At 38.5% G+C, this 126,585-nt stretch overlaps 1 protein-coding gene across 1 annotated transcript; it reads right to left on the reverse strand.

The window, feature by feature from the left end:
- Positions 1-52,032: 52,032 nt before the first annotated feature.
- Positions 52,033-103,621, reverse strand: LOC101272082 (patched domain-containing protein 4). Its single transcript, XM_004267502.3, has 2 exons — positions 103,194-103,621; positions 52,033-52,536 (listed from the first exon to the last, which is right to left on the reverse strand). Exons 1-2 carry the CDS (start codon positions 103,617-103,619, stop codon positions 52,033-52,035), a joined length of 930 nt encoding a protein of 309 aa, XP_004267550.2. The 5' UTR covers positions 103,620-103,621.
- Positions 103,622-126,585: the final 22,964 nt, after the last annotated feature.

Raw genomic sequence — 126,585 nt, forward strand, 5'->3', positions numbered from 1 at the left:
GCTTATATTTAAGTAAATTTCTCAAGCTTATATACCTGGAAAATGACACTTTATCAGGGGTAGGCTTATCAGTTTATCAGCCTTCAGGCCAAATCCAGGTTGCTGCTTGCTTTTGTAAATAAAATTTTATTGGAACACAGCCAAAGTCATTCATTTATGTATTGTCTGTGGTTACTTTCAGCTACAAAGACAGAGCTAAGTACGGTACTTGCTAAAGAGAGGAGTTGCAAGACCCAAAATATTTACAATCTGACCCTTCAGGGAAGTTTGCCTCCCTCTGGCTTAGATTATTATAATTACAAATCAGGTATTGGAAAACAGTTCCATCTGGCTACAAAGCCCCTTCTATTTTATCTTGTCAAACTTTCAGAATCATAAAAATCATAAAGAGTTCTCTAGTAAGTTTTTTTTTCTTATTAGTAGTAAGTATTTTCTATACTTTTAAAAAAGTTTTTGATGTTGGACTAAAAATCTCCTCCCCCAGAAATGATCAATCTTCAGAAACAAATTCTACTTTTGCACGTAGTTTAGAAAGGGAATAGCAGAGCTGGGTAGCAACAAATAGAATGAGAGAGCAGGACTAGATTATCTCAAAAGAACCTTCCTATTCCAACATCCCATAGCTCTCTGTTTTTGTAACAATAACTGCAAGGGCTAAAATGAAAAGATAGGGCTGCAACTGGAGCAAACACACAGCACAGTGGTTTATGGAAATCAATTAAGGGTGAGACCAACCTGACTATACCTGCACCATTAAAAATCCAAGTCTCTCAAATTTCATTTTGCAAAAATAAGGATGAATCCTAATCAATAACACATTATTCAAAGAACTTTCAAAAAGCAGCAATGAAAATAACATGACAGAATTCCCAATCCATCTCTGACATACATTAATTCTAGCAGGTGAATACAATGTGAAAAAAATGCCCTTGAAGAATAAAAGACAAAAAAATTAACAGCAGACTTGATGGCAATAATTATTTCTCCAAAATTGCCTAGTCTTAATGACCCATTAAGACATATGGTAAAAGCTTTAATGTGGGCTTTTGACCTAAGAATGGGCTAGATACATCTGTATTATACTCTGAAAACTATAAAACATTGACGAAGGAAATTGAAGATGATACAAAGAAATGGAAATATACCCCATGTTCTTGGATTGGAAGCATTAATATTATTAAAATGGCTACACTACCCAAAGCAACCTACAGATTTAACTGCAATCCCTATCAGGACATTTTTCACAGAACTAGAACCAATAAACCTAAAATTTATATGGAGCCATAAAAGACCTGAATTGCCAAAGCAGTCCTGAGAAAAAAGAACAAAGCTGGAAGAATAATCTTCCCAGACTTCAAACCATACTACAAAGTTACAGTAATCAAAATAGGGTGGTACTGGCACAAAAACAGACAAGTAGATCAATGGAACAGAATAGCGAGCCTGGAAATAAACCCATGCACCTATGGTCAATTAATCTACAGCAAAGGAGGCAAAAATATAGAACGGAGAAAGGACAGTCTCTTCAACAAGTGGTGCTGGGAAAACTGGACAGCTACATGTAAAATAATGAGATTAGAAACTCCCTCACATCATATACAAAAATAAACTCAAAAAGGTTTAAAGACCTAAATGTGAGATATGAGACCATAAAACTCCTTGAAGAGAACATAGGCGGAACACTTTTTTGACATAAACTGTAGCAATAGTTTCTTAGATCAGTCTCCTAATCTAAGGCAAAAGAAGTAAAAGCAAAAATTAATAAATGGGACCTAATTAAATTTAAAAGCTTTTGCACAGCAGAGGAAACCATCAACAAAATGAAAAGACAACCTACAGAATGGGAGAAAATATTTGCAAATGATGAGACCAACAAGGGGTTAATATCCAAAATATAGAAGCAGTTCATATAACTCAATATCAAAAACAAAAACAAAATACAAAGAATTCAATGAAAAAAGGGCAGAAGACTTAACTAAACATTTTTCCAAAGAAGACATACAGATAGCTAACAGGCACATGTAAAGATGCTCAACATTGCTAATTATTAGAGAAATGCAAATCAAAACCACAACAAGGTATCACCTCACACCTGTCAGAATGACCATCATCAAAAAGTCTACAAATAACAAATGTTGGAGAGAACGTGGAGAAAAGGGAACCTGAGTACACTGTTGGTGGGAATGTAAGCTGGTACAGCCACTGGGAAACAGTATGGAGGTTCCTTAAGAAAACTAAAAATAGAACCACCATATGACCTAGCAATCCCACTCCCAGGTATATATCTAGAAAAAATGAAAACACTAATTTTAAACAGACATGCACCCCAATGTTCACAGCATCACTATTTACAACATTCCAAGATATGGAAGCAACCTGAGTGCCATCAACAGATGACTGAATTAAGAAGATGTGATTTTATATATATATATATATATATATATATATATATATTCACATATATACGCAATGGAATTTTACTCAGCTATAAAAAAGAATGAAATACTGCCATCTGCAGCAATGTGGAAGAACCTAGAAAATATTATGCTCAGTGAAATGTCAGACAGAGAAAGATAATATGTGATATCACTTATATGTGGAATCTAAAAATATATATATAAAGGGATGTATATGCAAAACAGAAAGACTCACAGATATAGAAAACAAACTTGTGGTTACCAGTGAGGAGAGGGAAGGGTGAAGGGACAAATTAGGGGTATGGGATTAACAGACACAAACTACTAGGCATAAAATAGATAAGCAACAAGGATAGACTGTATAGCATAGGGAATTATAGCCATTATCTTGTAATAACCTAGAATGGAATATAATCTGCAAAAATACTGAATCACAATGCTGTACACCTGAAACTAACACAATATTTTAAATCAACTATACTTCAATTAAAAAAGACCCTTCTGGAAGACTTTCATTTAATAACAAATACAGTGCTAAGAGCAGAGAAGAAGGAGGGGAAGCAAAGGATAGTAGCCCTCATGTTCTTCTCAGGCTGCTGTAAAGACCTGTATGCTTACTAATGAAACCTGGGAGCATGTCTCTTGTCCATTCATTCATTCAACAAACATGTACTGAAGACCTGCTCTTTGCCAAACGAGCTACGTGCTGGAAATACAATGGAAAATAAGCCAAACTTGCTCCTCCCTTTGTGGTGCCTGTGCTTTAGTGGGTGAAGAGAGGCACTGAGCAATTATAACAAGATACAGTGTGCTGGGGGGGTAGGGAAATGTAGACTCCTACAAGGACATGCCAGGAAAATCTGACTTGGTCTAAGTTATGGGGTCAGAGTCCTCCCTGATACGTCACCTCAGACATGAAGGAAGATAAGTGGGAATCCACGGCCTCGTTTTTGCTCCTTCTCTTCCCTTCCCTGTATAGTCCCTCTTTCCATCCTTTCTTGTTTCCATCTGCTCAAAGTCTGAAAAAGGAAATTGACCCAGGAGCCATTTGAAAATGTGGATGAGTGAGTCATGTATTCAGCAGAAATCATCAGGACAGGTAGATGCTAAGTGGGTGATAAAAACAAAATGACAAATATAAAGGTGACAGAATCTATACACTTCTGCGAGGCAACGATACAAAATGGTCAATAGAAAAGCAGACTGTCTTCCATGGAAATGGAGCAACAATGTTTTATTATAACCATTAGGTACAAGACTGCCTTGCTGGATTATGGTAAACTGTTTTAAAATCTTTCAGTAAAATGAGTGTTCTAAGAATTCTCTTTTTAGGGTGAAGGTTTATACTTCCCAATTTGAGAAGTATAATTTTCTTTAAAAAGGTTTTTGGCATGAATACCATACTTGTCCATTTTAAAGAAAACAAAACAAAATCTAACACCTGTATACACCCCACCCAGCCTAAGAAATACAACATTACAAAGACTCTTCCCTAAAGTTTTCTCCTTCTCTCTCCTCTGTGAGGTAGCCTTTCTCTTAACTTTTATATTAATCATTTTGTACTTTAAAATGTAACCTCATATGGTAAGTATGCCTAAACAATATTTTGTTTAGTTTTGCCTATTTTTAAAATAAATGTGATCATTCTATATATTTTTTTTCTAAGATTAGCTTTCCTTTCTTTCTTTTTCTTCTTTTTTTTTGCATAACATACTTTTGAGATTAATCCAGGTTGAATCATGGAGCTGAAGTTCATTTACTTTCATTTATTTTACTGCCTGTATATGGATCAATTTGGAAAAACAGACATCTTCTATATGATATTGTGTTTTCCCACCCATGAGAATTACATGTTTCTTCAGTTAATTAGGTCCCCTTTACTATCTTTAAACATAAATCTTTATAGTTTTCTTCATAACAGTCTTAAACATCTTTTGTTAGGATATTCCTAACTTACATTTTAGTTGCTATTCTAAATATTACTACATTAGCTTCATTGTACACGTTTTCTTAAGTAGTATTCTGCTATTCAATTATTATATGCACTTTTAAATTTAGTTATGAATTTTCCTTGATAGTTTGAAGTATGCCTTCAATTTACAAACATCAGATTTTGGATATTTTTTCCTTATTGATTTCTAAATCAACAGCCTTGATGTCAGAGAATATAGTAAATATGATACTGATTCTTTGCAATTTGTTGAATCTTGCTATACTGTCCAGATGACGGTCAATTAATTTCTATTAATGTTTCAGTTGTACTTAAAAATATGTGCATCCTCCCATTCTTGGTGCATTACGGCTATTAGACTAAATTTGTTCTTTGTGTTGTTCAAATATTTTCTATTATTACCAATAATAGCCTTGGTAATAATTATTATTACCAATAATCTAGCTTTCTGCTAGATTTTTTAATAACTGAGAGAAGTATTTTCAAATCTTCACTATAATAGTACATTTTTAATGTATTTCTACATTTCTGCTAAGTTTTGTTTTATATATTTTGAAGCTATGCTATTAGGAATATACAAAGTTAGAATTCTCATCTTCCTGACAGCTAGAGACTTTTTGTTAATGTATGGTGACCTCCATCTCTAGTAAAGCCTTTTTTGCCTTTATGTCTTTTTCCCTTGATATTAATATAGTTTACCTGATTTTGTTTGGTTATCACTGGCCAAGGTGTACTTTCTGATTATTTCACATGCATCTTTTCTCTACATTAGGATGTATTTTTTAAAACATGCAATCTGAAAAATTTAAACTGGACAGTTTAGTTAATTTGCCTTGATTATGATTCCTAATATATTTGGTTTATTTCTATCCTCTTATTCATATTAATTTTTATGTTTCCTTTTTATTAGTCTTTCTTGCCTTGCTTTGTATTGAGCTTTCCCTAAATAATTTATTTTCCCTCTTAATTTTGAAATCGTGCACAATTTCTATTCTATTTCTTTATTTTTAATGAGTACTCTAGAGATGTTCAATTGTGTATTTAACTAAAAAAAAATCTGAGGTTTATTAATAACTTTACTTTTTCACCAAGCCATGCAAGAACATTTTATATCGATAACACTACTCCTCACATATATGGTAATTTTGCCCAGTCATTTAGTCATTTGATACCTTTACCCACCCTCCCTTTGTCCTCCCCTCAAAGAAAAAAAAGAACAGTTTTCTTTAAAAGTGTTACTGCTATATAATATATTTGTTATTAGATATTGTTATTGGTATATATAATATTTACCAAAAAGTTTATATTTTCTTTTTTTCACATTTCTCCTTGTAGCTCACACCTTCTGTTTGGGATCATTTTTTTTCTTCTTGAATTGCATTCATTAGCTGTTCCTTTAGTGTTAATTGATTTTTAACTAAACTTAGTTTCTTTCTTGTCTGAAAATGTCATTATTTTACCCTTATTCGTAAGATATTCTTTGCTAGACACAGAATTCCATGTTGATAGTTATTTTTTCTCAGTGCATTAAAGATAATTATGTTCTACTTTTCATAGTTGTCAAAATGTCAGTTTAAATTTTGTTCCATTATGTCTTCCTTTTCTCTCCAGTTAACTTTTTTGCTTTTTGAAATCTTCTTCTTGTCCTTAGCATTTTGTAATTACAATATAATGTGGCTGGGTATGGATAGGTTTTTGTTTAGATTGCTTAAGTTCTTTTGGACTTTCTGACTCTGAGAAATAGAGTCTTTAATAAAATCTGGAATATTCTTACTCATTATTTCTTTGGATATGACTTTTCTGCTATTGTTTCTGTTCTTTCTTTCTGGGACTATGATCTAATGTTTGTTAAATCTTCTCATTCTATCCTTTATGTTCCTTAGCTTTCTTTCACAATTTTAACCTCTATGTCCAGTTTTCTATCATTTCTTCAGCTCTTATTTTCCAGTTTACCTTCTCTTTAAGCCTCACCCACTGAGTTTTTAATTTAATTATTATATTTATTTTTTTAATTTCTAGAACTCTATTTGGTTCTCTTTGAAATCTGCTTCATCGATTTTGAAAATCTTGAAACCCCATTATCATTCTTCTGATTCCCTCTTTTATTTTTTTTAAACGGATGTAACACTCCTAGTTTGTTTATTATGTTGTCAATTTTCAAAGGCGTGAAGTCTCTAAGCTCTGGTTCTGCAGTCTGTTTTTTCTGTGACTCTTGCCCGTTGTTGTTTGTGAGCATGTGCCCCGCTTGAAACTTGATTTTCTGGAATTATCTGAAGATGGCACTTAAAGTATATGTTCCAAAAGAGCATCTATGTTTGCTTCTGCGTGTAGAATTATAGATGGGAATTCTCAATGTTTTTTTAATTTTCATTTCACACAGCGCGTGTAGAATTATAGATGGGAATTCTCAATGTTTTTTTAATTTTCATTTCACACAGCGCCAAGGGCTCAGGAGACATGCATTGCCCACTGTTTCCCTCTGCAGAATCAATTTTTCCAAGTTCAACCAAAAAAGGTGCCGCCCTCTAAGGGTTCTGCGTCAGCTGTGAGATCCCAATCCTGCCCCTACTCTCCTCAGGGGACAGGCTTTTCCTCCTGTCTCCCTCAGGCGTGACCCACGGACACCCAAGCCTTAGGCTGTGGGGTCAGCAGTTCCCCTCAGGGCAAACGCTGACTTCAAGACACTCTGGATTTGTGCTTCCTTGTCATTTGTAACCTCTGATCTTTTCCTTCCTTCACTGTCAGATCAGCATTGCTATAAAAAAAAAAGTATTTTCACAAAATGTTTTATCTAGCATTTTTAGGTGTTGGTGCTGGTTGAAGTTTTCCTGGACATCTATACTGCCATATTTCTGCAAATAAGAAATGGATTCGTACAATTTTCTTTCTTATTTACCACAGGGCAATATCGGAAAGAAATTACTATGATGTTACCAGTGGTTATTCCTCGATGGTTGGACTTTTTCTTTTTTCTTACCCATGTTACTTATCTACATGTCTTGACCATACATTACTTTGATAATATTAAAAAAAAAAGGTTATTTTGAATGATAGCAGTGTATAAAATAAACTCCAATCTAACTACTATAGATGGCATCACTGGCAATTAAAGAGAGAAAAAGTAAATGTGCTTAGACTGGTATATAGATAAACTGGAGTAGAAGGAAAAAAAATAAAGAGACAACAGATAATACAATACTGAAGAGGTAAAAATTAGAGGGTAGAACAGTGAGAATTCTTAGATTATGCTCTGGGAGAGAAAATGATGTAAAGAGTTGGCATTTGGGGATTTAGAAATGAGCAAAAGGCTGTCTCTGCAGATCTGATGCCTGTTTTCCTAAAGCCTTGATGGAGCAATCTGTTTAGGGATCTAGAATGACTGCGAACGCTCAGATGGCAGATCACACATCTGCCACCAGAGCAAGGGGTGTGAGGAATGATTAATAAAGTAGTGTTGTATAGTTTCATGCTTTGCTTTTCAACATAGTGAGGACAGAAGACAACACTCATTGGAGAAAATGCACCTTGGGTTGAAAGTCAGGTGTGGTGAACAAAGGGTCTCCAAATCAGTAAGAGGCTAAGCCTGAAAAAGGGTAAAGAAAAAGAGAAGAGAAAAATCACAGGGGTGTTGTCTTCCATCTGCAATAGACTAGGATTCAGCAGTCTTCCTGGGCCTGATGAAAACAGCTCTGCTCTAGAAAATAATTGCTCATGTGTGTATTTAGAGCCAGATCCTCAGGGCTCTCTGCTAGGTGTCTCTAAGATACAGCTTTCGACTTGAGACATTAGGTCCCAGGAACTTGCTGCAGTTCATTCTTTTATTCAACCATCAAATATCTTAAATAGATGTATGCTTGAGTGACGACTCCCTGCCAGGCTGTGCTAAGCCTGGGGATACAGTGTAAAAGTGAAGACACGTCCCCACTCTTCCTGGTATTAAAAAGTTTAAAGTCTATTTGGGAGAGACAGGTATCAAGCAAATACTTGAAAACTTACGTTATTATAATTACAATTACTTATACGTACTATAAAAGAAAGCAAACTCCAAACCCAAGGGTACACACACCAGACCCTTGCTAGCCATTTGCTGTTATCTTAATTTATTCACAGGGTAGTGCCCAGTTCTGAGGCAGTTTTCATGTTTAGTCTCTACAGTCTGTTTCTTCTTTACTATGTTGTAATGGTGATCTATTGCTGCATAGATACATAGCAACAAATGTAGTGGCTTAAAGCAACACACATTACTAGTTATATCACGGCTTCTGTGGGGCATGAGTCTGGGCATGGTATAACTGGGTCCTCTGCTTCAGAGTGCCCCAAGGCTACACTCAAGGTGTTGGCTGAGGCTGAGGGCTCGTCTCAAGGCTGAACCAGTGAAGGATCCACCTGTAAGCTCACATGGTTGTTGGCCAGATTTAGTCCCTTGTGGTTGTAGACTCGGGGCCTTGGCTGGCAAGGTAGAGAGCCTCTTTGCAAGGCAGAGGGCACGGGCCTATGTAACATAACCATGGATGCGACATCCATTACCCTTGCCGAATTCTACTGATTTAAAGGAAGCCACAGGTCCAGTACCCACCCCGAAGGAGAGGGAATCACACAAGAGGGTGAAAATCAAGAGCTGGGAGTCACAAGGCTTACTGTAGAGTTTTGCCACAACATACAGTCTTCTAGCTTATTTTTTAATGCTATATATATGATTTTGTACATTTTAACTTTTCCAAAAAGTTTTATATTTTTTAATTGAAGTGTAGTTGATTTACAACTGTAAATTTGATCAATTTGATTAAAACAGGAAACAGGAAGGATCAACATAAGAGAAGGAGCTGGAACCTGTCCCATTTTCTCTATTCCTTTATCTTTTGGCTGGATCTCTACAATATTCTCCTAACTGGTGTCTTGTTTTCAGTCTGACTTCTACTGAATCCATTCTCTACCCTGCATCTTATGTGGTCTCTCAACATGGGAGAGATGTTCTAAATAGCACAGCTCTGTTTCTATCTCCTCAATGGCTCCACACAGCCCTTGGGGTCCGGTCTAAACCCCAGGTCTTGCCTTGCTTATTCCTAGAACTTTGTGTTGCTCCAGCTGCGTCTCTCACCACTCTCTCTTCTTTACCCTTGCTCCACACTTCCTGAGTTCTTTACAGTTCATGTATCCCACAGAAAAATCACTGAGCCTACACTTCAAAGCTCTAGGAACCAAGTAACAGGCCAAGGTGTCTTCATTCTTGGTAATTAAATTCTGGTTAGGAGACAGACAATAAACAAGTAAACTAGGAAAATAAATAAACAAAACAAATAACTCTGTGTTTCTTTGAAAAGTGTATGAAGACAGTGCAAAGGCTGAGGGTATCAGAGGGACTGGGTGTGGTTTGGCCTGTGGCTGCTTTAGGTAAGCCAGTGAAAGCTAGATTGATTTTTACTACTAGGCCAAGAACTAGCCCCCTTTCAGGAAAAAAGACAAGGTCCAGAAAGATGTGATGAGAAGAGAGAAGAATACAGAGGAGAGAAAAAGTTCAGTGTGGATGAGTTTTGAAATACTGTTTTGAAAGGTTCTGAGATCTGGAGGAACTAAAATGAAAGGTTTAAGGCAGTGTTTTAGGCTATTCAGGCTGCTATAACCAAATGCCATAAATTGAGTGGCTTATAAACAACAGAAACTTATTTCTCACAGTTCTGGAGGCTGGAAGTCTGAGTGGAGGGTGCCAGCTTGGTCAGGTTCTAGTGAAACGCTCTTCTGGGTTACAGAAAGCTTCCTTCAGCTTGGTCAAGTTCTAGTGAAACCCTCTTCTGGGTTACAGAAAGCTTCCTTCAGCTGGGTCAAGTTCTAGTGAAACCCTCTTCTGGGTTACAGAAAGCTTCCTTCTCTTTGTATCCTCACACGGCAGAGAGCAGAGAACAGCAAGCTCTCTCGTGACTCTTATAAGGACACAAATCCCATTAATGAGGACCCTACCCTCGTGACTTCCTCTAGAACTAATTACCTCCCAAAGGCCCCACCTCCTAACACCATCCCATTGGATTGTAGGGTTTTGGCATATGAATTTTGGGGGGACAAAAACATTCAGTTCATAACAGGTGGGGATCATCCAGTTTGGAACACAGAAAAGAAAATAAAAGAAATACATTTCTTAACTTTTTCTATGTAAGTTCCTTTTGGCACTTTAGTGAAAATGTTCAGTAGATATTTAAATTGTTTTGCAGTGCTTTTTAGGTGCCAAAATAGTGGTTCTATAGACTATGACGCTGTGCAGATATAGTTGTTCTAAATTAGTAAAGCGATTGTCTGTTTACTTGTCTCTTCCTAATTTTCTTGGTAGTCTGGACACTTACTGTGCCAGGCACATAGTGTATGTTAAGATAGGGCTGTCTTCATGGGAGTGTGACCTGTACAATCACACCAGGCCCCATGCAGAGAAGAGCCCTACCCTTGGTTTAGTGTTCTGCTGTTGCTATTTTGAAACACTTAATTTTTGAATAAGAGGCCCCAGATCTTTATTTGACACTAAGTTCTGCAATGCATGTAGCCAGTCCTGTACTCAGTAACTATTGGATGAATAACTGAGGATAGTCTGTACCCAAAACAAGGAAGCCTGGGTATCTTTTTCATTTATTTTGGTTCTAAAGTGACCTTTTCACCTTACTAAGAAGATCCCTCTTTACATCCTCTAAAAATAGTTGATCAGGTATCAGTCTACCAGAAAACAGAAGAAGAGCATTAAGGAGATAAATGTCAACAACTATCTGCACAAAATAAAAACTGATTAGTTTGTATATAGATATATTACTATGATCTTTAAAAAGTTGCCCAAGGTAGAAAAGGAAAAAAAAAAAAAAAAAGATAGAGATGTTACATAACATACAAAAATAATACACCAATGATTCAGGGTACCAGAAAGTTCCAGAGGAAAAGATATACTGCATGTCCAAGAAAACTGTTTAGAGTAGGGCAGAGCAACATTTAGTCCCTCATTATGCTTCTGCAAAAAAATTTTTAATTTTTTGACAATTATCAGAGTGGGTAGGTCAGGGAGGCTGGGTACATACATGTATTAGAAAAAAATTGGAAAAAAATGAACAGAAATACATCTTCTAGAGTAGGGGACAATGAAATGAATGGTGATGGTGGTGGAAGTAATTTGAGTGTATTTTATTGAAAAAATATTGATATTCCATATCTGCTGGAATGTAAGCTTTGGCGATGGAGCTCCTCCAAGAAAGAATTTGTTGTCTCCTGCGTTGTGCTGCCGCAGCATTTACTTATGTATCTCTGCTACAGTTCTCTTGGCTTTGTACTCTGTAATTATTTGTTGTCAGTCTATCAACACTAAGAGATATGAACTCCTCCAGGGCAGATTTTATTTTTATTCTTAGCTTCTAAAAGAGTGCCTGGCACAAAGAAGATGCTCACTGAATGTTTACTAAATTAACTGTAGAATAAGTGTGTATACACACATACACTCACACAAAATTTGTCTTGAAAGTTAAACAATATAGATTCACGTACATTGAAAATTCTAAACTACTATAGAAACAACATCTAAGGATTGTGGTCATAATGGTAAGGATGACAATAATGGTGATGATGACAAAGCCAATGGTAAGATATGCCCTCCAGAACAAAGGAGTCCACCCTTAACTTTTGGATGACGGAGGTTCTCCTGTGAGCTGTGATAGCTTTGGCAATTGTATGCAAAACAACAACAACAACAAAAATGTGTGACTATGTGTGACTATGTGTTTGTTTGTTTTTACTCTGAGGGTGAGGTTCTTATCTTTCATCAGCATTTCCAATGGTCTGGATTAAAAAACAAAAAGTTAAGGATTCTGCTTTGTGGGGAAAACCATTTGGAGAAAATGTACTACCTGCGTGCTAGTGGGAGATTTATCTCTGAGTTTGGATGAGATTTTTAATCAAGAAATAATCTTTGTACCTTTCGGTATCTTATTTAGAATATAAGTAAAATCACTCCTGCGCTATACATCTTAAAAAGAATCCCATTAGGTTAAATGATCTGAGATATCCCTACAGAAAAGATTCTGGTGTGAACACAAAATATTACATTGGCTTAGATTAAAATCAAGGGAGTATTTGAAAAATTCGAATCAGACTGTAAAGCATGAAGCATATAAAATGCATTAATGGAGAAGCAGAATGAGGCCCAGTATATCTTGTCCAAAGCACCTTGCACATAAAAAAATATTCCATTAAGAAAAAGGGTATTTGGGTGATGTATTGATATAACTAAGGACTATGAAGTAATCTCTCAGGAAAACACTGACTGCTTAAATGATAACATCACATAAAACACTGGGGACTTCCCTGGTGGTGCAGTGGTTAAGAATCTGCCTGCCAATGCAGGGGACAAGGGTTCAAGCCCTCATCCGGGAAGATCCCAGATGCAGCAGAGCAGCTAAGCCCGTGCGCCACAACTACTGAGCCTGTGTTCTAGAGCCCGCGAGCCACAACTACTGAGCCCACATGCCGCAACTACTGAAGCCTGCGCGCCTAGAGCCCGTGCTCTGCAATAAGTCACCACAATGAGCAGCCCACGCACCGCAACAAAGAATAGCTCCCGCTTGCCGCAGCTAGAGAAAACCCGAGCACAGCAACAAAGACCCAACGCAGACAAAAATAAAAAATAAATAAATAAATTTAAAAAAACATTATCCTTAATGAAACAAGGGTATATCGACAACTCAAATAATAAACTTTGATTCCAATACTGTCAAGTATAGACCAAAATAAGTGAAGGCGCTGAGACTCCTTCTAAAACCTTGGGTAGTTCACATTGGTCCCTAAAAGTAGGAACACAACCTGAGCTCATGGGTATAACATAGGATAAGACAGAACTGTTTTTATAAAAGAGAAACTATATGCCTTTAACCATGTTCATTGTCTATGACTATTATTCTAGAATAAAGAAACTACCAGGTGAAGGTGGAGGGGAAAGGCAAAGGAGGAAAAGGAGATTTTTAATAAAACAGTAGATTGAACACATGCATTTATAGTTGCTCCCTCCTAGAGCCCTATTAAATGAAATAATTTTTTTTCACATTCTTTTTTTTATCGTAGTAGTTTCAGGTGCACAGCATCGAATTTCAGTATTTTTACAGATTTTACTCTATTAACAGTTACTACAAGATAATGGCTATAATTCCCGTGAAATAGTTTTTTAAAGAAGGTATATACTTTATTAAAAAAAAGAAAGAAATTGGGAATAGAGACAACAATGGGTGAAATGTTCACAAGTGGGAGAAAATGGGAAGCAGGTGGAAGAAGAGTAATTAACTAAGCGTGGGGGAAATGAAAGGTGTGCGCCTGAACGGAAGGGTGCCGGGCAGACTTAACTGCAGAGACCTTAGAAGGATTCAGGAATTGGAGGCAAGTAGCACTTCAGGAGGAAGGAAATGGGAAGTTGGACTGAAAAGAGGAGATCTGGTTGAACTCTTTATAAGGAACAGCTAGACCCCCAGGTAGGGTGAGGTTTATTCTCTGATGAAATTTATCAGAGGGACTATAATTTGCAAGACACGAGGTACAATGAAGCTCTGGAATGAGAACTTTCCTACAACTGAAGGTTTTAGAGAAAGCTCAGTACTGAAGAGTGACCATCCCAGTCTGATTCCTTTGCTCTGCTTCTGGTAGCAGGTATCTCCACCAGGCAGGGAGCTGAACTGAGCTTCCTCTGGACCAATGCTTCTTACATTGTGGCTCTAGGATCAGCAACACCACCATCACCTGCAAACTTTTCACAAATGCAAATTCTCAGGTTCTACCTGCCCACTAAAAATTGGCACTTGCCATCTGCCTCTACCAGGATTAAGTGACTAGCCATTGCAGCTGCGGAACTTCAGCACACCCCGGCAGGGGTTCAGGCTGACATCAGGAATGAGGCACGCAGAGGAAAAACTGGCAGAACAGGCCTTCAGAGAGTTAGATATTTTCAGGCGGTTTTACAGCCCCAATTCTTGCCTCCTCTCATATCTAAAAGAGCACTAAATTCATTAGCGGCGACGTCTGCTTCTCGTGACTAGCAGCAAGCCTCTGGCAGAACATGTGCTCGACTGCGCAGACCCCTTTCTACTAAAATCATATAGAATACTGACCTTTCTCCCTACCTCTCTGGAGCAGTCAGAGCTGTCTGAAATGCCGTCTCCCGGGCTATAGTCCTCATTTTGCCCCCAGTAAAACTTAACTCACGTCACGTTGTGCATGTTTTTTCAGTCGACATACCTACTGAATAAAAATGCTGAGGGTGGTGCCTAGCACTCTGTGTCCCAGCAAGGCTTCCAGGGGATTCTGAGACGCTGAAGTTTGAGTCTCAAGCCCAGATTTGAGGACCAGTGCTCTGATGCCAGCCAGAGCACTCAGCCATGAAGCGCGCCAAGCATGCACACAGAGCTCCCGGCATGCTTTTAAAAAAGGCTGACGTGGAAGAGATCACAAGGTATTTGAGGACAGCCTTGCAGAGGGAATACAGAAACTCAAACAGGAAAAAGAACATAGGGAGAAGTGTGATTTTGAAGAGAGCAGAAGAAACTTCGAAAATTATAAATGATACCTTCAGAAAGTTAAGAAAAGAGACTGAACTCACAACACCTGATAGGATGTTTTAAAAAAAAAAAAAGGAACAACAGGAAAACAAGAAAGAGCTCTTTGGAAACTGAAAGCATGATTGCTGAAATTAAAAAGGAAAAAACCCTCCAGGAGAGTTATAAGTGAAGGTCATTCAAACTGAAAGTACCCGCTGTGCACCCAGCGGAAGAATGAAAAAATAGCTGCACCAATTCAGAACCCCACATTTCAGAACAAAAGGGCTTAAGAGAGGTGAAAACAAGTTACCTATAAAGCCTGGGGAATCAAACTGGCATCTGGTAAGTGCAGCAACCACATTATGGACCCTAGGAGATAATGGGAAAATGCCTCCAAATTCCAGAAAGAAGTTTCTAACGAATGCCCAGCCAAACTATTTTTAAGATGTAAGGATACAAAAGGTTCTCAAAAATTTGCCTCCCAAACTCCCTTCCTCAGAATGTACTCCATGTTGACGACAGATTGAAATCATAATAATCACAGTCAAAGTCATACAAAATGGAGCTGGTGGCTACTGAGGATCTGGCCTCAGACACATCCCTACATCACTGAGACTCGAACTTTCTGTGAAAGATACCAAACTCAAGCACACCAACTGTTTTTAAAACATCAGCCAGCTGCAATCTTGTGTCTCAAGGTTGTTCCCTCTTGTAACTATCAACCATTCCTGACCCCAACCAATCCTTGCTTAACAAGCACCCTTACTTCTTGCCAGCTCCAATTATAATTCTTGATAAACAACTCATGTAACTAACTGTAGCCTTGCAGTTTTTGCCTTTATAAGCTTCCTCCATTTTGAAGTCTGGTGGAACATATTCAAGTCCTTTTTTGAGTCCGTCTCCGGGTTGCAGTCCTAACATACCCCAAATAAACACCTGTGTCAATCAGGCCTCCATTTCTGAAATTTGGGTTAACAATGTAAACAAGAAGACACAAGATTTGGGAAATAGGGCTACCATCACAGGACATAGAAAAAGAGGATCGTCAAGATCAACTCCAGCCAAAGGTGACAATAGTGCAGCAGACTTAGAGAGTAATCAGTTGACTGGCTCAGGAGATACTGTCCAGAAGCAACATCTCTAAGAGGGAAAAATGAACCTAACCACTTACTTAAAGCATTTTGACATGTGGGAAATAATACTGAATCTGGGAAGAATTAGCAACATTAACCTAGAAAAGCAAGGCAATGACTAATTTGAGGAAAAACCTGAACAGGGGAGAAATGTAATCACTTCTCAGTTCCAAAAAAAAATTTAGTCATATTAGTGTAAGGACTAACCATTGATTTAATAAAAAATGATGATATAACCATAAGGAGAAGACGTCAGGAGTGAAGTATGTGTGGCTGAGGTGGTGTAAGTGGGCTAAATGCTTACATTCCATGCTAGGAAGTCAACAGATAATGGGCAATTATTAAATCAATCAGGAAACAGCAGAATAACTGTATGGATTCAGTGAAAAGGCTGATGATGAGCCTGGACTCTATTTAAACATAGAACTCAAACTAAACAATTGGGAGGTTAAGGGCTATGTTAGAAAAAAAATTATATAGTAACTAATGAAGGTCAGGAGCTGGCAAAGAGGGAGCTATAAGGAAATAAAGTGTGCTGAATTAAAAATGTTTCATAATAGGGAAGAGAACAGGGGGGCCCTTAAAAAGGGAAACAAATATTTTAAAAAATTCACCTCCTAATGTCTTTTTTTTTTTGCGGCACACGGGCCTCTCACTGTTGTGGCCTCTCCCCTTGCGGAGCACAGGCTCTGGACGCGCAGGCTCAGCGGCCACGGCTCACGGGACCAGCCGCTCCGCAGCATGTGGGACCTTCCCAGACCGGAGCACGAACCCGTGTCCCATGCATCGGCAGGCGGACTCTCAACCACTGCGCCACCAGGGAAGCCCACCTCCTAATGTCTTGCATAGTCTTTTTTTTTTCGCTCATAGAAATTCTAGAAATGAATCTCTCTTGTGTTTTATGAATACTGTGTAAAGTTTAGCAAAATTTTAGCTCCCAAAATTCTTTTGCTTCTTAAAACTTTAAAGTAAATAAAACTAAATCTTTTAGGATAAAATATAGCATGCTATCATTTTATTTTCCAATCTATCCATCTGTCATCAATCTAAATTTTCATCCATTCATACATCCTTATGTCTGCACGAGTACACTGGGCGACATCCAGACCGAGGCTCACCAATTGTTAATGATGATTGCTCTGAGTGGTGAGACTTAGAATTATTTTTTACTCTTGTCTTTGTACTTTTTGTATTGATTGGACTTCTAAAAAATGATGATATCACTATTAAAATATCTTTAACTTTGAAATTGAAGGGATCTTCTTTTAACAAATTTTAGTGCTTGAAAGATGAATGATGCCATTCCCTTTTTATCATGCTTCTATATTGTCTTTCATAATATGTTTTTAGCACTCTGATAATTAAACCACTTGTTTCATGCTACTTGTTTCATTCCTCATCTATTTTTTCTCCATGTAAATATCATTACATTGCACTTTTTATCCCTATGAGTCAGAAAATTATGCTTAATGTATACCATTGTTTGTAATTCTCTGTGTGTTTCACATTTGAAATGGATACAAACAGAATGGTCATATTTTTGCCACGGATATTTTTATCATAATTAATTTTCTTGCACAAAGATAGAGATATATTTTTTGGAACTTTAAGAAAGATATTGTGGAAGATCAAATTTTGGTTTATATCTGAGGTCTTCTGTTTTCCTTGAAAACATTCAAACAAGTACCCAAATATTAAGAAAAGGAAGCTTTTTATCCACTTTTACTTATTGGGATCTAAGAAAATAAGAACCACCCCCACCAACAAAGACAGAATAACTTGACAACAGTTGTAGCTGGGGATGTAATCAAAACACTATTCCAACTATTTAATAACGTGTGTGTGGGGGGGGGCAGTGGGCAAGAGCCAATCAGAACAGAAGCTGTTGGAGTTAGAAGGCACCTACTGGGGCAGGTATTAACCCTGTAGTTGCTGAACTGTGGGGAGATGGAGAAGGTTCTCAGTGGGGCTGGGTCACTGGGGATGATGATGGGAATTCATGAGGCTTAGAGAAGCAGCTACACATCTATCAGTGTGGAAATAGTGGGTAGGCCAAAAAGTGCATATGGAAAAACCGGAACGAACTTTTTGGCTAACCCAATATTTTAGTAGTTTAATCACAGCTAGTACTGTCTGTCGCCAAGGATGAAGACCAACCTTGGTTATAGATTCTTATGTTTGCAGAATTAAGAGTTTACATACAAATTCAATCCCAAAGAACAAAGGCAAATTTAAAGCGTTGCTTTAAAGAGCTCTAATAAGTCACTGCTTGAAATCTCATCATTATTGTTCAATAACTTTGGGTTAATTTGGGTTAACCATTACTGTCTTTCTTTAAAAAATGAAAATACAGTTATCAAGTATGTACATCAAAGCCTCTGTAAGCTATTAAAACTGACTCAGGGTCCTCTCAAGTGGTTAAGAATAGGACACCAAGAGAAGGGCTATTTTGAGAGAATGAGGGGTATGTATATTTATATATGGGGGAATCCATATATAAGTAATGGGATCCTTTATGGGTGAGGTGACAACACACAAAGAGAAGACATAAAGAAGCAGAGGGGGGTGAGTACCAATAATGATAAGAGATAAGTTAGGAGAAATGCCAGAGATATTCCCTACTTGTTAAGTTTTCCCAGGCTCCATTCTGGAAAGAAAACAAGAAAAAAGTTGGCTCCAATACTTCATCTCATTTTAGCAGCAGGCAAATGGCTAACTCTTCAAAGCATACTTCACTCAAGAGCCAAAATCCATTTTCTCCTCCCCGCTTCCTACTGTATTTTGTTCTATTAAGGAGACAAATACAGTCATTATAATAAAAACATAGCCTTTGAGAGCTAGAAGAATTCTAAGAGTTCAAAGATAAAACCATCTTTTGACGACCTGTGTCAAAGAAGCAGAGACCCTGAGTCTAAAAACTCCAGGATTTCTCAACCTTAACACTGTTGACATTTTTAGGCTGGAAATATTTGTCGTGGGGGCCATCCCATTCTGTGCATGAAGTTTATCCGCATCCTGTCTTTACCCACCAGATACCAGTAGAATTCCTCCCGTCCTGACAATGAAAAATGTCTCCAGACATTGCAGAATATCCCCTGGGGGCTGAGGGGCAAAACTGTCCCTGGTTGAGAAAACTACAATAATCTAAGAAAAATACTTGATTTTGGAAAGCACAGTGTTTTTATTTCTTGCAGATTTTCCTTTCTCACTGTGTCAATTGTAGGCTAATATTAACATTGATCTTTATTTGCTGACCACAAATTACTGGCGAACAGGGAAGTTGGCCAGTAAATGTAAAAATATCAGCCAGAAACAATCTGGAATTTAAAACATTTCATACCAAGCTACATTTTTATAATCAAGCTGTGGCAGTGTCACTCATTTTCACTTTCCTTTAACAAATATTTATATACTAGGCACCATTCCACATACTGGGGATCCAACGGTGAAAAAGATAGTTGAGTCTGGTCCCTCATGGAACTTACAAGTCTCTGTCTGCACACACATGTTCTGGTAAAGTGCACATTCTCAGTATTTTCTAACTGATCTTTGACTCTCATGTATCCTTGTACCCATAACAATTCTAAAAGTAGCATTCAGGAAATCTGGTTGTTTTAGGTCATGCCACTAAGAATACAATTGGTAATTAAAATTTTTTTAAAGCCAAGCAATTATATGCCTGCTTCCGTTATAGGCTCCAGGCTGTATTCACACCAAAATACAAGAGGTTCCCCGAGTGCTCCAAGCTCCTTCTGGACTCCGTATTTTGCTGCATCCTGCTGCCCCTTTCAGGAATTTACAGTCATCCCTTAGTATACATGAGGGATTGGTTCCAGGACCCTCACAGACACCAAAATCAGTGGATGCTGAAGTCCCTTATAGAAAATGGCATGATATTTGCATATAATGTACGCTCAGCCTCCATCTACTTTCAATCATCTCTAGATTACTTATAATGCCTAATATTGACACAATGTGCAAAGTTAAGTAGTTGTAAATACAATACAAATGCTATATAAATAGTTGCCAGCACTCCACAAATTCAACTTTTATTTTTTGGAAATTTCTGGATTTTTTCAAATATGTTTGGTCTGCATTTGTTTGAATCCTCGAATAAGGAATCTGCAGACTCTGAGGGCCAACTGTACTCTCCAACTGTCCTCCTTCAACTCAACTAATGAATCCTGAATTGTCAGTCATTACAGTTGTCCGTATGTGTTTCATCTCCTTTGGGAAGGCTTCATCACCCCCAAGGATGAATTAGGCTTCCCCACTGAGACTCTTTTAAAACTCTTTCCTTATTCCATCACGGCCTTTATGCTCTGCTGTAATTGTTTGTTTCTTGAAGTTACAGGATGTACCTTGTTCACCATCATATACCCAGTAAGTAGCATATTCAGTCACATACTGCATGTTCAATGCATAATTATTGAATAAGTAAATAAATTACTAATTCACTTGGGGAATGCTTCATGTTATAGATTCTAACATACATAACCATCCTGGCTGAGGCTGTGCTTATCCCAGCATCAAGATATCCCTCTGTTGTTTCCTAATATCTGTATTCCCAACCAATTCTTGGTTTCATCGATTTCTCACTTCCTGACAGTTTGCCTAGCTACTAATCTTGCCTTGTCTTGGGTGTATCCTTTTCGCTTCATGAGGTGGACATTGATAACCACACTCCACCTCCAATCACTACTCTCTGTATCTCTCTTCCTCCAATCCATGGATCACTGTTACACTCCCCTAGGCGTTTTCCTAACTGTGCTACTACTCTCATTCTTTACTTAAAGCAGTAATATTTCTTAAGTACCTATTATGAATTTGGCATTGTGCTCAGCATTCTGCATACAAAGAGAAACACGGAAACTCTTGCTTTTGGAAAGTATACAGTGTGCCATATGTTTCTTCAACTTTACGCACACATCCCTGGCCATCTGTATAAAAGACGGGGGCTAAATGGGTCATATTTTTGAGATTTTTGAGACTAGTCCCCAAGCAAGCCTTCAGCTCTTCTGTTCTTCCCTCTCTCTCATGTCTTCCCCCTTTTAGCTCTCAGATGCCTTGTTCTTCCAGGTTGGTCATACCATTTGGGGACTTTCACAGACCACATCACTCTCCAATTTCTTATGCTTTTTACTTTGATAAAGCACTGCCTGAAACTGCTATTCCATTTGATGTACCTCACTCAGCTTATTGCTGGAGTCCTCAAAACCTTAAAAAGCCCTTATTAGGTATAATTCAGCACACAGAAAGTGAACACTCTCCTGGCTATCTTTCAAGTTGGCTCAAACACACAATTCTACCTTCCCAGGGACAAAGGGTGAGTTCCTCAGAGCCTTCTCAGCGGCCTGCTCCAGATGGAAAATGAATTCTATCTGGCTGAAAGTCTGCTAAAATCTCAATTCATCAATATTCCAGAGGTGCTTATGTCCTAAAATTAGAAACTATAAGTTATTAATTCAAATAATACATCCCACTTAAAAATGGGCAAAGAATATGAATTGTAATTCACAAAAGAAGAAATTTCTCCTGCCAATAAGGAGATTAAAAAAATTCAGCCTCTGATCCAGAAATTCCACTTCTGGGTATTCATCAAAAGAAAGTGCCATTTGGGACAACGTGGATGGAACTTGAGGGCATTATGCTAAGTGAAATAAGTCACAAAGAGAAAGACAAATATCTCATGATCTCATTTATGTGTGGAATAAAAAAAAGCCAAGCTCATAGATGCAGATGACAGACTGGTGGTTGCCAGAGGTGGGGGGGTGGAATGGCAGGCAAATGGATGAAGGAAATAAAAAGGTACAAGTTTCCAGTTATACCATAAGTAAATCATGGAGATGTATTGTACAGCATGGTGACTATAGTTAAGTATTGCATATTTGAAAGTCGCTAAGAGAGTAAACTTTTCTTTTTTAAATAAATTTATTTATTTATTTTTGGCTGCATTGGGTATTCGTTCCTGTGCGTGGGCTTTCTTTGGTTGCGGTGCGCAGCAGCTACTCTTCTTGTGGCACACGGGCTTCTCATTGCGGTGGCATCTCTTACTGTGGAGCACGGGCTTTAGGCGCGCAGGCCTCAGTAGTTGTGGTCTATGGGCTTAGCTGCTCCGCGGCATGTGGGATCTTCCCAGACCAGGGTTCGAACCATGTCCCCTGCACTGGCAGGCAGATTCTTAACCACTGCCCCTACCAGGGAGGTCCAAGAGAGTAAATCTTAAAAGTTCTCATCTCAAAAAAAATTCTGTAACTATGTGTGGTGATGGATGTTAACTAGACTTATTGTGGTGAACATTTTGCAATGTATACAAATATCAAATCATTATGCTGTACATCTGAAACTAATATAATGCTGTATGTCAATTATACCTTCATAGAAAAAGGGAAAAAAATTTAGCCTCAATAATGATACACAAACTAAAATGAAAATGTAATAGCATTTCTTGCTTTTCAAGTTATCATCAGTTATTAAGATGAAACTTGATCATCAGTTATTAAGAGGAAACTTGACAACTGGTGAGAGTTTGAGGAAACAGACATTGTCATGTTCTGCTGAGAAGATAAATTAACATAAACTGGTTGAAAAGTTTGACAATGACAAATTTGACAATGATATATATGCTTTTGCCTGCAATTTCATTTTTAGGAATTTATCATAAGAAAATAATTAGAGAAGTGAATAAAACTATGTGTCCAGTGATACTCACAGCAGCATTTTAATAACTGGAATAATAGTAATGATGATGATGATAACATTCATTGAGTGCCTAGTATGTGTCAGGCACTGTTCTTCTTTTTTTGCATTTTTAATTTATTTTTTATACAGCAGGTTCTTATTAGTTATCTATTTTATACATATTAGTGTATAGATATCAATTCCAATCTCCCAATTCATCCCACCACTACCACCCCCCCGCCCAGCCACTTTTCCCTCTTGGTGTCCAAACATTTGTTCTCTACATCTGTGTCTCTATTTCCACCTTGCAAACCAGTACATCTGTACCATTTTTCGAGATTCCACATATGTGTGTTAATATATGATATTTGTTTTTCTCTTTCTGGCTTACTTCATTCTGTATGACAGTCTCTAGGTCCATCCATGTCTCTACAAATGACCCAATTTCATTCCTTTTTATGGCTGAGTAATATTCCATCATATATACGTACCACATCTTCTTTATCCATTTGTCTGTTGATGGGCACTTAGGTTGCTTCCATGACTTGGCTATTGTAAAGGTGCTGCAATGAACATTGGGGTGCATGTGCTTTTTGAATTATGGTTTTCTCTGGGTATATGCCCAGTAGTGGGATATCTGGGTCATATGGTAATTCTATTTTTAGTTTTTTAAGGAAACTCCATACTGTTCTCCATAGTGACTACATCAGTTTACATTCCCACCAACAGTTCAAGAGGGTTCCCTTTTCTCTACACCCTCTCCAGCATTTGTTGTTTTTAGATTTTCTGATGATGCCCATTCTAACCGGTGTGAGGTGATACCTCATTGTAGTTTTCATTTGAATTTCTCTAATAATAAGTGATGTTGAGCAGCTTTTCATGTGCCTCTTGGCCATCTGTATGTCCTCTTTGGAGAAATGTCTATTTAGGTCTTCTGCCCATTTTTGGATTGGGTTGTTTATTTTTTTGGCATTGAGCTGCATGAGCTACTTGTAAATTTTGGAGATTAATCCTTTGTCAGTTGCTTCGTTTGCAAATATTTTCTCCCATTCTAAGGGTTTTCTTTTCATCTTGTTTATGGTTTCCTTTGCTGTGCAAAAGCTTTTAAATTTCATTAGGTCCCATTTGTTTATTTTTGGTTTTATTTCCATTTCTCTAGGAGGTGGGTCAAAAAGGATCTTGCTGTGATTTATGTCACAGAGTGTTCTGTCTATGTTTTCCTCTAAGACTTTTATAGTGTCTGGCCTTATATTTAGGTCTTTAATCCATTTTGAGTTCATTTTTGTGTATGGTGTTAGGGAGTGTTCTCATTTCATTCTTTTACATGTAACTGTCCAGTTTTCCCAGCACCACTTACTGAAGAGGCTGTCTTTTCTCCATTGTGTATTCTTGCCTCCTTTATCAAAAATAAGGTGACCATATGTGCATGGATTTATCTCTGGGCTTTCTATCCTGTCCCATTGATCTCTATTTCTGTTTTTGTGCCAGTACTATACTGTCTTGATTACTGTACCTTTGTAGTATAGCCTGAAGTCAGGGAGCCTGATTCCTCCAGCTCTATTTTTCTTTCTCAAGATTGTTTTGGCTATTTGGGGTCTTTTGTGTTTCCATACAAAATATGAAATTTTTGTTTTAGTTCTGTAAAAAATGCCATTGGTAGTTTGATAGGGATTGCATTGAATTTGTAGATTGCTTTGGGTAGTATAGTCATTTTCACAATATTGATTCTTCCAATCCATGAACATGGTATATATCTCCATCTGTTTGTATCATCTTTAATTTCTTTCAACAGTGTCTTATAGTTTTCTGCGTACAGGTCTTTTGTCTCCTTAGGTAAGTTTATTCCTAGGTATTTTATTCTTTTTGTTGCAATGGTAAATGGGAGTGTTTCCTTAATTTCTCTTTCTGATCTTTCATTGTTAGTGTCTAGGAATGCAAGAGATTTCTGTGCATTAATTTTGTATCCTGCTACTTTACCAAATTATTAGCTCTAGTAGTTTTCTGGTAGCATCTGTAGGATTCTCTATATACAGTATCATGTCATCTGCAAACTGTGACAGTTTTACTTCTTCTTTTCCAATTTGGATTCCTTTTATTTCTTTTTCTTCTCTGATTGCCATGGCTAGGACTTCCAAAACTATGTTGAATAATAGTGGTGACAGTGGACAACCTTGTCTTGTTCCTAATCTTAGAGGAAATGTTTTCAGGTTTTCACCATTGAGAATGATGTTTGCTGTGGGTTTGTCGTATATGGCCTTTATTATGTTGAGGTAGGTTCCCTCTATGCCCACTTTTTGGAGAGTTTTTTTATCATAAATCTGTATTGAATTTTGTCAAAAGCTTTTTCTTCACCTATTGAGATGATCATATGGTTTTAATTCTTCAATTTGGTAATATGGTGTATCACATTGATTGATTTGTGTATATTGAAGAATCCTCGCATCCCTGGGATAAATCCCACTTGATCATGCTGTATGCTCTTTTTAATGTGCTGTTGGATTCTGTTTGCTAGTATTTTGTTGAGGATTTTTGCATCTATATTCATCAGTGATATTGGTCTGTAATTTTCTTTCTTTGTGGTATCTTTGTCTGATTTTGGTGTCAGGGTGATGGTGGCCTTGTAGAATGAGTTTGGGAGTGTTCCTTACTCTGTAATTTTTTGGAAGGGTTTGAGTAGGATGGGTGTGAGCTCTTCTCTTAATGTTTGATAGAATTCAGCTGTGAAGCCATCTGGTCCTGGACTTTTGTTTGTTGGAAGATTTTTAATCACAGTTTCAATTTCATTACTTGTGATTGGTCTGTTCATAGTTTCTATTGCTTCCTGGTTCAGTCTTGGAAGGTTATACCTTTCTTAGAATTTATCCATTTCTTCCGGGTTGTCCATTTTATTGGCATAGAGTTTCTTGTAGTAGTCTCTTATGATGCTTTGTATTTCTGTGGTGTCCATTGTAACTTCTCCTTTTCAGTTCTAATTTTATTGATTTGAGTCTGGTGACTTGTTTTTAATAAATAAAATATAGCAAAAGTGATGGAATGTCCCTTCTGTGATTAGACCTTAAAAGGCTTTGACTGCCATCTTGCTCACAGACTCTCTTGTGCTTCCATGAAGCATGTTCTTATTTTGGAGAATTCCGTGTGACAAGGAACTGAGAATAGTCTTTGGCCTACAACAGCTACTGAGGAACTGAGACTCTCCCTCCAACAGTCTGTGGGGAATTGAACCCAGTCAACAGCCACTGAGTGAGCTTGGAAGGGATCCTGCCCTAGTTGAAAATTAATCACAACCTTACAGAAGATCCTGAAACAGAGGATCCAGCTAAGCCATATCCAGGTTCCTGACTCCTAGAAATGGTAGATAGTAATTTTGGTTGTATTAAGCTAGTATGTTTTGGGGTAATTTGTTATGCAGCAATGGATAACTAAATATATATATATTTACAGAATTTTACGGCATTATCTTTGGACACTATGATTATAATAACAAGAATTGATAACTTTGGTTCTATATTCAATAGCTTTATCATGGCTTCTCCTTTTTGATTTTTTATTCTGATTCCCTTTTTAATGACATTTTATAAACGTAATTCATTTTTAAAAAGGGGTCTTGTGTGCTATATTTCCTGAGCTATTACACCCAGGAGATTATCTATCTTTAATCTTAATACTTGAAGGATGGTTGGGGTAATTATGAATATTTTATTTCTGCTCCATTTTTCTATATTTTCCCTCAGAATAATTGCTTATCATTATATTGATGCCTTGGTCTCCCTCTCAATCATCTTGTAATTGCTTTCCTATTTTTGTTCTTTTTTATTTCACTTTATGCAATTTCCTCATGTCTGTGTTCTATATGTTTCTAAATGTGTTTTCACTTGTTTTGTTGCTTTCAAGGTAGCTTATCTCTCTAATAATGATTTTATTTTTTCCTTCCCTTTATTCCCTGAGTTCTGCCTACTTAATATTCCTTTCTTTTTTTTTTTTTTTTACTGTCTCTTCAGTTTTTCTGTTTTCTTTTGTGTTTATTTCTTACATGTTTGTAATACCTAGTGAAGTCTTGGTGTTTGTATCTTCTATGTGGCATGCTTTGAGGTTTTTCTGGGATAAACTGCTCTTCCGGTAGAACTTCATTATCTGCATTTTGCTTACATTTTTTCCCTTCATTTTGTATGCTGGAACCTCCCTGGTTATGAAATGGAGGCAATTCTGTCTGGACCAGCTATTGCTGAACCCTGAGGGGTTGGCAGCAGAAGTGAGGTGGGCTCGCCCTTCACGTTTCAGTTTGGACTGGCCATCTCCCTCACTAAATCCTCTGTGTCCTCTATCCTGCTTGCCCATCTTCTTTTAGCTTTTGGTACTCAGGAAGTCTGTATGGCTCACAGAGACCCTCCTGAAATGTAGGTTCCCTGAGATTAAGAGGTAGTCCACACTGCTCTCACTCCGGCCCTCACCCAGGCTTAGCTACATCAAAGAAGACTACTCTTTCCTTTGCTCCACTTTTCCTAACATTTTACAGTATTAGACTGGGTTCTCATGGGACATTTCTCCGACCCTCCCAAAGCTTGCCTTGGCTTCTACATCTCATTCTGCTATTAGAACAGTGGTCTGAGCTCTTTCCAGAGTTCTGACATTTTAACTGTCAGGAAATCTGCAGCCTGCCATAAGATCAAGGACATGGATACATGTTGACTCTTCATCATCTCTCATCTTGGTCCAATAGAGCAGATATTCTTCACAATTTATAGTTGTGACTCTTTGTTTGCTTTTAGTGGTTTGTAAGGAAGGTATGCGATTAAAAATGTCTGTAGCAGCATCTCTAATTAGAAGAACTGTCTACCTATGAAGCTGACATCGAGTTTCATCTTCCCTTGAATTTTCTTCAAGAAGTCAACCACAACCTCATCTCTCTTTTTTTATGGCCCTTTCATGGTGCTTACTATTTATCTTTGCAAAATATCTCAGATTATATCCTAAATCAGTCCTTAATTTTCCATATGTATAAAAATTAGAACTTAATCTCCATGAATGAAGTGACCACATCAGTCTGACTTACCTATTTTTCCCCCACTACCTAGCATAGTGTCTAAAAGATAATAGGTGTTCAAGAAGAATTTTGAATGAAATCACGAATTAACCCATAAATGTAGTGTAACTGACTTCCAAACAAGACTATATTTTTTTGAGGGCAACTAATACATATCAAGATAAATAACTTTGAATAATGTTTAAAAGGACTATAAAATAATATATATAATGTATATGGCAAAGCACAGAGTAAACATGCCCTTAATGCCTTCAGAATGGAATTGAACTAAAGAATTAATTATGATTTAATTTAATTAATAAATATAAGAAAATAAATCAAATTAAATATAGACATACATTTGGATGATTACTTATATAGATTACACATTTCTAAACGTTAGGGTAAAATTTAAAAGTAGACATCAAAAAGTCAAATAAATGATGACAAAGGCAAGAAAACTGTGTTAGAGGTAAAATGGAGGAAGAAAGACAATTGTGTGGCTAATAACGTTTGCAAAGTAGTTTTTGTCTGCTTTTTTAGTTTGTTTCTGCAAAAGAAAAATGAGTTTTAGTGTGTTTAAAGAATATTACTAAAGGAAGTTTTAATGATGCCTTATAATGCCAATGTTGCATTTATGCATGATTCAAAATATGATTTTGAGCTTCAGAACGGAAAGGTTTAGTTTTCAGTGGTTTAAATATTTAGTTTTCTTACAGTTCAGGGAGACATTCTGAGAGCAATTTAAAAGCATGACATTAAAACAGTTTTGAAAAAAATTTTTTTTTTCTATTTAGGAAGGCACATTTGGTATTTCAAGATTTGAAGGGCAAATAACTTGAGATTTCCAAGTTTAGATTTTATAGTGCAACCATATGCAAAACTCAGTCTTTGTGTGTAATAGGATAAAATTTTGGCAAATGCCTAAAGTTATTTTAACATATTAAGGAAAAATAAAGACAATAGTAAATCACCAGTAAACTCAACAAACTATGCTAATGGCTTAAAGGCCTATGAAGTTCAAAATTTTAAACTCTAAATATTACGGTAATCTATGCTAACCGGTCATTATAATCTTAGAACCTAGAAAACAGGATAATTCTAATTTTACATTTACAAAACTACTATAAATCATAAATATCAAACGTTTCAGTAAATGGGATGGAATTTTAACCCAGTTCCTATGTAAATTCATGGCAGTACAACATACGCAATATTTAAGCAAAAAGAATGACATATTTCCTTCACCTTGTAATATGGTATATTTAAATAGAAATGAGAGGCTCTGTTTGAAGAGTGACATAAACGGTCAATAAGTGTTTTATCATAAATATTTTTCATTAGTAATGTTTCTACATAAATATATAACTTGATAATCATCATTGACTTCCTAATTACTAAAATCTGCAAAAAATTCAAGGATTCCCTTCTTTGTTATATATTAAATTAAATCTTAAAAACAATGATTTAGTGCTTCCCTGGTGGCACAGTGGTTAAGAATCTGCCTGCCAATGCAGGGGACACGGGTTCGAGCCCTGGTCCGGGAAGATTCCCACATGCCGCAGAGCAGCTAAGCCTGTGCGCCACAACTACTGAGTCCGTGTGCCACAACTACTGAAGCCTGTGCACCTAGAGCCTGTGCTCCGCAACAAGAGAAACCACTGTAATGAGAAGCCTGCGCACTGCAATGAAGAGTAGCCTCCACCTGCCACAACTAGAGAAAGCCCGCGCGCAGCAACGAAGACCCAGTGCAGCCAAAAATAAATAAAAGAAAGGAAGGAAGGAAGGAAGGAAGGAAGGAAGGAAGAAAATGCATGGTATTAAAAAAAATTAACAAAACAAAACAAAAAACAATGATTTAAGGGTAATTGCCCTAAAAATGATTCTTTTAAATCTTTTAAAAATGATTCATTTAATGATTCTTTTAATGAAAGCTGCTATTTCATATAAAGCTTTAGTTCGGATCAACAGATGCTTAAAGAATGTCTAAGGTACATATATGGGTACAGTTTCAGAAGATACTTACCAGTGATTATGCATCAGAAAGGAAGATAAATGTTAATACATTACAAGTATGGCTTAATTAACAATTTAATGCACACATAGTTTGTCATAACTGGACCTGTCAGGGAGGGCAAATTTCCCCCTCTACCCCAGTCTTGTGGCTGGACTAATAATAAAACTGACACAAGACTGATTAACAGGAGAAAAAAACCCAAATTTTAATTTGTGCTCATGGAGCACTCATAGAAATAGGACCTAAGAAGTGGCCAAAGCAGGCAGCCACTGTACTTTTTGGACAAAGAAACGATAAATTTGTAAGAAATTGACAAGACAAAGAAACTTAGGTTTTGGCTGTTTAACTGGTGAAAAATTTAAACAGAGTTTGGGCTTGGGGTAATGAATTAAAGAAGTAACAAGGTTTGTTTTCACAGGCTTCTCAGCCTCAAATTCCCTGTCTCTGGCAATAGGGTATCCCTTCTATCTCCAGATGCAGGGAGGGCACCTTTCACATGAGAGATTTATTTCGTGCTTTCAGGAGGACAGAGGAGGGTCAGAGTTTCCTTCATCAGCTGCTTCTCAAGCAGCTTCAGTTCAAAATAATCAAGATGCCACTGTGGCATAGTTTGGGGAAGCCACCCTAAACCCCAGCACACCTATGATGGAAATTAAAGTAGATGTGAGATATAACTTGTATTGGAGGAATTTCAAAGGTAGGGAAAACAATTCCATAATTTATAATTTAAGATTTTCTTTAAGCTTGTGGTTAAAGACAAATTTTCATGTTTTCAATTGTGTTAAGATTTTCTCTATGAGTTTAACATGAGCATAGGGTTCTCTGCAGTGAAATGAATAATATGGGAATTTCTAATTTAATTGTGACCATTCCAACACATTTCCATTTACTTTTGAAAACTGATTTGTATTCATAAAACATCATATATCTCTTCATGTGATTCCTGGAATTATTCTCAGACCCTAACTTCTTTTTTTATTTTTTTAACATCTTTATTGGAGTATAATTGCTTTACAGTTGTGTGTTAGTTGCTACTGTATAAAAAAGTGAATCAGCTATACGTATACATATATCCCCATATCCCCTCCCTCTTGCGTTTCCCTCCCACCCTCCCTATCCCACCCCTCTAGGTGGTCACAAAGCACCGAGCTGATCTCCCTGTGCTATGTGGCTGCTTCCCACTAGCTATCTATTTTACATTTGGTAGTGTATATATGTCCATGCCATTCTCTCATTTTGTCCCAGCTTACCCTTCCCCCTCCCCGTGTCCTCAAGTCCATTACTATGTCTGCGTCAGACCCTAACTTCTTAATGACTCCTGCCTTTCTTGTGCATAAGCTGCTATTCTTATTGCTCCTTTATGCTGACACAGTTGAATAAAAATTATCATGGTGATAGGACTGGTTCTCTGTGTCTTAAGTAAATATTGAAAAAGGCCACACAGTACAAAAGGAAGGACATGCTAAAAACTTAAAAGTGGTACAAAGACAGATATGAGGACACATGGAATTCTATGAAGTAACTAGCTAGAATGGTCTAATATCTTTGAACAGTAATAAAATTATTTGTGGTAACAAAGGATTTGCCAAGATAGCAAAATGTTGTATGAAAGCCATATATTTAGTCAAAATATTTTTTAGCATTATAAAGTTAGAAATATGTAAAAAATGGAGAAAGAAAAGTTTATGATATAACTATTCCCATTCAATATTCTTGTCTTAGAAGAAATCCTTCATTTAATGGAAGGTGAAAAAAACTACTGATCGTTTTAATTAAATAAAATTAATGCTGATTCAACTGCTATTTATGTTGTATATGCATATTCAAATAACTTTTTATTACTCTGCCCTATTTTTACCATTCATTTCAGGTATACAAAGCCTAACATTTCAACATACGAATTTTCATTCAAACACATTGATATTTTTAGCAATATCCATGGAGTCTACGTGATGAGAAAAACTTGTGGTGATATTATATTGAGGTGAGTTTTTCCTTTTAAAACTTTTTCTTTTTTTGGCTCTTTTGTTTTTTCAGTATCTAACTTATTTTTGAATAGAGGCCAAAGCCGACCTGCTTCGTACTAAATTTCAAACTATACTGAACTGAGCAATCGTGTGTATGTGTATACAATTAATATATTAATATGATATAATATTATATTAATACTATGTATACTTTTTTCTTTTTATCAGATAGAAAATATGTCTGAGTTTTGAGAGAATCTGGTAGACAGTATTAATTTTGTTTCTAGAACTTTAATTTGTCTAATAATTAGCTACTTATGAAGACTTGGAAAGACAATACACTTAGCGGCAGAGAGCATAGATGGAGACAGAGCTGCTGTGTTTGTACCCTGGCTCTACCACATACTATCTGATATGACCTTCAGCCAATTAGTAAAATTCTGTCTCATTGTTCTGACCTATAATAAAAGTTCATATACAGTGGATTATTATAAGGATTAGGTAAATTAATACCTGTAAAGTGTTATTACTGGAACATTCTAAGTGCTGAATACTTATGTGTTATTATTAAATCTCCACTGTCAGTTTTCCTGGCTCCCTGACCATACAACCTGGCTTGCAGAAGTATCTCATATAGGTAGTGGATTTTTAAAAAATTAAATTTCAGTGCCTTTTGGCTGTCTATATATTTTCTCTTGCACCAATCCCCATCATTCCCTATTGTCTTATAATAGTCTATTGTACATACCAGTGTAAACATATCAGTATTCACAACCTGTCCCCCAAGGCATTTAAGTTCAGAACCTTTTGATAAAGAGGTATATGTATCTGTTCTTGGGGACTTCCCTGGAAGTCCAGCGGTTAAGACTCTGCACTTCCAATGCAGGGGGCGTGGGTTCGATCCCTGGTCTGGGAACTAAGATCCCACATGCCGTGTGGCCAAAAAAAAAAAAAGGTATATGTATCTGTTCTTAACTGTCTTCACTGGTTTATAAGAGATTCTTTGTACCTTACTGTCATCAAATCCCTGGATCTGTTCTGCCTAGTGGAGCTGAATTATGTTTTCTATCAGTCTGGTCTAATGAAACTTGAACCCAGAATACTCCAAAGATCGATATTTTTGAATTGTGAACTCCAGAATCGCCGTGAATATTATTTCTGTTTTCTCTCAAAATGTACATCAAATTGTAGGATAGGATTATCAACAGTATGGTCTAGTAATATAGTGACTGGCATCCTCTCAACTTCCTGAACATGGATATGAAAAGCAAGTCATGCAGGGGGAAGGCACTTCTTGACCACTGCACTCTACACTGGTGATGTAGTAGTGTCTTACTCTAGATAGTGTCATTCTAGTGCACCTTGTGTATGGAAACGTCTTGCTTCTAAATTCAGATTAAAGTTCTCATAGTGGCAAACCCTTTCCTTTGAGAAGGAAATGCCTGTTTTTCAAAGGAAAAGTATTAATTGGTCTACAGTAAAGTAAGCTTTAAAAAGTTTGTATTTGAATATTATCTACTGAATCAGAAAATGAAGATAATGAACAAATTGTAACCTATGAAATTATGTGAAAAACAAATTTGGGTTAGAAAGCAGTTAATATTAACATTAAGCACACAATACATGTATATCATGAAAATACTAAAATAATAATGGTTTAAAAACAGAGTCCAGAATAATATCCAGCCATTAAAAGTGACACTGCAGCTGTTTCTGCTTCCTGATATTACAGGATTGTGCTATTGGGATCAACCTTTTAGCCAAAAACAAGAAAAATGCTAGATAAAAAATAAACACAAAATATACTAACAAACCTTGTCCTAAAAATCACTAAAGTGCTGCAAATATAGTGGGGAACTTTAAGAATAAATTCTTGGGCTAAGACTGAATGTAGAGTGCTAAGCAGAATTTCACAGCAACTCTATTTTCATTGAGAGGTTTTTTTAAAAAAAAAAAATACTGCACACTTGGGCTTCAGATTAATAGCCTTCATTTATGGGGGGGGGGGGCAGAAATTTAGTTTTATGGTCTGTGCGAGGTGAGAAGTCTTATTGAGACAACTTCCCCACCTCAAGCTGGGATCTCAAAGGCCACATATTCAGAGCAATGACACACTTTAGAGATGGTATCTGTGCTGAGTAGAATAGAGAAGAAAAATGAAAAGGAAAAAAAATCATAAAAGTTGTTTTTATAGATGGGTCTTTGTGTACATTTACACCCTGGATACCATAGTCTGGATGGAGCAAGGAACCTCAAGTTGGGAACTACATTTGAGATGTTTCCACTCATAAGTGCCCACAGGTACCAGACAGATGCAAACACAAGCCTCTTTGGAAGAGGGTACAGCATCATAGGAATCTGAAAACACACAATTTTTTTTCAAAGATAATGACTACCACACACTCATAGATAACTAGGCACACAAGGAAATAAGGTGATTGATTTAAGACCTGTACAAACAACAGACAGCAGCAGAGCCACAGAGACCCCAGATAATATAAGGAATATAAAAATCTTAGACGACTACATTTACTGTTTTTAAAAATACATAACTTTGAAAGTATCTTCAAATAACACAAAATAGATATAGACATAGGCTCAAAACAAACTCAGTCAAACTTTCAGACATAAAAAGATTCAATAATAAAAATTAAAAATTTGATAGGTATTTTAGTAATAGCCTAGGTGCAGTGTCTTAGCTCCTTGAGGCTGCTATAACAAAAATACCATAAATCAGGTGACTTAAAAGCAACAAACATTCATTTCTCACAGTTCTAGAGGCTAGGAAGTCTAAGACCAAGGTATTGGCAGATTCAGTTTCTGGTGAAGGGTCACTTATTGGTTCGTAGATGGCCCCTTTTCACTGTGTACGTCACATGGTAGAGGGGACAAGCTAGCTCTCTGGGGTCTCTTTTATAAAGGCACTGATCCCAGTCATGAGGGTGTCACCCTCAAGCATACAGCAAAAGAGAAAATTAGTAAACTATTCTATCAAACAGAAGAGATTATTCAGAATTCGGCACAGAGAGACAAAGGGAAAATGCCAAAGGGAGGATAAGAGACATGCGAAGTTGTAACATGTTTCATTGGAGTTCAACAGGGAGCGAAAAAAATAAGATAGAAATAACATTTGAATAGATAAAAGTGATAATTTTTTAGAATTTATGAAAGACAATACTTCAGGAAACCAAGGGACTTAATGAATTTTCAGTGAGATAAATACAAAGAAAGCCACATCTAGATATATCATAGTGAAAGTGCAGGAAACCAAAGACAAAGAAAAATCTTAAAAATAGAGGAAAAAGACAGTGGAATAATATGATAGAGAATCATTATTTTCAATGTAATTAAAGAATTATATACCCAGCAAAAATAACTTTCAAGTATGAGAGGAAAAAAGACATGTTCAGATAAAGAAACAAAAAATTGAGTTTTTCACCTGTAGAACATCTCTAAAGGTACTAAGTAATTTCCTTTAGACAGAAAAAAGTAACTCCAGATGAAAGATGTGAGATGTAAGAAGAAATGATAATCATAAAAGTAGCAAGTATGTGGGTAAATGTAAAAGACCATGTACTATATAAAAAAGAAATAATAATGTCTACTGAGGTTAGATAATAACATTAGAATTAAAGTGGTAGACAGGATTAACAGGTAAGTCAGGAGGGGGTCTAAATGGAGTTCAAATGATCTAACTACTTTATTACATAAGGAAGAAAAATGAAGGTTTTGATGCATTTTAGACTTTGATAAGTTAAGTATCAATATTATAATTTCTAAAGCAATCACAAAATTAGAAGCCAACATTTAACTTTCAAACTTGCAAAGGGAAAAAATTGGGATAATAAAAGGTATTAATTCAATCCAAAAGATGGCCAAAAAGGGAATATATATATATATATATATATATATACACATACATATATATATATATATATATAGGCAGATAGATAGGAATATATATGGGAAGTGTGAGACAAATACGAAGCACAAAATAGAATGGTAAATTTAAACTCTCCAATATATGAAATTATATTAAAGGAACTAAAGGGATTAAGTTCTTCAGCTAAAAGACAAAAATCACTAAGACAGGAAAAATCTCCACATCCAACTATATGCAACTTACAAGACACATATAGAAAATCTAAGAAAACAGAAAGGTTGATACTTAAAGAATGGAAAAAAAAATATTTTAAAAATATAAACAAAAGATTCTGATGAAGCTAAACAGACTTTACAGCAAAAATTGTTTTTAGAGATAGAAAATCAGTTTACATTGATAAAATATTTAGTTCACCTAGAAGAGATAATAATATATATTTTTATGTACATTATAACATAGGTTGTGAAACTATGCAGAACAGCTAAGAGCTGATAACCTTAAAAGTCAGAATAGGGCTTCCCTGGTGGCGCAGGGGTTGAGAGTCCGCCTGCCGATGCGGGGGACACGGGTTCGTGCCGCGGAACGGCTGGGCCTGTGAGCCATGGCCGCTGAGCCTGCGTGTCCGGAGCCTGTGCTCCGCAACGGGGGAGGCCACAACGGTGAGAGGCCCGCGTACCGCAAAAAAAAAAAAAAAGTCAGGATGATTATTGCGAGGGAGAGGGTATGATTAGAAAGAGGCTATAGGAATGCTGGTGATGTTCTATGTTTTAATCTGAGCAGTATTCACACATGTTAACATATAACTATTAGTGAAAATAGTATATATTCAGGTTTTACACTTTTTTTGCACATATGGAAATTGTTGAGTTATTGAATTAAGCAGGCTGCATAATAGTATATATATACAGTCATCTCGTTTTGTTTCATATATTGACATATTTATCTCTCTATAGATATAGTCAAAGAATAAACATGAAATTTTTATCAACAATTATCTCTGGATGACGGTTTTAGATTTTGTTTATCTTTCAATGTTTTCCTAAAAATGCATTGTTTTTGTAATAATGGAAACAAATGAATTAGACAAAAACAAAAACCTACTACCCAGGAATAGAAAACAGGGTTTCTAGCAAGAAGAGAGTTAGTAGAAGGATGTGTGTCAACCTCAAAACTGGAAAATGAATAGCTTTGTGGAAAGTGAGACATAGATAGTCAATGAGAAGGAAATACTTGGAAAGCGGCAATGCTGAAAAGGACTTCGGGGGGCGTGTGGACAGCAAATTAGGTAGAAGCTTGCAGTAAAATGTGCCAAGAACAAGCACCAATGCTATTTTCAGCTGCAAAAGCACAGGCACCACGGCACAAAACAAGGACAGGCAGCCTCTTTTTATATATATTTGGAAAATCTGACTGTAAGGCAACAATTTTACATCAAACTACTTTTAGCTTAAACTAGGTACAAGGAAGAAAATAGCCACCATGACCTAAAAATGATTATGGTGATACGGAATTTTCCAATGAGATAACTTCTCATTCTTGCTTTGCAGAAGGCACAGCCTCTCTTAATGCCAGCCCTAAGTTTTACCAAGGGTGATGGTAAAAACATGTGTGTTTAAAACTTTTTCTGTAGGATCTTTCTCAAAAACGGCCTATCGTAATAGCCGTGAAAAGTGCAAACAAGTCTGCATAGGAAGCTTGCATGCCCTCAAGACTTCAGCTTACTGGAGAAAGCAAAGTCCTCACACAAGAATGGCTTCTAAAAAGAGATACACTGCCCATTGTCCAAGGGACATTGTGAACTTAAGATGTCCAAAATGGCAGGCAGAACATGACTGCAGATGTCCAGATGTCAACTGGTAATCAAATTCAGGTAGGCAAGGCAGACTGCTCCTTAGGTCCATGGGTGACCAGGAGTTGGGCTGGTAGAAAGTAGGATTCAGTGCCCTTAGAGAAGGTTGGTTGGCTAGTGTTAAGCAGAGAATTAAGGTAGGCGGATGGACTTGAGGGCAGAATGTCAGATCCAACAAGATACTGGGATGCTGTATATCTTGCAAGAGATTGAAAGGCTTGGTAGGACATATAGAAATCCTTCAAATGGTATAAATAAAAAACCTTAATTGAAAGACTACTTACAGAGATATGAGCAGAGCCAATGGGAAAAGAAACAACAACAAGGGATGTTGAGGTACCCAGAGACTATCAAGAGCAGGAAGCTGTTACCACTTTTAAGTCTAACAGAATAAAGGGAGGAAATAGTATGATCAGGGTCCGGTAAGAGCTATAGATACAGAGGAGTGGCTGCCTGTCAGAGACTGGAGTTATTGCCGGAGAAATAATGCCAGTGCAGGGAGGGAGGGAGCAGGGAAGAAAGACCTTGACCTCTTTCTCTTTCTGTCCTACTGTCTCCTGGCGATGCCTCTTGGTGGCCAAATCCAACCCAAAGCCAGAGGAAAAGGGAGCCTGGGTGATGCATCCATAGGAATCAGCCTTCCAGAGCAGAGATCAGGGAAGAGAAAGGTAGAGAAGAAAATCTGTTGGTGATGATGGAGAGTGCAAACAGAGAGTTACAGGCACAAGTGCTTTTCAAGGAACCCAAGGTGAAGGCCAATTATGCATAGTGGGCTAATATGGCAGAATGGTCAATCCAAAACTAATTTTAAAATACTTCCTAATTGTGCTAGGCCCACTACTAGTTGCTAAAGATACAAAAACAGTAAGTTGATCCTTTCTAATGAAAGCTCTGCAGCCTAACATGGAAGTAAATATAGGCATGTAAACAAGGATAAGCAAAAAGGAAAATCAGTCGTTCTTGGGTTTAGAAGTCATTAAAAATTTCCATAGAGCAAGAGGCATTTAAGCTTTGAAAATCAGAACAAAGCAGAGACAGAAGGGAATCTCTAGGAAAAGAAATATCATGAGACATGAAACAGCCTTATATATCTGGCCACATAGAAGTTTGGTTTTGGTCTGAGCAAAGAATGTGAAGGAAATTGGAATTAGAGGCTGCACAGAGATGAAGCCCACAGGCCTCCTTTGACAGACATGTCTCCCTTGGCCAGACTGCTATAGACACACAGCAGTGCTGACCTGAGTGAGTACATGGTGTGTTGATAACCTTGTTTGGATAGGGTGGGGAATACAGGAACTCACATAACCTGCTGCTGCTTTAAGGTTCTCATCTTTCAGGATAAGGTTAAGAAGAATGAGCAGAAAGGGCAAAGGGATAAACAGACTGGAATAAATAATAAACCAAAAAGAAAGATCACAGGGGGAATAGAAAGGAGGAAGCACAAACACTTGGAAATCATAGAAAGATGGTCCCTCTCTGAGGATTAAACTCATCAGTAAATAATCAAAGGAGAAAGAATGTCTCCTAGTCCCAACAGAAACACTCTTTACTTAGTTTACTACATAGAGATATTGAGTCATCTTAGAGAATCATCTTAGAGAGAAAGCTTATCAATGGTGGTGGCCAACACAGAATGAATGGTAAGGTCTAGCAATGTGAGCATCTGTATTGGGTACACAGAACTTCCCAAGGGAGAATGACACTGAATCTGGGAGGCACGGGTGGGCATTTTGGCATCATTCTTTGTGGGAAACAAGGAAATCCATCAGACATCACTGTGGGTTTTTTTGTTTGCTTGTTTGTTTTAAATTTATTTATTTTATTTATTTTTGGCTGCATCGGGTCTTCATTGCTGTGTGCGGGTGTTCTCTAGTTGCGGTGAGCGCAGGCTCTAGGTGTGCGGGCTCAGTAGTTGAAGCACACGGGCTCTGTAGTTGTGGCGTACAGGCTTAGTTGCTTCCGCAGCATGTGGGATCTTCCCGGACCAGGGCTCGAACCCGTGTCCCCTGCACTGGCAGGCGGATTCTTAACCACAGTGCCACCAGGGAAGTCCTAAAAAGTTAGACTTGACGGAACTCGGCGGTCTCTGTGAGACGGGAGGGCGCATTCATCACTGGCACCACCAGCGCTTCCCACCCCGCCCTGCTGGTCTGCCTGCCTGCGTCAGGGATCACATGCTGCCTCACTGTGTTTTAATTTATGTTCATCACATAGCCCTCTGAGTCTTTTTTATATATCTTGAGAAAGGGAAGCCTAGCTAGTGTAAACCACTTTTTGAAAAGGTTACCAGAACAGAGATTCTGGCTAACATATTACCCTTGTCAACCTAGTTAACGGGATTCTTTCACTGAGAATCTAGTTTTGTCACTGTGTTTTTATAGTACAATTTTTTGACCTGTAAGACAGCCATTCTAACCCTAGAATACAGTAAAATTACAATTACTTCTACCCTTTGGAGCCTCTTGGCAGTCTTACTTAGTTCTCATGACAGAGATACAACCTCACTGCCTCCATCCTTTTGGATTTTCTGCATCTTAAAAATAGGTTAACTTGTCTGCAAGAGAGAAAGTTAAGGTCTTAAGTAGACATCCTGCCTCTAGGAATACTTCAACAAAAAGACTACAGGCTGTCTGTGGATATAACAGTTGATCAAAGCACAGCCACTCACACTGTAAGATACACTTAGTTCACCTCAAGTTTAGTTTCTACCTTCCATTTTATTATGAAAGAGACACTATAGGATGGTAGAGGATGGGCAGTTTTCAAACATTTTTGTTTTTTTTTAATTCACAGGAATTTTTCCTCAAACTAGATATCTATGGAGACTTGTCATGTAAAAATATCAGAAGAAAGTTTCTGTTCGGAAGCAGGAAGGAGCAGCCGGGACTTCTGGGGGCTTAATTCTTTCTGAGGCCCATTGCACCCCCAGCACATCCCGAGGACTCCCCAGGGCCGAGTTTGAGAACTGCTAACAGAGTCAAGGAACCTGGGAGGGAAAATCAAGTAATACAGGTTCTGACCTTGGCTCCTCTCCAGGCTTGAGAATAGTTCTCATGAACTAGTTTCATGAACTAAATATTTCCTCATTTAATGGCAACAGCTGCCCTACTTTCCTCTGGGTGAACAGGAAGCCATCTGCATGATCAAATGGCCAATGGGATACTTTTAAGGTACATGACGCACCAAACAAAAGATACAACATTTCGACTATATTCTCATGTTTGGAAATTCAAAATCTCCTCATTACATAAACACTTTCAATGGTTTTGTTTAAAAGCCATGGTTCTAAAATTTTTCAGAGAACATGTACAATTTCAGATTTTTATCCATTTCTAATAAAAATCTCCTTCATGTCTGCTGTGAGCTAGTGAAATTACAAGTCATTCATTCAAGAAATAATTATTGAGCACTTCTTATTCGCAAAACATTGTTCCAACACAGTAAACTTTATTATAAAGTTGCCCTGACCCTTGACTTTGACGGAGGAAAGGAAGAGGAAGGTGACTGAATTATAGAGTGAATCTAGCAACTTGCAGTTAATTATTATGAGTCCTTATTATATGCATCACAGTTTCACCCCAAAATCTGCAAGTTAGGTGCCTTTCACTGGTTTCTCTTTGTGTGTGTGTGTGTGTGTGTGTGTGTGTGTGTGTGTGTGTGTGTGTGTGTGTGTGATTTTGATTGGTTTTCATTCAATGAAATGAGCCATCTAATCTGTTTCTCCCCAAATTCACCACTTTTTATTTTTTTTGCTAAAATGTAGTTTAACCTACTCTTATATCCAGTCCTTTCTGATAAAATTATCTCCTTTTCCTTCATTATTTCGTTTATATCATTGACTATTATGGTTATACTCTATGTTTTTTATTATCTCAAACACTATTAGTAAATTTTCTTAACTAATACTTTGCTGATTTATATTATTAAGTATGATACTTAGTTTAGGATGTTCCACTTAACATTGAAACAATCACTAGAAGTATCACTGGCCAGGACATATTCTTATTCCATTTGGGCCAAGTCAGTGTGAGAAGCAGTAGGAAAAGTAGCAGCATCTTCTTTATATTAAATTCAAACTCAGGTTATAACTTCTCTAAGGGTACAGAGTGATATCTATAAGCCAAGGCTTGAATAATAGAGTTTGGCCTTGGTCTGGATGAAGGCACTGCTCTCTCATTACAAAGAAAATCAATCACGATGACACACAGATATTTGATGCATTCACAAACCACCGTGTTCCAGGAAGGCAGGTGAAAATCAGTGTACAAGGATTCTTCAATTCTTGGAAGCCCAAGGCTGGCCTCTAGGACCCTCAAACCAATGCAGGATTAATCTCATTTTTCTCTGCTAATTTTCAATGACTGGGTATGAAAATACTGGCTTGGAAATGAATTGAATCTTGGAAATAAGTCTCTAGTTTGTAAATGAACTTTATCTGGCTGAGACTTTGCTTTTCCTCAGAAAAGCAATGGCATAGCCTTAATGCATTTTCACCCTTCAAGTTTCAGGAGTTTGAATTGCAATTTTTACCTTGATGCAGCACTGCAGAAAATCCTGATCTGGTTGGCAACTGCAGCTCTTCTGCATCAGGAATATTTTTTTCTTGAACATTCTCATATGACAATCAAGTCAACTTCAATTAATGAGGATAGCTAGGGTTGCTTGTGATAGATGCATATTTGAGGAAGGCTTAGATGTCCACACTGGAGAAGTGGTAGAAGCTGACATAGGAACAGTTCTACCATATACCGGATAAATTGATGTCTCTCTCCTTTCCCTGTCTGCTTAAATATTCAAGCCTAATTCACTATCTGATTTAAGAAGTAAAAAAGCAAGGGCATAACATATTAGAAAGCATAAGGCTTAATTACAAATCTTTCCATTTTAAAAGTCTAAACTAGCACATCACCTACCCTTGAGATAAACACAATCACCAAAATGGGCCCATATGCTTTTCACCCTGAGTAAAATTTTGCTATATAAATACTCTTCCTCATTCCTAAACTCCAACTACCATGGGAGGAAGCTCATTAGCAGTAAAAAGTGCAACAGATGGAGGTGGATTCAAAAGAAAATAAGAATCTTAAGGAGTCAGGATATAATTATTAGTAATGTTGGACAGTGCTTCACAATAAAAACTACATACTAGTCAATGCTACCTCAAATGCTTGGCATAAAATTCAGCTTCTTACTTGTTATGCCAAGATCTGTTCCCTTCCCACCTCCTTCAAAAGGTCTACAAAACCCAGTTAGTGAGACAACATCTTAACTTGTTAAAAACTTCTGTTCTGGGAGGTCCATTTCACAGCTACAAAAAGAACAGAGATCAATATAAAGAAATGAAATCTGAAGAATAACATATAAAAAATAAGGACATTAAGATATCTAAGCTAAAGACAACCAAAAGTTAAGCCTCTCTTGCAAAAGTCAACATTTGTAAAATGCATGCTATGGGCACTTTGGACTAGACACTTGAAAAGATGACAAGTAGACCCAGTTCCAGCTCCCAATGAGCCAAAAACCTAGATAGCATATAGCCTAAGTGTCAAATGAATGATTCACTGATTAAGGAGCAAAGGTGGAAAAGATGTTAAGGACCAATCAGTCCGACTTCCTCATCTTATGAAAGAAAAAACATGGGAGGCCCAAGGAGAAGTCACCTGAATGGACAGGGACTTGACTGGGCTCCAGGTCTTCTGACTCCAAGCCTCTAAACAGAGAGATATTTTCACATCATTGACCAACATTTTCCCAAAGAAGATGATTATTTATCACCAAGAGCAGGGTGGCTGCAACTGACATAGCTAAAAAATAGCTCCAATAAGAGAGCTTCTAACAATAGGGTCATTTGGGGCAGGTTTTGATAGGTTTAATGACCCCGAGTAAAACAGGTCCTGTGGCAAAACTAACTTATTGAGAAACATTTCAAAACCCTTAATATAATCATTAAAAAATTTTAGCCAACCATCAAACCTTAGAGGGCTCATTATACGCCAAACACTGTGCTGGTCGAAGTCGAGGAAAATAAAAGTGCCCAAGAAGTAATACCTTATGTCCCTGGCAATACCTTCCCCTTCGTAAATCCAGATTCTGTCTCCAGCAGAACCAAGAGGAGCAGCTACCCATGCTTCTGACGAGTTCTCCCAGTTGCCTCCCTATTAACAAATCCTTACCTATCACCACGTCTCCTTAAGACATTAGTCCAAGGAAGTTTCTAGACAGTGTGTTTTCTAAAAATTTTGATTGTGGCCCGCATTAGGCAATATATCTTACATCATGTCTATTATACACATGTATATTAAACTGAAACAAAAGTACGATGCAATAACACTTTACTATGTGCAACACCTTTTGATATTTCCTATCCTTTTCTACTCTCTTTTCTTCCCCATAAGTGAAATATAAACATGGATCATGATACACTAAATTAAATGACTCTCTAATAGACTATAACCCATTTGAGAAACGCTAACAGACCATTCATTCATTAATTCCACATATATTTGTTAAGTGCCAACCCGAGGCCAGTACTGTTTGAAGTATTTGGAAAACAGCGGTGAATGGAAAAATAAAAATTTACATCCTTTGGGGGCTTACGTTCTATGGCGGGGAAAACAAGTCAAAAAGTAAGTATACTGTATGTTAGATAATGACGAGCTCTAAGGAGAAAACTGAATCAGAGAGGGAGAAAGGGAGTACTGATGAAGCACTTGTCGTTTTTGATAGAGTGGCCAGGAAAGTCCCCACTGAGAAGGTGCCATTTGTATAAAGACCTGCAGGAGGTAAGGAAACATCTGAGGAAGAGCCTTCCAGGTGTACAGGAGAGACAGACAGGCTGAACCTGAGGTCAGAAGGTTAGCAGATGCCAGATTTGTTGGGCCTTGGAGATCACGGAATATCTATGTCTGTTAAATTGGGTCCTTTGAATATCTAATGTCTTTAATCTAACATTTGTCTTCCATCCCCAAATGATCAAATCATAGCCATTGTCATCAGTAATAATCTCGTCTCAAAACCTTTATAGCAAGCATCTCTGGAATCCACCTCTATCTTTGCAGCTCACTCACATTACGACTGTGTGGTGATTGCACTTCCCAAAGGTGACCACAACAGTAGCTCCCACTCTACATGCTCTTCTGCAATGTGACTCTGCCACTCTTTCAGTTCTCTGCCACTGTCTTAAGAGGTGGAGTCCCACTGCCCTCCTCTGGGATCTGGGCTGGCCTTAGTGACTGGTACTCAGATGGTAGAATAGGGCTGATGTGATGCTATGGGACTTCTATGTCTAAGCCAGCCCTGAACTTTTGTCCTTCTCTTGTGCAAAACGTTTTCTTGGAGCCCTGAACCACCATATAGGAAGTCTGACTACCCCAGGAACACCATGCTGGAGAGGCCAAATTTAGATGCTATGCTCAACAGTTCCAGCTGAGATTCTCCTTCAGAAGTCCCAGACTTGGTACCAGCCATGAGAGCGAAGAAGCCATGTTGAAAACTGTTGTTCTAGACCCAACTATGCCAGACCTCAGATATTCAAGCCATCCTCAGCTGAGGCTCTAGAAATTCTAGAGGTGGGAGGAACTCACCTCACTGTGCCATTTCCAAAATACTGACCCACAGAATCCACAAGCCTAATCTAATGGTTGTTGCTTTATACTACCCAGTTTTGTGGTGTTTATTATACAGAAACAGATAACCAGAACAGACTCCAACCTAAGACAGTTCTCTGACCCCACGAAGAATATAATATTTTGAACTTATCAGTGTTTTACCACGCTGATGAGGCAGAATAAATCCTCGTTACCTTTACTGTTTGGCTTAGTTTATGTGGGAGAGACAGTTGATGCTCATAAAATAATCCATTTGCTCTCCTACATTTGCTATCCTCCCTCACAGTTAGTTTATGGCCATATGTCTAGTTCTGGCCAAGAGCATGTGATGAGAAGTAACTGAATCACTTTGGGTACAAGGTAGTTAATAAGTAGTGTGATTTCTCTAATTATTCCCTCATTTGTGTACATGCCGGGGAGCACAGACTCTGAGAAGGCAACATGTTGTAAGACAGAGGCATCCTAAATCCCTGAATCTCTGGTGGAAAAGAGTTTCCAAAGAGAGCTTCCCGACCCACACCAAACTGTGATATGAGCAAGAAGTTAATCTTTGTTTTCTTAAACTAAATGGATTTAAGGCATTATTTGTTACTGCAACATGGTCTAGCTGATCCTAACTATTACAACGTTCATGATCTGTCATTACAGTCACTCTTTTGCATACACTATAAACCCTCTTTTTTTTTTTTCTGGGAATTTCTTTCCGATTAAATTCATCTCAATGCCTACTCAACTCCTCCCCCAAGCAGCTATATATGGCCGGAGGGGGGACCAACTCAGCAACCACGCTAACTGATTTCTTTTTTTAAATTCATGCACGTAAATGTCAAGGAGATCCCTGTGCTTCCTAGTTATTCACCTAAATTTTATTCTTTATCTCCAACTTTCTGAAGTGACTCTTTAAGAATCCCTTCACTTTCCTCAAATTAACGCCTCCTTCCCCAAATTTATTCTCAGCTGATGACTTGCTTCCTATTTTACTGACAAAGTTGAAGCCATAGAAGAGAATTTCCACGTGGTTCCACCCCGACATGTACCAATCTATCTGGATCTGTCCATATTTTCTGCCTTCCCTTTTCTTAACTGTAGATGAGAGCCGTCTAGGCTCTTATATAAAGCCAATGTTTCTAGCTGTGCTCTGAATCCCATCCTATCTCTCTCTCCTGCTCAATGACATTGCTTCTGCAATCTCTTCTCTCTGCTTTACTATGAAGCTTTCTCTACTGCACGTCATCCCCAACTGCATAAACCATTATTTCCCTTTAGTGCAAAAATTCCTTAGAAGAATTAGCTTTACTCACTGTCTTCACTTCCTATGCTCCAAGCTCTACTGAACCTCTTTAAATTACCTCAGCTCTCCTCTAAAGCAGCTCTTGCCAAAGTCATTCATGACCTTCAAATTCCTAAATCAGGGCTTCCCTGGTGGTGCAGTCGTTGAGAGTCCGCCTGCCAATGCAGGGGACGTGGGTTCGTGCCCCGGTCCGGGAAGATCCCACGTGCCGCGGAGCGCCTGGGCCCGTGAGCCATGGCCGCTGAGCCTGCGCGTCCGGAGCCTGTGCTCCGCAACGGGAGAGGCCACAGCAGTGAGAGGCCCGCGTACCGAAAAAAAAATATTCCTAAATCAAACGACCAATTCTCAGTTCTCACCGGACACAATTTCTTAGCAGCTATTGGAACAACTGATCTCTTGCTCCTTCATGAAACACCTTCTTGACTTGGCTGCTGGGACACTATTCTCTCTTGGTTCTGCTATGTCACTTGATAGCCTAATCCTTCTTAGTGTCATTTTCTGAATCACTTTCATCTGCCCAATCATAAGCGTTGGAATACTCCTGGGCTCAGATTTTAGACGACTTCTATTTTCCATCAGTGTTTATCCTTCCAGTTGATCTTATCAGAGTCCATGGCTTTCATTATTAGGTATGTCATGATGAATCCAAAATTTATATTTTCAGCTCCAACTTAATAGATTTTACTTCTGAACCTGATCTGTATACTGTCTTATATCGCCAATTCCACATTTTCCCACTTGGATACTTAATAGGCACCTGAGCACATGGAAAACGAAACTCTTGTATTTCCCCCACAACTTATTCCTCCCACGATCTCCCTGTGACAGTAAATGGCAACTGCTTTCGATTAGTTATTCAGTCCTCAAAGCTCGGGGTCATCCGTGACTCCTCTTTCTCTTACATACCATATCCACTCCTTCAGCAAATCCTGTGAATTCCATTTTCCAGTATTGTATCCTGAGTCTAATCCCTTTTTACCTCTGTCACTGCTCCCATGCTATTTCAAGCCACCATTATAACCCATGAAGATTTTGCAATAACCTCTCACCTATGTATGAGTTATAACCTATAACCATTCTTGCTCCATTGAGACTCATTTCCATAAAATGTAAGTCAGATCACACTCTCATCTCAAAATGCTTCAGATAGCTTACCATCTTAAGTATTAAGTTCTCTGTGCCCTATGTGACCTGGCTGTATGCTACATTGCATAATACTCAGACAGGTGCCCACTCTGCTCCAGCCACACTCCCTTTCTTGCTCTTTTTTAACTTCACCAAGTAAGGTCCATCTCAAGGCTTTTGCATGGATAGTTCTCTTTGTCAAAGACACTCTTTTCTCAGTTAGTGCATGGCTCCTTCTTCAGTTTATTTGGCTCTCTGTTTCAAATTCACTTGTTTAGAAAGGCTTTTCTCTGACCACCTATGCTCTTTATCTCTTATCCTGTTTTATGATTATACTTTATATCACTTATCAATAATATAACACAGTTTATATTTATTTGTTTATTGTCTGGCACTTTCCCTTAGCAGGCTTAGAATGTAAGATCCACGTGGGCAACAACTTGATTAGTTCTGTTCAATACTTTTTACTCCAGGACATGGTAGGTGCTCAATAAATATTTGAATAAACTAATAAGTAAATGAATATGGAGTTCAGTTTTTGGATGATGAATGAGAAGGTCTCCTATCTGGAAACCCTGGGTTCACCTGAAAAAAACGAGTCATCTGCACATGTCCAGTGACATCAAGCTGACTAAAGTAAGACTCCTGGCATATAAAACAAACTCAGGATGGACAGCAAAAATAATAGTGAACCAAGGCTCCTAATGTCCCTGGCAACTACCCACAGAAGATCAGCAAGATACAGCAGGAGCCAGCTTGGCATCGGTGTGCGGTATTAGCCCATATTTCTCCTTCCAGAAAGAGGAAACACATCCACATAAAGCAAATGAGGTGAAAAAAAGGCCGACAATGAGTTATAAATTAAATTAGTGGCATTCTCATTGGTTTATGCTTGTATAGAGAAAGGCCATTAAGCTGGAGCTAAAAGGGGTCATTTTAAGCATTTTTAAAGAAATTATTATGAGTCTGGATTTCTCTCTCTGAAATCTTTTCTAGAGAGAATACACATGCTTATAATTATCTTCTTTTCTAAGCCTAAATATTGAACGTACAATTCAACAAACATACATTTACCTATAGGGACACCAGCCAAGATATAAAAATTGGTACAGGCTTTAAAAATGAAGGATTTGGAAGTACAGAATACATGCCTCTGAAATGACATTGGGGGTATTAACTGGATGAATGGTCAGAAAAAAGAACAAGCAGATGCAGTATTAAAGAAAGATAGTTGGTCAAAAATAGAATGGTTGAAGAGTAGAACACCTAAGCAACATACCCAGCTTCAGGGATAAGTTCTAATGAGGATGAATGGCTTGAATCTTGGAGCATAATGAAGTGAATATTCACTACCTTAAAGAAATCTTTGTAGGAAGATAGGAATAGAAATAGAGGTTTATAAAAAGAGTTGGGCTTCTTTTCCTTACACCCAACTAACACTGGATTATGCAGTTTTGACACAATGTAAACTAATTCATCAAAGGACTACTTTTAAACAATGCTGTGTGTACCACCAGAAGGTATGTATCTGCCAAACTCAGCTCTCAATCTCTCAATCTCTCTCTCTCTCTCTCTCTCTCTCTCTCACACACACACACACACACACACACACACACACACACACACACACACACACACAGAGTCAATAAAGGAGAATGGAGGTTAGAAGTTTGAAGATAATACAAACCTTCAAGGTTTTTACAAAAGAATGATCAAATTCTAACTTCAGTTGAAGAATGAAATGAACAATGTAGGAACTTCAAAATTTAAGACTGAAGAGTCCAAATCCTTCATTTAATAGATGAAAACCTGGGGTTTCCCTGGTGGTGCAGTGGTTAAGAATCTGCTTGCCAATGCAGGGAACATGGGTTCGATCCCTGGCCAGGGAAGATCCCACATGCCACAGAGCAACTAAGCCCGTGCGCCACAACTACTGAGCCTGAGCCCAAGAGCCACAACTACTGAGTCTGCGTACCACAACTACTGATGCCCGCGTGCCTAGAGCCTGTGCTCTGCAACAAGAGAAGCCATGACAATGAGAAGCCCGCACACCGCAACGAAGAGTAGCCCCCGCTCGCCACAACTAGAGAAAGCCTGTGCACAAGCGACGAAGACCCAACACAGCCAAAAATAAAAACAAATAAACAAATTTTAAAAAATAGATGAAGAACTGGGACAAAGGGACTATACCTAACTTGCCCAACAAAACATACAAAGTTAGTGGAAAAGCTGGGATGGAAACCCAGATGTCCTAGCTCTGTGGCATATCCCTTTTATTTCACTAGTTCTCCATTTTGGTATCTTTACCATTATGATCATTTTACAAACAAAACAAAACACAACAAAACCAACTCCCCCTTGATGGAGCAAATATCTTAAGTAAGTGTATATTTATAGGTCTACTGTTGTTATGTTTTCAGAACATAGCAGGAAGGTTCTTCTAAGATTATTGTAAGAAGTTGAAGTGCAGGAATACTGAAAAGTAACCATTTACCAGGCTTCTGGAGTCTGCACCGACCCTGTCCAGGGCTGATTTGTGATTATAAAGATGACTGAGAGAGGAGAAAATGTGAAAAGTGTGTGTTTTAGGGTTTGGACATTTACCTCACTGTGGCTTTCAGTGTTCTTATTATTTCTTTAAGGAATGAAAATACCACTGATTTAGTATCTGAACCTAGAATACAATTCAGCATCACTGGAGACAATTTTTCTCCTTATTTGTATGAAATATAATTCTATACATTATAGAATTTTCCTGATAAATCTTTCCACTACCTAATTAGATTGCCACCAGTTTTAGAAAAAGCCCTCTTGGCTCTAAGGTGCCTAATTTGTCCATCTCGAATGATCCATGTTTCACTTGTGAATCATGCTGCATGATTCATATGAATCTTATATTATTAAGTTAAAAGACTGAGCCCACAAAACATAACAAGTGTAAATGGTTCAAATCTAGACCTATCCTTGTCACTGGTGAAAAAAAAATTTCATATATTTCTTTAGCAAATAGAAAAACTTTTTGTTAACAAGATGAACATGCATTTAAACATGATATGCAGAATGCAAGAAAGAGTTTCAATTTCTTGAAGCCAAGGGCTGTTTCTTATTCATCACTGAATCCACTGCACGTAACACACCAGCTTAACGACTAAAACTCGATGATACTTATTGAGTGTCTACCCTGTCGTATTACCTTTAGGTACATTCTATTACGTTCAGAAAACAATTCTTTGACTTATTTTTTATCCTCATCATTATTATCCAATCATTATCCTCATTTTATTTTTTTAAGTGATAATAAGCATAGCTGCTTTATTATTATTATCATTGTTATTACTATTTAGTTTTAAGTAGAAATATTGCTGTACCATAGAGGTCAAATTGGAACTGGCTTTTCATTTATCCTCATTTTATACAAGAGGAAACTGAGACTTACCGAGATGAGCTAACAGGGCCACAGTGAAGATGGGTTTCCAGATAAATCCACTTTGCAACGTTGTTCTTGAAAACGTTCGTTTAGGTCAAAATGAAAAGGGCCCAGGTCACCTGGAAGACTTTAACTGCATGCCTACGTCTTTTTTACTTAGTAATAAAGCTATAATTTAGGGCTGATATTAACCTGGGAAGGGAAAAGCAATTATTTTACAGCTGAAGACTCCCCTGTGCATGTCAGTTCACCATCTAGAGGCCATTTTCACAGTTTATCCTTTGCTGCATGTATGGAATTGTACCACTTCTGACAGAACTCTTCAGTGGCACCACAAATAATCACTGTCATCATCTCTATTCTGATAAGTTCCATCAATCTTGTTGATGAACCATCACTCACTTTTCTTCCCAGACTTGATCTTCTCTTTTGCAAGAAACACACACATGTGCACGCGCGCATGTGCACACACACACACACACACACTCACATACCATTTTCTAGACCGTTTAAGTATGTCTGGGAAAAATGTACAAGAAAGGATAATCTTGACTGAAGATACTCATGAATTGTTTTCAACAGACACCAAAAAGTTAGAGGCCACATCTTTAAGTGGCTGCAGAAAAATTTTAAATAGAGGTGAGGAAATGGAGTACATTCTCTGCAAAAACTCTGAAATGAATTAATAAACAAAGTCTAATGAAGAAGGTCTTTGAAATTAGAACCTATCGGTGGCTCTCAGAATTTTCATCCCGTGATATCCACTCTTCATCACCATCAGTTTGAGGATGCAACACTACTATGAACCACAAAAATCTGTGTGAAACAGGTTTTGGACCTCCTTAACTTCGTACCCCATGATCTTTAACCTATAATTTTTGAAGAAGCTGAGTAGAAGCTTACAATAGTTTGTACTTTAAAAACACTGGACAGCATTAAAGTCCCTGGCATAAATGAGGTGCCTTGGTCAGCCTAAAATTTACTGAAAAAGGCCTAATCAGGTAAAACAGACAGCACCCCAGGTAAAATTTCACAACATCACACAGACATACCAATGCAAAATTAAAACAGATTTCCACCTGAGAATTCAAGAAATGTACTACCTTGCCCCAAACCGGTAAGAAGACGATTACCACAAGGATGGATAGTTACCCATGGCAAAGAACGGGATTCCCAGCAGGGTGGAGTTGTACTTTCCGTCGGTGATGAAGAAGATCCCAGCTGCGGTGACGACGGAGATGCACACGGTGAGCACCCCCAGGAGGCCCAGGAAGGGCTTGCCGCGCAAGCAGTCCTTCATGGAGCTGGAGAGGGTGGCTGTGGTCAGGATCAGCACGAGGCTCACGAGGACCTGGCTTCTGGCCAGGATGCTGGTCTTATGAAAGTCTCTCCAGAGGCTGAAGGACGCTAAGGAGTATAGCTGGAGGTCCCGGTGCTCCTCCTGGAGCTTCCTCATAAGCTTACAGAACTCATTCTCCCACTTCTCCCCTATGAGGTCTTGGGTGGCAGAGCCATAGGTCTGGAGGTAGTAGGTGATTTGAATGGCTCTGGCTGACTTGACCCGCTGGTCCTTGCTGTTCGGCACTTCCACTACCCCGCCCAGTTGGTGTCCAATAAAACTGTTCCTCCCATCCTTGAAAACAGAAAAAGGGGAGGCTGAAGTTACCAGCGGGATGCGCATTCCAGAGAACAGAGTCTTACTCTAAGTGAAGGGGCACAAAAGGCAGAGGTAGACTCCAGCGACTGTGGAACTGATGTGGGTGGAGTGGCATGTTAGGATTTTATACTCAACTCTTTGGAGCTCCATGGGATACCATGCAAAATGATCGGAATTAAAAAGGATGCAAAGAGCGTTGTGAAGTTATACAAGACTTGCCACATGCATAGGAAAATGTACATACATATTATTTCGATCTCATCCATACCCTCATTCTCACCATTTCCTTCTGTAACAATCTATTATAACTCCTTTATGCAGGATCAAGTTTAATCATTCAGTTTCAGCCAAAAGTGAAGCATGGCATGAGTTAACAACTTTTCAAAAATTAAAATAATAATGTGTTTAATAAATACATGCTCAACTTTCTAGGGTTAACACACACACATACTAACACACACACACACCTACACTAACACACACACACCTACATTAACACACACGCACCTACATTAACACACACACACAAACATTACAAACATCCATTGTTCTTTGTACTCTGGGGGTACAGCTGTGTATTGCAGAACAAGTAGAAGAAAATACTGGGTTTTTTTTTACAAATAATTTAATAGTATTGACATGTTTTCTAAATATAATGTGAGCACCTGTTCACTCACTACAACATTCCCTTTAAATACCTGCTCCAGTTGTAGGTTGACCAGAAAGCACAGTGGACAAACCCCCCAAATGAGACTAAGATTTCAGGTGGGGTTGTCAAAAGTCATCTCAATTTCAGGATTTCACATGAAGTAGAGTAGACAAGATCATAAGAGTAGGGTTTATAAGAGGGGCAATCACTCTTCTTTAAGGAAGACGAAAGGTGGACACTGAGTTGCTTAAACAGATTCAGAGCAGTAATTCTCAACCGTGTGCCTTAACACTCAGAAAGAAATCCCTGACAGCCATCGCCGAATTTGCCGCATCTGTCATGTACTCCAATGGCAATTTTTGTCAGATGGAATATCGAACCCAGTGGCAGGTTGCAGGATGGAGTCTGGTTCTGAAAAGGTGCATCGGGTCCCAGAAGAGACACAGGCACAAAGGTAAATGTATGCCATGAACAGCTTATGTGTTTGCTACATCAGGCAAGACATGACATGTTTCTCGTGAGGATTTAAAAGTGTAGAGTCAGAACAGGAAACAGAAAGGTAGTACAGAAGGGCAACAAACCCAACTGTGTGGTAACCACGGTTGTTTTCACAGAACCATGAGGCACTGTGTACTCAAGAGACACGTGTAACAAGTACTGTGGACTTAGTACCAGACACCTATATCTGGGGTACTTTTTATATTTGCATCAAAGCTGCCCTAGTACTTAAGAATGTGTTGAAACTCAAAAAGCTTGAGAAATTTACAGAGTGTACAAATATTGTTAGTAGGGACCATCAAGAATTGCAAGAAATTTTATAGTCACTCTATATACCCATTTTCCCCCTACATGTTAAATAAAAAGTCTTTCTATTTAATTCAACCTGACTAACTCTAAATGAACGATATATTTCTCAATAAGAATTTAATTTGAGGGTTTTTTCCCCGTTGCTTGGGGTTTCTCCCACTCCCCGTGGCATCTTTGTAATGTTCCTATCTTTTTTCCTTATAAAAAATCAAACTGAAATTCTGACTGTAGGTTCCCAAGGCTCTGTCTTGATTAAATTCTCTGGGGTCCCCCAGTGAGCTGCAGGTGGAAAGGTGGGGCAGCTTTGAGTAAGGAGGTGGAAATTCTGCCCTATCACTGAGAGACTGTGATGTATGATTTTCACTCTTTCAGTACAGGTCAAATTGCTCCTCAGTTGGGCTTGTTTATTTTTGTTTAAGCTTGGTGTAAGTTTTAGCTCCACCCCTGTTCCCACTTCTTTGAAATCCTATCTGTGATGCTGACATATTTTGGATTAAGATTACACTAGACAGAAGAAACTGAAAAAAAGGATAAAGTTTGTTTTTTTCTCTACCATCCTCTAATCTCTACATATACCTCTCTTCATCTGGCTTCCTACTGTTCCCAGACACTTATACCATCTCTTACTTTTCCCATACTTAGGGAAGTAGTCTCTAAAAAATAACCTGTGATTAGTTAAATACACCTCAGGGTGAATTCACTGAGTCAAATATTATGGAGTGTTTATTATATACCAGGCTTTCTTCTAGGCACAGGGAAATTACCAGCGAGCAAGATAGGGAAGCTGCCAGCTCTCAATAAGCACACATTCTAATAGAGGAGACAGGAAAGCAGCAATTAAGTGATTAACGAAGATTATTTCAGACAGAAATAGTAGGGAGAAGATAAAATAGGACTAAGTGCTGGGCAGGAGGTGTCTAGGTTAGATGGTGTGTTCAAAGTGTCCTCTAGAGCTAAGCCCTCTGTGAGGACGTAGACTTGGCCATAGAAGAATAGAGGAAAGCACCAGGCAGAGGGGGAGTAGTGCAAAGGCCTTGAGGTGAAAATGAACGTGGTGGTCTCAAGGAGCAGGAAGAAAGGCCAGAACAGCTGCAGCAGAGTTCAGGAAAAAAGTGGGAGGAGACAAGGCCTGAGGGCTTGGCCGGCAATAGGCCATGCAGGGCCTGGCAGGCCTGGCAAGGAGTTCTTATTTTACTCCTAGTGCAAACAGAAGCCAGTGAAAGGTTTTAGGTGCAGGAATGATGTGCTCTCATCCAGAACTGTCCAAGCAGGCTCTGGCTTCAATGTGAATATACTGAGGGAGAGCAGAAGTGGACCCAAGGATATGAATTAGAGACTTAAATTCATCTTATGTTAATGATGCCGGTTCAATTCATAGAATGATAGAGCTGAAAAATGTCTTCAATATTACGTAAACATTTATACTCAGATACTTATATCACTCATTTTATAGATGAGAAAAACTGAAACCCACAAGGGGAAGTGAACCAGCCAAGGGTTTCTTATCCAATTACTGAGAAATGCAGACTATATGTGCATGATGCCAGGTCACAGGATTCAGTGCTCTCTCCATTAATCCCACCTGACTCCTTATAAATCCAGGGAAGTTCTGCTCAGAGGATAATTACAGTATATGTTATATTCATTCCTTGTTTCTCCTACATAGAAGCACCTATGAGCTGGGAACTAATGAACTCTTCCACCACAAAATAGGAGAATAATCTCTAACAAATAATGTATAAAAGTGTATTTCCCAAGACTATATTGAGTAGGCTGATTGGGGCAATGGTTTGTACAAGATGTTCATTCAACAGAGCTTTCGAATGTCCAAAGACCTTGTTTATTTTATCCTGGTGCGTGGAGTAGGGCAGATTAAGAGAGAGAAATGCATTCAGTTTGTTACATTCATTTACACATAATGAGACGAAAGCCTATCTTTTATGAAGTCATTTTTGTAAGAAATGGAAGTGAGACAATTTCAAAATGGGGGTGGTGGTGGTGAGCAGCTAGCTAAACCCAGTGTAGACCAGCCATTTAAAAAATCTATATTTTGCCTTGTTTAAGATTTTGACTTTTGTCCAGACACATTATCAGCACCCTCTTTGATCCACCATAATCTCCAAATGAGGCCTGAGGGATGCATAAATCTTTGTTCTGCTGCTAACAATCCCTCAGAAATTTTGCGGTACGCGGGCCTCTCACTGTTGTGGCCTCTCCCGCTGCGGAGCACAGGCTCTGCACACGCAGGCTCAGCAGCCAGGGCTCATGGGCCCAGCCACTCCGCGGCATGTGGGGTCTTCCCGGACCGGGGCACGAACCCGTGTCCCCTGCATTGGCAGGCAGACTCTCAACCACTGCGCCACCAGGGAAGCCCCCTCAGAAATCTTTTTGATGACAGAAATGAGTAAAGACAGACAGAACTGCACTTACGTGAATAAATAACTTTAAAAATATTTCCTTTTTCAAATAATAGGAAGTACAAGTCCTCTTCCACTTTTATTGCACAAGCAAGCATGTGTCATAAGCTAGTGAATAGACAGGGGGACTTAGGGGGTACCTGGAAAGAGGATTTGCATGTATCATGGCCTGGAGGCAAAGAACGGCACATGATGTTCAAAGAACTGAAGGAAGTGATGGGATTGGAGGTTACAAAAAGAAGCAGGGCCTCTGCTGTAAAGGCCATGGAAGCTTTATTAAAAGAGCTGGACTTATTGTCCTGCAATAGGAAACCACTGGTGAGTTCTAAGCAGGGGAATGACATGATTTACTTTTGGGAGTGCTCTCTCATTGCACTGTGGAAAATGATTTAGGGAGTCAGGGCGACTCTAAACGAAGGAGGTCAGTTAGGAACTCCCTGCAGTATTTCAGGTTCTTAATGCAGCATGAAAAAAATGTCAGCCCAGGCCGTCGCTGGTAGGTGAATTGTTCCAAGGTGAATCAACAGAATTACAGGTCATGATACTATCTCACCACCATGAAGCACCTCATCACATCAACTCTCCAGGAGCAGTGATGCCAGAAAAAAAAATTTTATATTCTTTAGGTCTTATTTTGTTTACGGTTACTACTCTGTAACTTTTACAATGACTCCCACCCAATCCACACCTCCACAGTGGAAAAGGAAATTAAACTCTTAGAGATTAAGATCAAAGAATAAATTCTCCAAGAGATAGGAGAGGAAAGAGACATGAATGTCATAAACTATTGTGCAGAGAAAAAAATTACTCAATGATGCTTTGAAGTTATAGGAGAGAAAGTGTCATATCTGCTCAATGTATGTGCTAGGTTGACATTCAGAGATTTTCTGTGCAAGATAATCTGGCAGCACAGCTCCTGTCCAGAATAATTGTACTTTTGATCTCATCAATTTTCAATGAGGTCAACACTGCAAGGATATTGGAAATCTTTAGATGGTCAGTTGTCTTTTATTGCTGAAAAGAAAGACTGCTATGTATGGTAGATAGTGACATTTCTAAAGGAATGGTACAATTTGTTCTTGTTGTTTGTTTGCTTGTTTGTTTAAATAAGATTTATTTCTTGTATTTGCTTCCTAACATATCTCTTTGTTTTATTCTCAATATCGACTGTACACACAAAGTAGGATTAAATAAAATCATCAGCTATCTTGAATTTCCTCTCTAGAGCTCCATGTTTAGTAGAAACAAGCAAATAATGAGAAAGCAAGTTCCTATAAGGTACTTAGTTTAAAAAAAAAAGAATCAAAAGCATTTTCAAAATGAACACTTTAAAGCATTAAATGCCCTAATAAAGAATAAATTAAATTTCTTATGTCACATTACTAAGCTAGAATAGTGCAGGGGTGTATTTTTTTCAAAGAGGAAGTTTAAAAAAAGTAAGGTTTCTGTGTTGCTGCAATGAAATAAGGGCTTCAGCCAATGAGACTACAAGTTTAATTAAGCACGCTAGCATATTAATTTTTAACACGTGTGGCAGACTCAGTTCCAGAACGGAAGAACTTTATTTGCATTACCCTGGGTAACTTTCCCGGCCACTCTCTGAGGAAGTGCTATTCTGAAATAACCTCAGGTCACCATCCAGAGCACAGGGGCCTTGCGAGAGGAAGTAATATAAGGTTACACAGCTAACTGGCAGAGCCAATTACCTCATTCTTGTTTATAACTTCAATGCTCTTGTTCTTAACACAACTGCACATATGTTTGAATAATCTGTGAATATACTTGAAATGAAAGGAAGTACAAGGTAGCAGTTTTGTACACAGACTCAAGAGGCTACTGTCACGCTTACAGCCCAGTGTCAACACTGACCAGCTGTGGGAGTCTCCTTAGCTCTCCGCACGTCAGCTTTATTATTGGTTAAAATAAGAATCATAAGGCATTGTGAGGACCAAGTGTGTTCATACATATAAAACACTTAGAATAGCAGTCAGAAAATGTTGGATATTATTAATGTGTCATAAATTAAATATTGGAATGATACTGTTTATTTACTTAGCCATCTATTTATTATTTCCACATTTCCCAGCAACTGTCTGTAAATGTGATGGAAAGCACACAGGGTCCAGGGTCCAGACTGGTTTTAAGCTCCAGGTCTGCTGCTCTACAGTAGGGTGATAGAGGACAAAATGCTTGACTTCTCAGACTGCCAACTGGTTCATCTCCAAAATAAAAGGTTCGGCTTAAATTATCTCTAAAGGTTTCATTAGCTCTGTATTTAATGATCCGTCCATGGTAAAGTCATTAGACATTACAAAGTAGGCTAGAGAAATCTGCCCTGAGGAAAAAAATAATTAAGAAGAAAAGAGAAATGCAAGGTGACCCATGTTCATTTCCATAGAAACAAGAAGCTTTTTATCTTCTTTTAAATCTGGACCCAGTAGCTTTTTCTTCTCTTTGAGTAATTTCCAGAGAGAATTTTTCTCAAATGGAAAAAGATCAAAACTTTGCCCCATTTTACCTACATGTAAATCATTTCTCAGTAGCCCAGATGAATTCATTTATTTCTTAGATAGTAAAATTCATGTTTTCTTCAGATCGCTATTTCATGAAATCTGAAGAATGAATCACGGAGGATTCATCTTCTCCACTGTACTGGTTTACTTACCACGTAATAGGATAAATGCATTTAATTTCTCCTCAACTCATACAAAATCTTCACACAAATATATAAGTAATGTGTGGAAGCAGAGTTGATATCTACATTAAATGTGAAGCATATAACAATGACCTTTTTATTTCTTTGTAACATGTATCAGTGACCCTACCCCAAAAATTTCCATTAAAAGCAATATTACTGTTTTAAATGAGTCTTTCACAACGCGAGCACAATGACCACTCAGGGCAAGTATTCCATATTAAAGATTTAAGTTTGATGCTGGTCTACACAAAGGAAGCGGCCATCGCTCACACAGGAGCATTTGAGGAATAGAGAAAGCTTCCTTCAGGAGAGGCATTGAAAGTCTGCCATTATAGCTTTTGCTTTGGGCTAAGAAACTCCCGAAAAGACTAGTTTACGACCACATGCTTTATAAGGAATGTGACACCTGAGCCATTAGCATCTCTGAGTGGAACAGTCGATCAGACTAACAAACTAGAGGCAAACCTGCATAGAGCTCAAAACATCCTCAAGAAGGCGAAAGTTAGGGAAGATCAAAGGAGTGGGTATGGCAGGCAGGAGTGTGGTGAATCTGTGGGGTACCCAAGGACATGACACACAGGTGGGAATAGGCAAGAAGAGCAGAGTCATTCATTCATTCCAGAAATATTCCAGAAATATTCAGCAAACATATGTTCTATGACAGCCAGCTATTGAGGATAGAGTAGTGAACAGCTATAGTTGTTATCCTCAAAGAGCCTAAGGCTCTGGGGTACAGTGGGAGGTGGTGGAAGATAAGTAAGCAGGCAGGCATATATATATATATATATAAATGATACTGGTTAACCCAAGATGTTAAGGTAGCACTGAGATGGAATCACTAACCTAGCAGGGACTAAGAAGGCTTCCCAAAGAAGGTAGCATCTAAGGTGAGACCTGAAACATGAGTAACAATTATCCAAGTGAGGATGGGGGATTTGGTTGGTGAACATGGGGGGCATGGTCTTCCAGGCAGAGGGAACAGCATGTGCAAAGGCCAAGAAAGAAGAGTAAGCATACTGTGCTCCTGGGACTTTGATAATGATTGGAATATACAGTGGGGGCAAGAAAGGGTGATGCAGAGATGGGTACAGGTAAGGAGTATGGAGATTTGTTTGTTCAGAAGCTCTCTTTGACTGCAATGTGAAAAATAAACTTTAGGTATGCCTTGGGGATGGAGAGGGACACTAGAGAAGGGCCATGGGATCTTTTTTTTTTTTTGCCTTCCTCACAGCATTATCTAATCCAAGACTTACCTAACTGATTGAATGAGCATCCAAAAAACGATTTTTCAGATTTTATAGAATACACACTGTTCTTTTTTTTTTTTTTTAACCAGGATTTGGCAGCTAAGCTTTTTTTTTTTTAAGATTTGATTTTATTTATTTTTGGCTGCATTGGGTCTTCATTGCTGAGTGCCTAGGAAGGCAAATTGTTAGTCTATGTGTAGAAAGCAAGGTAAGGACAAATAAATGGAAGATAAGGTCTCTTCCTTGGAAGAGTTTATAACTTTGTACAGAAACAAAAGCCTTTTAGATGACAAGAAAATAAAGCTGCATGGAGCATTAGAACTCAGGAGACACTGCTGAAGAATCGTAACTGCTGAGGGCTGCAAAATTATATACATATAGCATGAACTCAACCACGTAAAACTAATTATGCACATATAAATACTCAAAGGAAATTATCAACATTTTAACACTGGCTCTTATTCAGTATAAAATTATAGGTCATGTCTGCCTCTTTGGTTAATCAGGCTATTTTATATTACCTTTTTAAAAAGCCTATTGACTCATCAACAAAAATAATAAAAATAAGTGTGTTAAGAGAACTGAATAAAGGCTAGATAGGAGTGAGAGGGATAAATTAGGTAAGACTTTGAATCAAATTTCACTCAAACAGGCAGCTGGGAGAGGAGGGAAGGCCAAGAATCAAGACTCCCTTAGTCCCAGGCTCAAGTTCTAAGCAGTCTGCATTGTGGCTTCCAAGTAAACTTGAGTTTCAGTGGTTCATTCTTCCTCATGAAGGACCTTGGTTTTGCCCATCGAGACATAATGAACGATAGTATTCGACTTAGAGTAACAGCAGATTCGCAGCTTCTAAGGGTAGGGTAAAACACTAACACACACTCAACTCTCCAGCTGATCTGACCTTGCCCTTGGCTAAGTGTTTTCTTCTCAGAAAAAAAAGATCATGGAGACCTTTGTAGCTCAATGTCATTTTCCTTGTTCTGAACTTGAGTTCTGAAAAGGTCCTCTTTAATTTTTGTCTTTATACCTTTCCTTCCCATGCGGTTTTTCTTTAATCTGAAAACAAAGGCCAAATTATTTGACCAATCAAATGAAAAATAATTTTTGAGGATTTGTGATGCATAAAACATCATGATAGGCAAAAGCTGATTTCTTTCTTTCTTAAATTATCCAGATAATTGTAATCACAGAGGTCTGGATTATGAGATTGATTAAAACTTCCAGGAGATAGGCATTAATTTAGGCGGTTTGAAAACAGTGTTGCCATTTATGAACTCCATTTTTCTAATTTCTATTTTTCTTTGCTTTCCAAGATTGTATCTAATTTTCATTCAAAGGGGCCTCTTCTGATAATTAACATGTGTTGTCTTTTTCCATTGTTATTTGTTTTATCACTCCAACTAGACTTCCAATTTCAGTGAAGTTAGGAAATGAAGGTGGGACCTTTTTCCAGCTAAAGGAAACTAATTTGGGACACATATCTCAAGGAAATGTAGAGAAACTGACATACTGTAAAAGAAGAAATCAATGGCATAGCTTTTATTTGCAGTTGTGGGCGAGGTTACCTGTGTCTTAATACTTCGATAAAACAAAGGTGACACCCTTGTTTCTCTACTGAAGATGAATCAGATCTTAATATCTCATTGGCTTCTATGAACATCCTCCCTCCTCTTTCTCCATCCATCTCCTTTCTCCCCCCACTCCTGTCTCTCTCTTTCTCCTGCTCTCTTTCTTTTTTTCACTCTTTCTCCCCTCCTCTCTGACCTTTTCCCCTCCTTTTCCTCCCCTCCCCCTCCCATCCCTGTCCTTCCTTTATTTGAAACACAACTACTGCAAAGCCACAGTGAGGGATAATTATTGAACTATGTCAGTAAAATGCCAGATAAAGAATACAGCACTTGCTTAAGTCCATTTTATCTTCACTAAATTACCTTTTCTTTTTAATATCTAAAAGGACAGACAAGCTTTGAAAATACTGTGTATGATATACATTCTAATGAGATCCATATAATTGTTCTTTACTACTACCAAGCTATTCAGCCTCAAAGATATTAAAATAACTGAAAGCCTTTCGATAAAGCCAAGAAAGTAAGAATTAAACTTTAAAAATGCCCGAATGAAGAATTAACTCAAAAGCAAAGTGCGTTGTGTTTTTTTTTTTTTTTTTGCTTGATAATTTAACCTACTGCAAAAGATTATCCAAAAATCTTCAAAGATTTAGAAAATAAACTTCCACTTTTATTTTCTGGTTGTTTGTTGCCCTTCTGGTTGTTTTTGTTTAAGGCTAATATTAAAGTTCGTTTGCAGTCACTTACAAATGCTTGTTGGATGTAGGAAAAAAGTGACTCATAAAGTTAAGTATATTAAGCAAGAGAATAAGTTCTGTCTAATGACTGTAGACTCCAGTTTCAGTAAGGCAGATAAAACTTAGAGATTAATTCATGGAACACTTACATGCATGTGTTTTTAGTTTTATACCTATGTGAGGCTTTTTCATTAATAATATTCACAAACTAAAATCTTTAATTTGATTGCATATCCCTTTTTTGGTTTGGAACACATGGTAACCTGAATAAGTTAGATGGTAGAAAGTTATGGTGGGTAAAAGCATATATATGATGCATAATCCTAGAAGGTTTGACAATTGATTTACTTAGATTTTTAGGCAAGAGAGAAAAATATTAAGACAGTCTCATTATAATGAAAGTAATCATCACTGTAAATTCACTCTTCAAAATTAGGCCAATTTTAAGTGGGCCAACCCACATTCCAGCCTTTGGGAGTTTAACTGCCTTCACTACATAAACATGATTACTGCTTCTAGCCACACATAAATATCCCTCTTCACTGTGTCAGTTCTTATATCACCTAGCCCTATTTCATGGAGTTTGGAGACAAGGCTTCTAATCAAAATTGCAATCCTGTTTTAGGCTGGTTTCAATTTGCTTCTGAGTTTTCCAAAAGAGTGCCAAGTTTCAGCAGCCCGATTTCTCATAATTTGACAATCAGTATATTTTTTCTTTCAACAAATCACTACCTTTCTTTTCAAACTATAAAACATTAGTAGAGAGAATTCTTCCAAAGCTGCTCTTACAAACTGTTAAGAAATGGACTGAGATACCCTCCCCATTCTTCAGAGGAAAGACCTACAACACATACTACAGGTCCCGTGACCTGGTTGCCGGGAAGGTGATGCAAAACCACTTCGGCATCACAGGCCATGTGGCTGACAAGAGCAGCTTGGCTTTAAAGTCTGAAGAACTTGGGTTTGAATGCTGATTTGGCCACTTAAAACCAGTGTGATTTTTAAAAAGTTACTCAGGTTCTCTGAGCCTCCTTTTTTCAGTTATGAAATAGGACTGTCTAGCTCATAAGCTTTATTAGGAGAAATGTTTTATGATATTGGAAGAGGGATGGCACTCTGTATGCTATTTTGTAGGAGCTCTATCAACAGTTATTATCAATTACAAAATGATGGTTGAGGGATTCAGTGATCTTAATATGAATTAAAAACAGACCATGGCCCTTGGCACCAAAAACATTCCATCAACCCTCAGCCTACACTGCAGATACAGAAAGTTTCCAGGGCTCCCTAAGTAGGAGATGTTTAGCTAAAAGGAGGAACAAAAGATTCTAACTGTCTTGTTCCAATCCTGGGCGTCCGCTCGCCATATGACAGAGAGCTTGCTCCCAGTTCAATGCAGGTTCAGAAGACAAACTGTACCTGGTATTTTTAGGGGAAACCTAAAAGAGTTGGTTCAAAATTCTTTTCAATATACTCCAAGTGACCATCTGTACAGAGGATTTCTCTAATACAGAAAGCAACTTAATACCAAAGCAAATTTTCTGAGTCAACTGAGCTCATGAAGTTTACCCTCCTTCACTGCGGGGTTCCCAGGATTCACTGGGTTCAGACATTGAGTCAGGCCCATGTGTCAGCAGTGCCCTATGCTTTTATTCTAGGCACCAAACAGGTGGGGCTTCTGGATGTGACCAGCTCCATGGTGAAAAGAGGGCCTGCTGCAGCTCTGTGGCTTTCTTTGCAGCCAAGACTATGATGGAAATAAGAATCAAACTTCCTGATTCCACAATACAGAGGCCCCCACTGAAAGTTCCTGTAACTAAAAGCACCTGGTGAAATCATGCAGGAGCCTCACATAGCTTCCCTATTTTATTACCTGTCTTTAAATTTCATATATAAAATGGCAGCAGGCAAAAGCCAGATGAGGTGACCCTACACTCACATGGTTTCATTTTGTGTTTGCTGACGTGCTATCTGAGCACCCTACTGGATTGTTCCAAGGAATATAATTTCATCAAAATAATTGCAGTAAACTTTGATTTTAATATACTTGTTTCAGTACAAGATCTCCTGCTTGCTACAGATATTCAATGTTCTCTCCGATATTCTGTAACACGTCACACGCATCACTGATGTTTGCTCAAAGGATGCTCTAAGAACACTGTGTCTAATGCAGTGTCAATATAAATTCAGTGTAATTCATCTTCCCCATTGATCGCAGATACCTTCATTCAAATGAGTTGATTACATCAAAGTGAAGAGAAGGAAAAAAATGCCGAGTGAGAAATGCAAATACAAAAAGGGGACACACAGACGTTGCTTTCAACTTACACTCAACAAAGAACTAGTTTTTTAAAGCACCCGTTACAAATGAAGCTATTTTACAGACACAAAAACATAAAGGGCTGGTTCGTTGTCCTTAAGAACGCTCACTGTCACTTTCCCTCACTGCAACACAGGTTAATTCCCTATGATTTTGCAAGTAGTGAGAGCATTCGCTATGACTATGTCAGGCCTCCTTAGGAATAAGGTGAGAGGCTTTCTTTTTTACAGAGATTATGTAAAGAAAACAATCTAACATCTTTCATTTACATGGAGGTACTTTGTGGAAGCAGGGTTAACTTGGTAAGTGGGTGTCTGATTTGGCTAAAAAGATCAAGGCTATTTGAAGCCACTGCAATCAGGGGAGACTTTTCAAATGCACATTGCTATGTCGAAGGGCTGTTAAACACAACAATAATAACACACACACCAAAAACAACACTCCCTCAGAACTGTGGCTGGCAGCTGTCTGCACCACACTGGAGCTGTTTACAAGGAAATACGGAGTGAGGTTCTAAAGGAATAAAATGGCACTCAGGACTGAGCTACCCAATTTGGAATAATAAAGGACTCCTGGTGTGAAAGGGCAATGAGGCCCACCATTCCTTCAACAGCAGCGTGAGCAATGATGTTTGTTATTGATCGTCTAGGACGGAAAAGAAGGATGATCCCGAGGGAGACATCAGAAGCGACATGGGTACTGCCCGAAGGAATTGGGAATAGTTGCCATTGAAAACCTTTAAAACTAGAAGTGACCCGGTGAGATATATGTGCTACAAGTGCCCTCTGGTAGCAATATGATGGATGGTCTGAAATGCCTGTGTGTGTATGTCAGGATTTTAGGACAATATTGACAGGGGGTGGTAGATAAGTTAATTCCAGGAGAAATCCAGGTGAGAGATAATGAATCCCTAAATGGAGCAAGTGACAACAGAGAGAAGAGAGAATGAGCTAATAAAGAGATATTTAAGAAGCACAATGGATAGAACTTGGTGCCTGACTGAATGTGAGAAATAAAGGAAAGGTGGGGAGAAGCAGGTGGTGATTCCAAAGTACTGGCTTAGGAGCCCTGTAGACGACAGTGGCACTTCCAGAGCTGCAGACCACATTTGTGTGGGATGAGTGGAACAGGGATTGAGCTCTATATATTGAGTTTTAAGTACCCGAAAAACATCAAGGTGGAGATACTTAGAAACGAGTGAAATTATGAGTAGCGTGTTTAAGAGAGGGTAGAGATGAACACTTCAAAGGTATTACACAGCTAACAGACTGCAGGAAGACTGGAAGTTATGGTGAGATTCCATAGGCTGAGAAAAATAAGGTCAGGAAAATTCATAAAAAGGCAAAATAATGCAGAAAACTGGCAACACTTCTTGTAGAGTCTATACTGATGAAACATTTCACCATCCCTGATGGGAAAATATATATTAAACAAATGAGGAATTATAATGGATGGCAACACATTTGCTGACACTTATTTAATTATCTCAAAATAAATTTTTATAGTACATGGGTTTACAACACACTCATATGTCCCAATTCATTGAAATGAAAGTCGTTCCGATCCAAAGAACAGTCTTCAGTTGGAATATTTTTTCAGAGCCTTAATAGGAAGTTCTCGCCAGTCAAGTGAAGTTGCATCCTGTTCAACCTTTTGGGATGAAGGATTTGCCTTTTAATGAGAAATTTGCATTTCATTATTACGATGTACCCTCTGTCCTTGACTTGGTTATTATCCACAAAAGCAGGGACTTCTTTGGATCATATGCTTAGCATACAGTAATGACAGATTCTAAAAATTTAACTCAGATATTCTTTAAAAAGCAGAGTTAAAAGAAAGCGGCTATGAAAAACACCAGACTCTCCTCTGCTGTGTGCATCACAAAGAAAATCCTTAGAGGTGACCTCACAAATTTCCTGTTTCACAGGCAGGCATCTGTGAAGACTGAACAAGTCAGGAAAAGAGTTCTGTTAGGTCAGGTCATTGAATATGCTAAGAAGTATTGTAAAGGGGTATTTGATCACTCAGGGCCACATGAGTCAGCAGTATACTTTACGCAAGGAAATAGCTGCGTGTGTGTGTGTGTGTGTGTGTGTGTGTGTGTGTGTGTGTGTGTGTGTGGGTGGGTGTGGGTGTGGGTGTGGGTGTGGGTGTGGGTGTGGCAGGGAGGGGAGAGGGATCCAAAATTCTAATTTAATTTGCCATAGCAAACCTTCAATAGACAGACATTAGATTAAATAATAAAGAAATAAGAAAAATGAGCTCCTATTTATGAAGCAATAGAATATTTGCATTAAGAATAATTTTAGCTACTTACTAATTATCTGGTTATAATTAAATAATAAAACGGACAGATTTTCAAGTTGGATCAATATGACCATTAAAGCCACAATATTTCTGAGGAAAACTCAGAACTGTCTGAGATAACTTATCTGCAAGAGAATTTTTTTTTTTATCAGTGGTAAATAAAAAGTTAGAACTGATATAAAACATTTCAAGAAATTTAAATTGGAAGAAAGCTCTTTCCTCTGAAGTCTTGTGATATTTTCTGGATTTCTCCTATGGCATTTATAATTATCATATGGTATTTTCAGTATGTCTGTTCTCCCCTTTTTTTACTGGAAATTCCCCGGAGGCAGAATAAATGTTTTTGTTTTGTATAACTGCCTACAATAGAGTAGCTCCTCAAAACTCAGTTATTGATCCAAGAGTGATATGTGCCTTATCCGCTAAAAACTTTCCTTTTTGAACTGTGTGGAGACTTGTAATGCTAGATCACAATAGAGGCGAAGGGCAGGACATTACATTTGCAGGCAGATGGATGGGATCCAGGTAATTCGTGGCTTTCTCTTTATGTCAGAATGGTAGCTGGACCAGTACCAACAACATTCACATGGTTTCTGCCTTCTCTCAAATCTCTTTTCCATTGATTTCCACAGCCTTGCTTTGACCTCTTCTTTGGGCCTGAAACTCTTACCACGAGGTGCTATTGTTGTGTGTTACACAACAAAGGGGGTGGGGGCAACATTCCCCAGAAAATCACCCTTAGAATATTAATTCCGGATGGGAATGGTTACCTTGGATACTGCTCCTTTCTCAGGTCAACCCAGAACAACAATCTGTTACCTTGGAAGGCACAGAGCAAGGGCCTGAAAGAACGACCAATTAGACAAACAGGTTTTAATGAGTCAAACAGCTGGCACCGCTTGAGGAATCGTGGGCCCTGAGGGACACTGCAGGAAACCCTGGGCTACCGGATGTTGGAGAAAAGAGGCAGCTTGAGCATACTGTACCCTTTTGACTAAAATTAGCTGTGGGATTTCTTTAGTGTGACAGATGCAGTAGTCATTTGTATTTTATAAAAATACAAAAGCAAAGAAACCTCACAGGTGCACAGGCCCTAAAATGGTAGGTTTTAAGCAAACAGATTTAGACCTGAATGATGGCGCATTTGGATAAGAAGAGCTGTCTACGGGAAGTCATGATTAGGTGACTGGGTACAGTTGCCAAGGTAGATCCTGAGAGGTGGGGCTTCTGGGTACGAGTCTCCCCAAAAGGGACTAGAATCAAGGTATAGATGTAAAGATGAGGGGTTAACTGTACTGCATTCTCTTACTTTCCTCAGAAAAACAGTGAAGATTACTTTGAGAGTTTTGGGTAACATCTTACAGAACAAAGCTGAGGGTGGGAAGGCATTCAAAAATGTTTATATTCTCTGGTTTCAGAGAACTGTAGTACCATTACTATTCGAATGGAGGTTTGAAATATTAACACACACTTGAAAAGTGTAGCAGGGAGAGTGTTGGGGCGGGAGAAGACGTGTCTTCTGGCTAATTGTTCTCCACTCCTTTGCTGCTCTTTCCCTTCTGAGTCTTGGCATCCTGTGCGCTTTTTCAGCCCGTCTGTCTCTCAAGACCTAATTACTGCAGGCACCACCTCTTATCAGAATAAACTCCCTTTGTAATCACTGAAAATGTTGCTTTTCACTCAATCTTCTCACTCCCAAAACAATGATTAGAAGATAAAATGTCTTGAAGAATTGAGTAATAATAAAATGCTGGTTAAAGATATCGGGGCAAAAAAAGAAAAAAAAGATATAGGGGCAGTGAGCTGAGTTATCAGGCACAGTGAAGTACCTCCCTTTCCAGAATGGCTGTTGCACACATTCTGCATTTACCATCCCCCAAAAGAAGAAGACACATTTCTCAAAGAATGGAACCCCTTCGTCATAATGCTCTACTGTTCTTGTATAATGAAATGTATATCAAATGCAAAATTAACTGCTTTTTCCTTACTTTTCTTCTTTAAATAATCTTTTTTTTGTTATCATCTGTGTGGTAGATAAATAATGACCTCTTCATTTTTCAGAGAAATATGTGATATTTGAAATATGCTTTTTCCTAATACATATAATATTCTGTTGAAACACTTACTTAGAAGATGGCAACACCTGAATCCACTCAGGTGGATTCAACAACTCAAACTCTGTAATAACAAAGTATGAAGATGAGCTGGGTCACTGTGAATTAGGAAAATCAATCCTTCAGAAGATTCTAATATTTCACTCGACTGCAGTGACTTCCAAAATGTTTCCCTGGACCCAGAAGCACCAACATCACCTGGGAATTTGGTAGAAATGCAAATTCTCTAAATTCTGATTCTCTGAATCAAAACCTCAGAGAGGAGGGCCCAGTCATGTTTTGTTTTGTTTTAATTTTTATTGGAGTATAGTTGATTTACAATGTTGTGTCAGTTTCCGCTGTACAGCAAAGTGAATCAGTTTTACATATACATATATCCACTCTTTTAGATTTTCTTCCCATACAGATAATTTTTTTTTTCAGTCATGTTTGCTTTAACAAGCCCTTAGGTGAGTCTAACGCGCACTTGAGTTTGAGAACCACTGCCCTGGAAGAATTTCTTTCTCCTGCGCTTGCAGTGTTAGCCTGATGGTGATGAGTCAAACTTCATACGAGAAACACGGTAAGAAGTGCTTTTTTTTGGCTCCTAAGACATCAAGAATGTGTATGTTAGCAGAGAGATGGTTAAAAGAAGGGAACCAAGAGGGATACAATTTAAGGAGAGAGGTTATGCTAACAAGACAGACCGAGGCTCATGAGCAGTGAGGAGAAAAGGTAAAAGCACTAAAGTGAGAAAGTACTTAGTGATGGCATGTTATACTGAAGAAACACAGAGGTATAGGGACTTCCCTGGCAGTCAAGTGGTTAAAGACTTCACCTTCTAATGCAGGGGGTGTGGGTTCGATCCCTGGTCAGGGAGCTAAGATCCCACACGCCTCATGGCCAAAAGATCAAAACATAAAACAGAGGCAATATTGTAACAAATTCAATAAAGACTTTAAAGATGGTCCACATCAAAAAAAAAAATCTTTAAAATAAAAAAAAAACCACAGAGGTACACAAACTCTAGAAGTCAAGGGTCCTTTTCTCATAAAGGAAGTATACACAGATCTGTGTCTTTTTCTTCTCTTCTTTTAAAAATATCTCCTTCTGATTAAGCTTGGGCTTAATCAGACATGCACTGTGAACTTCAGAAAGGATTTCAAGGATTTAAAGAAAAAGTTGACATAATCTATGCCGTGCAACTCCATAACAGAAAAAGAAAGCTCAGAAGTTGGAAAAGTCTTTAAAAATACCAGTTAGGCTATGCAAACAGAAGTAACTGCACTGAGGAAGGAAAAGGGAAGAAACCTACAAAAAATGAGGCGGCACAGAACGCTCTCCAATGATTTTAACTTTTAAACAAAGAAGTCCAAATAATCAAAAGAAGGAGACAATTTAAAAGAACATCATGAATCTATAAGAATAGTTTTCAAAAGGCTAAATTTAAAGTAAGCCACCAAAGGCTAAAGGTAAGAAAAGAGTTCTTTTTGTTTGTGGTTGTTAATGTTTGACTTGTTTTGTTTTTCTTTGTTTGGAGGAAGAAGGTCAGAGAAGAAATAGGCTCACTGCTTTGGGCTAGTAATGTAACTCTTGGTGGCTAACCAAAAAGAAAAAAAAAGTGAAGAATAAAACTAGTACTTAGGTTCTGTCTTCTCTTTCCATGAGAATGAAGGGGTAGGAAGAATACAGGGAAGAAGGAATTGAAGCTGAGTAAGGGATAGAAGCTGATGAAAACATTGTTGAATGGTGGTTTTAAGGGATCTGTTTCCTGAGCTGGGTTAATTACCACCCAAGAGAACAGGAGCTTCCAACAGTGTTGTTGATGCAGCCACAGGAACGATGTGAGATCAGAAGCCGGGAAATGGGCAAATGTAATTTGGGCTTTCTCACCTGCCTCTATAAGGATTGATGTTGATTTGAAGCCTAATATTTCAGGTAGTAGTAGGTGAACAATTAAGATAAGAGGTAGGGTTAATAAAATGCTGATTCGAGTTTTTGTTTTTGTTTTTTAAAGCAAAAACAGTCACAGGCAGATATGTAAGAATTACAGAGGACCTCGTGCACTGGTCTCTACCAAAGCAGCATCTGAAAACCTCTCTTTTGGGCAATGACAGGATTCTCACTTTTTCTTCTGGTAAATATGAATGTTAATGACAGGACCACTTTGGAGAACTCTTGGCATCATCATTTAAAGTTGGAGATGCAGAGACTCCATGACTCTGGGATTCCTCTCTCAGCTAGGTAGCCTGGACCAACTTCGCACACAAGTACCAGGAGACATGTACACAAATGTTCATGGTGGTATTGTCCATAATGGCTCCAAAGAGCAAACAACACAAACAATAACATTAGAATAACTTGTGAAATTAGTGGCCAATGAAATACTACAACAGCAATGAAAAGAAACCAATTACAGCTAAACAAATAAACATGGATAAATCACACAAATATAAAGTTGAGTAAAATTAGCAAGGAACACATACCATAAAATTCCATTTATATAATGCTCAAAAGGGGTGAAAGAGAATCGTATTATTTAAGAATGTATACTTAAATGAAAAAACTATAAAGGAAAACAAGGAAAGAGATTATCATAAAAGTCATACTTCTAGTGGTTATTACCACTCGAGGGAAGGAAAGGGAGTGATGGGGGAAAGCTCCACAGGAAGGCTGACTACTGGCAGTGATTTATGTCTTAAATCTGCTTATGTTTACATGCTGTTTGCTTCATAATTACCCTTTAAACTATATACGTCTCTACATATTCTTCCTTGTGTATGATATATTGCACAACTAAAATGCTAAAGAAAATGTTTCTTGTGATATTATTGTAAAAAAGATGAAGAAAAATATTTGTGGTGATGATATTTAATTAGATGAATCTGTTTTACTGGGCAGGATGCTGAGTTAATCACTGATACCGCGCTAGACTTGAGAGCGTTTTTCAGAGGTGCACTGAAGAGTTCTGTCTTCAACCTTGTTCAATACTTCAGTGAACACTGTTTATCAGGGACTCAAATGAAAATATAAGACATGCATATCAGACTTGAAGCTTACATAGGGTGGCTAATGGACCTGGTCAGTGTTTCTCAAACTTTTGTGTGCACGGGAATCTCCTGGGGATCTTGTAGAAATGCAGGTCCTGATTAAGCAAGTCTGACATGGAGTCTGAGGTTCTGCCTTTCTAACGTGCTCCACGGGGTGACGATGCTGTGGGTCAGCGGGTGTCACTTTGAGTAGCAAGAGAATAAGGCAATTTTTAAGATCCTTTCCAATCCTGAAATTTAATGATGGTGCGATTCTAATTCTTAATTTAGGTGCACGCACAAGTCAACCTCGTACTGCTGAGACCATGCCACTCACGGGATAATCAGGGTGGCTTACCAAGCCAATCAGTCTGATTGCCCTCTTTTCCCAACACCCTTTCTCACGTTTTTACGTAAATCCTCCATCTTTATTTACAATGGTTCTGTTTTCATCCATTCTGAAATGCAGCCATGAATCCCTGGGAAGATTCATCCTAACTCTTTCCTTATAGCGCATGTAGCAGCCACCATGGCCCGGAGGCAATTCCCTCCTTCCCTCAGTGGCACCTCTACTGGGAGTACGTCAGGTGTCTCAGGGGAGTCAGAAAGGAAGGAAAAATGATCAAGCATGTCTTGCTTTCTAACTTTCATAATGAGTGAGTTATAATGATTAGTTATAAATCTGAGGGTCAATAGGCTGGTTCTACATTATGAACAATAAATGTCTCACGGCATGGAAACTTTATAACATGGAAAAGAGTGGGTTTAAAGTGAGGAAGGAAAAATAAAACCTATTTATTAAGTTTGTACTGTATGCCAGATACACTGTTAGGTGCTTTCCTACGCTTTAATTCTCTCCACAACTCTGTGAAATGAGTATTCTTATTATTCACATTTTACAGAGAAAAGCCAAGTGGCTGCCCAAAGCAACACATCTCATGATAGATGGAGTAAAAATGAGAATTGTCTAACTTCCAAGGTAGTGGCCCTTTTTGACCCACCACCCTGCCTCACTGCAGCTTCTAAAAGGGGGCAAAATGTCATTCTGGTGAAGCATAAATGAGAGGTACCATGCACTTCAGGTTATTCAGAAACATCTTGAAAATTGCATCTTTGATATACATATATATATATATATAAAACCCATGGTGATGATCATGGCAGGTGTCCCTTCTGAATATCATGTTTTAACTGAATCCAAATATCAATTCATTATGTGTCAATTACCAGTTTTGTTTTGTTTTTTTAATTATCACAGTGAGATGAGCTTTGTTTAAAAACTGGTTCCTAGGGAATTTCCTGGCAGCCCAGTGTTTAGGGCTCCACACTTCCACTGCAGGGGTCACGGGTTTGATCCCTGGTCAGGGAACTAAGATCCTAAAAGCCGTGCTGTGCAGCCAAAAAGAAACCAAAAAAACAAAAACAAAAAGCAAAAAAAATTGGTTCCTAGGGAAACCAGCAGTGACAAGTTCAATTTAGTGAGTAAACTGATTCATACCACAGAGTAGAGAGGAAGCAGGTCTCTATCCAGTTGAGAATCTAATTGGACTCTCAATTTTCATAATAGAATATCAACTCTGCTACTACCTCCTCTGGTTTCCAAAAGTATTCACTCTCCCATACTTAGGAATATAGGACATTGGTTCTAAAGTCCCCTGTCAAAGCATGCAACTTCAAACACTCTGAAATCCAACTCTTACCAAATGTTTAGCTAAATAAAGTAACACTTGGTAAAGATTGCCTAGAAGACATGTTGCCCACCAACTCTGTTGAACTTATTAAAAATCTCTCCTTGGTACCAGTAAGAATATGGGAGGTCTACACATCTAGCCCTTGCAGAGTTTCCATCATTAAAATGTTTTAATACTATGCTTTCAATTTTTATCACAGGTTACTGAAAGCCACAACTACATGCAATTTCCTTCTGTGCTTGCCAAAAATGTCACTGGGGTTATTGTCCAGGATATCAGTTCTTTAAGATTCAGTGATGGGAAAAGTGATAGAATTATATTCTTCCTGTTGAGAGGGTCATGCTGTTTTTAGTTGTATCTCCTAGCATCCAGAAAACTGATCTGAATTTGAAGTTGAAACTAAGTAACCATTTGACCACAGATGCTAGCAAATGGGTAGTATCAATAACATTTTAATTTTCTTCTTTCTTCTGTTTTCATTATGTTTTCAAAGGCCATCTGAAATTATTTGTGAATATTTATAACTAGTAAAAAATTTCAAAGTGTTTAGATTGCTGCAAGAAAGGGCAATACACTGTAAAATTCCTTTTGATTGGTATAGCTTAAGACATACCCAGAGGGCTTCCCTGGTGGCGCAGTGGTTGGGAATCTGCCTGCTAATGCAGGGGACACGGGTTCGAGCCCTGGTCTGGGAGAATCCCACATGCCGCGGAGCAACTGGGCCCATGAGCCAGAACTACTGAGCCTGTGCGTCTGGAGCCTGTGCTCCGCAACAAGAGAGGCCGCGATAGTGAGAGGCCCGCGCACCGCGATGAAGAGTGGCCCCCACTTGCTACAACTGGAGAAAGTCCTTGCACAGAAACGAAGACGCAACACAGCAAAAATAAATAAATAAATTAAAAAAAAAAAAAAAAAGACATACCCAGAAACATACTGACACATTGATTAGAATCTTGGTGCTCAAGGTCATAGCTGTGGGAACCAAGCAGACTGGTCTTCTCTTAAAGTCACAATTTATGTATGGCAGGGACATTAACCAATGATATGTTGCTAGGTATAAACACTTTCTTCTCTTCTAATTGATTAACTCCAAGAAAAGAGGGAAAAAAACCTCACTCCTCACTCTTTCTTTAATGTTTTTGCGTATTAACTCCACCCATGTTGAGCAATTTTTAACTCTAATTTAGGGGCTTCCTACCTGGGAGTAGAGTAAGAATGGCTCCAGATAGCTTCCTATCAGGCAAGGTGCAGAAAGGCAAACACCTGAACCTGGACTCAGAAGACTTACGTTTGAGTTCACTCTTTCCTAGCTCTGTGTCCTTGGAAAAATCACTTCCTTCCAGGAATCTTAGTTATTTGAATTTTAAATGAGGATGCTAATGCAAATACAATTCAATACAATAGAAATACAAGCTCCAACCTATGTCCGGGCTAGAGGACCCCCTGCTCCCTATAAAACATGTCCTTCATAGGGACGGAAAAGTGTGATAGAAATATCAGCTCCGCATTCTGGACAGAGAAATGGAAACTGACTAGAATGAGGACAAGGGCCCTTTTCAACCAAGTCACTGACCCAATCTTCTTTTTCTGGATGCTGCTTGCTGGAAGCTCTTTCAGGCAACTTCCCAGGCCATTGCACTGCAGTTTCTTCTTTCCTAGTTTTCTACCCTGCGGTTCTATTCTGCAGTTTCTAGGTCTTGCCTTAGTCAAAACACAGGCAGACATCTGATGCTGTGGAAACTTAATACACATTACATCAATAAAATGATTAATCAGAAAAAACTGCCAACAAAATCCAGCACCATAAACAGTTGCCTGTATTTTCTCATTTGCTTAATTTTTACCCAAGGAATAGTGGCCAAAAAGAAAGCCTGCCAAATTGCTGCCTACACTGATTTCTGATGAATATCAGTAGTCTTGGGTCTAGTTCCTCAGCTAAGGTATCAAATATATTTGTTGGGTTTCTACTGTGTACCAAACTGAGGGACGGACAGTATTAGTGACTAAGCTGAAAATATGAGGGAACAAATATTAGAGTTGGGACAAATCAGAGAAACACAAGTACAATCTTAAAAAGGACTGAAGGTATAAGCAAACCCACATTTTAAAAAATATTCACTGCTAGGGAGGCATGAACAGCAGATAAATATGCACAAGCACTATTTGTCTTTAAATTTTCTTTCATTTCAATAAATTTCTATGTCAATCCCAAGCCTTCCCAGAGTGGTTTTCCAACAATTACAATTTCCTGATCCAAACTGTCCTTTTAGTATCTATAACAATATTAGTAATGTCCAGAAGCCAATCTGAGGCATACACCTCACAGAATCCATTCCCTATCAAAGTATTTAATTATTCTTTTCACGCTAAGAGGCAGCATTTTCTGACGCCCAAAATCAAAAGACTCTGACATGAAGTGTCTAGATTTTTTTTTTTTTTTTTTTTTTTTTTGCAGTACGCGGACCACTCACTGTTGTGGCCTCTCCCGCTGCGGAGCACAGGCTCCGGACGTGCAGGCTCAGCGGCCATGGCTCACAGGCCTAGCTTCTCCACAGCATGTGGGATCTTTCCTGACCGGGGCACGAACCCGTGTCCCCTGCACCGGCAGGCGGACTCTCAACCACTGCGCCACCAGGGAAGCCCAGTGTCTAGATTTTATTTCCTCACGTTTTTCATCTTAGTCTCAAAGTTTTGCCTCAAGCATACTTGCACTTCCTGTACACTTCTTCACCCTTAGTTTAAGTCATTAGAGTGATAGCGTATTGCAGGCTTGCTATAAAGCATGCTTTATAATGGCATGGTGCAGCTATGATCTCAAGCTCAAAACGTTATCACTCCTTAAATTCAAAGGTGTCCAATGCTTGCTGTTCTCACTATGCATGTCTCTAAGAAATGTCACCAGAAATAGTTGCCAAGCTCATAACAATATTCAAAAATAAAAAACGTGCTTCCAGATGATGCCAAGTATTTATGAAAGTGAGGCTGTCTGCCTCCTTGAGGGCATAAAGCTTATCAGATGCACTGTAGCAGTTACATGAAACTTGTGGATCTAAGGATGAGATGCTATTTAACCCAGAGGCAGAAGCAGAGAGTTTGCAGGCTTAGACCCCTGATCCAAAATCTAAAGTAAAATTGTCTTCAATATGTGAGAATTAGAATGCAAAAACTCAGGGGTTTGAGGGGAAGGAGAGGAGAAAGGAATAAGATGGGGAACCTCACTTTTCTCAGTTGAAACTGATTGCAAGGCCCAGTATAAGTCAATGTTTTGAGGCCTTTCCCAAGGAGAGTTTAATGTTGCTATTTTATGTATTTTCATTAATATTTTAATTTTTGTACTTGCATCCCGAGGCATTTTCATGAAGGGAGCAATTTTGGGTATGCAAGAAGAAAAATATGACATTTCATTTTCCCTGCTGCAGGAAAGTTTTAATACACCACAAAGATATTCTCATGTCATCAGGGACTAGACCCTTCTCACCTATCCTTTCAGTGTCCACAAATGGTTTCTAAATTGAACCAAGTTTGTAATACAAACCTGCAATACATCTGTCTAATTCTCTTTGTAGATTTGAGTCTTCCTAGTCTAAGTGCAGCTCTGAAGACTGAAAGAAAACACAGACTTACAAACCAGATTTGCAGTGGGGGTGTCTGACACTCAGCACAAGAAACTATTGTTAATCATTTTGAAAAAATAGCTTTAAAAGAAAATCTAAACTCGGGGTTAGCAAACTACAGCCCACCAACCAAATCCAGCCCTTGCCAGTTTTTATAAGAAAAGTTTAAGTGGTACATAGTCATCCTCATTTCTTTATGCATTTTCTGGAATTTTACAGAAAAGCTTGCTGACACCTGGTCTAGAGCACGCAAAACAGATAGCTGTATGTTCCAATTTTATTTATTCCCATGTTTCGTTGTGCTTAGAATCCCTTTTTTATTGAAATGAGTGACATGCATTTTGAAAATGAAGGAACAGAGGAATTTTTAGGTTTAAATTTCCAAATATTTTTGACATGCATTCCAAATGACAATATCCTCAAAATCTTGTCAAACAGCATCTTACGAACTGAAATACTATTGGATTTTAATACAACAACACCATAAGATTTGGAGGCTGCAATTCTAAGCAATGCAAACAGAATTTATATGTTGATGTTTCCACACCAAACCTTCAAAAGACTATGCAATTCCACACATTACAGAATATGCTTCATTCCTTATTAAAATTATATCTGCTACCTATTTCTCCTGACCTCTTCCCACAGCCTTTCCATCTCTGCCACGATGGTTTACTATATGTTGTCAACTCTGCATATCATTCCTACATCAATCATAGGAGAAGAGGAAGATCCTAAAGATTTCACCCCTCTGGCTCCAGTCAGCCCTGCAACCAAATCATCCGGGGAAGACAGCTGCAGGTTGTATTTCTAAAAATACATTTTTGAGGATGATAAATTCTAACAACCTTTAGAACTGACAAAATTTTCCCTTAGGCCTAATCTTTTACTATAGTTTAATTCTATTTTCTTTAATTCAGCAGGGATGAGGAACAGAGTAATTCCTTGATCTCATTTACAAATGCTTGAATTGTAATATTTCTAAAATTGCAGGTTTTGATGATTGCGTCCATGCCTCCACTCAGATCGGACGGTTCATTTTCATTTTTCTTGCTCTTGAGATGCCAAGGGATCCTTGATGCCCCTACACTAGAGACCTCTACAATTTGTATTTCTTTTTTAAAATGTGTTTCTTCCCTTTAGAGCATAAGCATAACATTTGCTCATTGCTTATTTTGCTATAATCACTGAAAAGTGTTTTTCATTTCAATCCTTCCAGTGACCTATAAGATCGTTCCTATCATTATCCCATTTTAAACGGAAGAAGCCAAGGTTTAGAGAGAGAATGTCATTAGTCCAATATCACATAGCTAGTAAGTGACCAGGTCAGGATGGAACACTAGATTTACCTTACTCCAGAGACGGGACTTTTGCCCACAAGTTTTGCAGCTTGGAGCACAGGGTTTGGGATTAATGCCCTCTTGTTTCTCCAAGGTCCAGCACAAGTTCTGGTACAGAGGAGACTCTCATTAAAATGTATGCTGAATGAAAAGAGGGCTAAACAAATTCTAAACAAGGTGTGGAATGTCTATATAAAAATGTTCACTGTATCTTTAGTAGTTGTCATGTCTTGGTTTAGCTGTGACCAAGCCAGCCTGACTACTTCACAATTTGTTTGAACCAGACATTCAGAGAAAACAAGAAATTAGAGAGTAAATACTCACATTTACAAATTAATACCAGGAAACAAATAAAGATAAGCTATTTGGGAGGACAAATCAGAAAATAACTCTGAAACTTGCCATCTCTGGATTAGTTTAATTTCCAAACATCTCATTATTAAGGCCTTTTCATAACCATACTGTTGAGTCATTAATTCACAGATATATACCCATGTTTAAATCTGTTTCTGTCACTCCTTCCTACTGGAATTGTTCCTTTACAGAAATAAAAGAATTCAAGATGCAAGTAGCCCTGCTGGGAAGGCCCATTCCTACAAAGTGTTTTGAGTGAACACCTCTGGCTCCTTTGAATGGAATTCAGACAGATTCTAGTGTCAGTTTTATTCCCAGCACCATGATTTCATTTTCAATTAAGCAAATATACACATAATTGATAGGATGGGTTGATTCTTTCCTATCTTTTCATATTAGTTATAAACTAGTGTTTTAACTGTGTTAACTCTATTATCTTTAGGGATCCTTATTTTAAACTTCTCCAGCAACTTCTGTTTTCCTTCCATTGTATGCTTCTAAGTTTACTGATATTATATTGGAACAGCATTTTCATTTGTGCCTTTTTAAAGGTCCTACACCTTATTTAATAATACATATCCTATCTTGCAGCATAACATCTGATTTTTGATACAAGCTATCAATATTCAAATGAAATAAAATGCACATGAAATGAGGTTTCCCAAGGAAGACATCTTTGAAACATAATAAAACAAAAGCTTGTTTGAATTAAAGTTTCATTTTTGGGGTATACGAAAGCAAGCTGTGTTATTAAGAAGCCAGAGTAGCTCAGGTTACACTCCTCACTTCTGAAAAAAACATGAAGGAAAAAAGTATGGGTGTTCATATATCTCCTCTGATACCACTGCCATAAACTGAATATTGCTTGGGATGTCTTGGATTCAAACTGTCAGAGGCTGAATATTGGGTTGTCTGGCCCACGGGCGCTATCACCAGGATAGTTTTTTCCCTCTCTGTTCTTATAAGATGAAGAAAGACTTTAATAAATGAACCCAAAAAGAGATTGTATTTACTAGAATTGTCTCGTTTTGATGACTACATGACTTTTCAAAAGAACATAGCTGGGCCCGGCAGGTGAGCATACAAGCCTTCAGGCTGCCGTGTGGCTGACAGGGTTTTGGTGCTCCGGCCGCGTGTCAGGCCTGTGCCTCTGAGGTGGGAGAGCCAAGTTCAGGATATTGGTCCACCAGAGACCTCCCGGCTCCATGTAATATCAAACAGTGAAAGCTCTACGAGACATCTCCATCTCAACGCTAAGACCAACTCCACTCAATGACCAGCAAGCTACAGTGCTGGACACCCTATGCCAAACAACTAGCGAGACAGGAACACAACCCCACTGATTAGCAGACAGGCTGCCAAAAATCACAATAAGGTCACAGAAACCCCAAAACACACCACCAGACACAGTCCTGCGCACCAGAAAGACAATATCCAGCCTCAGCCACCAGAACACAGGCACCAGTCCCCTCCACCAGGAAGCTTCCACCACCCAGTGAAACAACCTTAACCACTGGGGGCAGACACCAAAAACAACGGGAACTACGAACCTGCAGCCTGCAAAAAGGAGACCCGAAACACAGTAAGTTAAGCAAAATGAGAAGACAGAGAAACACACGGCAGATGAAGGTAAAAACCCACCAGACCAAACAAATGAAGAGGAAATAGGCAGTCTACCTGAAAAAGAATTCAGAGTAATGACAGTAAAGATGATCCCAAATCTTGGAAATAGAATGGAGAAAATACAAGAAACGTTTAACAAGGACCTAGAAGAACTAAAGGGCAAACAAAAAATGATGAACACTACAACAAGTGAAATTAAAAATTCTCTAGAAGGAATCAATAGCAGAATGACTGAAGCAGAAGAACGGATAAGTGACCTGGAAGATAAAATAGTGGAAATAACTCCCAGAGAGCAGAATAAAGAAAAAAGAGTTTAACAAATTGAGGACAGTCTCAGAGACCTATGGGAGAACATTAAACAAACCAACATTTGAATTATAGGGGTCCCAAAATAAGAAGAGAAAAAGAAAGGGACTGAGAAAATACTAGAAGAGATTATAGTTGAAAACTTCCCTAATATGGGAAAGGAAATAGTCAATCAAGTCCAAGAAGCACAGAGAGTCCCATACAGGATAAATCCAAGGAGAAATATGCCAAGACACGTATTAATCAAACTATCAAAAGTTAAATACAAAGAAAAAATATTAAAAGCAGCAAGGGGAAAACAACAAATAACATACAAGGGAATCCCCATAAGGTTAACAGCTGATCTTTCAGCAGAAACTCTGCAAGCCAGAACGGAGCGGCAGGACATATTTAAAGTGATGAAAGAGAAAAACCTACAAGCAAGATTGCTCTACCCAGCAAGGATCTCATTCAGATTCGACGGAGAAATTAAAACCTTTAGAGACAAGCAAAAGCTAAGAGAATTCAGCACCACCAAACCAGCTCTACAACAAATGCTAAGGAACTTCTCTAGGCAGGAAACACAAGAGAAGAAAAAGACCTACAATAACAAACCCAAAACAATTAAGAAAATGGTAATAGGAACATACATATCAGTAACTACCTTAAATGTAAATGGATTAAATGCTCCCACCAAAAGACACAGACTGGCTGAATGGATACAAAAACAAGACTCGTATATAGCCTGTTTACAAGAGAACCACTTCAGACCTAGGGACACATACAGACTGAAAGTGAGGGGATGGAAAAAGATATTCCATGCAAATGGAAATCAAAAGAAAGCTAGAGTAGCAATTCTCATATCAGATAAAATAAACTTTAAAACAAAGACTATTACAAGAGACAAAGAAGGACACTACATAATGATCAAGGGATCAATCCAAGAAGAAGATACAACAATTGTAAATATTTATGCACCCAACATAGGAGCACCTCAGTACATAGGGCAAATGCAAACAGCCATCTAAGGGGAAATCGACAGTAACACAATCACAGTAGGGGACATTAAGACCCCACTTTTACCAATGGACAGATCATCCAAAATGAAAATAAATAAGAAAACACAAGCTTTAAAGGATACATTAAACAAGATGGACTTAATTGATATTTATAGGACATTCCATCCAAAACAACAGAATATGCTTTCTTCTCAAGTGCTCATGGAACATTCTCCAGAACAGATCATATCCTGGGTCACAAATCAAGCCTTGGTAAATTTAAGAAAATTGAAATCGTATCAAGTATCTTTTCCGACCACAACGCTATGAGACTAGATATCAATTACAGGAAAAAGTCTGTAAAAAATACAAACACATGGAGGCTAAACAATACACTACTAAATAACCAAGAGATCACTGAAGAAATCAAAGAGGAAATCAAAGAATACCTCAAAACAAATGACAATGAAAACACGACAACCCAAAACCTAGGGGATGTAGCAAAAGCAGTTCTAGAGGGATGTTTATAGTAACACAATCCTACCTCAAGAAACAAGAAACACCTCAAATAAACAACCTAACCTTACACCTAAAGCAATTAGAGAAAGAAGAACAAAAAAAACCCAAAGTTAGCAGAAGGAAAGATATCATAAAGATCAGAGCAGAAATAAATGAAAAATAAATGAAGGAAACAATAGCAAAGATCAGTAAAACTAAAAGCTGGTTCTTTGAGAAGATAAACAGAATCGATAAACCATTAGCCAGACTCATCAAGAAAAAAAGGGAGAAGACTCAAATCAATAGAATTAGAACTGGAAAAGGAGAAGTAATAACTGGCACTGCGGAAATACAAAGGATCATGAGAGATTACTAAAAGCCAACTATATGCCAATAAAATGGACAACCTGAGAGAAATGGACAAATTCTTAGAAAAGCACAACGTTCTGAGACTGAACCAGGAAGAAATAGAAAATATAAATGGACCAAACACAAGCACTGAAATTGAGACTGTGATTAAAAATCTTCCGACAAACAAAAGCCCAGGACCAGATGGCTTCACAGGCGAATTCTGTCCAACATTTAGAGAAGACCTAACACCTATCCTTCTCAAACTCTTCCAAAATATAGCAGAAGGAGGAACACTCCCAAACTCATTCTACGAGGCCACCATCACCCTGATACCAAAACCAGAGAAAGATGTCACAAAGAAAGAAAACTACAGGCCAATAGCACTGATGAACATAGGTGCAAAAATCCTCAACAAAATACTAGCAAACAGAATCCAACAGCACATTAAATGGCTCATACACCGTGATCAAGTGGGGTTAATTGCAGGAATGCAAGGATTCTTCGGTATACACAAATCAATCAATGTGATACACCATATTAACAAATAGAAGGAGAAAAACCATATGATCATCTCAGTAGATGCAGAAAAAGCTTTCGACAAAATTCAACACCAGTTTACGATAAATACCCTTCAGAAAGTAGGGATAGAAGGAACTTATCTCAACATAATAAAGGCCATATATGACAAACCCACAGCCAACATAGTTCTCAGTGGTGAAAAACCGAAACTATTTCCTCTAAATCAGGAACAAGACAAGGTTGTCCACTCTCACCACTATTATTAAACATAGCTTTGGAAGTTTTAGACACAGCAATCAGAGAAGAAAATGAAATAAAAGGAATCCATAACAGAAAAGAAGAAGTAAAGCTATCACTGTTTACAGATGACATGATACTACACATAGAGAATCCTAAAGATGCTACCAGAAAACTACTAGAGCTAATCAATGAATTTGGTAAAGTAGCAGGATACAAAATTAATGCACAGAAATCTCTTGCATTCCTAGACACTAATGATGAAAAACCTGAAAGAGAAATTAAGGAAACACTCCCATTTACCACTGCAACAAAAAGAGTAAAATACCTAGGAATAAACCTACCTAAGGAGAGAAAAGACCGGTATGCAGAAAAGTATAAGACACTGATGAAAGAAATTAGAGATGATACAAATAGATGGAAAGATATACCTTGTTCTTGGATTGGAAGAATCAACATTGTGAAAATGACTCTACTACCCAAAGCAATCTACAGATTCAATGCAATCCCTATCAAACTACCACTGGCATTTTTCACAGAACTAGAACAAAAAATTTCACTATTTGTATGGAAACACAGAAGACCCCAAATAGCCAAAGCAATCTTGAGAAAGATAAACGGAGCTGGAGGAATCAGGCTCCCTGACTTCAGGCTATACTACAAAGCTACAGTAATCAAGACAGTATAGTACTGGCACAAAAACAGAAATAGAGATCAATGGGACAGGATAGAAAGCCCAGAGATAAACCCACACACATATGGTCACCTTATCTTTGATAAAGGAGACAAGAATATACAATGGAGAAAAGACAGCCTCTTCAATAAGTGGCACTGGGAAAACTGGACAGCTCCGTGTAAAAGAATGAAATGAGAACACTCCCTAACACCATACACAAAAATAAACTCAAAATGGATAAAAGACCTAAATGTAAGGCCAGACGCTATCAAACTCTTAGTGGAAAACATAGGCAGAACACTCTATGACATAAATCACAGCAAGATCCTTTTTGACCCACCTCCTAGAGAAATGGAAATAAAAACAAAAATAAACAAATGGCACCTAATGAAACTTAAAAGCTTTTGCACAGCAAAGGAAAACATAAACAAGATGAGATGACAACCCTCAGTATGGGAGAAAATATTTGCAAATGAAGCCACTGACAAAGGATTAATCTCCAAAATTTAGAAGCAGCTTATGCAGCTCAGTATCAAAAAAACAAACACCCCAATCTAAAAATGCGCAGAAGTCCTAAACAGAAATTTGTCCAGAGAAGATATACAGATTGCCAATAAACACATGAAAGGATCCTCAACATGACTAATAATTAGAGAAATACAAATCAAAACTACAATGAGGTATCACCTAACACTGGTCAGAATGGCCATCATCAAAAAATCTACAAACAATAGATGCTGGAGAGAGTGTGGACAAAAGGGAACCCTCTTGCACTTTTGGTGGGAATGAAAATTGATACAGCCACTATGGAGAACAGTATGGAGGTTCCTTAAAAAACCAAAAAGAGAACAACCATACGACCCAGCAATCCCACTACTGGGCATATACTCTGAGAAAACCATAATTCAAACGAAGTCATGTACCACAATGCTCATTGCAGCTCTATTTACAATAGTCAGGACATGGAAGCAACCTAAGTGTCCATCGACAGATGAATGGATAAAGAAGATGTGGCACATATATACAATGGAATATTACTCAGCCATAAAAAGAAATGAAACTGAGTTATTTGTAGTGAGGTAGATGGACCTAGAGTCTGTCATACAGAGTGAAGTAAGTTAGAAAGAGAAAAACAAATACTGTATGCTGACACATATATATGGAATCTAAAAGAAAAAAAAGTTTCTGAAGAAACTGGGGCAGGACAGGAATAAAGACACAGACGTAAAGAATGGACTTGAGGCCACGGGGAGGGGGAAGGGTAAGCTGGGACGAAGTGGGAGAGTGGCATGGATGTGTATACACTACCTTATGTAAAATAGATAGCTAGTAGGAAGCAGCCACATAGCACAGGGAAATCATCTTGGTGCTTTGTGACCACCTAGAGGGGGGATAGGGAGGGTAGGAGGGATACACAAGAGGGAGGAGATATGGGGATATATGTATATGTATAGCTGATTCACTTTGTTATAAAGCAGAAACTAACATACTATTGTAAAGCAATTATACTCCAATAAAGATGTTAAAATAAATAAATAAAAAATAATAAAATAAAACAGACCCCCCAACAAAGAACAAAGCTGCTACAAATCACACCTGCAAATTTCCTGTTGGGAAATTCAATTTTTGTCTAGCTATGTACCCTGAACAATGCCCTGGATAAAAACTAAATGATCATTATAAACTTGTGTTGCCTTGGTAATTGCAACAGTTGCATGCACCCTTGCTCTCTTACCCTTGTCTACGTACTCTTAGAGGAGCTAATACAAAACTCTAGAGCCTGACCAATGGAAAAATTTGAAGTTTGGTAGTTTTGATATTTATATCACGTGGGATCAACCACTCAGGCAGCCTGGATTAAAACGAAAGTTTCTGCAATCATTGCGCATTATAAATTCTCATTCGAGTCCCACAATCAGTAATCTTTGTTGAATTGAGCATACAGGTGTAGAGTAGCACATAGGGACCCTGTCTTGTATGAAGAAGAATATTGTCTTGTTAAGATGTAAAATAAGCATTATGGTTAGAATGTTCCCTCTTTCAGGGCACAGAAATAAAAGTTCTAAGATTACTAGTTACCTGAAGAAGCATTAATGAACTGCTGTGGAACACTGTTGTAGGAGGTGTGCGTTCTGGAAGATTTAACACAGCTTCAAAAATAATATGAAAATCCCAGATGAACTTAGGACAGGTCTAGGACAATTTGGACTAAAATAAGTGACTCAATAAATAGCCAAGTGTGAGAATAGAACCATTAATGAGAAATAGTTATCATCAAGGGATTGTTCAAAAGTCACCTATTTTCTGGCAAGTGCTTCACCATTTCCATCCTTACCTTCTGATTTCTGGGGAAAATAGTTTTTAGAACGGTCAAAATATTTCACTTGAAAAATGAATTATGTGCGTGAATGACACAGGCATGACAATATAAAGTGTTGAAAGGCTGATTTTGCTTAACGGAGCTTCAGAAGATTCTCCCAGGGAAACCTATCTTTCCCGTGTTACCAAAATGGGGAAAAATCAAGTCCGCAAATAGCATTCCCTCTCCAGCTTCTCCTAAAGCTGTGGAGGACGGCTTCTGTAATTTAGCAGGCCCTCTCCCTCCTTAGTGCCAAGGACTAGGTTTTGCAATATTACCTTGAGGATTTAGTATCTCAGCGCGGCTGTTTCTGACTCTCCAGAATGAGGAAGATGAATTATTTAACAACCAGGAAGCACCAGCTGTGCTCTCTCCCAAATGTTGAGCTTCTCCCACCAATGGAATTTACAATTGAAATAGGCCTCTAATCTAAAATGGACTACAATTTTGACAAGCAAACAAGCCTGGAGAGTTTCCTCTCAGTGGAGGAGACATATTAGTGAGCATGTCTTCATGGCTTTCACTGGGCATCCTAGAAATTCTCCAAGATTAGACCCTGGCATCCCACCAAGTGGGCTGAGTACTCCTGACGTGGAGGGCACATGCTCCAAGGCCACTGAAGAAGAGGATTTACAACTTGCAATATGAGGGATTTAGGTTAGATAAAGACTACTTTCCTAATGGTCTGTGTTACAGGAGGAGAGCATTCTAGGAGAACGCTTTGCCTCAATGTTCCAAGAATGAGAGTACTAGTTCTCAATGGGGAGCAATTTTGAACCCCAGGGGACATCTGGCACTGTCTGGAGACATTTGTTTTGGCTACCACAACTCAGGAGAAGACGATACTACCAGAGTCTACAAAGGGCAGGGATGCTGCTAAACATCCTGTGATGCACGGGACTGCCCCACGACTGAGAATTATCAGACCCAATGTCAACAGTACCTAGAAAACTTACACATTTTCTCAGTTCTCTTAAATGTTGGCATACCCGGGGGTCCTATAATTCACTGTTTCAAGAGGGCTTTCTATGACTCTAGCCTATCAGGGCCAGTTCTAGGAAAGAAAATAATTCTCCTCATTTGCTTAATGCAAACAAAAATGCTGACTTCCCACCCAAGTGGGCACACTCTAAACACACGTTCTTCTTTTGTCTCAAGTGCCTCTTACACTTGCGTATATGGTTTATTTTTGCTGGCTAAGTCATCCCACAATTACCTTAACAGTTACTAACACTTGGAGAGAAAGTCCTGAGGGTAGGATGATTTGGGGGGGGTCATGGAAAGTTCCACTAGCCAACAATCTTCTGGCCAGGTTTTGTGGATGATTAAGAACCCTCCTGTTTTTTCATTTTGATATTTCTTGGCCCATACCCATAACATTTTCCTGCTCTGTATTCATTTTTTAAGTCTATAGCATTGTTGGGATTTTATGTTGACTTCATAACCTTCAGAGTAACTGTTCATGGCAAAATATTTCCCTGTTTATGGAGAGCAGCTGTCCACTGACCTCAATTTTAATGAATACATTTAAAAACAAAACATTTGTTATCAATTGAAATAAGGACCCCTGAAAGACTTCTCCCACCAATATAGAGTATTTGTTCTTATTATAGAACCCTGGAGGAGGCTGAGTCTGATGTAGCACCAATTCTGGACTATTTGGTGCTCTGAATCATTTTGAACTAACCTTTAAGGTTCAAGTTACCATGCTGTACTGCTAATTTTCCATTTACTTGTCCTCCTTCCTCACTAGACTGTATGTTTCTGGAAAAGAGGATCTATAACTGATCTCTGTAACTCCAGTGCCTAGCCCAGTGTCTGAAACAATATAAGCATAGAATATGTCTCTATTGAGAAAAGCTATTCATTGGGATAAGGCAAATATGGAGAGGAGAATATTGAAGCAGAGAAGATACTTGTATACCTTTTGAACAAAACATAGGTGTTTAAGACTCAGGAGACATCAATTTCCCAAAACTTAAAAGTCTGCTAAAAACAAAAAGGGTATGTAGTTGAGAATGAGGTCTATGTGTAAGAAATTATTCAGCCAAAGAGAAGTACAAGAGAATGTAATAACCATTTTCAAGGTCACAGGTAGAAGATGGTTCAAAAATGATAGTAAAGAGCAGGTTTCTTCTTTACTGAAGTAAGAATAGAAATAAATGTTTTAAATAGATATGAGAAATAATTTTCTTCTGGAGAGATATTAAATAGTGAGTAGTTTATTGAAGCAATTTATATATAACAGGGCTTTCCAAAACACGTAGATTGGATAACCTTCCCAAATCTCTTTCAACAAAGGCTTGTAAAAATATATGCACATAATATGATGATTATGTCAAACTCCTTTAAGGCATGTCACAATTACTTAATCCTTTTTCTAGAACAGTAAATAAAAGAAAGGTCAATTCCCTATTTTATATGGTTCTGCAAAATATGAGTATGGATTCAACTCTGTAAAATGCTTTTACTTTTTGCTAAAGATAAAATATTTAATATAAAGGTGATAGTGGGGTACCAAATGTTTGGCTTTCTTTTTGTAATGTATAATTTCCCATTACTGGTGGCCAGTAGTGCACACCATATCATTCATATTGACTAGGAAAACATCCTTTCACCTCACTGTATCAAGTGATTTATAACTGCCATTTAAAAATAATAAGGGAGGGAGTATAAGATTTGCGAATGGGGATGCTAATGGAAATGCTAATGGAAAGGGATGGAAATGGAAAGCTTTCTACTGACCCAAGAAGGGCACTAGATTGTTACGGCTCCTATATACTTGGAACTACTTTAAATATTCATTGCACTTTAATGAACATACTTTTCCTTTAATTAGACATTGTGTTAATACTGTTTTAATATGAATGGATTTGCCACACTGATCTGGGGACTCCGGGATCTGTTTGTGAATGAGTTAGAATGTCTCAAGCTTGTTAAAACTAGAGGTAGTTAGCCTTCCCAGAACTCATTTACGTAGAAAAGTATAATATTATTTTCACTGATGAAAAGATAGAAGGCATGGGATTTGGCTGAAGATTAAGTAAATTTTGGCTAAGCTAAGACTGGGAGTATTTTGAAATTCTTTAACATGATGCTTTTAAAACTCAGTATGGGACAATTAAAAAGCCAAATAGTTAACTCACTTGATCCTTCATTCATTCAACACATATTTCTTTATCTCCTACTACATGCTTATCGAAGGAATAGGCTAACAATGAATAGTATTAATGAATGGTTACAAAGTAGTAAACACTGACCATCTCAGGATATGAAGGAATTTAGGTTATCCTGATGGAAATCAAGGAGCTAATAACAACTTAATAAGAATTGGAAGTCTATTTCAAGTCCTAGGATTATACACCTCTGAGCTATCAAGATTTATTACCTTTGGCCCTATCACCATAATAATAAAAATTTACCATGTGCCTACAGGTTTTCTTATTAATCTCCTGGCAGAAGTGTATTAAGAAAGGATGCCTTTTAAAGTGTCAAGGGATACATTTTCCCAATGACTGGCAATCCAGGACATCTTTGCAGCAGAGCAAATTGATTAAGACATCATATTTCTGGCCAATCAATATCAGATTAGAGAATTACAGGAGAGAATGAAGTTGTTTATTTTAGCTACAGAGCTCCTATGGAGGCAGCTTACCTGGCAGGGAAATGGTACTGTGATTACTTATGTCAGGGCAAATGCTCTCTTTCTGAGACCCCAGACTAAGCCTTGAAGTGGAGGTTCAAAGGAAGTGGTATTATTCCCTTGTCCTCTCATCCTATGAAACTGCAAAGGAGCTCGGTAGGATGGGGGGATCTTTTTCTGGTCTAAGGTCCCTCAGTGTTTCTCAAACTGGTTATTCACTGGAATCATACAAAGAGCTTAAGAAAATACCAATTCTCAGGCCCTTTCTCCAGAGCTTCTGATTCAATTGGTCTGGGGAGGGAACAGGCATCATATAATTGGAAAGTTCCTGAAGTGTTCCTTTTGAGAATCATGGAACTATACCAGGTGAAAAGCAGTAAAAAGTACTTTGTAATAGGACAAGCCACAAGGTACCCTTAGAAGCTTACTCTTGGATGTGGTCCTTAACAATGCAATTTACAGCACTTTGGAGTTGATCTATAAATAAACCAGGTCCTTCTAATTTCTATCCAAGGTTTTTCTTGGGACACCTGCTCCCCTGGAACTTGTTAACCTATATTTGTATCTTGCTTTCATAAGTTCATATACTTATGAAAATGACGTTTTAAATCACATAAGAGAATGCTCTTTTCCTTCAGCTTCTGTTGACAGCCAGAATATTTTCCATTTGTCTGTTAAGGATTGTGGAAATCAGCTCCAAAAACACTGTTCTAGATATACTCTCAAGATAACAATAAATGAACAATTAAGTAAATTATGCCACAGTCACTTGCCAGACTTCTTCTGAGCTACCAAAAAATAATTATTTAAATTCTTATAAAAAAATGAAAATAAATCGGATCAGAAAAGACATGCACTGTATATAACAACTGCGTACTTTATAGTTAAAGACTGGAAATAAATTGTTTATAGAATTGGTGAGTGGGATTGTGAGTGATTTTTCACTTGGTGTTGTTATGAAGTTGGATTTAGATAAAAAATTGTTACAACTTATTAAGAAACCCCTAAGTGCCTGAAAGTTTTAAAATCTGTAGAATGGATATTAATACTTTTAATGTAACATAAAAATATGAATAATGCTTTTTTTAACATAGAAAAACTGAGGGGCAAAGACGTTAAATAACATGTCTAAGGTCATACATCTGATAAATGATAAAATTAGATTCAAACATAGATTTGTCTATTTCCTTTTCACTACCCTCTTCATCATTATTTTATAATTTTAAAAGAGGGGCTCAATCAATAAGTGGCTCCCCTATCTCAACCTGTTAAAAACTCAGTAAAAAACATCTGTTGCTTTAGGCTAAACGGGCCGCATTGTCAATGCTTATAACTTTAACATCATCAATAACTTCAGGGCTCAGAGCTGAGGGAAAGAAGGGAAGTAAAAATCTTATGTCAATTTAGTTATCAATTACCAAAACATTCTTCTATCAGGAAGAAGACTAGTAGGATAACATCAGTTTATAAACAACTTTTGGGATAAATTAACTAAAAATATAAGTGAACATTGTTTAGCAAGAGACACACTGATGTGATTAGTTAATAAGAAATGTCTAAAAGCCTAGAAAGGATCCAATTCCTTAAAAATAACCCCCAAGGTAACAATGGTTGAAAAGAATGTACTGATAATAAAAGTCAAGCAGCTAGTACCAGTTTTGTGTGCTATTCCCTCAGAGAGATATGCCCAACTAGGAAAAGGGGTCATTAAACTAGTGCAGTCCCTGAGCTTCTCACTCCTCCCTGGGAGTTTAGCAGGGTTCCTGTCTCCAGGCGCACTTCGTGGTGACCCACTGGCCCTGACCTCATGCTCCATTACTCAGGCTTTGCCTCACCCTCCCCAGGAATGTGCCCTAGAGAAATCATTCCCCAAATTGCATTGTGCAGGAAGACCTGGATCCTGGGGAGGGAGAAATGACAAGCTAGACTTTTCTCACATTTCTTTTAAACTAGAAATGTGACCAGGAGGAAAAAAAGAGTATGTGTACATATATGCATGTACAAGTTATATAAATTTACAAAAACATACTGATTATAATATACACAGGAATGGTGATTCCTCAGTTTACAAATAAAAGGTGCCTTGCAGGTAAATTACAAACCAGAAAGGTTTTCAATGTGGAGATGGGTGACTGGTTACCAATATTTAGAATTATTTTTGAGGGTAATTTTAGCAGTTCTGTTCAAGTGATGCTTTTTAAAAGACTGCTATTTTTCTGAGTGGAACATATGTCAGGAGAGCAGGATAAAAGCCTGATAATTAAAAACATATCTATTATTTTTTAAAAAGCTTTATAATCTTGAAGGAAAATAAGATGGGTTCTAAATAGCCCATATACTTATTATGCTGTTGCACAAACGTTTAAGAGCATGCTTCATCTTTGATTTTTAATGCCACATTTCATACATGGAAAGGGTAACCAATCCTGTCTACGGGTTTAGCTTTCGGCTTGCTAATATTCTCATCCTACAAATTTTCACTAAGCTGCCCCATCATCTATTTCCTCCCTCCCTCCCTCCCTTCCTTCCTTCCTGAAGTAGGACTTCTGTTCTTCTTCACTTCTTTAGCCAATTCCCTTTGTCTTAAGAAATTAATTTCTCTCTCTACCATGACATGAATAGAAATGATAAAATCTTTTACTTTACACTTCATGACCTCTAGTATTTTTGCTTATGATGCTCTCAGTCCTACTACATTTAGCATGGGTAACTAAATAAATATCCCCCTCTCCAATCTAATGATTCTCAAACTTGAGTAACTGATGGACCCTTTTTTTTGTATAGTAAAAAATTTCTTCTCAAACTACAGTATTGACCTAAATTATTTTACTTATGATAAACTGCTGTTTTAATATAGATATGGTTCTGGCTAATGTGGTCAGTTTCTCTTTTTTTTCTTTTTTAAATTTTTAAAAATTGAGATAGAATTGACTTATCACATTGTATTAGTTTTAGGTGTACAACGTAAGGATTTGCTATATATGTATATTGCAAATGATTACCGTGATAAGTTTAATCAACATCCCTCTTTTAGCAGCCTTCAAATATACAATACAGCATTGTTAACTATAGTCATTATGCTGTACATTGTACCCCCAGGACTTATCTTACAACTTACTTTCTTTAATTACATTTCTATTTATGTATAAATATTTTTCATAGATAAAATATAAAACAAAAGAATCTTCTAAATGAAACATTTATCCAGTGCAGTCTTTCATTTCACTAGCAAATAAACACTTGGAACTATTAAAACAATTAATGTAACTTGGGTTTCCTAAGGGCAGAGTATCCAAAGGAGGTCATATCAAGAGGAACTTACATTTCATTTGCTGGAATCCCCACTTGAATAAGACAGAAATTCTGGCCTCTGAAAACTTTTACCCATGCATTTCCTGGAGTCTTTAGAATGTCTTTACTATTTCCCAAATTGGCCTTTACGGTCTGCCTCTTTGGCCCCCTGGCTCATGGCCACTCTTGTGCGTTAGAACTGGCGCTGGTCCCCTGACATTCTGAAGTCTGTGCTTGGGTCTTCAGATGTGATTCTTTGAATTCCCATTATGCTACGTTGCCAGATAAAATAGAGGATGCCCAGTTAAATCTGAATTTCAGATAAGCAAAGAATGCAATATTTAGAACATACTTATACTAAAAAAAATTTTTGTTTACCCCAAATTCAAATTTAACCGGGTGTCCTGTACTTTTATTTGCTAAATCTGGTAATCCTACCAGGTGTTCGAGCTGCCTCTCTGCAGGCTTTCCCAAGCTGAAGTCACATGTGTGCTGTGTATAGGTGGGGGAAAGAATCTCTCTCTCTCTCTCTCCCTCTTCTGGTGGTCCTTTGTTTCCTAAGCCCAAAGGCAATCCTTCTGTGGCACTTGTATCTCAGGACCACTCATAGAAACAGCTTTCAGTGTCTTTCTGTGGCCATCTTTCTTTAGGGTTTAGGCACAGCCTTGGAACAGTAGGCTGGCTGGGATGGGCTTTTTTCCTGTCCCCTTGCAATTTCCCCCAAGGGCTTGTTCCACAACCTCCCCTGTACTGGCTGGCTCCACACAGGCAAATCAATGTATGTAGTGAAAGCTACCAGCCATACTGGTTCATTAGGCACATACAGTTATATTTTAGCAAAGACTTGCTAAAAGTCTATAATACAAGTTAGACTGTGATTGAGGGAACTGCCTTCAAAGTACCTCTAAAGTGTATAAAAGTGCTTTCTACCTTTGGAAGCACTTAGAGAAGCTCCATGGAAAAAGCAACTTTTAAGAGATGTGAATTTGACAGTGTGAAAGAAATTCCAAGCAAAAGGAACAGTATGAATGAAGGTAAGAAAAAGGAAGGTTGAGGGTGGGTCTGCTTCGGTTTGGTTGCAGCATAAGATGTACTGCAATCTGAAACTTCAAATAAGTTGGAGCCCTGGTCAAGAAAAGTTCTCAACGGCTATGGTCAGGAGTTGATAATGTCTTCTCCAGGCAATGGGAAACTCTAGCAGGATCTGGTCAGAGGAAAATGTAATCAAGAGATGCAGATTATCTTGTTACACAGGCTAGGTTCCAAGTGTGAGAAATTATGTGAGAGAGATTAGATTATTGCCTAGATAAAATAGGTAAGCGGTAACGAAAGCCCAAGGGAGAGACAGTGAGAAAGAAACGGAGAAGAAATTTGAAAAGGAGACCTTGGTCTTCAACCTTGATAATCCATTATAATCATCAGAGGAAATTTAAAAAATTTCAGTGTCCATGCCACCTCCTGACTGAGTCAGAATCTCTGGAGATGAGAGATCCACACATCAGTATTTTTAAAGCTCCTCTCATGATTCCTACACTCAGTCAAGACCGAACACCTCTGCTGCAGAACAGAGGTTCTCATACATCTACAGGAGGGCTTGTGGGACCTAATCCCTACTTTCAGTAGATCTGGATTGAGGTCCAAGAATGTACATTTCTAGCAAGTTCCTAGGCAGGGGGATGCTCTTGGTCTAAGGGCCACTGTGGCATAGAATGAATTAGCTCTTACTGTTTACATGTCTCGGCTGGGTAGCGAGACGGGTGGCGGGAAAAGAAGAGTTAATCATAGGTGACTGAGATTCTGAGCCCGAGTTGATGACAGAACAGAGATGCCATTCAAAGAGTTACAGACCTGGAAGAAAATTGGTGTTTGGCTTGAATGAGAATATTGAGAGAACACACCATGAAAAAAGACTTGCATGGGAATAATTATAAATATGGGAGTAGTAAGGGGAGTGAACCAGTAAGAGGTAAAGAACCATCAGAGACATAAGAGGAGAATCAGAATGTCACAGCAGCCCAGAGGGGAGAAAGAGGCCAAGGCTAGCTCTATTGAAAATGACAAAAATATACAAACTCTGAGATATTTCCAGACCCAGTGAACACTGAAACCAAGGTCCCACAGTCTCCTTAACTGCTCTTTACTGTCCTTAGCAAAGACTGGTCACATTCAGAATGATGATCCTGGAGGCAGCTCAAGCTCTTTGGTGCACAAATCAGAAGGCTCCACACCCCTCATATTCCACTTCCTCAGTAAATAGCAATGACCACCATAGGACAGAAAGACTTTCAGCTTTGAGGTCTGAAACAAAAAGGGCTTTTCATCTAATCAAGGGTTCACAAGAAAATCAATTAACCAATTTTAGACAAGGGCAGAATATCACTGCTCAAAGAGTTAAACCGCCAGCACTTGTTAAGAATTTACAAAGAACCAGGTGCTGTTCTAAGTGCTTTAGGGACCAGAGGCATCAGCATCACCTGGGAGCTTGCTAGAAATGAAGAATCCCACTCCATCCCAGACCTAGTGAATCAGAATCTGCATTTCTATCAAGCTCCCCAGGTGACAATTAGAATTTGAGAAACCCCGCTTTAAGTATCATAAACTCATTTAACCCACATAATGATGGGAAGTCAGGGCTATGATTGAAGGAACTGAGTTACAAAGAAGTTAAAACACTTGTACGAAGTCATAGAGCTAATGCAACAGAGTAAAGATGTAAAACTAGACCATCTAGCTCCGTAGATCCTAATCAAAATTGTGTTATACCAACTCTCAAGAAATCCTCAACAGAGCCCTCAGCACCTTCACCATTACATTTTACTTCCATCCACCATCTCACCCAGATCTTAGCTCACAGTTACTTCCTCAAGGAAGTCATTTCTAAGAGCCCAAGACTTGGTCTACTACTCTTACAGCATCATGCAATTTTCCTCTAGGATAATCTGTAATAATAAATTTATGTGATTTTTGCCTTTTCTACTAGACTCAAGCTCCTGGAGGGTCACGCACCCCATCTGCTTTATTCCTCACTCCATCTCCAGCGCCCAACACAGGGCCTGACACAGAGCAGACGCTTATAGTACATTACGTTAGTTAGTGTATATGAATGACTTTTGAGTCTACTGTACATCTTACCCACGTTAGTATGACCCGCAGTGACAATCAGAACTGCACACTCTCTCTCTCCATGTAATTAAGAGACCTGGTGAGGTGACAGAACATACCTGAATGTTCGAAGGGCAGAAAGAACTTTGAGGCCGAGCCCTAAATGTCCAGGCAAGCCTCCATCTATCTTGAACACCTGGAGCTGCTTTCGGACCCTCCTGAAGCTATAAGAACCCTTTAAACATGTTTCTGTCTTCCAGAACCTGAGCCATCCTCTACCTTCAGCCTTTGAGACAGCAGGGGGAAGTAAGAGCGGCACAGATGAAGCCTCTCCTTGTAGGGAGGGGAGCTCTAAATGGAAAACATCGGCTGTTCCAACAAATTCCTGTAACTAAAGAGACCCATTCATTTTAAGTGCTGCTCATCAGGTACCTTTCAGAGGCCCTGAAGTCCCCTGAATTACAGAGAATGAGCCTTGATTTCAGTGAATGGCTGTGCCACAATAGTCCTGTCTGAGAAAGGCATGGATTGCAAAGCCACTTTAAAAATACGCTCCGCTCTAATTTTATGTTTCATTTTCCCCAAATACCCTTATGCCTATGTATAGTACCTATACCTTGTGTTCTCATATAATATTAAGATGATTAGGCTAACGAGGACTTAATGTTGCTACTATTGTAAAATAACTGTAAAGGGGCTTGAGAAAAAAGGTTGCTGATTTTTTTTCTTAAAGAGATGGTTAGATTTAATTTCAACATTTTTGGAAAATACTGAACGACAGTAATCAGCTTTAAGCTCAACCAGGTGACAGGCCCAACTACAGATAGTAAGGATGAGCATTTCCTTAATGTCACAGAGGAATCCTAGAGCTTGAAGCCCATACTGGAGATGGGACTTATCTGATGTCACAGAACTGGTCTTTACAGAACTGGGGTCAGAACTCAGGTCTCCTGAATATTTCTCAATTCAGTCTGCATTGTATTATCCCATGCTATCTCATCAATTCTTTTTTCCTGATGCCAATTTAAGACAGAAGTACTCAAGCCTGTCTGGCACTTAAGCCCCTGGCACAGAACCGTGGGTCACCTGACAGGTTTCCCACACTCAGTGGATCCTGGATTCTCACCTTAATTTGTTCTGAGTTGATGTGAAATAATATTAAAGGTGAAATCATGTGCCAGTGAGGAATTTCTTAAACTCTTTGTGGCAAGTTCCATGATAGTCAGATGGCAGGAGTTTGCCCACACTGGAAGCTTTACTCCCTTGTGGGTGAATAAGGGAAGTGAAGCTTCACTGCACCTTCACCTGGGCTGGTCTCTCGAGTGAGCAAGGGGACTGGTGTAAAAGAGCACCAGTGGTTTCAGCAGGGATTTGAGATGCTTGGGAATTACGGCCCCAGTTCTTCCTTAACACAAAGGGCTGTTGTCACAGAGAATAGTGCACGATGTACAGGGACCCGATATAGTACCCTGGTTAAGAATATAAACTTCAGTGCCAGACAGACCTGGATTTAAATCCCACTTCCAACATGTACTACCTTGGGGACCTCTTAGAAGTCACTTGACCTCCTGGTCTTTAGGTTTAGGTTCCCAACTTATAGAAGGGGAATAAAAATATTCTTCCCGATTCATAAGCTTGTAAAAATGACATGCTGTGTATAAAACACCACATTGTTTAGGACACAAACTGAACATTCAATAAGGCAGCAATTTTTTTCCCTTATTAAGAGAGAGAATCAGGAATGTAAACTTTAATCTAAATATATGAGAAGACCCTGACACAGCTGTCTTTTGAGGTTTTAGAATGAATTAGGGAAAGAAGTCTATGGAGTAACTTTTCCTGGAAATCTCTGAAAGTAATGCTGGTCTTTACTTTCCATGTTGACTTAAGTTGCTCTCCCATTGAGATTGGAACTAAATAATCAATGGCAACAGCCTCCAAATTAGGAAGATGTACTCAAAATGTGCCCAAAGAAACACTCTTTTAAGAAGCAGGAAAACCTATCTTTGTTCCTCTTCTTAAATGTGGTACGTTGCAGCACATACACTTCACTTAAACATCTGTTTAGAGGTGTGTGTTAATGGAATTTAATGGGGAGGACGGGCTGCAGGGGAAGCAAATATGCTTCATTTGTTTCTCACCATTTGCCATGAACCACATTTCTCTGTTTCTTCTTTACTTGGCCTTTTTCAGTGGTAACAATTAAGAACTAGGGACATATGGAAACTGTTACTTTCTTGGAACTAGCAGATGGAAAAGTGAGGTTATCATGGCCTACCTAAGAAGCAGGGAAATATTGCCTGTAACCACTTGAGCCCCCTGAGTTATAATGACAATATTTCTTGGAGTCCAGAGCAGTCCTTGCTTAAGGATTTTGAGTGCCTGTCTCATTTTAATCAAGAGACTGGTTCCAACAATATGTTATGTGTTTAATTTCAAAATTCAGCCTGGCTGCACTGTATTGACTTACACAATACGTATGTTTAAATAAGTAGAAAAAATGGTCCCCGAATTACCGAGGTCAAAAAATTTATAGAAATCTAGAAAGTGTAGAGAATACCTTTAAAGTAAAAGCATGTCATAGAATTTGAAAAGTAATGATAACTTTGCAATGTTACAGTATAAATGAACAAATTAATCAACAGACCGACCAGTGATGTAAATACTGTCTGCATAGAACTGGACAAGGTTGGGGTGGGAGGTTGTGAATAGTACAGAAGGAATGTAAAACTTGACCTCTGTGCTTACTCAGGGGTATAATAACGTAAAGATTATAATGACAGGCACAATTGTAGAGTTCGTATTATATAGGTGTAGGAATTTCAGATTCTGGTGTCTTTTCTATGCAGCTTTTGAAAATGTGTGTATGTCTCATTTCTTCTGTAGTATTCTAAGCTGACTGCTCCTTTTTTCATATCAGCTTTATCTGAGCCTCTCTTTGGAATTCCATACCAGCAACTTTTTGTGTCCCTGCTTGTCTGGATCACCTTGTCAAGATAATCATGTTTATCAGAAGTTCCAAACCTTTCTGTGCTCAGAACTACTTGGGTGTCTTAATAATATTTGGAAGATGCCCTTCCAATTGTCATAACTAAGATTTCTGGCCGCTCCTTTCTGTCAATCAGTGTTTATACATCTTCAGACTACCTCCAGGCTCTGACCTACTGCTTCTTTTATGTCAAGAGATTGCCAATTCCTACTCACACTATCCAGCCCCTGCCATTTATTTTGCATTTTTCCTTAACTATTGATTCTCTGCCCACCAACAGCATTATCCAGCACTGAAATTTTCCACAGTGGCCTGAGTTGGGAAGATCGGTGACCCAAGCATGACAGAGGAAAGCAACATTAATTAGAGGGCCAAGAACTGTGTATATAGAAATTTCTCTCAAATCTCATACAACAGAAGTTCTCAAACTTTATTGTAGGTCCCCATTCTAGGGACACTCTTTGAGTATCACTGTCACACATGAATTAAAATCATTTCCAGATCACATATGATCAAAACAAAAGCCCATCTCACTTTGCTCTGTGCCAGGGAGTTCTTCACCTGAAAGGCCTTGCAGACTCTTTGATAGGATTCTAGGTATACCTGGAATTCCACCAATTATATTTTATATTACATTAGCACGTGTGATATTATATCTGGATGCTTAAGAGGGACCATTACTCTCAGAAGATTATCAAATAATTCATTTTCCCAAAAATAGCTTAAGGACCCCACTGACAACATGCAAAGAGAGTCAAGCCAATGCATTTGAGGAGACATTGATATTAGAATGTAGCAGAAGAAGGGCTTTACAGATTAGAGAGCCAGTGTATAATTCTCCTGTTCTTGTTATGGTTAGTAGAATAATTCCACTAGTACTACATGGCCCTTTGTAATCAATTACTCCATTCTTTGATTATCCACTGACTCCGATCAAGATGCAGACCAACCAACCAATGAGCCAGAAAGTTTAGACAGAGCACCTATTATAGGCCTAGCCTAGTGGACCCAAAGATTGCAGAGTCCCTGCTTGCAGGTAACTCAGGGTGAGGACCCTGACTTCTATGATTAAGCCCCATTAGGGTAAGAACCTTGCTTTTCTTGCTGCTCCAGACTGTCTGTGCCTAGAAGAGCACCCAGTAAATCATAGGAACACAACCAATCATTATTAAAAGAATGAATTAGAGACCTCAGGGGTTTGTATTGTAAATGTCATAATGATATTGCCGGGTAAACAAAATGCCCACAGTGGTTGACTGGACAAAGCCCTTACACCTGGAGAGTACTGCTGACTCAAGGAAATAAGGGACTTAACTAAGACTGCATATTAATAAACTGCAAACCTGCTTCAATAGGGAAAACAAACTGAAGTTTAAATATGTCACAGTTTCAAAATCTTTCTTTACACCAGATGTTTAGTACAGGCCTCAGTTAAAAGACTGTAGGCGAAGAAGATCGCCTTTTCACTGCATCCTTTTCTGGAGCAAGCAATAATGTTGATGGCAAAGGGTTCAGGAAACGGAATGCATGCAACCCAACCACATACATTCATCATGCTCCCTTCAGTAAGTGTGAGGCAGGCAAGCCCTTACCTAGATTTCAAGCTGATGAATCATCTGTCTAGTTTCACTAAAACCCCAAGGGACTGCTCCTCTGAACAAGGGGCTGAAACCCTGTCAGCCTCTGGATACATTTAAACAAGGACAGTATGTTAAAAGGAAACAGGTTATGGGATTTCCTGAGGAATTCTTAGTTTCTTAGTGCATTAAATCCTCCTTCAATTCAGGAAAAATAGCCTTTTTATCTCAAAAATCCTGAGAAATGTATTTTTAAAATTGTGTACAGACGCTGTATCAAATAAATAAATAGAAATATTAGCAATTTTCTATGTTTGGCCACCCATTCATTGAAACTGGGGTCCCTCCTATTCCATGATCTCCCCAGAAGCACACACACATCCTCATACACATTAGAAGAAAGAAAATTCCTTCTTCTTGGGAAACACCTGTCTCAGGAATTCTTGGCTGTGCAGCCTCTGAGCGTGCACAGGGTCAAGCATACAAATGGTGCAGTGACTCTTTTGGAAGTCACATTCGTCCCTGAAACTTCAGTCACCTGGAGACTGCATGCCTCATTGCCTGCAGCAGCTCAAACCTGACAGTGTGGAATGAGTTTAGAAATCTCATCTGAGCAACAAAATCTGAACTGAGAGTTTAAACAGTAACATCTATTTAATGCCGAAATTATCATTCACGGCAACTTCTGCTGACTGAGGATTTTTTCTTTTGCTATTGGGCTGTTATAATAATCTTGCTCTGGTTTGGACTGTGTGTGTGTGTGTGTGTGTGTGTGTGTGTGGGTGTGGGTGTGTGTGTGTGTGTGTGAAAGGAAGATAACAGGACTCAGTTAACTAGTACATCAGTTAGCCGCACATCTCTATTTTCACACATAGAAAATTTCTGCTGCTTCTGCTGTGCGAACACACATACACATAATTCCTGGAATCCTTACCCCATTCATACCCACTGCTTTCAGACACACACTCACAGGGCAGCGAAGCACAAACTCCCTACATGTCAAAGTCAAGCCAGGCTGAAGATGTAAACAGGTGGATATGGCACCAGGTGGATGTGTAATCAGTAATAAGAAATACATCGAGCCCCATAATGAAAAGAAATCCCCCAAATTGTTCAGGATTCCCCCTCCCCCTTCCATTCACTGATTTATTAACCCTGAACAAAGATGTAATTGCAGGGTCTCAGAAACAACTTTTTTTTTCTTTTTTTTTTCTTTTTTGGCATTTGTTTTGTTTGACTTTGAATTTCTTAATATCTAGTCATGCCATTTATTGCCTGTTTTCTTCACTCAGTTGCCCATCGTTCCCCCCACCCCCCAAAATGAAAGAAGCATCAGCTTCCGAGTCTTAAGGATGAGACCTCTGCATTTTCTCTGCTTGTTTAGGGCAAGAAATGAAGTGCTGCCTCTTTAACTGGCAGAAGCATGCAAGAGGAGCGTACCTTTAATTTAGTGCTGGGATACCTCACTTGCACCCTGGCTGTTGTCTTATTGGAGACGGCAGCCTGCCTGAGATCCTCTAGCACTGAAATAATATCATCCAGCACGCATTTCTTATCCTGATTTCTCAACACACACAGATGGGAAAAAGTATAATTATAGCCCTTGTGGTTCACCTTCATTTCCAGCACGGCTCGGTGGGTCTGCAGGATCCCCTCAGCCTGGAGCAAAATATTGTCCCCGGGTGGGGAGAGGAGGATCACCCTGCCATACCTCCCGGGGGTGTGTAAGTCCGAATAGAGCTGGCTTTTGGACTGGTCCAGGGGGAAAAGGCTGCTGGCCAGGCTGCGCTCGATCTTGGCCAGGCTGTGGCTGGGAGCGACCAGGCGCTCCAGGTCGCCCTCGGGCTGGAAGCGGTTGAGCGCGCCGAGGCCGAAGGTGATGGTCAGGACTGCGGGCACGGTGAGGAAAAAGACCGGGTGCCGGCTCACGCACGAGCCCAGCCTGTGGCAGAACGACTGGAGCCCTCTGCGAAGCACCTGCCGCAGCATCCTCCACCAAATCCAGCTTGCAGGCGCTCCCGGCCGTCTTAAAAAGCACATGGGACATGTGTAAGCGCCGGGCTACCCCCGCCTCTCCCCCGTCCCACCCGCTCCGGGTCTGCCCCTCGCCCCACCGCCGCCGCCGCCTTCCCGCCCCCTCCGCGCTCACCCCTCACCACTCCACCCGGTCTTTCCCCGGCCCCACCTCCATGCGCTCCTACTACTCTTTCAAACACTGCAGCAAGTTGCAGCAGGGCGGGCAGGTACCCACCGCGCGCGGGGGCGGGCGGCGGGCGCTGCGGGGGCCCTCTGGCCCACCCCTCCCCGGCCGCCTCCCGCGCCCCCTCTCACCGCATGAGCAGCGATCCCGCGGTCTAGCCCTTCATCCCGGTGCTGCAGTCCCACGGCCACCCTCGCTGGAGGTGGTTCCGTGCGGAGCGTCCCACAGATGTGGATTTCCTCTCCGTCCTGGTGGGGTTCGGCGCCTAACTGGAACCATGTGGCTCGGTGTTGTAAGAAGCAGACATGTGCCCCACGAGGGGGGGCGGGAGGAGGGAGAAGAGAAGGGGGGGAGCGGGGGATGCAGGGGGGACGGCAGCTAAGCTTTTCCTTTTTTAAGAGGCTGACAGTTATTTTTAGAGTTTTGTTTTCCCTCTTCCCTCCCCGCTGGAGTGAATGGAAGAGGAGATGGTGAAGGCGCCGCTGGCCCATTGGAGCGGTGGCGATTAGAACCTAAGAAGGGGGTTAGGGGTGGGGGGCTGGGGTGGGGGGCGTGGAGGACTCGAGGGCTTTTGGCGGAGGCAGCCTTTTCGCCTTTCTGGATTCCCCGTGCTCTCTAATTCGGCTTGTCGGCCCAAGAAAAGGAGCAGAGAGGATGATGCTGCATTTTTAACATACCACAAAGCATGCAAAGGATTTCCTTGCAGCGCCTTCCACGCTGTCATTCCCCAGACTGGGCGACTGCAGCCGAGGCTGCCAGAGACCCCAACTATTGGCGGTGCGTTGGGCTCTAGGGATCCTTCCTTGCTCTGGTGATTGGAGAAGAGGCATTTGCCAATAGCAGTCGCCTGTGGCTTAGAGGTGTGCGTGTGTGTGTGCGTGTGTGTGTGTGTGTGTGTGTGTGTGTGTGTGTTGGAAGTGAAGGTCCACAGACAATATGTGGTTTCTCATAAAATATTACATTCACTTTCTGTACTTTTGAAGTTTAGGACCAAAAGTTCTTAAGGCTTGTTTCAATCTCCTTCCCCCATTTTCCCTTCCACCCCTCATCCCTGAGAACCTCCATTTTCTCGTGGGAGTAGAACTCCAGAAACAAACGTCTGGGGACACCCATGACAAAATCTTTGAATAAAGAAGGCGAGATAGGTAGGGGGAAACACATTGGAGTCAACTAATGTATGAAACAGAGTCACCTTCACCACATGGGAAAGAAAACTCCCACCAGGTGCAGTTCCTCCCTCCATACCCAACAGTGTGAAGGTGAAGAACCCTTATCTGCAAATCAGATCAATTTCAAAAACTTTAATAAGTGTGTGTATTGTTATTTTCTACCTATTGGGGCTCTCACAAAATCACGTTCCAAAAAGAATATGAAGGAATTTTGAGGCCAAATTCTAAAGTTTGATTGTGAACAGGAGATCTGCTTGCAGAAGTTTCTGTTCTTTCTGTATTTGCCCTAATAGAGAAGATTGAGCTTCAAGAGACGATTCCACTCACACTCTCCTAATCACACTGAAAGGGCCCGTCCTTCATGAGATGCTTAGAGATGTACCCATCAATGCATACAAACAAGCCAAAGGACTTATCCGCTTAATTGATGCCTTATTTTTGCTAGTGTTTCAGTTCTTCAGTTAAGAGACCAATGAGACAGCAGAGAGCTCAGAAACAGGGTCAATGCTAAAGGTGGTGTTGTTCATAAAATTAAAGAAAAATCTCAGCCTTTTAAAATGGAAAGTGTTTTTGGTGACCATTCAGCTTGAATTCCTACCCAGGGCAGAAATATCTTCTGTAATATCCCCGATGGTTCTTTATCCAGCCCCAAGCTGCAAAATTCTCACATCTAAAAACTCACTAATTTGTCTAGAAATCATTCTGTTGTTAGAGTTTCCTATCTGTTCTCACAACATTCATGGACTGGTTCTCCCTCTCCTTCACCAGGAAGAGTCCCCTTTGCCTCCAACTGTCACTTCATGTAATGTATTCTGTTAGTGCCACGTGATGGGAAATTGCTTTTGGCTATACAACAAAGAGGAAATGTGTCTGTCATCCATTTTCTACATCCTCTTCATTATATTAAGTATATTTGGCCATATCACCTACATGAAATTTTCTAAGAAATAGTCGTTTTGCAAAATATGGAAGAATAGATTTTAGGAATGGATGGTGTTGAGCAAGTTATCTAGCCCATCTTATAGATAAAAACATTTTGTAGATAAAGAACTGTAGAGATTAAGTTATTTAAAGGCTACCGTCAGAGTCATTTGCAGAGCTGACACCAGTGTCTGGTCTTGGTCTCTTGTTTCTGGGCCCAATGCATTTTCCCTGGCGGCTTTGGATTGGCCGCATCCCTCTCACAGTGAACAAATATGTCAGAATTGTTTCCTCTCTTCGTACTCTCTCCATTTCCCACATCTCCTTCCCCAATAAATTCAATAGGATTAGAGAAGAATAAACATACCAATAGATAACTGACTAAATAATTTATGATACATCCCTAAGATGATACATTGTTGTAAGATTATAATGACATGAAAATACGTTCACTAAATGTTAAGTGAAAAAAGTATGTACAGTATGAAACCACTTTGAAAAATAGACCCATAGAAAAAAAGATTAAATCTCCATTAAAATGTCTGCTTATTGCAAGATGATAGGATTACAGGTAATTCTTTGAAAGAAAATAAGTTCTAAATATTAGAACAGTTCAGGTTTTGGAAAAATTGTGAAGACAGTACACAGAGGGCCCTTATACCTCACACCCAGTTCCGTATTATCAATATCTCACATTAGTATGGTACTTTCATGACGATTCATGAACCAGTATTGATACATTATTATTAACTGAAGTCCATACTTTATTCAGATTTCCTGAGTTTTTACTAACATCATTTTTTGTTCCAGGATCCCATTCAGGACACCACATTGCATTTAGTAATCCTATCTCCTTAGGATCCTCCTGGCTGTGACAGTTCTCAGATTTTCCTCGTTTTTGATGACCTTGACAGATTTGAGGAATGCTGGTCACTTTGTAAAATGTCCCTCAACTGGGAATTGTACGATGTTTTCCTCATGATTAGACTGGGGTAAGAAGTTTTGGGGAGGAAGAACACAGAGGTAAAGTGCCCCTTTCATTACAGCTTATGAAGGGTATATTCTATCAATGTGACTTGTCACTACTAATTGTAAAGTTACTCTTCTTCCATCCACCTTTCCGCACTGTCTTTTTTGGAAGGAAGTCACTATGTACAGCCTACACTTAAGTAGTGGGAGTTATGGTCCACCTCCTTCGTCCTTGAGACTGGAGTCTCCATAAGTTATTTGGAATTTTTCTGCATGGGATATTTGTCTATTCTACTCTATTCTATTCTATTCCATTCATTTGTTTAATATTTTGTATCAATACAGATTCATGGATATTTCTAGATATTTCTTTATATATTGCGTTATAATTTGATACTACTTTGTTTACTTTGTTGCTCAAATCGTTCTAATTTTGGTCATGAGGAGCTCCTTTGACATATCCCATTATTGTGGGATACCTTTAAAAAAATTATTCCTTATTTTCTGGCACTGTAAGATATTCCAGGCTCATCTTGTATCTTTCCTGCCCCAGTCCTAGAATCACCCATTTCTCCAAGGAGCCATGCTTTGTTTTATTGTAGAATGGTAATAGAAACAAAGATCTGGGAGCCATATGTGCTGCTTGCTCTTGGGATGTTATTGCTTCTAAGCCCTCTCAGCTGACAGAGAAAGGAAATACATGGGTCTATACTAATCCCTGTATATGTGTATCTATATATAGTTCTTTATGTAACTCTCTGTATCTATATCAAGCTAAATATGTTTATACTTATGTCTCCAACTATAATCTATCGCCAGATGGATAATTGTAGCCTCTTCCCCTTGCTTACCTGTAACCTCCCACTCCAACAGTGAGAAACCGGCTCTGTGAGAAATTTTTAAATAACTTTGCTATAATGAAAACATATTAACTTTTAATTAGAAAAAATGTTTAAGGGAAAGAAGGAAAGCATGGTTTCTTAATTTTGATACTGTAAAAGTTAATGCCAAATACCATTATGGAAGAAAAGAATGGTTTCTTAATTTTGATACTGTTAAAAGCTAATGCCAGGGCTTCCCTGGTGACGCAGTGGTTGAGAGTCTGCCTGCCGATGCAGGGGACACGGGTTCATGCCCCGGTCCGGGAAGGTCCCACACGTTGCGGAGTGGCTGGGCCTGTGAGCCATGGCCGCTGAACCTGCGTGTCCGGAGTCTGTGCTCCGCAACAGGAGAGGCCACAACAGTGACAGGCCTGCATACCACAGAAAAAAAAAAAAAAAAAAAAGCTAATGCCAAATACCGTATTAGAAAGATAAATTATACGCTAAAAATAAAGGAAATGTTAGCAATATTCTAGATCAACCTACGGGTTAATCTGCACTAAAACATCAGTGGATACCAATCATGTGATAATTCCAGTGAATCTGATGTAAAATCAAGCTTAATATAAAGCTGAAAGCAGTGTACTTAGGGACCAATCAATAACAACACAATAATCTGTATTGTTTAGTTCATACAGGATTTGCTTTTTCTGGTATATCTTAGTCAAGATCAGTCTTCAAGACTTGGAACTAGTCGGATTTTATCCACTTGTCCTTTTGTAGGATAGGATAACGCAAGTAGGTGAACTTGGACACAGAACATCTGAGTTATAGGTTAGCTCTACAAATCACTTCGTGGATGTTTTCGGCAAGACACCCAACTCTCTGAGCCTCAGTTTTTGTTGTTTATAAACTTGAATTATATTAGCCCACTTGTTCACTTCAGTCATATCACTATTCACCAAAACTCTTTACCGCTGGTGTATTAATTAATGCTGTAATACTAGCAATTGTAACAAATAATCCTCTAAAACTCAGCAGTGTAAAACAATAAAAGTTTGTATCTCATTCAAGGTTAATAGTCTATTTTGGATATTCCTCCTAAGCAGGAACAGGTAGAACACAGAGACCTGTTTCCATGGGTCACTCATCCGCCTTTAACTCATGGCTTTCAAGGTCATTCCTAAGACCATTTCCTAGCCAGGCAGCTGAAAGGGGGAGAGAGCCTGGAGCAGCACATCTGGAAGGTGTATGGCACAGTCTGGAAAGAGGCATACATCACTTCCTCTTATATGCCTCTGGAACTTAGTCACAGAGAAGCTGAATAACGCAGGCTAGCTGTGTATCTAGGGAGAAGAGGAAGTGGGTATGATGATCATGGTGCCGACTCTCCCACCCCTTTCCTGGATTCTCTTGCCCTCTTTACCCAAGTCCCTGTTATATGTTCAAGGTGAACATCTGGTACCCTTTGTCTTTTCACATAGACCTCGTTGTTCTGCCACTGTCATCTCAAGCAATGCTGGCTTTGGGGTTTTAAGAAAATGCTCTTGGGGCTCCTTCTGTGATGGCTTTAAGGAGTCTGCATTGGATCTTCCACACTTCTTGGTGAGACCTGTTGTATCCAGGAAGGGCACATCTCAGAGGGAAAGTTTTAGAGGCAATTTGGTCTTTACCATGTTGGATATTTCCAACTGCACCTAGTTTAATAATAAGGATATTTCTTACACATGCATGACAAGATATCCAGAAGAATGGCAGTTATAGAGCTGGTTAATTTAGGTTCAAGTGTGTCATTAGGAATCCAAGTCCTTTTCATCATTCTGCTTTGTCCCTCCCTAGAGCATGGACTCTGAACTCCGTGCTAGCTCTACGGGCAATACATCCAGGCAAAACAAGAGCCCAAGGAAAAGGAAGCTGCCTCTTTCTCTGCATCTCTCCTAAGAGTGAAGAAGTCTTTCCCAGAAGACCCCCAACAGATTTCCTCGTAAGTCTCATTTATCTAAATCAGTCACTGATGAGAGGAATGATAACACAGTAATTGGCTTAGACCAATCTGGACTCTGGCTGTGGCTGGGAATGGGGCCAGCCTCCTCTCTGAGCACATTGTCATATGGGAGTTTATGTGGGGTTTATTTTGTTTGTTTTGTTTTAAGCAAAAGCTTCTTTAGAAAGAAGCATGGTGTGATGGCAGGGATGTTTGAATGTGGGGCATCCAGCGCTAACTTCGGTGCTGAGTATTTCTGTGTGGAGCAAATTAGTTTCTGGAGACTATGCTTTCTGAATGGAAAATAGAGCTGTAATCAGACAAAGAAATTTTTCTGGTTTTTAATTTATTTATGTTAAAAAGCTTTATAGTGGTATACAAAGGATATTTGATATCTTTAAAATTGCCTTTATCTAAATAGGATAGAGATATACAAGTAGTATTCTCCTAGAAACTCCACTCTCTCTGATCACCGTATCTGTGTGGGACGAAACTGACTGACCCAAGGAGTCCATGCAAATTGTAAGTGAAAATTATAAGTTTAGATAGGATTTGCATTAACTGACAACCTAAAACTTATCATCTATAAAGTTGTGCATCAAATGTGGCTTACAGGTTCAGTCTCATTGCCATGTTGTTGCACCCGGTGTGCTTAAAACCTAAAATAAACATCATTCTCATTCCAACAGTAAAATAGCCACAGTACATATTCAAAAAAGGAACAAAAGGGTACAGACATCCACTTTTATACCCTTTATAAATAAATCATCAGGACTGAATTTTTGCCAGAGCTACTATTTTCCTGTGGTGGAACACGGTTAAAGTTCTGAAGAAGATTTCATGCAGTCAAGCTTCTGCTTTTGTATTAATCATTAGTTAGTTTGTCCTCCTGCTTAACTACTGTATCACCTTGGTCAAATCATTAAATGTCCATATGCCTTAGATTTATATCTGTAAACTAATACAATTAGAATTGAGCTAAAGTGATGTTAATTTCACTCCAGGTTTGATGCCATGATCTTCTGGAACTTAAGCTCATGGGGTTCATTTGCTAGGTTTGCTACATCTTAACAAGTGTAACCTCTGATTCCCTACTATTCCCTACTAAGTCTCAGCTTCCCTTTCCTGGTTACTATTTACAAAGTATCAAATACAGAACCTCTGAGGGTTGGGAGTGGCCCAGTACACAAGGAGACGACAAGCTTTGCTTTGGGTCTGGAAAAAGATAGAGGCTGGAAAAATACTTGGAATATTGTGGCCACAGGGGAGTAGCTGGACTGAAGATTAAGAACTGCCTGCCAAGGTACAGTATAGTGCAGAGTCTTATTGGATCAAGGCACAAAGATGGTGTGCTACTTTGTACACATTCAATTTTCAATCACTCAAATAAACATTTTCTAATTTAGGTAGAAGTAGGCCACACTTTTTTTTTAAACCATTTTTTAATTTAATTTTGTTTTTTCTTTTTAAAGCCAAATTAGTACAGGTCAATCAGTTTTGCTCTACAAAAATTGAAGGGTTTTCTACACATTTTCCCTTCCTTCCTTCCTTTCCTCTTTTCCCCTCCTTCCCTTTCTTCCAATAGGAATTCTTTTTTCTCAAATATTCCTAGCAAGGCCTTCTGCAAATTATTCTAAAAAATATCTCTCTTTCTTCCAGATGAACTCAGGAGGATATTTCTTTCCTATTATTTGTTACAAAGTTATACATTTTCCAAAAAGCTTGTGCTTATATTCAAAATGGGTTGTTGGTTACCAAACTGGGCTTTTGGTGGTGTTACTGCACCCAGGGAGAATCCTGTTCTTAAAGGAGCAGTGCTCAGTAACTACTGTGTGCATCACTTTCAGGCCTGACCATGAAAATGCCTCCTATTCCCTGATAAGGCAGTTGTCTCATCAGATCCTGACAAAATAATTTTGTGAAGCCATTTGCTGAGTGGAAGAAGGCATCATATTTGCCAGGGAAGAGATATTCTAGTAGGGAAACAGTAGGGATGTTGCCCCTGGATAGAACCTTTATTACTGCCTCATCAGATAGCAACATAGATGCCACTGTAAAGAAAACAGCAACTGATGACAACACTCCTTGTCCCTGGTAACAGTGTTACCCACCAGGGTTCCTGGCCTTCCCCAACCAATAGAAATTGACTAGGGGCCCCACAAGAAATTCAGGCGAGGCTTTATTGGGGCGCCTGCTGCAGCAGCAGGGAGCGAGAACAAACAACAGGTTCCTTCACTTGCTCTTTCAGTGGCAGGGGCAGGTCGAACTGATTCCAATTCCTTATACAGGATGAGGGTAGGGGTATGTCCAGGGGTCAGGCTGTAGGGGTGTCTTAGCTGGTTTACTACCCATTAGGTGGTGGTGTATGCAGGGGTCATGCGCGGTACCCTGTTTTTGCTCAAGGCTCTTCAAGAGTGGCAATTGGATTTTTTGGTTTCTTTATATCTTTTGGGTCCAGAATTTGCCCCAACTGTGCATGCACAGTTTTTTTTTTTAAACATCTTTATTGGGTTATAATTGCTTTACAATGGTGTATTAGTTTCTGCTATATAACAAAGTGAATCAGCTATACATATACGTATATCCCCATCTGTCCTCCTCCTTGCGTCTCCCTCCCACCCGCCCTATCCCACCCCTCTAGGTGGTCACAAAGCACCGAGCTGATCTCCCTGTGCTATGTGGCTGCTTCCCACTAGCTATCTATTTTACATCTGGTAGTGTATGTATGTCCATGCCACTCTCTCACTTTATCACAGCTTATCCTTCCCCCTCCCCATGTCCTCAAGTCCATTCTCTATGTCTGTGTCTATTCCTGTCCTGCCCCTAGGTTCTTCAGAACCTTTTTTTTTTTTTTTTTAGATTCCATATATATGTGTTAGCATACGGTATTTGTTTTTCTCTTTCTGACTTACTTCACTCTGTATGACAGACTCTAGGTCCATCCACCTCATTACAAATAACTCAATTTCGTTTTTTTTTTATGGCTGAGTAATATTCCATTGTATATATGTGCCACATCTTCTTTATCCATTCATCTGTCAATGGACACTTAGGTTGCTTCCATGTACTGGCTATTGTAAATAGAGTTGCAATGAACATTGTGGTACATGACTCTTTTTGAATTATGGTTTTCTCAGGGTACACGCCCAGTAGTGGGATTGCTGGGTCATATGGTAGCTCTATTTTTAGTTTTTTGAGGAACCTCCATACTGTTCTCCATAGTGGCTGTATCAATTTACATTCCCACCAACAGTGCAAGAGGGTTCCCATTTCTCCACACCCTCTCCAGTATTTATTGTTTGTAGATTTTTGATGATGGCCATTCTGACTGGTGATACCTCACTGCAGTTTTGATTTGCATTTCTCTAATGATTAGCAATGTTGAGCGTCCTTTCATGTGTTTGTGGGCAATCTGTATATCCTTTGTATGGAAACACAAAAGACCCCAAATAGCCAAAGCAATCTTGAGAAAGAAAAACAGAGTTGCAAGAATCAGGTTTCCAGACTTCAGACTATACTACAAAGCTACAGTAATCAAGACAGTATGGTACTGGCACAAAAACAGAAATATAGATCAATGGAACAGGATAGAAAGCCCAGAGATAAACCCACGCACATATGGTCACCTTATCTTTGATAAAGGAGGCAAGAACATACAATGGAGAAAAGACAGCCTCTTCAATAAGTGGTCCTGGGAAAACTGTATAGCTACATGTAAAAGAATGAAATTAGATCACTCCCTGACACCATACACAAAAATAAACTCAAAATGGATTAAAGACCTAAATGTAATGCCAGACACTATAAAACTCTTAGAGGAAAACATAGGCAGAACACTCCATGACATAAATCACAGCAAGATCCTTTTGACCAACCTCCTAGAGAGATGGAAATAAAAACAAAAATAAACAAATGGGACTAATGAAACTTAAAAGCTTTTGCACAGTAAAGGAAACCATAAACAAGATGAAAAGACAACCCTCAGAATGGGAGAAAATATTTGCAAACGAAGCAACTGACAAAGGATTAATCTCCAAAATATACAAGCAGCTCATGCAGCTCAATATCAATAAAACAAACAACCCAATCCAAAAATGGGCAGAAGACCTAAATAGACATCTATCCAAAGAAGATATACAGATTGCCAACACACAGTTATTTTTAGTCCCATACAGTTTCTTTGTATTTTTTTGCTTGAGGAGAGGTGTTTCCAGGTACAAGCATTGCAGCACTTCAGCAAAGGGTCCCAGGTCGCAGCCTGTCTCAACAGCAGCCCTTGCCCCACAGGTAGAACAGAAAGAGAGAGGTGAATAGTGAGAAGGAGACTTTGCAAGGGAGTGGTGCAGAGGGGGTAATCTAGCCCAACAGAAAGGAGGATTTTACCACTGACACTGTTTAGAATGACAGCACAAGGTGATAATAATAAGCAGACCAAATTTTAGTCAGTCTTACTATTTCTTTAAATTTTCTACAGCCAGTGTTATTACTGCCTACACTTGAGATGAAGGGCTTCCACTGCTCTGTCTTCTCCCCATACCTGGTAAACCACTGCTCCCAGGAGTTGCAGCTGTGATTTCTGAGCAAGTTCCTAATCTGCATATTCAATACTGCATATTGTTGAAAATATTTGGGTGGAACACTGTAACATGAAAGACTTAGTTGGTCTACTCATATGATTATAACCCCTGTCCCTTGGATGACTACCCATCTCCCCACCTCTCAGCATGGTGTGGAAATTGAGAGGAGAGACATGGAAGAACCTAGCTCCTGGTGCAGCAGAACTTGCATATGACTTAATTTCAAATAGAGTTTTCACGCTGGGGAAAACAGATTTCTTCAGAAAAAGATATAAGTGAAATGGCATTAGACATCAGACGAACTCAAAGTCTTTAGAAGAGTGTTTGACATTCAAAAATTTGGTCTTCATCCTGTCAAACAGAGTGAGGAATTCCACTGTGACCTTTGGGAAATTTTCAGCCTTTTAGCCAGGAAAAGCAGTGTAAACAAAATGAATTCATATTCAAATGGCAAAATAAAAAAGTTTCACATGACCCTTCACCTGTTCTACATAAACAACAATGTATGTCCAGCAAACATGTAGCCTAAACATCTGCAGATTTAGTTATCTTGTTGACATAGATAAAATCAATAGATGTTTATAGAAACTGTGATGAAACCTCTTTCTGTGAGCCCTCATCTTTGCGTGCTGCTATAAAATTTAGTGCAGTCTTTCCTCTACCATGTTGAAATAATCGATATCTCCCTCCTACATAGACTGCAGTCTTCATGAGGGAAATGCATACTACCCTCTGGTCTTGCACCCTCACTTTCTAACAGGATGCCTGGCATATAATAACCAGATAGCAACAAAATAGTCACTGAACTCATTCCAGAATGGCTCTCCTGATGTAAGAAAAACACAGAAGGAACTAAGGAAGGTAAGACAAGTATACTTGTCCCTAAGGATAAGACACAACACACAACATTTGATCCAGAGATTTGGTCCTTGTGGCTGATGACATGGGTGTGTACTCCTGTTCGCCTGTGTCCATTGTCCATTTTCCTTTTGTTCCCAAGTATCTCTTTGTTTGGCCCTCCTAGCTGCCCTGTCACCAGCCTCAGCTCTCCTGGCTTTATCAGATGTCTGAGTCTTGGAGCTTACCTTTCTTTCTTTCAGCACTGTGCTTTTCTGATAACTTTTTTTCTTTTGGTGATTTTCACGATCTAAACAATTCATTACAGCTGCAGTGTAAATTCAAGCTCAGGAGTGGCAAAAGATGAATATGAAGGAATGAGCAGGTGAAGAACATAATGAAGCTTAGAAACTAGGTTCATTCACACACTGACTGAAGAGTTACTGAATAACAAAAATGTGCAAAACCTCCCATGCAAACTGGACAGGATGGCTACTTTCACCCAGAGCTTGCACTGTAGGGGGAGCAAAAGAGTTGGAGCTTCTTGCTCAGAACAATGTAGGGGCTACTGAAGTGCTACAGGAACAGACTGGGTTTTAGAGCACAGCTCTGCTACAGTGTAGACAGGGAACTGGATGGTGCAAGAGTGAAGACTGGTTGTTCCTTTAGGAAGCCAAAGCAGTTATTTGAGCTGATGACAAGAGCATTCTGGACCAAGGTAATAAGGACAGGGACAGGTGAGAAATGAAAGGATGAGAGTCCCTTACAGGTGAAAATAGATACAATTTGGTGCTGGATTAAATGTGTATGTGTACACTGAAAACAGAGAGTATACCTCCTCAATGTACCTGCAAAGGTAAGCATAAAAGCAATGGCAGTAACTTTTCTCCTTTCAGTTTTACAGGTCATGGCTGTACACATAATAGATACCTGGACTCTGGATAGACACATCTGGTTCAAATCCCTCAAATCCCTTCTCTGCCTCCTTCTAGTGGTATTACCTTGGCTAAGATATTTAATAACCACTCTAAGTTTTAGCCTTTTCATCGGTAACAGTGGGATAATAAAAGTTCACAAGTCAGATGCTAGTGTGCACATTAACTGGAATACTGAATGTAAATATTCAAATACATTAATAGACGAATGCACGTTATGTAGTTATATGAGAAGTATTACATGTGCTTCTTGCCTTCAAATATTTATGCAAGGGGAAAGGAATTACATAATTACTTGAAAGTAAAATAGATAATTAAATTAATTTGTGTATATTTAAAAGCTGTACTAAGTATATACATAGATAGATTTAGATGTTATTTATATGATTGCAGATACTTAAAAGGAAGTAGTTTAAGGGCAGAAGTTTACAGTAATAGGCAGAGAACCTTAGCTATGTTGAATGTTTACTGTATGCTAAATATTATGCTAGTTACTTTATTTTTTAAATAAATTTATTTATTTATTATTTATTTATATTTGGCTGCGTTGGGTCTTTGTTGCTGTGCATGAGCTTTCTCTAGTTGTCATGGGCAGGGCTACTCTTCGTTTTGCGGTGCGCAGGCTTCTTATTACGGTGGCTTCTCTCATTGAGGCGCACGGGCTCTAGGCCCTCAGGCTTCAGTAATCTTGGCTCGCAGGCTCTAGAGCACAGGCTCAGTAGTTGTGGTGCACAGGCTTAGTTGTTCCACGACACGTGGGATCTTCCCCGGCCAGGGATCGAACCCGTGTCCCCTGCATTGGCAGGAGGATTCTTAACCGCTGCGCCAGCAGGGAAGTACCTATGCTAGTTACTTTATATTCATTATTTAATTAATTACTAAAGAATCCTGTGACATAGATTATCACTTACTCAGTATTACAGATACCAGAACTGAGGTCTGCAGGGTTAGGAATTACTGGAATTTGAAATCAGGCTAGCCAACTGTAAAGCTCATTCTTATTCTGATATTCAGACTGCTGAGTAGAATTTTCTGTGTTCTTAGTGTATATTGGATTTTTCCTTGTTTAGAAAAATTGCCTATCTATTGACTTTTTCTTGCTTTGCCTCCCTGTGTATACAAGGGAAATATTCTACCGTCTGTGTCAGATTTGTCCTGGGGACAAAAAGACCTTCGCTTAATGATGTCCCTTCTCTTGGTGGGAAGGGAGGGCTTTCTACAACCATCAGAATTCAGGAATATTCTCTTCAGGAAATGAGTGTAGAGGGAAGACTGCAGAACATGCTGGACAAAAGGAAAAATGTGACCTACAAAATATTGTTTTTAGGTCCTGTGAGATTCCATTCAATTTATGTTTCTTTCACTTAAGCTCTGGCCTATTTGGTCAAAGGGAGCAAATTTAGTAATTAGTTCTACTCTCAATTCCTCAGTCATTTCTGTTTTGTGGAGTATAATGATTTCCTGAGGAAAGGACAGCCACCACGGCACATTTCTTAAAAGAAGAGACCACACAAATACACACACACAAACACACACACACACGTATGCAAAATTCCCTATTTTTATACTTTTATCAAAGTAAAATCAAATAGTACACAGACCTCATAATGAAAAGCAAGTCTCCCTGCTCTAAAACTTCCCACTCTCAGTCCCACTACTGAGAAACAACTGTCATTATTTTTTTAGCCCTTTCTTCTGGAAGATTTCTCTAAACCTCTAAACAATAGTTATAGAGCTCTATTTCAGGATTAACCATTTCAGACTACAGTCTTTTTCTATTGCTTCTTTTAATGTGCCCACAAAATTAAGTCAATTATTTTTATACAAATAGCTTATAATTATAGTTACCTCTTAAAACTATTATAAATATGCATTATTAAAAACATTAAGTTGCATGTAGTCAATGATGATAAAAAGAGCTGCATTTATTATAATATAATTTTAGTACCGAATGGGTTTACTCATTTATTTAACCATCCTCCTATTGATACATACTTGGCTTAGCTACAGATTCTGGCCTTTATAAATGATGCTGAATAAGCAAAAACTGTTGCTAAATTTGAGCACACACATACATAATGTCCTAGGAAAAATTCCTGTTAATATCGTTTCTAGCACAGCTTTTTGTTTGTTTTTTTGGTTTTAGTTATTGAAACATATTGTTAAACTTCCTTCCAGAAAGTCTATGCCAACTTATTTTCTCATTAGTACAAGGATCAACAAACATTTTCTGTGAAGGACCAGATAGTAAATATTTTAAGCTTATGGGCCAAAGGCAAAACTGAGGATATTAGACAAGTGTTTATATAATAAGAGAGAAACACAACTTCCCATACATTTTAAATTAATGAAGTTCAAAATATAATAATAAGAATAAAAATAAAGCACAATTTTTTTGTAACACAGATCTGCTAAAGAAAAAAATAGATTTCTTTTTGGGCGGTAACATTTTGCTTAGTTATATACATCAGGCAGAATAATGACCCTACAAATATGTCCACATCCCAGTCCTTGGATCCTTTACATATGTTATATAGCAAAAGGGAAGTTGTAGATATAATTGAGATTATGAGTGTTAAAATAGGGAGATTAGCTTGGGTTATTCATGTAGGTTTAATTTAATCAAATGAGCTCTTAAAAGTCGAGAGAATGCTCTCAGGCTGAAGACAGAGAGAGGCAGTGGAAGAAGTCATAGAGATTAGAAGCATGAGAAGGACTTGACCCACAGATGGTCGAGGGGCCACATGGAAAGCATGAGAAAGATCATGGGGAGTATCTAGGAGCAAAGACTGGCCCCTGGCCAACAGTCAGCAAGGAAATGAGGGCCTCAGTTCTACAACATAAGGAACTGAATTCATCCAACAACCTGAATGAACTTAGAAGTAGAATCATTCCCGGAGCCTCCAGAAAGGAACACAGTTTTGCTGACACCATGATGTTGGCTTTGTGAGACTTTAAGAAGAGCCATGCTGTAACTCAGACTTCTGACTTACAAAACTGTAAGATAAAAAATGGGTATTCTTTTTAAGCCACTAAGTTGTGGTAATTAGTTATAGCAGTGGCCGAAAACTCACAACATTGGGGTTTCAACTTTTGTGTGCTCTGTCATCAAAATTGGTTGCAAATATCCATCTGTCAATGTTGATCTGAAATGAGATTTTGTATATATCATCTATGAAATGTATTTTCACACAGGTAGGTACTGTTAACAATCCACAAACATATGATTTTTTAAAATTAATTAATTTATTTATTTAGGCTGTGCTGGGTCTTACTCGCGGCACACGGGATCTAGTTCCCTGACCAGGGGTTGAACTCGGGCCCCTTGCATTGGAAGCATGGAGTCTTACCCCCTGGACTACAAGGGAAGTCCCACAAACATACGATTTTTATTTTTTTGGATTCCTTTTATTTCTTTCTTTTTTTAAACATCTTCATTGGAGTATAATTGCTCTGCAATGGTGTGTTAGTTTCTGCTTTATAAGAAAGTGAATCAGCCATACATATACATATATACCCATAACTCTTCCTTCTTGTGTCTCTCCCCCCACCCTCCCTATCCCACCCCTCTGGGTGGTCACAAAGCACCGAGCTGATCTCCCTGTGCTATGCGGCTGCTTCCCACTAGCTATCTATTTTACATTTGGTAGTATATATAAGTCCATGCCACTCTCTCACTTCGTCCCAGCTTACCCTTCCCCCTCCCCATGTCCTCAAGTCCATACCTATGATTTTTAATTGAACATATTCATCTCTTGGAAGGAATTTGTGGATTCTATTAGATTCTCTTCTTAATGTTTGCCTTTTAACATGCCATTGCATTGCAGATTAACCACTTTCAATGAAGATTCGGTGGAAGCTCCTCAGTTGCACAGTTAAATTGATCTCAAAATATGGAAATTTCCCGTGCACTTTCATCAAGGTCAGACAAAGCCTGCTGTAATTTTAGCAGCAGTGGATGCAGTCTGTAGTTTTAGCTCAGAACTGTAATTTAGCCCATGACCAATCTGTCTAAGAATGGAGATCTAGCTTGTTGTTTTAACTTTTGACAGCATAAGACATAAAAATAAGTTTGCTATTACTTGTGATTCAACAACATCAGTTGCTGTGCAAATGACCATACTGAAGCATATATTTCACATATAAGCATTCTCCTGCCTTTCTTCATGTTCATTAAGAAACATCAAGTTAGCAGCAAAAGCTAATTTCAAAGCTGCTCAGGATTTGATAACAGTGGTGAAGAGAAGTTCTCCTCATTCAGAAAAATTGTATTCTTGGTCCTGAGTTCAAAATCATCCAGCTGACAATGCTTAAGTTCTCAAGAGTGATTGACGTTCACTGTCGACATCACTGGTTCAATAACACCAGATAGAGTCAAATATTTTACGCAAAGTGCCTGCTAATGAATAGTATAGGGAATAACCTTAAGCTTTAAACGCTTGGATTCTTCACAAGTTATATGAATTAAAAAAAAAAAAAAGCCCTTTTCTGTTCCACACAGGTTTTTACCACCATCAATGGTAACACATCTTATCAGATTCCACTTCAGGTTGTACTGAGTTAGTTTTTCTCAGCTTCCTTGAAAATATTCTCACCTATGTTTATTTCACACAGATTAGTCATGGAGGCTAATTCTTGAGTCATTTCAAACTCATCACTGACTTCTTTGATGAGCAACAACTGACTAACGTTGGTAAGGAAAGCCACTCAAGATCATTTGCCTTGTCTTTAATTGACTAAAAATGTCACTCTCAATGTTTTCAACTCTTTGAGAAACTGTTCTTGTCAAAAAGTTGATAGTCTTAATTACTTTCTCTCATTACATTTCTTCAATTGCCAAGTCAACGATGGTAAATGGATTTCTTGCTTGGCTAATAAATGACCTTCTGAGAAATTTCATTGCAACCTCATTTTTGCTTTTGTTTTTATTCTTGTGAAGAAATTTGTTGTGATTAGTTATTCCATTTAGATTTTTCTACTTTATCTGATTGTTGTTTTCCCATGAGTTGGAGATGTGATGTGAGTGCATAGTCTGAAAATATCAACATTTATTTGGCACTGCTATAGTATCATTGCTTAATAAAAAAGACATTTTTAATCTAATTTGATAATGAAATAATCCATAATCCACTGTACCATTAGATTGCAGTACTCAAAGTCCACTCTTTTCTTCTTTTCTTATTTTGACATGATATGCAATGGTAATAAAGTAAATGTTGTGGTACAGTGATATGCATGGCACCAGAAATGTTGTAGAATTAGAACTGTCACTGTGATTTTGTAGTGAACCAAGCAACGGTGCAAAGCAATGAGAGTGCAACATATGGTCTGTGTCACAGCTGCTCAACTACACGGTTGGAGCATGGAAACAGCCGTAGGCAATGTGTAAATGAATGGGTGTGGCTGAGTTCTAATAAAAATTTAATTGTGGACACTAACATCTGAATTTTAGATAGTTTTCATCTGCCACAAATAATTATTTTTCTTTTGATTTTTATTTTACTTCAATAATTTAAAAGGAAAAGCCTGCCCTTAACTCGTAATCCATAAAAAAAGAGAGGTCGAGATTTGGCCTTAGGGCTGTAGTTTGCAGACCCTTGTACCAGAAGAATATTCTTTAATAAAAGATCAAAAATTTCAAATAAACTTAAATCACTAAATATTCTCCATTTATTTTTTAAAAAATATACTTCAGTGAAAATATAGTAGGGGAAAATGGGGAGTATGGAGGTGAAAGGGGAAGGACATTGACTTATTTCTCAGAGCAGGTCTGCTTACAGTTGAACTAATGAAGAATTCTGTGTCACTATGAGGAGATGGCAGTAGAATAATGTGAATGAAAAGTGACATTTGGATTTGTTTCCCTTTAACTTTTTCAATTTTACTTGTGGGGAATGCTTTAGATTAAGAAAGTGAGAATGTCTACAGAGAAAAACACACATGCAGAAGGAATAAAACATTCCCACCACAACTCTCTACAGTTACTATGTTTTGTTTTATTTTTATCATTTGCACAAATGATAATATTTGTCCTAGATTTTTGTTATCCCTGTTCTTTTTTAACAGTGCAAATAAGAATTCCTTTACATCAATATTCTCATTATCTAAAAGAGTAAATAAGAGGAATCCCTTTACCTTAATATTCTAAGCTTTTGCTTCTCTTAATTTTCAGAATTTTATTGTACATACAAAAGAGCTGTTTGTACCAAAGTAGACTTTAAGCAGAGATGGCCCAGCTCAGTATTTAAAGCTTTGAAATGGAAGACAGGGAGGCTGCTCCCAACTCTACTCCCATCACGTGCCTGCCCGCCTGTCCAGACACCTCCTCCCCAGGCCTGTCTATCTGTGTAGAGATGTGACACAGCATTGGTTTCAGGACAGGACTAGCCCCAGCCTAGAAAAATTGTGAAATGGGATTGGTGTTTGTCCCTTGTGACCACCTTCAGTGCTTCCCTCCTCTGACCTATTTGATATTTTCAGAAGTCCCAGTACCCAGAGTCTCATATTTAGTACTTCTTGTTTTCATGCCCTATGACAGGTACTCAGACCAGTACCTTTATGCTTTTAGGTGATACAATACCAAGTTTGATAAACCAAGTTGTGCTATCATAATACCTCTTATTAATAAAGCAATTATAATGCTAATGATCTTAATCATAATAGTTAACATTTATGGCATCCTTACTAAGAGCCAGGGCCTTTGCAGGCACTGTTTTATTTAATCCTCACAAAAGTGCTGGGTGGGTGGTATTCATTGCTATAGGGTTCTAGATGAATTAATTGAGGCTCCAAGAGGATAAACAACTTACTTAAGTTCTCATAACCACTAGATGGCAGAGCCTAGATTCAAATCCAGATGCTTTTTGTTCCGAAGTCTATATATAGATTCTAAAGAGAAAGCTGATGAAGCAAATGAAAAAGTCATAACTATCTAAAAAGAATTAGCCTGCTATTGTGGGAGCTGTCACTTCCTCTAGCTCTCAATTATTAATGAGTTAGGCAGCCAAGACAAGGGTCAATTATAACGTTTATGTATCTCTATTTTAAATGAAAGCATTATGCGGTAGCCTCAAGTTAAATCTCAGATAAAGTGGGCAATATACAGAATATATTAATGTAAGAGCAACTTAGATAAAATATAAATGTTATTTTACAATATACAACCCAGCTGGCTGCACTCAATTGAGGGTATAACCACTAATTATATTTACTTCAAAACCAAAATAATATTTTGTGTGGACATGTTAAGTTACAAAACTGTCAATAGGAAACTCAGGATCATAGATTCCTTGTCCTTTCTTGTAGAGCTTTTACAGGAAAGCGTCCAGAATTTGGTTGTTCTGATAAAACACAAAATAATACTCTGTATCTTTTAGAAGTCTCTTCTGATAGCATTTTGGTGTGCCCCATTTGGAAGGGTGGGCCTCTTCAGTCAGCACTAATTGATTTACCTCACTTAGCATAGTTTAGCTGCTCAAAAAAATATGTCGATTTGATTTAAGAAAACCTATTTCATGAAAACCCCAAGTTCTAAAATAGGTAAGTGATTTATAGTTTCTAGTGCCTCCTTTCTTCATAAAAAGCAATTGACTTTTTGGCCTCTGTTTAAATGATCATCAACTGATTGTGTTAAAGATGACTATGGAATAGATCAAACAAAAGCAATGCATGAAATAAACACGCATAAGTCTGGGTGGTTGTGTAAATGTGAATGTGAGTTGTTGAAGATGATTTATTGTTTCAAAGCCGTGAGCAAAAATCCAGCAAAGTCCAACGTATCATGTAAGAATATCACTAAGTGTTTGAGGAACTAAAGGGCTCTGTGATTTTAGTGCAGTGGAAATGTACATATTTCACAAAGTCAAAGGGACCTGAATTTTTCCCCAATGTGTAGGCTTTGCCCAGATCTATGAGTTAAAGAAAAATGGGTAAACATCACTCTGATGCAAGCTTGCCTGTGTTGAAGACAAATGTATACTGATGCCATAATGTGGTGAAGTCAATAGTAGCAAGGCCAGATAAGGTAGAAATTCCCAGAAGATTAATAGTAATCAAATGATGGTAATGACAGCTGAACAATTTACAATGTACTTATTCTAGGACAGACATAGTTTCAAGGATGTTCTAAATATTATTTATTTAATATTTTCCATAATATTGGACTCTGAGACTCTGGGAAGTTATGGTCACTAATTAAGTGGTAAATTGGGTATATAAAGGCTATCAGTCTGTCTCCATAAAACCAAGAAGAATCACAATTAGCTATACCTATGTAGAACTTACTGTTTTAGCAGATTCTAATGATTGGTAATAAAATATTAACACGTTTTTAAATGTAGTTAACCGTACAGTCATTGTAAAGACGACCAGCAATCATATTCATATAAGATATGATGAATCTTTTGACAGTGAACATTTAGAGCACTGGCTTAATTTTGTCACTCGTCATGATCCCCACTGTTGAATTGTACTCGTGTAAGATTTTGCAAATTTTGTTCTTAAATTTTAATTCCCTTAACCAGCTCTTTATATAGAGTATATTATCTCATTCAGCAGGTTGAGAATAATCTTTTCATTGGGCAGCATTCAATGCATTTATCAGTTGCATTACAAATTCTTATTCCCAATGTTATAAATTGCAGTTTTATGTCTCATGTGTTTCCCATCCTGTGCCTCCCATGTGGATTATTGGTAATTGTTCACATCCTGCACCACCACATGATTACTTTACCTCTCTTTTCATTTCTATTTGTTCTCTTTCCTTAATATTATCCATCTCCCTTCTTTGGTACAGAAGTTTTAGTTGAAGAGTCAATTTGATGTATCTTTTAATGTTTCATCGCTATGTTTCTGTAGTTTCTCAGAGCCATCTCATACATTTTAATACTTCTTGGTATAGTAACCTTTGATTTAGTTAATAAATATTTAGAACCTATACTGTTATTATAAAAACTAATGTCCGTTTGAAGTTAAAATAGGTCATTTAATGTTAGTTACAATTCCAAATTTAATTATGAATAATGTTAAATAAATATGCATTCACAAATGCACACAATTTTATAAATAGTCACTACTTACCTGCTATCTTTTGTGTCAATATTGATAAATTAACAAGAGTCGTTTTACATGATCATTGGGTATTTGACTGAAGAGAAAGTCATTCCCAGGGAAGCTTATAAAAACCTTGCTCCTCCACAGAGAATAGCTGCTATCAGCTGGGCACTTTACAGGCTGCTTAACTTATGTTGTCTCTAATCCTCACAGCAGTCCTGCCAAGCAGGTATTTTTAGTGCCATTTTGCAGCAGGCTCAGAGCGGTCCTCCTGCTAATGATTATCTGTGCTAGGACTTGAGCTGAGAACAGCCTGATTTAAAAGCATATCATTTTTCCACATTAGGCTGCAAAAAAATCTCAGAAGGAGAAAAAATAATTATCCCATGAGAAAATCAGGCTGCCGAGAGCTGCAGAATCTCTATCCCTTGTCATCTGTCCATGCGTGGGGCTGGCCACTCAATAATGCAGACCATACATCAAAATATAGAATGCGCATTGGTAGCCAGCTGGAATCCATAAATGTTCAAATAAATTAAAAAAGTCATGTGTAATGTTCATCAGCTATCCCACTGCAGTCTTGACTTAGCTTCATTCTTGACAGAGGTAAAGCTGCAATAGTGTTCAGTCATCCTTTAAAAGAGCATGCACCCTAGTATTAAATATAGTTAATTTTTCACAGCTTTTAATTCACACCAAGAATATCATTGCACACTTATTATATAAACAAGTGTCTAGCATAACCATTTTTTTTCTATTAAAATTTCTTTAAAATTTTTGCAGTAAGCAATATTATGAAAGTTTACCATCTCTTGGTTTTATGGTAACCAACAGCAAGTAAATCTGGGCAAAATTACCATAATTTAGGATAACTGAGGTGAGGGAAAATATGGAGAAACAAAATCTTTATATTTCAGCATATTTTAGTTACCTTAATGTCTTTTATTATTGAAAATAGTTGATCTACAAATATATTAGTTTTAGGTGACCTACGTAGTGATTCAACATTTACATACATTATGAAGTGATCACCACATCAAGTCTAGTGACCATCTGTCCCCACACGAAGTTATTACAATATTATTGACCATATTACTTATGCTGTATATTATATCCCCATGGCTTATTTATTTTATAATTACATGTTTCTACCTGTTAATCCACTTCACCTATTTCACCCAAACCTTCACTGCTCTCCACTCTGGCAACCACCTGTTTATAGATCTCTTTACCTATAAGTCTGTTTGCAATTTGTTTTGTTTGCTTGGTTTGGTTTTTACATTCCAAATATACATGAGACCATATGGCATTTGTCTTTCTTTGTCTAAATTATTTCACTTAGTATGATATCCTTTAGATCCATCCATGTTGTAGCAGATGACAAGATTTTATTTTTTTATGGCTGAGTAATATTCCATTATATATATATATATATGACATCTTTATCCATTTATCTGTTGGTGGACACTTGAGTTGCTTCCATATCTTGGCTATTGTAAATAATGCTGCTATGAGCATTGGGGTGTATATATCTTTTTGAAT

The sequence above is a fragment of the Orcinus orca genome, chromosome 10, assembly GCF_937001465.1.
Source record: "Orcinus orca chromosome 10, mOrcOrc1.1, whole genome shotgun sequence".
NCBI lineage: Eukaryota > Metazoa > Chordata > Mammalia > Artiodactyla > Delphinidae > Orcinus > Orcinus orca.

Excerpts from the sequence above, each read along its gene's own strand:
- LOC101272082 (XM_004267502.3), bottom strand. The coding sequence starts at position 103,619 with ATGTGCTTTTTAAGACGGCCGGGAGCGCCTGCAAGCTGGATTTGGTGG. Across the intron at positions 52,537-103,193 it reads GAGCCGTGCTGGAAATGAAG|GATGGGAGGAACAGTTTTAT; the intron begins GTGAACCACAAG and ends TCTGTTTTCAAG.